Source organism: Cyprinodon tularosa, unplaced genomic scaffold (assembly GCF_016077235.1).
Source record: "Cyprinodon tularosa strain WSP-4 unplaced genomic scaffold, ASM1607723v1 ctg212, whole genome shotgun sequence".
NCBI classification, from domain to species: Eukaryota; Metazoa; Chordata; class Actinopteri; order Cyprinodontiformes; family Cyprinodontidae; genus Cyprinodon; species Cyprinodon tularosa.
Genome location: NW_024038786.1, coordinates 1,044,925 through 1,166,820, shown reverse-complemented (window position 1 = coordinate 1,166,820; position 121,896 = coordinate 1,044,925). Strand labels below are relative to the sequence as shown.

Sequence of the window (121,896 nt, the reverse complement as noted above, 5' to 3'; positions counted from 1 at the left end):
GTTGTTAAGGGTTTTTCCACGCTCTCGGTCGCGCTCTTTCTGTTCAGATTCCGTGGGAGAAGGTATGAAGTTTTGTTTTCTGTGTTTGATCAATGTTTTTAAGGATAATAATTGATGTGTTTATGCTAATGAAACATTACTAATGAAAATGCTACATCTATGTGCTGAAAATAGTATTGTTCATGGTTAAACAGGAGCTGTGGAGCACTGTGACAAAAAAGCCTGTTCTGAAATACTATTTTCTATTTGAATGCAGGTATGTGATGTTTCATTATTTTTGGTTATTTTATTTTTATCTTTTTATTCATGTACTGTTTCGGATTATTATGCTCATGTTTGGGCTTAGTTATTAATTATTGTTGCAATTATTTTAATTTTGTAAGGTAAAAGTATTATGTTACACAAGTCGCACACGCTCTCGGTCGGGCCTCTTTCTATTCAGATTCCGTGGGAGAAGGAGCTGTGGAGCACTGTGACAAAAAAGCCTGTTCTGAAATACTATTTTCTATTTGAATGCAGGAGCATTAAAAGTATCATCGGATCAGCTGTTGTCCGGCTATTGTTTCTCAAAAAGACACAACGCAGATTCAACTACGCTACAAAACTGGTGCCGTGACCCGTCGTCTGGTCAGCTGAAGCAGACCGCCGGTGCTGCTGAACGACATCGTCTGGTTCCACCTGCGCCTTGGAGACGTTGGCAACAGTGAGGTCTATTCATGGAGGGTCAGAATGTGAATGAACTGTCAATCCCTAGTCATGGGGAATTATCCATGGGTAGGGGCAGAGGGGTTTTGCGGCTAGCTGCTGCTATGCAGTCTACTCCAGAAAATCCAGGGATTCTGGGCTCAAAACCTTTTGGGTCTGGGAGGGAAAAGGGATTTGACGACCTGACAAATCAAACTTTTAGTTTTGCTCCAGGCTCGAGCCCAGTGACTCTTTCGCCCTCGCACGTGTTTTCACCTGATGGGGAAGCTGCCTCTGCTCAATTGACTGATCTACTCAGATCCATTGGGTCAGAAATAGGAGAGTCCATCAAAATGTCCTTGATGCAGAATGCTGCTTCGGAGTCTCCAACCGTCTCGACTCCGGATCACATCAAGAACTCTTCTCAGTCATTTCAAGGTTGCACTACTGTTATTGATGCATCAAAACTTAATCTTGTGTTACGCTCTGATGTTGATGTTCCACCTTATTTCAGGGGTGACAAATCTGATAAATGTTCTGTTTTTGAGTGGGAAGATCTCATGCAGGCCTACCTTAGACAGAAATCTTCCACCAATGCTGAACAGGTTGAAGTGGTTATGAACAGATTGATGGGGGGGCAAGAGATATCACTAAAGTTTGGATGCGTAGTAATGCAAAAGCTACTGACGTTTCCGTTATCTTTAGCATCCTCAGGCAACATTTTGGTGACACCGTCCACTCAGATCTGCCTCTAGCTGACTTCTATGCTACCACACCATACACAAACGAGGGACCTCTTGATTACTGGATACGGCTTAACAAAGCCGCGGAGGTTGCTGAAAGGTGCTTGGGTAGTAAGGGGGAATCAATGACTGACCTGAGTTCCCATCTGGTGCTCATGTTTATTCGCCATTGTCCGGACAGAGAGCTGGCGTTGGTTTTTAAAACCAAGCCTTCTCGCGACTGGACAGCTAGTGAAGTGCAAGACCACTTGGATGAGTATCTGAGAGACCATATGGTTGGTCGGAGCCGTGGGAATCGGAAAGTGGCGATTACCGAGCTTTCACAAGAGAAGGTGGCTGTCAATGAACAAACTGTGTTGCCCACTTCTAAATGTGTTCCAGAGCAAGAGTGTTCCAAAGCAGTCCTTGAAAACACCACAATGGACAGGGTCTTGAGTCTGCTGGAGACTGCTCTGGTCAGTAACACACAGGCTATAAACTACAGGTCCAATAAGCAGATCTCTAGACGCTCACGAGAATGTCAGGTTTGTGGCAACTTGCAACATGACACTAGATCACACTGTAGGATGCACAGATTATGCTTTCGATGCTTCTCTCCAGAGCACATCAGTGTTCACTGCACTCAGACTCAAAAACCTCAAACACACCCGATTGGTCAGCGACAGACTGATTCACCTCAGGAAAACTAGATGGCCCTCATTTAGCGGGGGATGGTGTGGGCCTCTGTAGTGTTTCCCCCAATTTTGATGATGACATTCAGACTGTATACATGATGGCTTGTAACACGGTAACTAATGATAAAACTGTCATTTTCCAAAATGTGGCAAAACTGCCTATCGGTGACGACCTGTTTTTCACTACGGTGCTAGTTGGCAACAAGATTGCGCTGCGGGGGATGTTAGATAGTGGGTCTATGGCTACATCTGTACGTGCAGACATGATCCCTCAGCTACGTAAGGCAGGAGTGGTGATGGGAGATGTAATCCCTCCCAATGACATTGTTCTTGTTGGGTGTGGTGGCAAGCAGACCGTTCCGATTGGCATATGTGAACTGAAACTTAAGCTGTTTGGGTTTGATTATGTTGTCCCAGTCTTGGTGGTCGACGGTCAGGCTGATGAGCTCATTGTTGGCACAAATGTGATGAAACCGCTCATAAAACAGTTTAAGTCTGATGAGGCTTATTGGAGGATACTGAGTAAACCTGACTCCACCTGTTTGGATGAGAATAGTCAGTTTGTCAGATTTTTGGCCAATCTTGACAGGTGGAGGGGAGAGGAAATCCCAGAAAAAGTTGGGACCGTCAAACTGAAGAAGGCCGTGACTCTTGAACCTATGATGGAGCATGTTGTGTGGAGCCGCCTTCCACCTAAGACTGAACTCTCTGTGGGGAGTACTGTTGTTGTTGAACCAAGCACATCACGCTGCGTGCACCGTAGTGTGATGGTCGGCAGAGTAGTGACTCCACTTTGGGGAGGTGGGTGGCTTCCTGTGAAGATCATCAATCCTACTATGTCGCCGATTGTGTTGAGACGGAACGCTAAGGTAGCTGATGTGTATCCATGCATTGCCTTGGAGGATTTTGATGGTGGTATGGAGGGGAGGATACACCAGAATGTGGGTAGAGTGGGCAGTTCCCATGGCAGCCTTACAGTTGAATCAAGTTGCAGTGTTGATACTACAGGTGGATCTGGCAAATTGGCTGATTTGGGGCTGAAGGATCTGTCTGTCGGTGACTGCGAAGTCTCCGATCATTGGAGAGAGAAGCTGACTGATTTAGTCGTACAGTATGAAGATGTGTTTTCGAGACATCACTTGGACTGCGGCAAGGCTGCTGAATTCTGCCATCGCATCAGACTTACCGATGAACGCCCTTTCCGTCTGCCTTATCGTAGGCTTTCTCCTGCTCACTACCAAAAGTTGAGAGAGACTTTAGATGACATGGAAGAGCGTGAAATTATCAGGAAGTCGAGTAGTGAGTATGCTTCTCCGCTCGTTCTTTGCTGGAAGAAAAATGGTGACTTGAGGCTGTGTACGGACTTCAGATGTTTGAACGCCCGTACAGTCAAGGATGCACACCCTTTACCGCATCAAGCTGACATCCTTGCAGCGTTAGGAGGTAAAGCATTCTTTAGCTCAATGGACTTGACTTCGGGATATTACAATGTCCCTCTTCATGAGGATGATAAGAAATACACTGCTTTCTCCTCTCCTCTCGGACTGCATGAGTATAACCGCATGCCACAGGGTCTGTGTAACAGCCCTGCTACTTTCATGCGAATGATGCTCACGATTTTTGGTGACCAGAACTTTTTAAGCCTTCTTTGTTACTTGGACGATCTGCTGGTTTTTGGCAAGACTGAGGAGGAAAGCCTGCAGAGACTGGAGATGGTGTTTCGGCGGTTAAGAGAACATAACCTGAAGCTGTCTCCATCCAAGTGTCAGTTTTTGAGAAAGTCAGTCAAGTTTTTGGGTCACATTGTTACAAGAGACGGAATTGCAACAGATCCGGATAAAGTGCAGGCAATGGTAGGTGTGTCAGAAGCGGATCTTATGGAACCTGATGGCACCACGCCTTCTTCTAGGAAAATTCGTTCTTTTCTTGGAATGGTGGTGTATTATCAGCATTACATTGAGAACTGCTCTGTGATTGCCAAGCCATTATTCCAACTGACTACTGGGGCTTCCAAGCCACGGAGGGGAAAGGGCCGAAAGAAGCAAGCTTCATCGCGTAAGCTTGTCGCGGCTGACTGGACCCCGGAATGCAGCGAAGCATTTAAGACTTTGAAAGCTGCATTGGCCGAGCAGGTTCTTCTTGCCCACCCCGATTTTACAAAGCCTTTCCTGCTCTCTGTTGATGCATCGTCTTCTGGAGTAGGAGCTGTGTTGTCACAGGTTCAAGTTGGCCAAACCATTGCCAGGCCCATTGCATTTGCAAGTAAGTCTTTGAATCATGCGCAGTCCAAATACCCGGCTCATAGGCTCGAGTTCCTCGCCATGAAATGGGCTATCCATGATAAGTTTAGTCATTGGCTGCGTGGACATAAGTTTACTGTTTGGACTGACAACAATCCTCTGAAGTACATTCTTACCAAGCCAAGGCTGGACGCTTGCGAACAGAGATGGGTGGCCAAACTGGCCCCCTTTGATTTTGACATTCAATACATTCCAGGGCCGCGAAATGTTGTGGCAGACGCATTGAGCAGGGAACCATTTGCTCAGCAAAAGATGATGCACCGGTTGACAAGGACTCCATATGACACTTTGTTAGGGGAGGCCAGAGGTTTGCTGGTGGAAGATGTTCAGAACATGTTTCGCCTTTCTCGGGAAGAGTCTGTGGATGAGAAGCAGAAACTCTCTCCTTCGATTCAGGACTCTGCCACAGGCAGTTTGGACCTTGTGGACAACGGTGGGAGAGTTTCTCATGATGAGGTGTCAGCCTTATTCAAGTCTCACTGTTGTTGGAGTGAAGGTGCAAAAATGAGGGCAACCTGCTACACCCAACAGTTGGAGGAACTGTTGCCAGTGGGGCAGAGCCCACTGCCTGTCCTCACTCATGAGGAGTTGTATGATAAGCAGTGTCAGGATCCTGTGGTCAGCCGGGTTTCTTTTTATGTAAACAGGGGACGTCGACCATCCCGCCGTGAGCGTGTTCATGAATCACGGGAGACAAATCGTACATTGCGACAGTGGGGTAAACTCACGACCCGGCTGGGTGTGTTGTACCGCATTTCTAAACATGTGGTGAGCAAGAAGAAAGTGTTCCAATATCTGGTACCAGTTGCGTTGAGAGGTCAGGTGTTGAAAGGGCTGCATGATGATGCAGGCCATCAAGGTCAGCAGCGTACACTGTGGCTGGCCAGACAACGTTTTTACTGGGATTCGATGGAACACGATGTCAAGGAATATGTGAGTCATTGCAAGAGATGTGTTTTGAGCAAAGCACCCGAACCTGAGGCCAGGGCTCCACTTGTTTCTGTTGTCACATCAGCACCACTAGAATTGGTTTGTATTGACTTCTGGTCAGCAGAGGATGTCAATAACAAGTCCGTTGACGTTCTAGTGGTGACAGACCATTTTACCAAGCTCGCATGTGCTTACCCATGTCCAAATCAGTCTGCCAAGTCAGTGGCTCGCGTTTTATGGAATAATTTCTTTTCCATATACGGGTTTCCAGCTTGTATTCACTCTGACAGAGGGGCTAATTTCGAGAGTTCCCTCATTGCCGAGCTACTCCAGATGGCTGGTGTTCGTAAGAGCCGTACAACCCCGTATCATCCTGCGGGAAATGGCCAGGCTGAACGTCTAAACCGGACTTTGGGTAGCATGATCCGTGCTTTGCCTCCTCGGGCAAAGGAAAAATGGCCTCAGATGCTGAACATACTGACTTTTGCCTATAATTGCACGGTACACGAAACAACAGGTTTTCCGCCGTTCTTTTTAATGTTCGGGCGAACTCCTAGGTTACCCGTTGATGTGATGTTTGGAAGTGTTCTCTTAGATGGAGAGACTGCCGACATGGACAAATATGTTCAGTCATTGGGCACGGACCTCAGGAAAGCAATGATCTTGGCTCAGCGGCATGCTGAGAAGCAGCAATCGAGACAAGCTGAGGTGTATAACTGAAAGATTAAAGGACATTCTTTGGAGAAGGGGGACAGAGTTTTGATGGCTAACAAAGGGGAACAGGGGAAAAGAAAATTGGCTGATCGTTGGAAGGATACAGTTTACATTGTGGTCCATAAGAACAGTGAACTGAACACCTATGTCATCCGCCATCCTGTTACGGGACGAGTTAGGACAGTTCATAGGAATCTGATCATGCCTGTAAACTTTTTGCCATTGCCATCATGGGATGACTCTGTGTCTCAGGCTTCCTTTTCAAACACAGTTTCAGAAGGCGGGTCGTCGGATGATGTGGTTCCAGGTGAGCAGGACAGTGATGCTCGAACGGCTCACTGGGTTTCCTCCCTTCCTGAGTCTAGTGTGGTGATGACTACAGGTGGAGCGACAGTAGCTAGTGAATCTGAAGCGATTGGAGGGGATGGTGGTAGTGTTCAAGGTGGAGGGACCCTGTCTGTCTGTGGGGACCAGAGGAGCGGGGTGGATCATGGGTCGGAGAGCTCACACGGTGAGGATAACAGTAGTGACCGGCTGGTAGACTCTGTAAGCATGGGCTTACACCCAAGTGACACTATAGGTTCAGCCAAGGCCATTAGTGGCTCACAAGTGTCTAGATGTGACTCAGTCGTTACAGTTGTACCTTCAGGGATTCCTTCGGTTGTTCAAGGGGAAGGGATACGGACAAGACTGGGTAGACTTATCAAACCTGTTAACAGGTTGATTCAGACAATGTCCACACAACGAGTTAAGATTTTGTCATAGATCATTTAAGGGCCATTTATTTCGGTATATGTGTGATTTATTTTTTTTTCATTGGGACTTCTTTCACTGGGGTTTGGCCATAATTTTATTTAGGTTGTCCATTGTATTGGACACATTTGGGTGATTTTGGGTGTACTCTAAGATAGATGTGTACATGGCATGTCTTCTGTGGTGAGGTGGGGACTTAGCTACCCCTCGTCTCTCCTAATTCTTCATTGAATAGCTCTTTGCTGGTCGACCATTATGGTCTTGTATGGGAGGGTATACTTGGGTTACATGTATTGTTATGGTCAGATTTGTAAGTTTTTTTTTTTTGTTTGTTTGTTTATTTTCTGTTTGGTTTGTTTTTGTTTTTCTTTGTTATTTGGGTAACATGCCCGCAATCTAGTGTAAAACAGTGGGGGTGAATGTAGCAGTGTGATGTTATTACACTAGATTGTAAAAAGAGAAGCTATTCCGGTAGGAAACTTCCAGCTTTTATTTTGAAAAGTCGGCAAATCCATTGCGGAACAGCAGGTAACTTCCTGTTTCAGAATTATTATTTTTATTAAAATTGAATGTTTTGTGAATGAAAATGCAAATTATCATCTTTACTGTTGAACATATGGAGTTCATAGATTATTGTTTCGAGTGTTAGTTTAGCATTTAAAAAAAAAGACAAGTTAACGGGTGATACCATTATAGTTGTTAAGGGTTTTTCCACGCTCTCGGTCGCGCTCTTTCTGTTCAGATTCCGTGGGAGAAGGTATGAAGTTTTGTTTTCTGTGTTTGATCAATGTTTTTAAGGATAATAATTGATGTGTTTATGCTAATGAAACATTACTAATGAAAATGCTACATCTATGTGCTGAAAATAGTATTGTTCATGGTTAAACAGGAGCTGTGGAGCACTGTGACAAAAAAGCCTGTTCTGAAATACTATTTTCTATTTGAATGCAGGTATGTGATGTTTCATTATTTTTGGTTATTTTATTTTATTTTTATATTTTTATTCATGTACTGTTTCGGATTATTATGCTCATGTTTGGGCTTAGTTATTAATTATTGTTGCAATTATTTTAATTTTGTAAGGTAAATGTATTATGTTACACAAGTCGCACACGCTCTCGGTCGGGCCTCTTTCTGTTCAGATTCCGTGGGAGAAGGAGCTGTGGAGCACTGTGACAAAAAAGCCTGTTCTGAAATACTATTTTCTATTTGAATGCAGGAGCATTAAAAGTATCATCGGATCAGCTGTTGTCCGGCTATTGTTTCTCAAAAAGACACAACGCAGATTCAACTACGCTACATTTGCAAAAAGCTTTTGTTTGCTTAGCAACATTCTCTAAAGTTGATGCAGCTAGTGCTCCTCTTTTTTCCAAATTACAGCTGTTGAATATTTTTGAAATTAATATTTATCAAACATGTACCTTTGTTTTTATGATAAAACAAGGTCAGTCTCCTGATATTTTCAAGAAATATTTTGTTAAGAACTGCCAAGTGCATTCTTATAATACTAGACAAGCTTTGTCTTTTCATTTACCGTTAAGTATTAAAACTCAAGTGCAATTTTCTTTTCGGCACCGTGGTGCAAAATTATGGAATGAATATGGAAAATATTTGGAATCTTCAGAAATAAATGGTAGAAAGTCTTTGAAAAAAATACTGTTATCCAAAAAAGACAGTGATGTATGATTTTACAAAAATTTGACCCCCTGAAATCTGAATGCTAAAATGTAAAAATAATGTTACTGTACATATCTATTCTGTTTTCTCTGAAAGGACTTTCATAATGTGAGCTGCCTGATATTTTGTTGGTTTACGGGTGTGGCCTTTGGTATAAGCCCTTAAGGAGATCTATGTTCTCTATAAGAATTTCTAAAAAACATCTTTGCAAAGATGTCTCAGATTCATTTGGTGGTTTTGTCTACTGGCTTTCCTTATTTTGAGAATGATTACATTTGGCTATTATTCTCATTAAAATTGTCCAAGAAAGATTGGATAGAGAGTAAAAAAAGAGCCTTTTTCAAGTCTGACCAGATTCTCTATAGGCTCTAGGTTTGAACTTTGACTGGACCATTGTAGCTTATTACTATCTTTCCTTTGGAAGATACATCTCTGATCTATTTTTACATTGTTTGCAAACTCCAATAGGTTTAATATGTGGATTTTCTTGTGTTTAGCTCCATCCATCTTTAAGAAAGTTCTGCATAGTTTCCTTGTCCTCAATAAAGAAAATCATCCCTAAAGCAGGATGCTGCCAACACCTTGTTTCATATGGTGGAGAAAAGCTAAAAAACAATTTTTTTAAATTTGTGATTTTTTTTTATAGTCTGTTAAAATTTTAACGTGTCTGAAATGTTTTTTTTTTTTTTTAGTTTAATCTTATTTTCTGAAATTAGATTTATACAGTTTAACTTGGAGAAATATTTTTCTTAAAATAGTCCTAGTCTAAATATACCAATTTCATTTTCTCAATAATAAAAAAAATCTGCATTTCTGTAACATCTGTAAAAAACTACTTTATTTTAAATGTAAGGTTGATAAAGTTCATGAAGTGCTCATGATGCTGGAATGGGAATTCAGTCGGTAAACATCCTTTGGAGCGGGAACTTGTAATGATTTTATGAGCTCAGTCAGCTGTGTTACCCATCTTCAGTGAGCTAAGCTCGGATGTGACGCCCACCTCTGTGGAATCAGTCAAACAGCCTGAATGAAACCACTGTGCATCTGGAGAACTTCTGGATTATCTCCAGATCTGTGTGAGCTGATGTCACGTTCTAGAGTAAGAAGCCAGACCCCTCCCTGAAAAACAGCTCAGAGTTCTCCATGATGCATGTCATGGATCTTGAAGACAAATAACAAAAGAAGAGTGTTTGTCTTTGGAGTGCCTCACAAAAGGCTTTATAGAAAGAGGCAATGCCTGGAATATATCTCTGCAGATAAATGGAGAACTTACTAAACGAAACTTAGCTGCAAATACATTTTTTTAAACTTAAAACTTATTTTTGCTCTAATAAGCTTTCATGAAGTTATATTTTATCTTGTAATCACAATCAAATATTACAACAGATAAAATTTCAGCTTTTAAACTAGTGGAGCTAAATAAGTCTTCCAGATTAATGATTTTATTATATAAATTTATTGTTGTAATCCCACCTGGTAAAATGACAAAGTATTTAATTTTTTACATACAGTTCAATGCAATCCAGTTTTAATTAGAAATGTATGTGTTCATTTAAATATAGTTTATAAATACATCTCTAAGGAAGCTTCAAACTGCATCAAATTGTTGCATCAGGACAACCAACCAGGACAACCAAGCAGAGAAACAATTTCTTTAAAAAAAAAAAGGGAAAAAAAAGGATTTAACCTAGAGAAGGTCCATGCCCCCCCCTGCCCCCTATCTAGCTCCGCCCCTGATGACATGAATCTTCTTAGCGTCTTCAACTAGGAAAAAAGAGCTAAACAGACTTTCAAGAACAAAACTTTCTATGGGAAATTTATAAGACATAAGAAAAAAAAAATCAAGACAAATCCACGCAATCTAGAATTTTTTTCAGTCATAAGTTTACAGCTTCTGAAACTAGAAGTTCTAGCATTTTTGGTTTTGTGTTAATATAAATGGAGTTTAAGAGCTGCTTCCTATATGGAATTAAAAGAAAACAAGAAAATGATTTGTTGCATTTTTGATGCATTTTATTGACACTATAAACCATTTCATTGGTGCATAAGCCAGAGGCGTAGCCAGAAAATGTTTATAAGGGTGGCCAGGAAATAACCAATATATAATGAGGGGTGGCCGTAAGTGGACAGGCACCAAAACCTCGGGGTCAAGCTACACTGTTCCAACAGGAACAAGCACAATGTCCATATTCCTAAAAAAAGACAAACTATAGTTTCCTACAGCCTTTGCTAACAAATAGATGCATATATTTAAACATCTTTCTAGATAAAAGCTATATTGGATACAATTCTGTGAAGTCTGCATTCTGGAGCAAACATCTTTTCCATCGTCATTACTTACCTACTTTTATCAATATCATTCTACATTAAATTGATATTTACAAGTACAAATATCTGCATAAATTGATATTTTTTTAGGTTTTTATTAAAATAGTTATTTACAGTATCTATGATTTCACTGAAGACTCTTAGATGACTTGCAGAGACACATTATTTTCTCTTTATGGCATATAACACAAAATCTAGATCTCAAAGAGCATTAATTCTGTACTAATCATCTCTAATGTTGGTATATTGATGTGCATAATAACAACAGTGTTTTTGTTGTCAAGTAACTGTTAATATATATGAAATTAAAATGTTTTGAATATTCTACTTGAGAGAAATAAATGGTAGGCTTGGCCAATGGCTTAACTATCGGTAAGCAGAGACTGCAGTTGCTTAGGGGCCCCCTGACACCTGGTAGGCCCCCTACGTAATTGTGGACTAGGACGTCTCTTTGCAAACGTTGTGGTCTGAAAAATTCATCTTAAACCTACCTGATAGTAGTTCATCTGACCGGACCTTGTTTATATCCCAACACATGACAGATTTCAACATGATGGTGTTGAAAAGCTGACAGTGGTACTTTTAATTACAGTGTTAATAACTGTGTATTGTTCATTAGACGGTTGGTAAAATATAAAAATATATGTTTCAAACCGCAATAAAGATCTTAAAAGGGATGTATTTGAGTATTTTATTTTTTATGCTACTGCTTGAAATTATGGGTAATCCAGGGGGTAGATTAAACCATAACCGTTACGTACAATGTGTTAGCGACAATGGATGCCAAAAAGAGGTACTTAAGCGGATTCCAGAAAAGAAAAGGCAAAGAGCTGCTGGAAAAAGGGAAAAAAACTTCCCAAAATAAACATGTTCTTTCAAAGAACTGTAGATTTTTTTTTTCTTTTTTAAGAAATCTTTATTGCACTTAGTGACTTTACAGACAATTACACATTGTCTTGAATACATGGGATCAACAACCTAAAATATGTAGAAAAATACACTTGTTTTGGTCTGAGTAACAGTGCAATACAAGACAAGCAACAATTAGGAATGAAAAGACAGAAAAGAAATAACAAGCTAGGGGGTTGCAATCTATGACAGTAAGTTGAACATATCACATACAGACAGTGTTTTAATTGCCTTTTGCTTTTCAGAATGTTGGATGGAGTGGATGTATTGTTTGAATTCGTAAAAAAATGCAATAAAGCATAACGTTCTACCTCTAAATCGGCATTTATGGATATAAAATTTGGCCATAATAACAAGCAGATTTATTAGGTACACAGTAGAATTAACATGGGGATCCTTTGCTACAATTCCAAACAACACATCTCTCCAGAACAGAAGAAAACTATTATCAATTTTATCCTGGATCAGACTGCATATTTTTTGCCAGAACACATTGCCATGCCATGAACAAATTGGCAGTTCCAAATTAAATGGAGCACTTTTTCAGGGGAGTTCTTACAGAAGCTGCATAGTATATCAATGTTCAGTTTGAATCTATTTTGTAGATAGACTTTAGCTGGGTAAATTCTATGGATCAGTATAAAGGAGATTTCTTTAATCTTATTTGTTATCTGAAATTTATTAGGAATCAGCCCAACCTTTTTCCATTGCACATCATCCACAAATGACTTCTAATGAGAAAGAGCATGAGGCAAAGACATTGTATTCAATTGAAATAAAGTTCTTACTGACTTATTATTTCTGGAATAACTAGATAAACAGATTTTTCCTACAGGCGTACTTATAGGAGACAGCATAGATATGTTATGAGCATCAATCCTCTGTTGATGTTTAAAGATCTTCAAAGAACCGAAGAGGCAGAGGTGGATGTTGCTGCTACAGTAAGTAAAGATTGCGACCAGGAGATGAATGGAGAGAGTGTGGGTGAGCAGGGGCTGGGCTAAGGGTGGCCATGGCCATGGCCACCCTTAGCCAATCATTGGCCACCCCTGTGGCCACCCCTACCATTTATTTCCCTCTAATGCAGATGGTGGCAGCAGCGATCTCAAATGGAACATTCAAAACATTTAAATTTTTCATATATCAACAATTACTTGACAACAAAAACGGTTACTTATGCACATCATTATACGAACATTAAAGATGATAAAAACAGAATTCAAGCAGAAATTGATTTTGTGTTTTATGAGGAAAAGAGAAAAAAGAGTCTTTAGTGAAATCATAGATAAATAACCATTTTAATATAAACTTATTAAATAATCAATTAATGTAGAAATTTGTACTTATTAATATACATTTTATGCAGAATGATTACTGATAAAAGTATGTAAGTAATGACAATGGAAAAGATGTTTGCCCAAAACTCAAACCTGAAAGAATTGTATCCACTATACCTTTTATCTAGAAAGCGCGGATGTTTGAATATATTCACCTATTTTTCTTTTTTAGCTAAGGCTGTGGGAAAGTATAGTTTGTCTTTATTTATAAAATATGGATATTTTGCTCGCTAATTTTCATGTTGGAACAGTGTAGATTGACCCTGATGTGTTGGTGCCTGATGTGTTGGTGCCTATCTACTTTCGGCCACCCCTCAGTCTACATTGGTTACCCTTATAAATATTTTCTGGCTACGTCTCTGTGGGTGAGGAGGGGAGCTTTGAAACTCAAAGTAGGCCAATAAGATTCATTTTACAGCAGAATATACTAAAGTATATCCATGTCTAGTGAAGGTGAGGAATGATAGCTCCACCGGTGGCATAAGTGCGCCTTTGACCTGTGGCGCCAATGTTGCTTTTTTTGGGCCTCAAACTCCAACTACCACAATGCACCGCGTGTATCATTTCCCTAGTTACGGGCTTAGAAGCTACGCCTCAATAAGAAGTGGGAGGTTTGGCCCCTGAAAGGGCTCCGGGAGCCTCCTCCTTCCTCCTCCTTAACAAACTGGTCAGCAGTGCAGGGATTAGGAAAGCCAGCCTCCGCTCAGTCATTATAGACACATTCTAGAGATCGAAACAAACGTGAGTCATGGTCGGCGTCATTTTTGCAGACTGGGAGCGAAGCCGAAATTGTGAAAGATACGGATAATCCCAGGAGGAGGAGGAGAGGTGGACTGAGTCTCGCTCCCAGGTCTCTTTCCTTGTGGAAAATGCCTCTTCAGGGACCCGCCGCGTTATGCCGCCCACCTCTCATGTGTTTTATTTTAAAGAACAAGCAGTGAGCCGGAGAAGCCTGATAAGAGCCGCATAAAAAGGCAGAACACCAAAGGGCGCGTGGGATATTTCTAATAAAGTGCGCGGATTTTTTTCTCCTCGTGCGTAAAGAAGAAGGAAAGAAAAAAAAGTTGCTGCCTGTTGGTGTTTATATATATAAAAAAGGGAGAAATCATGGGGAACGCAGGGAGCATGGACCAACACAGCGACATGAGGGGACACAACATGCCCCTGAAACTCCCCATGCCAGAGCCGGGGGAGCTGGAGGAGAGGTTCGCACACGTTTTGGTAAGAAAATGGGAGAAAAGAAAAGTTGTGTGCATGTGTCTCCTCTCTTTGTTCTCTCCACGCTTCAGTGTTCTGGGACAGGACAGCTGTGGACCTCTGTTTGTCCTGCACGCATGGACAAAAAAGTGGTATCTATTCCCTCTGCTAAGGGGAAAAAGTGGCTTTTAAGAACACAAATGTTAAAGTTAGTGCATCAGATCTGTGTTTGGAAAACTTTTAAATGTGATAAAAGTGTTTTTTTTTGGACTGTAGATATTTTAGTCAGTTTTATAAAAAAAAAATGCATTTAAATTTTCTCTTAAAAGTTTTCAAAAAATCACATAATGAAAAATGTCAAATGTAATTGATGAAATATTTTGACTTTTTTAACTTTAGATTTTTTTCTTTTATGATTATATTTAGTTAATCCTGTTTGAAGGAAAACCAACAAATAAGTTTGACTTTCAACTTAAATTTTAGATGTTTTTATCAAAATATATAATAAAATTAAGTAAAATGCAAGATTTCTCAGCAACAGCAGAACTCTTCAAGTGCATAACTTGCAGTGGAGACAAACACCTGGATGTGTTATGAACAAAACTGCACAAGTTCAGATTGAAAGATTCTGATTATCTCTTAAAAAAAAGGAAACTTGAGGATTGCAAGCGTTTTAAAGTTGCTAGGAATGTCCTCAAATGGAATAAGATTTACTCAGTATAACTTTGTACATAACGATAAAGCATTTAAAAAAAAAAAATCAGTCGAAACATTACTCAGTTAACACTAGAAGAACCATGTGTTTCCTCAGGGTTAACAAGGGCCAGTAAAGCAGATTGTAATATAGACACTGATCTCCTTTTGATAAAATCTGTTATTAAACATTTATAGAATCTAACGTTCAAATGGAGACTGAAGAGCATGCACATGATGTCACCATAGTGAAAAAATGTAGCATCATTGTTTTCCAACATTTCTGCTTTCCCTAGAGGCAATGCACATCATATGACATTGTTTTTGCTGCATTTGTTTTAACGTTGAATTTATTCTATAACCCCCAAAAATATTACAAATATTGTTGGTTGGGGGATACCTAAGAAATCTTATGCTGTAAATTCCCAGCTATGTCAGACAACCGTACCGTTAACAAGAAAAGTTGCGCTTTATTGCCCCATTTTTCTTTCAACTTTATGAGTCCAGACGCTGGCTCACTTCTAAAGTTTTAAGTGACCAGCATGTCAGGGCTTTGCAAAAACAACTCTTGTCACGTCATAAAGTGCAAGCTGATCTATCAACAATTATCTTGCAAGGTTGAATGGACTTTTAAAACCCCTCCAGTCGCTGCATATGGCCAATGGCGAGTCTGAATTGGCAGCATGTGTGCACAAATTCTCAACACGCTTGGGATCAAAAGTGTTATTTGCAATCTTTTCACAACCCATAATTAGGTAAGCCATTGATGTGGATAAGTAGTCTCCCTTTTTTTTTATTCCTCCAGTTCCTGCTGAATAGAGCTGCGCAAAGGAACATTGAGGTTGAAATTTGAGAGCTGGAAAAATGTGGGTCAGACGTGATTGTTGCCTGGCCTCCTGTTCTCATACATCAGCTGTTTAGAGGAAGGATTTAACTTTAGTAAGCAACTTTTTATTTATTTATTTTTTTTTTACTGTTTTTGTAGCTTTTTAGTTGGGGGGGTGTCTTTTGTTTTGCAAGGCAAGCTGTAGATCTCATGGTAAAATTTGAATATTTAGAACATCACGCAGATTACCCCTTTGGCAAAAAACGTAACAAAACCTCTGAGGTTGAAGTGGGATGGTTGTTTGACACTCAGAGCTGTGATTAGGGTGTTAGTGCTGCTTGTAAGACGTGAATGAGTCTTTCATTGCCAGAGGCAGTGACAAAAAGCTTTGACGACACACTTCTTGAAAAATATTATTTGTTCTTTCCATTTTGTACATCAAGAACTCCTCTTTCTCCTCCAATTTGTAGGTTTAAAATGGTCGGGATCCATAAAGTCTTCTTTGGAGAATGCCTCATTATGGGGATTTCCAGACACAAACCAACCCGCCTAAACTCAGGATTCAGCGTCAGAAGAATTTATAGCCTTATCAGGGTGTTTAGTGTTAGTTACCACCCTTTTAAACTCTAATGTTTCTCAGCTGTTGCTGATGTCAGGCAGCTCTTTTGAGTGGCGTGTGTGACTCTGACCCGGAGAGCAGATGATAAGCATGATCCCTCTCAGGCTTCTTTGTCCTTAGAGCTTCCAGCTCTGGTGAGGGAACATTTATTATTGGCTGTTGTTCACTTCTTGTCTTCCTAATGTCTTCCCCTGCTATTAATAATCTGTCCGACTCATTTGCACTTTTATCAGTCTCATTATTCTCTAATCTTTCTACTTGGAACCTGTTGATCAAAGAGTAGCGACAGGACTGTTTACTCGTCAGTCCTAATAGGTCTGATCAACTGGTAAGCTCTTGCATCACAGCGGGGAACTGCCAGGATTAAAGACTTCAGCTCTATGTGGCCACATTTAAACGGTCTGCTGAATTTCTCATTAAGGCTACACTAAATTTGAATTTCCACACTATGATGTGAAAAGGCTCCCCCAGCTCGAGTCTTGACACTCAAATTCTCTGTATAATTTAATTACCCAAAGATGGTGCTTGGATGTTTAGACTCAGAGAAGCACCAATCAGATTTATCAACAAAATCAGATAAAGCTCTGACCGATAACGATACCAATGGAGCTAGGATTTTGAAATATTTTCACACTGATTTAACACTTTTAAGATAGACTTTTTTGAACTTGTAGTGAACTTTTCTTTATTTTAGAAACAATTATTTTTAATCAGAAGGCATGATTATATGTTTTTCTAATAAATGTACCGGTAATTCTAATTTAGTTTTACACCCCAAAATCCAACATGGCTGCCTAATCTTTAAAGTTAGTGATAGGTGCTTTAAATAACTATATCTTTGCACTCCCGTTAAAAATTTCACTCATGATTTACTGTGATATATGTCGCAGAGTAATGCATTATTAGCCTGCCTGACTAGTGGCCGCTATATTGTCATTGATTATACCTGTTAATAGAGCTGTGCAAGAAATTGCTTTTGTAATATTATCACAATTTAGCAAAATTGACAAATTGCAGAGGCACTCAGTTTTAGTCACATTACGTTTAACAAGAATAAAAGACTAAATTTCTTCCTCCAGCCCATTAAGTGGTGGTAATATACTTAAAGGGAGTTAACCAACACACAGGAGAGGGTAGAGTTGCAGCTAGATGTAGATCCATGTACGATAGAAGAACTGTTTCACACAAAGGTTGAAAACCACTGATCTCTATTTATTCACTGGATTACTGATGGCCCGTTTGTAGTACGGGGTTGAAGTGAAGCCACATTGGTACTCCCTAGTTAGATGTAAACAATATGTCTCCTACAGCATCGAACGACGATGATGTTTTTTCTCATTTTCAGGGGAATTTTAAGATTTTTAAAATAAAGATAATTTCATCAGTTTGGTACACACTTGCTGTTTCATAGCATAAGTAGATTACTTTAACTTATAATTAACAAAAGAAAAGGCACATCACATTGCATCATCATTATGAAGTCAATAAATCATGTTATATAACATATTATACAATAAAATTAATATGTTAATGGAGCGTAATAATACAGATGTCCCAAAAGTGCTAAATCGATGATGTACATGTAATATGCATGTATTGATGACATTGTTATGGTAATTATATCTTGCGTATAATTTTAATGTTTTACATAAAGACTAAATTACAACTACATGTCTGTTAATAGTATAGTATTTTTGTATTTGCAGATTGTGCATGCATGATGCCATATACTTTTATATGTCTGTGCATTAGCCTTTAAATCTGACAGATTTACAAAAGAGCTAAATTAATGAACCAATTTAATAACTCAACAGAGCTTCAGTTTCTACACTAGCAAAATCTGATAAATTGGTAAAATAACAGGCAAGGTTCATATTTTGCTTTTTGCTCTCAGTTGCAACAAGAACCGGATAATTTGATAAATAGAGATCAGTGTTAAAAACCCGAACTGCCGCTTATACAGGTGCTGGTCATAAAATTAGAATATCATGAAAAAGTAGATTGATTTCAGTAATTCCATTTAAAAAGTGAAACTTGTATATTATATTCATACATTACATACAAACTCATATATTTCAGATGTTTATTTTGTTTAATTTTGATGATTACAAATGACAACAAATGAAAATCTCAAATTCATCATATCAGAAAATTAGAATATTACTGAAGACCAATAAAAACAAAGGATTTATAGAAATGTTGGCCAACTGAAAAGTATGAACATGAAAAGTATGAGCATGTACAGCACTCAGTATTTAGTTGGGCCTCCTTTGGCCTGTATTACTGCAGCAATGCGGCGTGGCATGGAGTCGATCAGTCTGTGGCACTGCTCAGGTGTTATGATAGCCCAGGTTGCTCTAATAGTGGCTTTTAGCTCTTCTGAATTGTTGGGTCTGGTGTATTGCATCTTCTTCTTCACAATACCCCATAGATTTTCTATGGGGTTAAGGTCAGGAGAGTTTGCTGGCCAATTAAGAACAGGGATACCATGGTCCTTCAACCAGGTACTGGTAGCTTTGGCACTGTGTGCAAGTGCCAAATCCTGTTGGAAAATGAAATCTGCATCTCCAAAAAGTTGGTCAGCTGCAGGAAGCATGAAGTGCTCTAAAACTTCCTGGTATGTGGCTGCGTTGACCCTGGACCTCAGAAAACACAATGGACCAACACCAGCAGATGACATGGCACCCCAAACCATCACTGACTGTGGAAACTTTACACTGGACTTCAAGCAACGTGGATGAAGTGCCTCTCTTCTTTTCCTCCAGACTCTGGGACCTTGATTTCCAAAGGAAATGCAAAATTTACTTTCATCAGAGAACATGACTTTGGACCACTCACCAGCAGTCCAGTCCTGTTTCTCTTTAGCCCAGGCAAGACGCTTCTGACGCTGTCTGTGGTTCAAGAGTGGCTTGACACAAGGAATGCGACAGCAGAAACCCATGTCTTTCATACGTCTGTGTGTGGTGGTTCTTGAAGCACTCACTCCAGCTGCAGTCCACTCTTTGTGAATCTCCCCCACATTTTTGAATGGGTTTTGTTTCACAATCCTCTCCAGGGTGCGGTTATCTCTCTTGCTTGTACACTTTTTTCGACCACATCTTTTCCTTCCCTTCGCCTCTCTATTAATGTGCTTGGACACTGAGCTCTGTGAACAGCCAGCCTCTTTAGCGATGACCTTTTGTGTCTTGCCCTCCTTGTGCAAGGTGTCGATGGTCGTCTTTTGGACAACTGTCAAGTCAGCAGTCTTCCCCATGATTGTGTAGCCTATAGAACTAGACTGAAAGACCATTTAAAGGCTTTTGCAGGTGGTTTGAGTTAATTAGCTGATTAGAGTGTGGCACCAGGGGCCATCAATTTTGAACCTTTTCACAATATTCTAATTTTCTGATATGATGAATTTGAGATTTTCATTTGTTGTCATTTGTAATCATCAAAATTAAACAAAATAAACATCTGAAATATATGAGTTTGTATGTAATGTATGAATATAATATACAAGTTTCACTTTTTAAATGGAATTACTGAAATCAATCTACTTTTTCATGATATTCTAATTTTATGACCAGCACCTGTACATAAAAATCACAATAAAATTACAACATTGGTTAAAAATAATCACTATTTTGGTTTTTGGCTAAATCATTCAGCCCTAGCTGTTATTATATTCTTTTGTTTTTTTTTTTTTATAGAAGAGAAACATGGACAATCCATGTTGGATATCATGGCTCTTCCCTTCTGAATAGTTTCTGTTTAAAGGGTGTTTTATAATTTAGCTACATCACAGACAGTTAGCTTAAGCAGCAGGTCTATATCTGCACAACTTTGGTTTAAATTAGACCAACTTAGTAATAATAGCTCCAAGTTTTAGACTGAGTCTGTCACACTGAAGTTTTATTTCCTACTCATTTTTTGACACCAGTAGGGAGTAGGAGCCTTTTAAATATGCGATTAAAGTTCAGTTTATACATTTTCACAACTTGTTTTAAAAGCAATTAAAGTATTAACCGTTGGAACGGATACTGTTCTGCCTTGTAACTCCAAAGGACACCTAAAAAGCTTCAGCAGGTTAAAGTTTAACAGACCCAGTCCTGGATACGATTTTCTTCAAGCCTGCATATTCATCAAAATAAAAAAAAAAAAACCTTAAAGTCAGTCTTTTGTATCCCTGGAGTTTCCCCTTTTTCTGTGAAGCGCAAGAGACAAAGTTTTTTAGTCACACGTGACCTTGGCCATGAAGTCAGTGAAAGGTTTAACCCAAATAGTCTGTTATTTACATACACAGTCGGCCTGAACAGTTTACATTTGGAACTGCTCTAATGAAGGTTAGAAGATCTGTTCATTTATGATTTATTTCATGAGAGTTTTAAAGGAATAGTACACCCAAAACATGATTAGTCTTCATTTTCTACTCACCCCCATGCTGAACAACACTCTGGAGTACTTTTTTGATATCTCAAATGCATCTGGAGATCTGGGAGGCTTCTTGCTGTCTGCTGACATTCAAATAATGGAGGTCTATGGTGCCCGAGACAGAAAGGTCCATAAAAGTCCACAAAAAACGTGTCAATATTTCTCCATACTGCTCGTCCAATGTATTCCAAGTGTCCTAAGTGGGTAGCATCCAGAATTTACTCGAAATGAAGTCATTTAGAATGTTTTTAGAGCATAAACAGTAGTGTATAGGATTTCCTTAAAGCGCGCACATGCGCGATCACGAGGCTACGGAAGCCGGCAGACCAAACCAGATGAAAGTGCGCATTCAGCGTCTGCTCTTCCAATAATGCAAGCGTAGAAGAAGAAATGTGCCGTTTACCTGTGCAAAGAAAGAAACAACGAAAGAAAGATGTCTGAGGACTTCAGTGTTGAGGAAGAGCATGAGTTCTTTGCCGAGCTGAGTGCGCTGGTTTGGTCTGCCGGCTTCCGTAGCGTCGGGATCGCGCAGGTGCGCGCTTTCAGGAAATCCTATACACTACTGTTTATGCTCTAAAAACATTCTAAATGACTTCGTTTCGAGTAAATTCTGGATGCTACCTACTCAGGAAACTTGGAATACATTGGACGAGCAGTATGGAGGAATATTGACACGTTTTTGTGGACTTTTATGGACCTTTCTGCCTCGGGCGCTGGGCACCTCCATTATTTGAATGTCAGCAGACAGCAAGAAGCCTCCCAGATCTCCAGATGCATTTGAGATATCAAAAAAGTACTATTCCTTTAAGGTTCAGCTTGCTGGTTCTCATGCCTCACATTTAGGGGGATGTGGAAGAAAAGTCTAGAGTAAAAATACGGCAACATCCTCTGTGGGTTAAAAAAAGACTCAGACTTTTTTTTTTTATGGTTTTCACATATAAAAAATAGCTAAATGATGCACAAAATAAGAATGAAATGAGAAGTAGGGCAGCAGCCTTAAAGCGCAAACTTAAAAGAGGATGTATTATTCCCTTTAATGCCTGGATGGGGCCTCTAAGGTAAACATATGAGACTTTAAATGGTAGTTTGTAACTATTTTTCGTTGCTATAGTATGGATGATGTACGTCTAGAAAGGGTGGAGTGCTTCTTTCAGTGAACAGAATGAAAAAAACCTTTATATTGTGTTATTATTACCTTTAAAAATGCACTATTTCTGTTTTCTTTCTTTCTTTCTGTTTCTTTCGTTCTCTCTCTCTCTATCTTTCTTTCTGTCTCTCTATCTTTCTTTCGGTCTACAGTACTTTCTTTTCTTATTCTTTCCTTCTTGGACCATTTATTTTCTGTGTGGAATCTTGATCAGCCTTGGAAAGTCTTAAAAACCCAAATGCTTGTCCAAATGTATTTTTTTTGTAGTTCTGAGTAAAAATTTACAACAGAGTGGTAAGAAATAGATTAACTCCTAAAGTTTATTCTGTCTCCCATTTATTAATCAGTGTATCTCTTCCTTGAATCCATTACATTTTTCATGATTTCATGTGATCATCCATCCATTCAGGCTAGGGGAGTGCTGCCTTGTAATAGGCAATAAGTTGGCGTCCTCAGGAGACTGAAAGACTTGTGGTTTGACACTCAGACCATCACTCTGCAGCTGAGAAAGACCCTAAACCCCATAATGCATCTCGGGCGCTACTCCTTTTGTCGGCCCACTGCTTTGCATGGGAAAAAAATTAAATATGGGGCTAAAAAATCCATTATTAAAATAATGACCAAAGCGTATTACTAATTTACTAGTAATGCGCTTTAATTTAGTAATCAGTAAATCATTAAGTGGAGTAAACAGACTCTAAATCATGCCATTTGCAGAAAGAACAATAAACTAAGACCAGAAATAATGCAAAACTATACAGAAATATATACGTTCGAATATTAAGAAGGAAAATATTCATTATGTGCAGCTCTTGTTAAATACAGAGAACACATTTATTCACAGGACTTTTCCTTATATATTGCATCCATTCACTCAAACAGTTAGAGATTTGTCTGCATTTACAAAAGTTCCTGTATCACAAATTAACAGTGAACTATAGTGTGTGATATTTTGAAATAAATTCTATGGACTTAATGCTAGAACCCTTTTAAAGGAAGTCTGGACTAAGCACCCAAACTATTCACCATCAATAGGTCACGCACTTGTTTAAAGTTTAGTTTATCTTGCAAAGCTAAGAATATATATTTTGTGTATACACACTAATAATAAAGTTTGTATATAAACTAATAAGTTTATATACAAACGTTATGAGAACACTATCTATTGATCTTTTTGCTCAGGTGAAATAGTTTTCAACCATACACAAACGTTACTGATTCTTTTGTTTCTCACAATATGAATGTTTGCTGTTATCACGCTTGAGGAAAAGTTGCAGGCCATGCTGCTGCATGGACCGCCCCCACATCCATTATGTGTTTACAAATAAAAGCTCCCTTAGTTTGCTGGGTATCATTGGTGCTATCGGCAACATAAAGAGGTTACATGTTTAAATGCCATATGGGGTACTGCAGGCTTAGCTGCTGCTGCTGCTGTTGTTGTTGTTCCTCTCAATAGTCTGTCCAGATTACATCTAAGCTGCTTTGTTTTGAAGGCGGCTGAAGTGCCAGGGGTTATTTGCGTTGTGGGGTGCTGCGTCTGAAACCTACTCTGGATTAATCAAAAGAGTGGCCTTTCATGTTCAACTGAAGCCTCATTTGTCAAGCTGACGGGTCTAAAATGGTTGGGCTGGTTACCTGCGCTCTGCTCCCAGGCTCCACCATCTCCAGCTTGATTCAGCTGTCATAGATCTGACATCAGATCGGTTTTTTCTTTTTTTATTCATGTTAGATGTGCATGCTGCATCAACTGATGATGTGTTACAACTTTCCAAATGAAGGTACCACCCGGCTGTGAGATGTCTAAAAGGAATTTTCTTCCTGGCATTAATAAGAAACTAAACAAATGGCCAAATATCAAACTAAGTCAGGAAGTTTCAGCACACACCGTTACCTGGTACAATGATGTGCACTGACAGCTGTATCTTTTGGCGCTATGTATTTAAAAAGCTATTAGAAGGAATAGATCTTTTATTTCAGAAGCAAAATATCTTCCTGAAATGTGGAAAAAAATCCTTCCTTCAAGTAAAAACATTGATTCTGTTGGAAGAATAATAACACATTTTGAGAAATACATATAATGATAATAACATATTTAAAGAACGGGGGAAAAAAAGGGGAATAGACGTTGGTGCCTAATTGTTATCCCAGTTCTAGCTGGGACTAGACCCCGTGTCTATCTTTCCAGAAAGAAAATCTCCATATTTCACCGCAGAAGGAATCATGAAGATTCAAAGTTAACTTTACTTTTCTGGGACTTTTGACTCAAGCTGTGCACTTTAATTAGATGGGAAAAAGAGTGATATTTTATGCAGTTAGCAATCTGAATGGGTCCAATTAAAAGAAAGGATGCAAGTAAGTGTTTAAAAGAACCCAATTTGAACTGTTAAGCATGTTGGTGGATTAGTGATGCTCTGGGCTCATTTGTCTCCTGAAAGGCATGGAAACCTTTTTAAAGGCATTTACCTGACTTTATTCTAATCTCTAAGAAAAGGGATTTTTGAGACATATTAAGTGGCAGAAGAGGTCACTTTATGAAAATAAATTACTCATTGATTGTGCAGATGCAGCAGTCTAGGCATTTTTAGCACAACTTAACTTTAACGTGACAGCTTTCTCTGCCAAATGGGTTCATTTTGTAGAGCTTCAAATTTCATATCACCACTAACAGCGTTTCCCAATGAGGCAGGTTATCTCCAAGTGCATGCACAGAGCATCTTGTAAACAGAGAAGCATGGTGGCCTACAAAGGGAAAGTTGCAATACCTCTTTTGGCTCTCACTGAATATACAGCAAAATAGCAAAATGGAGGAAGAGAAGAGAAAGTTCAAAAGCAAGAATGAACAATTCCTCTGACATGGGAGCTGGCTCGGAGCTCGTCTGCCTGGCTGTGTGTTTCCTGGACGGGGCCGCCTTTTACAGCTGCTTTTTGTATCTCTGCTTCTGTCTCCTTGAGCCCCAGTCGGCCTCGGCAGATGGCCGCTCACACTGAGCCTGGTTCTGCTGGAGGTTTCTTCCTGTTAAAAGGGAGCTTTTCCTCTCTACTGTCGCTACAAGCATGCTTAGTGTAAGGGACTGCATCCGAGTCAATGAGTCGATGCAATCTACTGGTTTTCCTTACATAGAAAACTTTGAATCAATTTGAATGTATGATCTGGTGAACTGTAAAGTACCTTGAGATGACGTGTGTTGTGAATTGGCGCTACCGGTATATAAATAATTGAACAAAGGTGCAACAAAGCTGATGTAAATCTTATACCAGCCTGCTCATAGTGGAAAGCTTTGCAGAACTGCCTCGGACTGAACTTGGCCTTGAACCCAGCTGTAGTGATTACTTACATTACTTTTATTATGAGATGTGAGTGTTATCATCTGCATGCAGAGTAGGAGCAAAGCTTCTCAATGGGAGAAGGGGCGGGGCTTAGTTCAGATTCAGGTCCAGCACCTTTAAAATGCATTGAATCAGGAAGTTATTTAAAATTTCAGGACAACTTTATTAAGAATGGGATGAAAATTGGCTCTGCATTTGTCTGACACTATGTCGTTCTCTGTAGTCCCTAGACCTGAACACTTGAAGATCTTTGGATAAAGCTATAGAGAGAAAGATATGAGGGGAACCGAACATTCAGGAAAGTTTATTGAAAAAGATCCATCAGTGTGTTTACACTCCAACATTGGGACTTGTTATAACACTAAGCGCTTTTTATTATCAGAAGGGAGTTGGGCAAAGTGTTCTTGTGCAGGAAGGCACTAAATTCACCTTCTTTTTTTCATTTCCATGTCGAGTCTTCATTAAAAAGGAGAACAATGGTTGTTGTCCAGGGCGCAGAGGGTGAGCAGTGGCTGATGCCCGTGCGTCAGCTCCCTGGAACAGAGCTGCTTTTCATTCTAGGGGGGACCCAAGACGCAGCCTGGCACTGTACCCAGACCCGGCAGGCTATGAAAGACCGCCGCTTGCACCCTTCTGTGCATGTGCGTGGGTGTTGGTGGGTTTCTGCTGTGTTGAAGCGTCCGGATGCTCACTCTCCAATTAGCCACAACTAAGTAAAGCATGAAATGCTCTGGGAACAGTGAGATAGGAATAGTTTTCGTAAAGTTAGACTGGTCGTTAGGTTCTACTGTATTCAGGGATAAACTGCTGTTTGAAACACTCTGAGTTCTGATTGGCTTTCATTCTGCCTTTATCGGGCTTTGCTGAACTGAAGACAGTGTTGTTACTCTCAGTTTAGTTTTGACATTTTGGGGTTTTTGTTTAGTTCACCCTTGTGTTGGCCACAGACACACTAGATTACAGTATGAGCATTTGTATTATTGAGTTTATCTAACCTTCATTCAGTTGCTGATAAACATGTTCCCAGAACTTTGATTAGAAAAAAAAATAAAGAAGCAATCAACTGAAATGTCCTTGCATGTTTGACTTCAACTCCCAGTCGCTGTGTTTTGACTTGCCCATATTTATCTCGATCTCAGTGGGTTTTTTCTTTCTGCAGGTGTACGCTTACAAAGCCTTGAAAAGACCAGTCTGGGTCTTTTAGTTGGTGTCAGAGTCCATGGGTAGTGTTTACCAGTCTGGTTCAAGTTGATCAAAAGACCAACAGAGACCCAACTCAGAGAACCCGTACACTGAGCAGGGTTTATACCCATCCTGATAAACTGGGGAATTTGGAGATTTGGAAATGTGTGGGAACCCTTGCATACACTCTTTTGTTTTGAATTATTGACCTTTCAAACTGTTCTTTAATTTTATTTATCCTTAAATGTCTGTGTCATTGTGACAAATCAGTAGGCTGTGGCATCAGGGACAGCGTTATCTGAGCAGTGTTTTTTTGATTGAAAGACCTTGGTTTCTTTTAGTTTGTTGTTTTATTATTAGAGTCATAGGGTGAAGGGTGCAACAATGAAACAAGTTGGTGGATTTATTTTTTATAAAAAGGTTATATATAAAGGTATAAAGTCTCATTTGAGGGTTTCAGGAAGCCAGTGTCTAGAAACGGGGTTCTAGTTATAGTTATACCATTTGGCCTAATTTCCAAACCTGTTGGACAGATAATATGCTTTTTTACCTTTAATATACAAACTAAAGCTGAGTATTTAGTCTCAAAATCTTACTAAAAATATTAAGTTGTGGCAACCTTTTTTTTAATATACAATAAGTAACACATCCTTTCTCTGTGTACATTTTAGGATTGATTTTAAAATCCTTTAATTTACTTACCTACCTGTCTGAGTTCATCCCTACACATCCTCTCGCTCCCATAGATCAGCTGACCAGTTGATTTCTGATGGTGCCAAAGACAAAACACAAGCTCAGAGGAGACCATGCTTTTTCTGTTGCAGCTACAAGGCTGTGGGTTGATCTTCCCTTAGCCAATAATAATAATAATAATAGAATTTTATTCATCTCACATTGGAGAAATTTACCTCTGCGAGTGAAATTCAGCAAAAAAATCCAGTTTTTGTTAGTGAATAATGAGATCTATGATTTTTTTTTGTCTGTAAACGTATTTTGCAAGCAGCAGGTTTGTTAATATAGTCTGTTTCTGGGTTGGATAAAATCAGATAAAGGTTAGGGATGTGTGCTTTGGTTCGGGAAACGGGATAATCTTCTAATCCCATTATTTCCTGTAGGAATCAAAACCCGTACCTCTACCAGGAAGCTTCAACACTTTTTGTTTTATTTTTTTCATAAAGATTCCCTAATTCCAGTTGCAGCCGATTTTTTTTTTTTTAAGCTTTGACCTGCCAAAACTTTTTCAACTATATTTGGCCCACTTCCTGTCCTTATTCTCTTGCACCCTCAAAATTTGTATTGAAAGCAAAAATGATTTAATGCAATGAAAAACTCAGAGTAGTTTGTGAACTTCCTAGTGATATTTTATACTAAAGTATGGATTTACAGGCTGGAGTTTCTGATCTCAGAGTTGCAGCAAACATGGAAAAAGTGCCCTGACTTGCTCAGTGCAAAGCAGCCAATCATAGATCAGTGTCAAAGCTACACTAATCCCACCCACTGAGTTTGATGATTCAAGTTGAAAATGTCTAAATCGTTTCATAATCTGAGTGCTGCACAGAAACCATGAAATAAATAAATACAGAGTAAAATAATGAAATATATATATAAGTGTCATTATTTAAAATGCATATTATAATTTTATAGCTCATTTATTTATTTTATGCGGAATGCAATTATCTAGTTGCCTATTCCATTAGTAATGGTACATTTAATTAATTAATCATTTATTGCATAAATAAATGATCCACTTAACTGTTTAAAAGGATAGTTAATGGTATTTTATTTAGTTATTTAATTTCAGATTAATTTATTTCAATAGTAAATTTAGGCATATTTATTTCAGCTATGTGCATATGTATCGTTTAAGCTGGTTGTATTCTACATGGTTGTGTCGTAACCCCCCCCAAAACTAAAAAATAAAAAATGTCATATTACCTTTATAAGTTAAAACTTGTTTTATTGGAGTGGGGAAAAAAGAACATGTCGACTGTCAAAATTCCTTATGGTTTATTTATTTACATTGGGAATTTATAGTTTACGGAGCCCCTCTGATGACATGGTCAAAAAAAATGTTTTATTGTGGCCACGAAATACTACTTCGTGGCCACGCAATAAGTTTATCGTGCGCACAAAATACTTATTAATAATATTAATATCATTCCTGGACAACTGGGTAAGCAAATCGAGCGCGCCTTCTCTAAGGTCTAAGGCGCGCTCGATTTGCTTACCCAGTCGGTCTCCGCCAGTCACGTGACATTTGTTGCTAAGACGCTATTTTAGGTGGAAACGGCATAGTGTAAACAACCGCAGCATAGCTAAACGAAGGACTAAAGGCCCGTTTACATAGCAGCCTGTCCAAGATAAGTCATTACAGTTAACATAAGCCTGCAAACAGGGGCGGATTTATTGATATTATTAATAAGTATTTCGTGCGCACGTTAAACTTATTGCGTGGCCACGAAATACTACTTCGTGGCCACAATTAAACATTTTTTTTGACCATGTCATAAGAGGGGCTCCATAATAGTTTAATCCCAAGTAGAAATTTATTTCATTAAGTTTATGCAGTTTTTCAATAGAGATGACCCTTATAATAGAAAATAAGACCGTCAAACAAGTATTGAATAAAAAACAGACGAGTAAAGGAAAAATGGTACATCCACAGGTATTCTTCCAAGTATAAATAAAGCACTTTTGATGCAGAGTTTAATACTTTATTGTAGGTTTGGACTTTAGAAACACTAAGGAGTTCCCACAACAGTTGGTTGTACAAACATATGATAATTATCTTCCAATAAAAATATTTACCATTTTTAAAAAAGCCTATAAAACCAGAAAACCAGTCGGTGATGATTCATAGAAGGTAATATTTATGGAAAACAAAAACAACAGAAAAGCCATATCTCTGCTATTAAATAAGATTCTGTTGTGATGTATTCATATTGAATGATTGTCCAACCCTTCTTTAATAAAACAAAACCTTATCCGAAAAGTCAGCTCTGACAAAAGCCAGCTAAGTGTTGTGTTTTAAAATGTTGTTTTAATTTGACACTTTAAACAGCTACAGAGCATTAAACAACACTATAAAAACCTCCCTGAAAACCTGTTAAGGTGAATATTTGATCAAGTTTAGCACTGTCTAAAGTTTTTTTATCCAAATGTTTGCGTTTGGATGAAAACATTTCTGACCCTGCTGTTTATCCTCAAAGAAAAAGGGAAAAAAAAAAAGGTTTTGTTTTGGATAAACAGTTTTCTGTTTCATCAGTTGCGTAGCTAGAATCCAGTTTGGACTCCACCTCAGCTCAGAATCTTTCGCAACCTTCCAACATCTGGTCTGTCCCTCTGTGTCTCCTTCCATCCCCCGTTTTATTTGGACAGCGCCCCGCTGCTCCAAACCATCCCTGTACTGTTCTTCCGGTGTTTGGATGACACAATGCGATGATGCTATTATATCAGAGTAAAGTCGTTGTTTTTTCACAGCATATGTTCATTTGGCCACCACACAAAGTGTGAAATATTTGGGAAAGGGATGTCCGATCAGCTTGGCTTAGTATATAAAACTGTATAAGCTATATAGAAACTAGTATATAAAGTATCATTAAAGGTATTGTGGAGGTTTTCTTTAAATTTTTTTAAAAGACCTGCGCTCAACACTTAAAAAAACAAAATGGTAAATCCCTCAATCACTCTATATAGCGGGGACTATATAGTGAACTCAGTCAACTTACCGTTCGGACAGATAATCACTTCCCTGTTGGTCCACTGAGCGGTGCCTGCGCCATCTTTGTTATCAGTCGGCGCTGTCAGGTAGCGGCAGCCGATGGCGACAGTGGGCTGCTGTGACAGCAAATCCCATAATGCTTTGTGAGGAGAGGATTCCAGGATATATCTGACCCTTTCTGAGCCATTTTCGAAGAACCGCAGTGAGAAAGGTGAGCTTCAATGACTGTCTGAAAGCGTAGCTCACCACAGATATACGCCTGAAGGTGCGCATGCGCAGAAAAAGATAGCTATTGGGATGAGCATGTAGGACGGTCTTACGTACACATATCACCAGAATGATTGACAATGAAGACAACCTTTTTACATGATCCACCTGGAAATAAAAGATTGCTCTGTATATCTTTAAGTACAGAGAGCTGTATTTCATTTTATTTTGTTAAATTAGGTTTTTGTCTTACAGCGAACGAAAGCCGAATATTCTGTTTAGACTAGAATAGAAATATCCTTAATTGTCCACTGCAGGTTTATTCAGCTGTGCAAGCAAAACATCAAATGAGTGCAAACAGCTTCACACTCACTAAAGACCTGTTTCAAAATGTAGAGTAGTTAAAAAGGCATGACAGAGTGGGCTTTCTTAAGCCGGGCATACACTGTGTGTTTCTTTTTTTTTAATCGTTGCGCTCAGCTACAACTCACACTTTACGACGATACCATAGGGTTTCGTCGCACAGTGTGAGTTCACAGCTCACGATGTATGTTCTCCCACTGTGCAGCACGACGCTCTGATGCCATCTCCCTGCTCACACTGTACGTCTAAAAACCACATCGGACTCAGCTCTGCAGTGAGATGGCGCTACTCGGACTCGTCTATCCGGAAGCCAAACCATTAGAACAGGAATATGAAGCTTACTAGAGAGAAACGCGCTGACTTGTTAATTCGTGCAATTTTGTGTGCTGAAAGCTCTAAAAAGAAAAGGCGACAACGTATTTGGACAAAGACATGGCTGAGCAAACTACTACGGTCTGTTAATTTCACACAAAGAAATCCATCTCACCTGTTTTTGTTTACGCACTGAGCAATTTGCCCACGACGGTCGATGGCGGTCGTAAGAGGCTGATCGCCCCTCGTTACCCCACGTACACTACAAGATGCACGATCAGGCTGAAAGTCGGGCTGATCAGAAAAGTCTCGCACGACTGGAAAAATCGCACAGTGAAAGCAATGATGTAGAAAATCTGGTTTTCTGACAAACTGCACCATTTAAGAAGGCTCCTGCCACCACAGTTAAATTCTGAAGACTTTTTAATATAATACTTGGGTGCAGAAGGGAGTTGAATACAGAAATGACAGTTACCCAATTGGCAGACATTAATCCATTCCCTTAATAACAACATTAATCCACCGTTTAAAGTGCCGTTGTAGGTACCAGATCTGCTCGGGCCCTGCGCATTGTCAGAGACATTGCGCTATATGATTGGCTGAATGTTGCCACATAAAAAGACATAACACGTTGTGGTTGTCCAGACAACGATAATAAAAATGCATCTGTAGTGTTAGCGTGTCTTATGACAGATAAAGTTTTACCTGATAAATAACAAAGCTGAACCATGCTATAGCTGGGTAGCGCTGTGGCTAGCCTTGCTCAGTAGCTAACAGGCTAGCCTCTTTTAGCTCGGTCAGTTTGCCATATTAAGCACCACTGCTTTTAACCTTGTCAACAACAACCTTTTGTTTTCTATAAGTAGAACAACTGTTGTTTTCTTGGTCTAAAATCTGTACGAAAGTTATTTTTTTAGGATGTTCCATTTGTCCTCCCTGTCCTCCGATCTTAAACAAAAGAGGAAGCACTGAGACTTTTTGTGTCACCTTATTGATTGGCAGATATGCCTTAGAAGGCAGTGCTTTGCTTCAAGACTGAGAATGATTGTTTTCTACTTTTGGCTACCTTAAATCACCTATGAAAAGTAAAATGAAATTGCAAATATGGGTAATAACATGTTTAGACTCCAGGAGAGATTTGATTCTTAATAAACAGGTTCATTACAGTTTGTCCGAATGGAGTTGCCATATGATGACATCATAAGAAAGGGCAGGACTCCAATCAGATCTGACCACCCGAGCAGATCTGGTACCTACACAGTATCCAAGAAGATTGTTTGAAAATTTTGTGGAAGGACAAATTATGGGTGCATATGTAACTATAGCTTTTAAAATATTTCATAGCAGTCTCATTTCAGCCATAGAAATACCGTACCTTTATGTGATCTTCACATCTAAGAAAATGTTTATTTTACTCTGCAGCTTTCCTTTTAGAGTATTTACTCGTAAATGGTTTTGATAGACTGAATCTACATGAGATTATAACTCATCACACGGAGCTAAACGGATAGAAGGCCGTTAGAATGAGGGGGAAAAGAAGCGTAAGTCCATCTGATCTCCCCATTTGCTCCCAAAACATTCCAACGAACAGCTTCACAAACATGAAAGCCGCAGTTGAGTCGAGGGAGGTCTTGAGGATTACAATGCTAATCTGGGTACAGACAGGGGACACCTGTGCCCCCGAAAAAGAGGCGGAGGATTATGGTGCCACACTGAGCTAATAAGCAGGGGACAGCCTTCTTTAGATGACGCAGGGATCGGAGTCAGGCAGCAGATTTCTCCCTCTAGTAGGCTCCTAATGATCTAAGCGCCTCCCTGTTACTATTACAGGCCTATACTTGTGTGTCTTTTCTGAGCTTGTTAAAATAAAATAAAGAAATCAATCATGAATTTTTTTTTTTTTTATGTGCCCTGCAGCTTAAACCTACTTGAAGCAAGCGGTTGGAAAGAACAGTATGACAGTCATTTGTTTCCGGAGTCTTGAGTAACTTGTGAATATTTGGCATGGCAAGTTTATAGTATTGATGTAATCTGAGGTTTTCTTGTTGTGGCATGCATTCATATAAAACGGTTACCATCAAAAGGAAAAAGAGGAGGTGATAAAATCAGAATCAGGCTAGATTGGAAATTGCTTAGGAGATATATGTCTGTTAGGTCATTTGTTTGACTTTAGCCCTTTTGTCTTATTTGCTTACAGGGCTGAGAAACCAGTTTGGATGACTTCAATCACATGGTTTTACATATTTGATGGGATAATTTTCTCCATTAGCAGGAAAGTTAGAAAGAAGGACTCATGTCCTATTGAGCTTTTCTAATGGTTAACAGATAGCAGGCTCTGATAGACTTAAATAGAACAGTGAAATAAGATTGTACACTGGTTGATGTTCATAACAGAATATATACATATTTTTCTATATAAGCCTGTGGTTGATTTTCTCTTATATGTGTCAGACCCATGGATAAACTACCATTCAATCCAGAATAATGATATCCAGACTTGCAGTGGTAAATATTTCTTTTTATTACAGAGCTCCTCTTCTGCTAGTTTTCAGAGTAAGACAGAGAACAGGCAGGAGGGAAGGAGTGCAGATGGGCGTGTAACGCTAATTTGATAAACATGCGGCCTTCACTGAGTGCCTACTACCAAACGCTCTAAGGGGGCAGTGGGACTAACTTTACTTGGATTGAATTACTGAACACTGAAAAAGGCAAAATCAAAGGTCTGAGAAATCGCACGTCCCAACCTGTTCCATGGAAGAGTTTTGCTTTCTTACCAGAAAAGGTCTGGTTTGAAGAAAGCAAAACTTGAAACTTAAAGATAAACATATGGGGGTGAAATGGCTGGTTGCCAATGGAGATCACATCTTACCTCATTATGGAGAGAAGAAAAGACATGTTAGTTTCTTTATACAGCACCAATTCACAACAAAAGATCACCTTAAATTTCCCACAATGCAGTTCAAAAATAAATTTGAATTTTATTAAAAAATGTGTTTCTAAGGTTTTATTAGTGTTAATTTGAAGGGTTTCCTTCCATTGAACCACCACATTTGTGATTCGACTTAATACTTAATGAAATAATTTTCTAAATACAGGATTGTGGGATCCATACAAATATATTTAATACCTAATAAAATAGTTTTTTAAAAGCTTTTTATATGACTGTAGAAAGGTTTTCTTCTGCTGTGCTTGAACACATGCAAGTGATTTTGGAGAAAGTCTGTGACCTGTTTGAAGAGCTCTTTAGAGCTGCAGCTGGGTTTTAAAGACCTACTGCTTTTGCGAAAATGTTTGGTCTAGATTTATTGTTTACTGATCTTCCATCAGATCACCATCTCAAAGAGGTCTGTTTGAACACCTTACCATGTAAAACAATTCACTGAAGTCCCGAAGGCGTTTTTTTGGTCACTTCGTCTTTGTGGTTTGGATCTTTTTTAAAGTATTAACAGCTCGGGTCGACTCTTCATGTGGGCTGTGTGTTTGTTTTCTAGCCAGCTGTGTGGCCAGGATTTTTAGACCTCCTGGAAAATAGCGAGTGGCTGAAGAACCATCTGTTTGACCACTTTTATGACTCCAGCTGCTTGATGATGAGAAGAAAAAATATGAATAATCGGTTTTAATTGAAGCTAGCCGTATCACCTATACCTGCTGTGAGTTTTCTGTTGATAGAAAAAGAAAAGACTACTGAGGGACAGATAAAGGATAATACTATCATTGAACAAATTGTTTTTTGCAACGATCGGAAAACATTTTCAAAACTCCAAACCCATTTTTCACAATGTAAAACTCGTCTATTCAAATGTATTTAGCAGCTGTCAGGTACAGTTTTTATCTTTCTGGTTAATTACATACTTGTTTTGTTGCTTCATGCTTTAGTAGCTGTCTGAGCTGTCAGATGATCAACATTTTTCCTATATTAAGTCCTTTCCCAGTAGTATGGAGCATAATGTGATTACAGTAGAAAGCTGAGTCATACTAAACCTTTCATCTTAAAGGGAAAGCTCTGACCCTAACTGCACCTTTCCTGTTAAACAGTTAGCTTTTCTTTGGAAGAGATTAACACCTTTACTGTTTCAGATGTATAATAGTTAACCTTAAGTTGCTCTCAAACGTGTTTTTTTAATGTCAGGTATCCACCAGTTTGACAAACATCTTCTCTGATATAAATTCTAAATATAGTGATTAAGTCTAGTTATTCTGGTGGGTTTTTTTTTCCTCCAATTTGGTTCTGAAATTAAGTTTATAATTAATCTAGAAGTTTAATTTAAAAAACAAGTAGTTTTCATCATGGTCCAGTTTTTTTTTTTCTTTTAAGTTAAGATAAATCTAGATCAAATGAATTCAGCTAGGTTGTACAGGCAAGCTTATGTTTTTCTAATTTTAAGATGAAGAAATAACTTTGTCAATGTAAAATTACTCATAAACTTTATTGTATCTTTAGTGCAATTCTTATCACACCTGTCAAAGGACTGTGGATAAAAAATTGTCTTCTGGTGACAGCAGGTGTCTCTTGGTCATAACTTGTTCCTTTTTCTATAGTTTGCTTAACTTTTAGACTCATTGATGCTCATTGTAAAAAGAACCCATCACTTGTGAGACAAAATCTAAACTGCAACCCCTATAGTTGCTGTGAAGTGATGCATGTCTTAAAAGTTTGTTACACATACCTGCTTTACCAGTTTTTAAAGCGCCACATTATGTCTGATCAGTTTGCAAACCTAACTCCAAAAGGTTGCAGTTTAAAAGATGTGTCCAAACCTGTTACTGGAAATTATTGGACCATTCCTGGTAAAGATGGACAAAAGTAAATAAATCTATATTTTATTGCAGTGACATGATCACATTATTACTCCTGCAGCTGAATTGCTGCGTCGTCCAACTAGCATACACCTGGAATCTTTCTCAGTCGAAGCTATGCAAGCCCCCCCTGCAGAAAATCGTATCTGGTGCGATTGACTTCCAATGACCACTAAATGCCCGGACCTCATCCGATTTGATTTGTTCAGGGCTTTATCGGAGATCTGTGTCATGTTATATTGTTACACCAAGTAAACAAGAAGCAGTTGTATTTCGAAGTACCGGTACACCAATTTAGATTTTTTTCCCCCCACTTAAGGTCAATATTATTAAACTATAAATGGCATATTTTGCTTTTGAAAACTAGCGTCTATTTCAACCAACTCTGCTTGGATTTTAAATTGATTTAAAGGGAAACAAAATGGGAACTATAAAAAATGCTGTAAAACAATGTTTCATAACAAACAATGGTTATTTAACAGACTAAAAGTTTGCAGTCTCTATGAGACCTTTTGCTGGGCGGAGCAGTGCTATATCTGTAGTTGAGGCAGTCACAGTGGAAAGCGTAGACTGACTCTAACACCAAACAACATTGATATCAAAATAATTGAATAATATCATCTGATGAACAGCTTTTTTTATCTATACTTTCAATTTTGATAGCAGCGAAAATATCGCAATATATGGTGATATTGCAATGCAGTGATAATATCGTATGGTGACACAAGTATCAAGACTCATATCGTATCGCAGCACCCATGCCAATACTCACCCCTATCCATACCTGATATCCTGATATGAAGTTGATGTTTAAATGGTCTCTCTGTGCTTGTGTGAAGCTGAGAGATGCAATGACACAGGGTCTTGAATAATTGTGCACTTTACACTATTCAGGTAGTAATATTTTGCAAGGGTGTACATTTTTTTCAAAGTTCCAGTATTAGTTTATAGTTAAATTATTGCCATAAGTTAATAAAGACCAAACATTTCAATGACTTGTTATACATCTTTGCTGGGATTTCAATAAACATTGACTCCGCTTTGAAAATCACATTTTATTTTGTTTGTAAACCTCTATTAACTTTTTATGTTTCGTGTATCTATTGGTGTCTTAAATAGCAGTTGTGAGATACTTCTGTATTTTCTATCACCTCATAGTGCAATCGTACTTCAATTACTGTTAAACATCCGTATCAGTCGGAATGTAGTTGATTTTGCTTATGTTCTTCTGGGTGGTCTGCCATCAGGTATAAAAAAAGCTGCCCAACCTCAGCTGCTTCCTCTATTAATAACAGAAACACGGGTGGTGTGGTTGTGGACTTGGAGTAATCTAACCTCCTCAAGCTTAGTTGGTGTCACAGCTCGTTAGCGATGAGCTTAAAACTGCTAGAGACCGTGGTTATTTGCTTTAGCTGGAGGCTCGCCAAGCAGGAAACCTGAAGTGACTCAGTAAATCACCTGAACCAGCCAGGCCCAGCACCACCAATGAATCCAAACGGGAGTAAAGTTCATTTATATTGCATTTTAAAGATTACAGTTAGTGAATAAAACTACAATGTAAAATTAACATAAAAAATAATATTAATATAAAAAAAGAATCTTCAAGCGACACAGATCGAACAAATGAGATGTAATACAGGCAAACTTTTAATATTTATCCCAATGGAGGATTTGCTATATAAAACTGCACTGAGCGACAGAGTTTATTGAATTAATGAATGGAATAGATGTTAATACTTTTTCTTCAAACTTAAGTAATCTATGTAATTAGAAACCTAAATCATGATATTGAGGTAAACGTAAATGAATTTCAAGAAGGCTGAAGCAACATTCAGTTGTCAAATACAGCAACCAATCTTGCTCTTCTGTGTTTTGTGCTGATTTTATGATTGCAATCACGTTATGAGGGATTGTGATCGGAGTCTCATTATTTCTGTTTTAACTAATAAAATAAAAATGTAGAAAATAACTAATAAAATAAAATAAATTTTCCTCGGCAGGTCAATTAAACAAGAGAATTTCTGAAGCATCGGCATATAGATCTCAAGATATAAGGTAGTATTATAGTACTTGGTAATTTGGCCTTTTGGAGATACATAAGTTAAGAAGGGAAGTGGCTCCAGGACAGGGGCTTGAGGAACCCCTTACACCTGGCGTTACTGATGTTTACTGACACCAAAGATCTGTGCATAAAAGCACAAATATTTGAAAACACAACTAAAAAAAAATAACACCCACATGTCCATTATAATTTTTTTGTGTGTGTGTGTGATTGGAAAAAAATTTAACTTTTTGCGACTCCTCATTTTGGTTTGGAGTACTGCTTTAAGAGCTCATTGATCCCACATTGATCAACCTGCAGTTTCTGGGCAGCAATTTGATTTCTTTGTCAATATTTGCAGGACATCACTTGTAGTGTTCTGTCATATGAGACAAGATAGAAGGATCCAGATTAAAAAAGAGGAAAAAAGTTAACTTCCTCTGGAAATGTGTTAAGTGTTCATGAATGCAGAATCATGTTAAAGAAGTCTGTTATCAAAAGATAGAGGGATGCATAATAGAGTTAATGGAATAATCAATTACCACAGAGCTTTCTTAAGCACTTAATATTTCATGTCATTATCATTATGTGGAGTACCTTCTCTTTTTATTTTCAGTTTGGCTTTTACTAAGATGCAATGGGTGTCTTATGCTCATTCCTGCATCTCCAAAGCGGCTCTGTGCATTATCTTTTTTAAATGCACCTTTTCAAAGTGAAAATGGATGCACAAATCAGTTTACCCTGCCACTTCATAAATGCTAGGCAGTAAAATAAAACATTGCTCTTGCAAGCCTGTGAAAAGCAAAAATTGGGTTTTGTCATAGAATAGTCCACTTCTCTCTTTGTTTTCCTCTTGATTAAAAGAGAAATAAATCTCCCAAACTGGAAAAGTAGCAGTTTAACGCCTCACAGACTCTGTAAGATTATACAGCAAGAGGGAAAAAAAGCTAAGCAGCCTTTACTCTTCTCTTTCTCTTTGTCGTGGAAAATGTTCCCCACCAAAAGAAAACAGCACTGTTCTGCTGGAGGTAACTAAATCAGGAGTTTAATTTCTTTACGTTTTTCCCATCCACCAGGGCGGTTTGAAGAAACATGGTTCTGTGAGGCTGCAGAGGTGCTTCTTCTTAAAGCACATCTCAATAACGTTAAAAGACGTTATGTAACAGTTACTTTTAGTTTTTCTGCTTTTCACTTTGTACTTGTTGCATTGTATTTGTTCAAAATCATGATGTTTCGTAAAAACAGAAAAGCATATGACCCTCTAATAAACCTCTTTATCTAGAAAGTCATAATGCTGCTTTTAATTATATGGAAACATTTTGATATTAACGTTTTATTATTCTTAAGTACAAAATTATATTCAGAAATTAAAGCATACAAAAATGGAGGTATGCTGTTACTCATTGGGCAGTTTTGCACTGTGACCTGTATAGTATATAGTAATCAATGGGTCATTATTTAGGTTGGATAGAGTCTTACTTCTGGAAATTTCAAGAACCAATAAACTGTCCAACATTTGTAAAAACCACAGATGTGACCTCCCCTCCAGAGCAGAAAAATAAACAATTACACTGTTGTCTGATTCCCCAGAAAACAAGCACTGTTTTCAGAGGGGAAAACATAGTAACATTAGGATAAAAAAAATTAAATCAAAATTAAACGGGCTGTTTTTATTTAAATGTTTTAATGAACACAAAATGAAAGAAATTAATCAATTTTAATCTGTTAAACATTCTGTTTTTTGCAGTTTGTAGCCATTTTTTTCTCCCATTTTCACATCCAGAGTCTCCCTGTTTAATTTGACCATTTTAAATGCCACACTGACACCAAACCTCAACACAGTTCCTCCTGCAGATGATTTTACAAACCTTTTGTTCTCATTTTACTCGGTAGTCACCCACACTGCAATTTCTAAATGTAAACATACTTATCTGCAAGCTGCGGGTATGATTATAAGTAGAAGTAAAGTTTAATGATGCTGGATAAAGTTTTCACATCAGTTTGTCTCCCAGGGATTCTGACATTGAAACTTTAGATTCTGTAATTATTATAAAAATGTCATGTAGCTAATTAACTCTGATATTTTCTACCCTTTTAGAACTCAATGAATCTCCCTCCAGACAAGGCTCGACTGCTGCGACAGTACGACAATGAGAAGAAATGGGAACTGGTCTGCGATCAGGTGACTATATCCCCTCAGTATAACGCCATGCTAGATCTATACTGAGTGAAGTTAGATATTGCTCCATTTTGAAAAAACAAAGTGTATTGACTGTTTGACCTTTTATATGCAAATCTAATGAAACATAGAGCGCCTTGCATTGCTCATACTCTTTAAAGGTAAGAAAACGGATTGATTTACCTCAGTATTTATTAACCTTCTTGAATCTTATGCTTTTTTGATGTCTTAAAGGCGTATATATCTGTTCTAAAAACACTATAGTTCAAGCTTGGTTCAATAAATTGGACGTAAATGATTTGGTCTTGCCACAGATTTTCACATAGTTATAGGTATGGACTTTAAATTATGCCACTGTAATGTAAATATGGTTTTGTGTAAACACTTCCATTGTATCTTAGGCTGTATGTTGGGGACTGCATCGCACTGGAAGGATAACTGGATTTTCTTCATGCCCATTTTCCATGAAGTTACCCTAGCTGCTTCTATGATTAATGCTTCCCTTGTCTGGTCTGTCAGTTTAGGAATGCAACCATGTCTTGGTTGGCTTGGAGCTGTGTCATCCTTTTTTTCCATTTTCAGTCAATGCATTGAAGATGTGTGATTTTCAAAGCTTGGGCAGCTCGTACTATGGGTCAACTACCTGGAGCAGGCATTTAACCCTATAATGCCAAATGTATCGTATTTGATACATACGGTTTCTGAAATGTTTTGCATCTGACACCTTTCGCATAATTTAATGGTAAAAACTTTGCTTAAAATCCTATTGTACACAATCAGATATACCTGATAACAGCCAGTAGAAGACCACACAAAAAATAATCTTGACTTATCACATAGTAATAAATTATTAATATCAAAAATGTATTTCTGTTTTTTTCTTTTTACATATTTTGTTAAAAGGCCAAATAAGGAATAAAAAAAAAAAAAAAAAAGTTATTTTCTGTTTTGTTTTATTCTTGGATCGGGCTTTAAAGGGTTAAACCCCCCATTTTCAACTCTTTTGAAAGGAACCATATCCTTTGCCAGATAAAAAGTAACTGCTTTCTTTAACCTCTTTCCACCTCTTGCTTGTCTTCTCAGACAGAGTGTCTTTATCAAATGCGTGTGTTAATGTTGTCTGTTTGGATCAAGCGACCTGTTGCCCCTAGACATGCAAACCGTGACAGAGCAAACTTAGCAACTTTACTTTTGTTTGTGCCTTGTCATTTGGGGACAAGCCAAGCCAGTTCCACATAATGGAAGTAAAGTTTTTTCTTAGTGACCAACTGCTCTGTTTGGTTCTCTGCCATGGCTCTACATGCGGCTGCCGCTGCACACATAAATAAGGAACATAATGGAGTTAATGGAAGGTGCATCACTACAGGTTATTGGCTATGATTGGTCGCTCAGGTAGACTACATAAAGGTGACCCTACTAGATTTATGAACTAAGTGACTTATTAGCAGTTGGTTGCACTGGGTTTCATGTAGGAAAGGCATGCCAATAATTTGGTGCTTGAGGGCCTCTGTCCTTCAGGTTTTAGAGGTTTCCCTTTCTTAGCACAACTGATTCTGATGAATTGCAAATCAACAACAGCCTGTGAGTCATCTATCAATGAAAATCAGCTGTGCTGGAGCAGAGAAATGTCTAAAAACCACAGGACAGCAGCCCTTCAGGACTGACTTTGGCACACTGCATGCCTTGATAATCAATTCAGATTTTTAGGTGAAATCCGATTTCTTTTTGCGTTGCTGTTCACATTTCCAAATGTATGCGACTTGTATTTGATCTCCTGTGTTAACTGCATTGATACAACGCAAGTGTCCGACATGCGTAGTAGAGGACGCAATGACATCACAAGCCAGTTTGCTCTGTGTTTACGGAAGTAAACGTGGATGGTAGTGCCGGAGCGAATTTGGCGACCTTTCTCAACCATAAAAACACAATCATTTCAAGATGATTAAACCCAAATACTGCTCTCCATATCATCATCTGCAATGATTGTTGTTTTTCTTGCCACTTCTATATAGCAAGACACAGAATAGAGAACTTTGTCAGGTATTAATGGCGTTCAGGTTGGATGAATGCGACCTGGCCGTTCACACACAGGTCCCATTTGAAAAGATCAGATTTGTATCAGATTCAGGACCACATAGCCAAGTGGCCTGGGTCGCATTGGAAAAAATCGGATCTTTGTTGTTCAGACTGCCATGAAAAGATCAGATACAGGTTGCATATGGGCCAAAAAATCGGATTTGGGTCACTTCAGGCTGCAGTGTGAACGTAGGCTTTGGGGATGCCTTATTTAGGAGCATCAGTAAAAGCGGATGGAGACAAATGCACGCTTACTGATTTTTATTTGTAAAAGAGTCCAAAAACTACTCATCCTTTTTTCAAGGGGACACATTCTCTACCATCCTGCTTTCACCCCACAGGCCCCTCCTTATGCCCACAGATTGCCTTCGCGTTCTTGGTCAAGTGAGTTAAGTGGCACTGTAGGGTGCAGAGATCAGTTAGCCAGTTAAAAAAACTTGTAGCCTGTTATTGGTGTCAGTTCTGCGTGTAGGAAATAACAGAGTGCACAGACTGAGCAGTGAACTGCGGTCTGACAGCAGCTGTTGTGCCAGAGTTTTTCTGCCTCCTCGAGCAACCATGAAAAGGACAGACCAGATCAAAACCTCCCTCCCACTGAAACTGTGTTGCAAGTTGGTGACCCTAAAGAGAACTGGACCACTGACTGGCAGAGATTCACTCAGCATGAGGGCTAAACTTTTCAGAAACCGTTCAGGCTGAAAGTAAAGTTGTTTTTTTTAAGTGCTGGTGAAGGAGTTTATAAGTTAAATCTATAAGGAGGTTTGCACCTTTTGAAGAGAGGGCTTTCTATTGTTGCTAAGCTAATGTTTGAAGTTCTGCTAATTGATGTTACTTTCTCTACCAGCCTATATTTGCACCAGCTTACCCAGCTCTGGGAATAAGTTGTACTGTGTCCATAGTTACGGTAAGAGTAACTATGCAACGGTAACAGAGCGATCCGAAACAAAAGCAGGACCCTTTTATTTCAGCCATCTCCCCTTAGCTTGATGTTTTCAGATATTGCTGCAAGTATTTGGACTTTTTCATTTAGAAAGTCACAGTGAAGTCAACAGCCAGATCCAGTTACTTTGACATTTTCCTGCTAATGAGGCATTTTCCAACCAGTTTCACACCTCTGCAGTCATGCCAAGTTCTTTACATCCAAAGGTTTAACCTCAATGTGTAAACAATTGGTTGGCCTCTTTGATTTGAACCCTCTCTAAAGATACAGGAAGGAAAAAAAGACAATATATGTTAAACCTGCTGTCCATTTATTTGTTATATATTTTTTTAATGTTTATTAAAAGATTGCTCTGGTAACAAATCTGCTAACTTCTTGGAAATGGGTCAATTTTTAGTTTTTTTACAGTTCAGCATGGCTGAGTCGTGGTGCCTGTCCATTATTGTCCTCTAAAAAGGAGCAAGTCCCTTTCCTCGTCTTGTCTTTCCTGTTTTTCTTGCAGAGACTATCTGGCTTCGAGAAATGTAGTGATGCTGATCTCATCTTACTATTTGCGTACGGAGGGTAGAAACGCCTGTTTCTGGACATGTTCTTCAGCAAACTTAGTCATGTTTGCAAGGAGGCATGTGAAGCAACACTTTGTGTTCAACTGGGAATTAGGTCACGGTTGCAGGACCATGTAAACCAGTGGCTCTCCAACCTTTTACAAGAACAAGCTCAGTAAATACTCAGGTTCTAATGTTTCTTCAGAGTTAGACTTCTTACAGTTGGTTGTATTTGTTTGTTGTTGTTTTTTAACAAATACAAATGGATCAATTACAAAACCTGTCCTCAAAATCCTGTATAGCCTGCATGTTTAAAACACAGTGATATTTGCAAGGAAAAACAGCTTAATTGCAAACCTTCACACACGTATCGCTGTACAACCACTGTTTTGAATGTGTTCCTATAGTGTTTGAATACAGAGGATGCAATGGGTTCTTATTGAGAGTTGAAGCCTAGTGGTTAGAAAGCAGGGCTTTTGCATCCTGGAGAGGTCAAAAGGTCGCTGCTTTAAACCTTAGAGTCCTATTCTGGCTCCCTAAATAAGACCCTTAACTTCTCTGTTTAAAAGCTGCTCTCTGCTGGTTAAATTCAGAAGACACATTTTTTTTGTCAAACGTAATTGCAAATCCTGTACTAACCTACTGGTTTATATTTAGAGCACTATGGTAGGATCTTAAAACCTGGTTGAAGTTGGGATATTTTCGAGCAATCGTTTATGTTTTAAGGTTAAGTTAAAATGTTGAAATCAGGTTAACTATTTCCTGCAGTAGGTTTTTTCATGTAGAAATCAACATTAGCAGCATTAATATTAACTGCTAGCTGCTGACAGAAGTAAACGACTATAATCTCATAGGCGTTGAGCTAGTTTGTCGTTTATATTGACTTGGATCTTTTTTCTTGTCAGTAAGTACATTGTGGTGTGCTTTATTTGCCAGTCACATGTCTGGTTTTATACTATGAATTTGTCCTGTGATAGATAATTCAAGGGTCTTTCTGAGGCTGAAACTTTTAATCGGATTTATCATGATTAAATCAATTACTGTGATAGTTGTCAACTAATTTAGTAATTGATTAATAGTTATTTTGAGTAAAGAGACTCTAAAACATGCCTTTAGCTGACAGAGCAACCCACTTAGAGCAGTAATAATAGCATTTAAAAAAAACTTCAACATTTTGCATTTAACCTCTTAATATCCACCTCATTTTGGGAAATGCTCGCCTACTTTGCATACCCAAATGGGAAAGCAAATAACCTAGGAACTGTAAGCCCTAATTACATGTGTGAAACGTTATTTGAAAGCTAACACCTTCTAGTTTCTGAATATGTACATGGAAATTGGTTGAGTAAACACCCAAGCTGCATTAAGCCCAAGCTACATCAGTTCAAACATGACTCAAAGTTGTTTTTTTTATTCTCGAAAATAATACGTCTTTTTTAATTCAGTTATAAAGACATGCTTGCTTGTTGTGGCTGCTTTGTCATGGTACATTTTGACATAATGGTATATCTGTGTTAATTGTGCTGTGGTGCTAGCTATGTCCATAATATGAACTAGGTGGTTGAATTGTGGTGAATCTAAGCTTTCCAATGATGTCTAACATGTCTATTTTGGTAAACATTTTACCAGTGTAATTTTCATGCATTCTGAGTTACAGCGACCTGCTGGGTTTTGATAGAAGATTAAACAAAAAAAAAAAAAAGTTTCACCTGGTTCAATTTCAAAGAGTCGTCTTTAAAGAACCTTTTTGCTATTCGATTATTAATTGAAAAAATAACCGACAGATTAATCGATTTGCAAAATAAGCCTTAATTGCTGCCCTGGTTCTTTTTTTTTTCTATTTAAACCGCTGCTAAACGTTTAAAGAACCACACAAACTTCTTTAACTTTCAGAAAACACAAAAAGAGTTAAATCTTAGATAACTGCTCCATTCTGGGACTGAAAGTATGATGGAAACAGTCATATGAGGGTTTGTCTGCCCTTCTGAATGGAGGAACTGTTTAGGTTGGTTTTTTAAAGTGGAAGATATTCTCAAGTTCCCATCTGAAGGATGGGTACTGTGTGTGAGTTAAAATTTCCTACAAACGAGGGTGTGGATGCATTTTTGGTTTGTTTGCGTGGCCATCTGAATCATCACATTCACAGCAGAAATCTAGAAGTGTTTCTTTAGGTTTCTGTTCTCCCCTCATCATTTCCCCTCTCTTATGTTCTTTTCTTCTTTCAACAGGAGCGATTCCAAGTAAAGAACCCGCCTCACACGTATCTCCAAAAGCTGAGGAGCTATCTAGACCCTGCAGTCACACGAAAGGTGAGAGCTCAATCCAGCATGCTTTCCTGTTCCGGTGGGCTGGCAGCTTCCACCTCTGCTTCCCCACAGCCTGCTAACCTTCTATCTTTTGCTCAGGATATCCTTCCAGCTGAGGAAAGATTGCACTCAGGAGTTCCCTGGGAGAAGGCTCGGGAACTCGAGTTGCAAAACACTGCAGATTAGTGAGACAACTGTTTATCAGGAACGCCCTGGCTGGAGAAACCTCTGTCCAGTCTTCATCTTTGTGTATAAAGAACGAGCAAGAGAATGCAAGTCCGACTTATTCCAGCATTGATTATTCCTCACAGGTTTCCAGGAACTTTAAATAAATAATCAAGGCTGCCTTAACTATACGATTTAAATGTAATGTTGCAGCCAGCTTTGTCTGTTTTCCTTGGCTGCATATAAGGGAGCAGAGGGAAAAGGGAGGTGAGGGAGGAGCTTCATGTGAGCAAGTAACAGCCAAACTTCTCAGGATTTGCCAAAATTAAGTCTTCTTTGGCCTTGGATGTGCAAGCTGTAGAGAGGAGCGCCAGGAGACTTGCCTCTGTGATAAACAAATTAAGAAACACCTACTGCCAAAATGAGAACAAATCACTGAATAATTCAATCTGAAGCTGCTGTGGTTGAAACTTTCAGCCACATTAAGATGACTAGAGCTGCATGAAATAAGTAAAGCAAGCTGAAACCATGATTATGGTTGTAAAAAAAAAGAGGGAAACAGCTGACTTTTAATGGTGCATGTTTGAAAGCGTCTCTGACGTGGGAAAATTTGGAGTTTCGACAAAAAGAATTACTCACAGAAAAAGAAAAATATACCAACAAATGATTAGTAACATATGTCCAAAAATTCTCTTCCACAATCTTAGTTTTAAAATAACCATAATACTTTTTAACCCCGCAGCGTTTTGTGCATAACAGATCGAGTTTAGGCTGCTGTTGCCATAGCTGCTGTGTGAGCAGGCGATTTGATAAAAACCAGAATTGTTAGCAGAGTGTCTCATGTAGAAGTAGACGATATAGACCCTGCAGTGTGGAGGTTAAGTCATAGTTTCTGCCAGACTAAAGATAAAAAAAATTGGAGTGTTTCAGCTTATTCTGATCTCCTGTTTTTGTTAAGTTTTTTTTTTACCTGTGAAAACCAATTTCAGTTCATTTATTCCACATTGATAAAATGGTAAAACCTTACTGGACTGTATCCATTAAACCTTCCTGTTAGTTGCTGAAAATCTTACTCTCTTGTTCTCTTTGCGGCTTGAATAATCCCCAGACATTTTGGATTCCTGTAAAAACGATTTGCAATTTACTAGTTCTAAAGCATCTATTTGATTCCTCTGGTTTGATTTAAAACACCTCACTGAAGGTGGAGCTGGTTTACTCCGAGTCAACTTCAACGTTGGAACATGTTGCAATAATAACCTGTTGAAACTAATGACCTGCAGGATGTTCATCACTGAATTAAATGCCAAAGAGTTTCTTAAGTTTTTTATTTTTTTTATCAAAAACTCATGCAATAGGAGCCCTTAACAAACACTGAGTGTATTTCTTACACCAATAATAGACATACTGTATTTGTCCTTTTATAACCATTTCTGTTTGGATCTTGCTTAACTCTGCCAAGCTGTGCTATTCAGCTCATTAGCTGTAATCTATAATTAGCCAAACTAGTAGATGTAAACGCTTTAAGTCAATCATTCTGTATTTATATTGTATCTACACGAGCTCCTGTTCACCTGTGTTACTGAAATAAATGAACTGTTCAATGTCACTAAATGCAAAAGAACATAGGCACTAATTTAAAAGCTTTTTAACTGATTATATTCGCTCTTAAACTCTGTAGTTCAAAAATGAGCTTGAGATGTTTCTATTGGGGTGAAGTGTCATCTCTCAGCTCCAACTTTTTTATTTCAGTGATAGATTAAAGCAGGTTTATGATCCTTTGATGTGCTGGCTATTTTCCAGCATGTTAAACTGTCCCTTGAATTAATTTACCTGTTTGAAAGTTTTTATTAAAAGTAATCATTTAATGTTGTCATTGGTAATCATTCAGATGAGCAGATCCTCCATTTTAGCCATTATCTCCACTAAATTAATCAAATACATGGTTTTGATTTATGGCACAGTCTATAAAGGATTTGTTTTGAATGTCACTTCAAGTCTTGTCCACCTTGTTTTTTTTAGCTTTGGTAGCCACATTTTTTTCTGTGTAAAATCTGTCTGACATTAGACTGCTGCCTTTTCTTTGCCTTGATTGAAAGCTTGAAGTAGACTGGCACACAGGAATGGGACTGAGGCCAGCGGAGCAACAGGGTGGGAGGGAAGGAGAGGTGCTGAATTAAAAAGTTTATCAAGGAAGGAGGGGTGAGAGATGGACGGACGGCAGCAGGGACAAAAAAAAAAAACGAAGCACAAGAGGGCATGGAGGAAGAGAAAGAGTTATGAGCTTCTTTCTACATTCCTGCTCCATCCCCCTTTTCTTCTAACTCAAACAATTGCCACTTTGTGCCACTGCAGAGAGCTGGAGGTCATTGCCTCTGCTTTCCATAGGCAGGCTCCCTTGCATTCCTCGGAGCAGCTCCCAGCCAATAGGCAGCCAAGGAGGAAGAGCAGCGCTCCGGCTAGTCCCCAAGAATGCATCAGCCGTTGATTTGCTTCCAGAGCGGCCCCTCCTGTGCTAACACCTCCTCAAACCTCACTTTTCTACTCTCTCCTCCTTTACATTCTCACTGCTGCCTCCTCTTCATCACTCCCTCCCTTCCACCCCCTCTTCCCCCCGTGTCTTCCTGCTCTCTGTGATGCAGCTGGTAGCACTTAAAGTTGTGGGGTGTTCGGTGGGGGCTCAGGGAGTCTGCGCAGTACCCCAAAAAGGCACTCTTTGCTTTCCACTAGCTTTGTGATAGAAACGACTCCTCCCCAATAAAAAAAAAAAAAAAAAACTGTTTCTCATCTCCTCATTTTCCAAATGCTCGCCGCCCTGTCTCAGAGTTGTCCACTTGAGAGATCAGCTGTGGGAACAGCTCTCTTCTGAGGACATTAATAACAGGCTGACACTGGCCTGGGCTCACTTCCCTCCCAGATAAATAAAAAAAAAAGCACCATGGAAAATTATTGGAGGATTTGTCTCTTTTTCTCTTGTCTTTTCACACTTCTTATAGCACCATTTTAACCTTCTCCAGCTTCTCCAGAGCTCTACATCCTGTTGATTATCCCCCAATTCACCAGCATTTTCTTTACGTTATCTGCACCCATCGATCCGAACCCCAATATCTTACCTTCTCCTGAACCAATTGCATCATTAAATGTCAGTGATAATTTATGTAAGCATGTCTATAAAGGGAAAAGCTAATTATGAGACGTTTGTGTAAAAAGCGAAGTTCATTGTAGGTTCCTGCTCTCCTATATGAAACGGTTTCAGTCCCTCTCATCAGGGGACTTTCCCCTCCCCATTATGCTACAGCCCATTTGATCGCCACGGGTCATTCGCTCTGCTTGTTTTGTTCTTGTGGTTGTATAACAGCCTAAACAGCCTCTTGTTTACAGTTTTGAAAATAACTCTCTAGCTAGAATGAAAAGAAAACACAGAGGAACCCCCCCTCCTTCACATTTGGCACTCAGTTTTTTTTTTTCCCTGTCTCGATCAGGATCTGCGTTGCACCATTAGATGTCTGCAGGTTTTTATAGCAGCTGTAGCCTCAGTAACACTCCCAGGAATCTCTCTGTGTTTATATAGCTGCTGAGTATCCTAACGCTATTTAAAGTCACAATCCACTGCTCTTAGATAACAAGGTTGGACTTATTTAATGTACTTACAGAGGCTCCTGTATTGTGATGCAAAAAATAGACCTTGAAAAGCGATATGCTAAATTCAATAATGCTTAGCTGGCCTATATTCTAAAAAATAGGACTTAAAGTAGGACTTAAAAACCTGAAACATCCTGTGCATCCTTAAACTAATAGTTTCCTAAAGCATCTTTTTAATTCTGTATCAGCTTCAATATAAATCAATTATAGGAAATGTAATTTATTATAAATTAATTTTAATAATTCAAATTAAACCCTTTTTGGATATAGTAATAGATTATTAAAAAATATGTTTTTATAATAGCATCAGTCAGAAGAAGGGTGCAAAAAAATCCACATCAGAAGTCAAGAGTTTGAGGTTAAAAAAGGGACAGCAGTGACAAGCCAGATCTGTAAGAGTCGTCCAAAAGGATGAAAAGAAAAGACTGAATTTTGTCAAATAGGCCACCAAGAGCCTGGCGCCCTTCTTCAAAGTACTGATGATATTCTACAGGGACGTCTTGTCTTCTCCTCTGACTGCTTTTTCTATAATGTTTCATAATTTTAATGAATCAAACATGAAATTTCGAGCCAAACTTTCAAAAAGGTTCTTTCAGCACAACAGGGTTGTCTGTACTCAAGGGTTTGACTGTATGAGTTGTAAAATATAGGGGGAAAGACGGGGACTGCAGTTTTTTTCCAGTGAGTCAGCTCTTCATCTTTAATAGCCTAGTTAATAGTAATGTTTCTAAGTTTAAACTCCCTCTGCATGCTCACTTCCACACATTTGCTTTTTTGGACTTTTTCTTGAAGAAAAAAGGCATCCCTCATCAATGTTCCTACCACATGTTGATTTATTGGGGTCTGATGAAACTTAACCTCCTCCCAATTTTATTTTCCTTCCCAGAAATTCAGACGGAGGGTACAGGAGTCCACCCAAGTCCTGAGAGAACTGGAAATTTCGTTGCGGACCAATCATATAGGGTAAGTCCCAGGCTGTGCTGAAGCATGTGTAGTGTTACATGTCCTCCCCCTGATTATGTTTGATTTTCAAAAAGGGGGAATGGTTTGATATTCCAGACACTCTGAAATGCAGACGTCGTTATAAAGCCCCCCTCCTCTTACCATTCCTATCTCTGCTGTGACCTAGTATTACACCAAAAGCCATGTGGTGGTGAAGAAAAGATGAATTGGTGGATTGTTTCAGAGCAGCTGACACATGAGCAGCCTCTGGAAGGAAAGCACATTTTTCTTGTGCAGTAGTTTGGCTGTGCAGCTTCAGTGTTTCATTGCACAGTCATAAAGATGGAATATTAATGTGGATATTATAGCACAGATGAGGATTTCACAACGGATGAAACACTGGTGCATTCATCTGCTATGTCAGGTATTCTGACATGACAGGTCTAAACCTGTGGCAGCAGATACAGATTCAGAGCTGTACAGTCAGCCTGGAGCGCAGATCTATATCTCAAATCTCAGTGTTTCTTCATTCTTTTGGTCACACATCAGCATCTCTAAGGGCTGCGTACGTCGCATTACTAACGCTGGGAAATGTTGGATCCAAATTCCAATTGTGATACTGACGTAGAGACGGACGCTCTCTACGTCAGTGTTATAAAGTGATGCTTGGAAGTTCCTACTAAATCTGAAGAAGTCCTCATTTTGATTTTAGGTTTTTAGAGTCTGAACGGGTATGCAAAAAGAAAAAAAGAGAAGAAATGTTGAAATGTGTCTCATTTTTTTTTTTACCTTTTTATTTTAATTCTGTCTTTATTTAATACTCCCCCCTTTTCTCATTTCTTTCCTTCATCCCTCCATTATGTTATTTCTTCTTTTGTTGTTCCCCATGTCTTCCTCCTACCATCTTTCCTCCCCTGCTTCTGTACTTCCACGTTTCCTTTGGTTCCTCTTTCCTTCTTGTTTAGTTTTTCCATTTTACCTTTGTTGTTTAATTTATCTACATGTGTTATCTACCGGTACATGTGTTACATTTCGTGTTATACCTCTCTGTATTAAATCCTTTGCTTTTATGCGATATAGTCATTTTACCCTTGTGGACTGCCCTCTTTTTTTTTTTTTTTTTCTTCTTTAAATCCTTCAGTGTACTTTTTCCTGTCTTAGTCTTTACTTCTTAACTATTTATCTTTTAATTTAAGCATTAGAGAGAAATTATGGAGTCTTCCAATGATGCTGCCTCCTGTGGCCAAAAGACAGAATTGCAGCAGTCTTCTGCCTGTTCTCGTAGCTCACGCTCGTATTTAACATGTTTTTTTTTTTTTTTCTACTTTTCACCTTGCGTCCAGTTGGCATCGTAGTCTGAGTTGAGCTGGATGGCTGTCGCTTCTGCTAGGAGGGACGGATTAAACATAGGTGTGCTTGAAGTCACATCCCCCAATTTGACCCGAACTTAATTCAAGAAAATAGGCTACAGGCTCACACTTTAGGTGCATCTGTGCTGAACTACTCAGGTGTCAGTCTGCTCAAACTGCGTTTTAGTCATGAAGGGTGAAATGAAAAGGCTTTGGTAGAGATATTTTCAGTAAAAAACTTACAAAATGTCTCTTTAAGAGTTGCTTACTCTGAGAAGTTGAAGCTTGAAGACATTTTTGCATGAAACGGTGTAGGAACCCTTTATCCTGGGTGAAAATGAATGATCTTAGCAACTGCAGCTTCACCCAAACAAACACAACCAGAAAAGAAAGTAAAAGTTAAAATGCACCTTTGAAATGTTTCTTAAATGTGTCCAGATAAGGCAGCAAGCTGATCTATAGAATTCTCTCTGTCACAACATGAAAGTCCTTTTACCCACATGTTGATTGCTTTAAAGATTATATTCATTATTTTTCAGGCTTTATATATGTGGGCAGTTTCTAACTTCAATGTTCATTAAGAATGAAGCAAAAAATTATTCTTGACCATTGATATTTCAATTAGCCACTTTTATCAGAAACCTGCAGTTTTCAGAAACTGACGGCTTCAAAATGTTGACGACAGAAGAAAAGTTGTAAAGCAGATTGGCATAAAAGTCCCTCCATAATTTTCTTTTGCTAGTGAATCACCGGGTGTACTGATGGCTTTTCCATTTTGGCTTCATCTTTGCTTTATAAATATTGTGTCTAATCGGATCTTTGTTTTTGGAGACTTGAAATAAGGTTTTAGAAATTGTATAACCCGGCAAAGTCCAGATGTGGATTTAAAGTAGGCGGCAGCAGCAGATCATGAGATTCTGCCAAAGGATGAAGGATGCAGCCAAGAGAGCATATATTGGCCAGAGACTATTGTAACAGCAGAAACACTCTTATGTCTAAACTGTCTCTTAAACTCTGTTTTTCTCCACTTCTTCCTCCCACACACGTGTATATACTTCAATTTGTCAGTTTCACCCACACTCTGAGATTATCTTATATCTCTGACAGCAGCGTCTCTTGCACTCCTACAGACTGTTTACATTCTGATTCTGCTATTTAAACCTAAACAGAAAAAAAAAACAACTCCAGATCATGCTTACATTGCACAGCAACTGAATCGCTGTTGAGGAAAATAACTTCCTCAGTCTATAAACACCAGATTACATGAATTTGGTCTCTGTGAGACAAACGACATGTTCATAAAGGTGGCTACTGATTGAACCGGAGCAACAATGTCACCCACTGAGACATTGAATAATTGCTGCTTCTTTTCAGAGGTGAAATGGAACATCTGATCAATCATGCTGCTTATAAAAGGGAGATTGTCTGTGAGTGTGCACTGCTGATGCAAAAACCCGGGCTCATTGCCTGCCTGTCTGCTCGCGTCTGACATGTTGCACTGTGGTCACCAACATGTGGAGAATAGGAGGATTGTCAGCTTCTTGGGGTAATGACCAACATATGGGCAATGAAGCCTCTCATCTAGTCTGTTTTGAGACAACGGCCCTGCCTGGCACCGATTTACTGGACACTCATACGAGATTATCAGCTCCATATAGTAACACCACAGGGAAGACTATCAAGATGGACCTTTACAGGATTTTAACACGTCTTTATGAATACAGCCCAACTTTAAAGCAGTTGTGTCTATAATGATAAAAAAAGGTTGCTTCTGTGCAACATTGTGTTGTTAAATAGATATTCAGCTTTAACACTGGCAACAAGATTTTGGCAAATCTTAGGTTTTTGTTTTTTTGATAAAACAATGGAGAGCAGTAGAAGTTATCGATTTTAACCAATCTGGCTTTAAATTAAGGCAGACTCAAAAGAAAAGCTCAAAGGACTTTCTGAATTTTTACCTGTTTAAGAAAATGGCAATTTGAAGAAAAATTTCCTTTTTTCTAAGGCTGCAACTAGTGATTATTTTGCAAATCGATCTGTTAATTTTTTTCTATTAATCGATTAATAATCAGCTAACCCTAACCCTAATAGTGAAAGGTTCCTTAATGAAGATTTTTTTTTTACAAAACCAAACCAGGTGAAAGTTAAAGTTTTCTACTTCTGGATAGGTACATATTGACAGATGAAAAATCTTTTTTTTAAATCTCTAATTTATTTTGGTAATTTTACTGCTCTAAGTGGGTTATTCTGTCTGCTAAAGGCATGTTTTATAGTCTCTATACTTTGTTTATGATTTATTGATTACTAAATTAGTTGACGATTATTTCAATTATGGTTTAACCTGATTAATTGTTTCAGTCCTAATTTTTTACTATTTGATCTATTGATGTTAAATATAACGATGTAATGTTATAGATGGACTGCAGTTTGTGGATGCCAAGTGGTACGACTGGTAACAGTTCAAGTGGGAAGAATTAATCTGTAGTTCAGGTAAAAAGGAGAAGAAGCAAAAACTGAAGGTTTTATTTGGCCCGTACTAAAAATAAAAGCCTGTGGAGTACTTCATGAATGGCCCGATTTAGCCTTTTAAAGAAGATTTGAAAAAAAGCAATCTAGCATGCTTTAGATTTCCCATGCCAAAGTAAGAACCTACTTTGAGTTTGTACGAGAAACAGGAACAAAGGAAGGCCGAATCAGTAATAGTGCATTATTTAGGCATGTGTGGATGTTTCTGTTTAAATGATCGCTTTCACGGAAGATTAATTCCCACTCAATGCTTTAAATTCTTTCATGGATCTTTACCTTTACACGTCTTTGACAAACAATAACAACATGAGATTATCGTTTGATTTCAAAATGATTTCATTTCGAATTTTTATAAATGATGGGATTTATTGTTGAATATGACCAAGGCCGCCAAACTCTACAAGTACAAAAAAAAACTTGATAAAGTTATAAATGCAGCAGCAGTCGGCCCTAGCTTTTGATAAACTGAAAAACATAATGTTTTTGGCATTTACTTTATCATATTCAGTTACTTTAACACAATTGTTTTATGTCCTACTGTGCTAAAATGAAACAATTCTGTTAAAGTAACTGAATATGATAAAGTAAACGCCAAAAACGGTTAAATTATTTTTTCAGTGCATACATTGAATGCATCATGACTAAGGCCTCAACAGGTTCATACAAAAATCAAACAATCTTCATCAAAAAAACCATCAGTGTTGTTCTTACACGTATTGGGTATCAGTTAAAATCAGAACTTGCAGCTCAGAACCCATATAAAGCCAGAACTGTTGGCTAGAGGAATTTCTGATGAGGGCCTTTCCTTTTTTTTTTTTTTTTAAAAAAGGTACTTTTAAAGTGTTATACAATAAAATTATTAATTGTTATATCCCTAGAATCATTATCTTATTCTGTTTTCCTGCAGTGTTACAAAACTTTTCTTTCAACATTTAGTTGATTAGTGAAAACATCAATTTTGCAATAACCATGAATGTTTGTTTGTTTTCAGATGGGTGAGGGAGTTTTTGAATGAAGAGAACAAGGGTCTCGATGTGCTGGTGGAGTACCTTTCTTTCGCACAGTATGCCGTCACGTAAGTCCTTACATCACACTCTTAAGGGCCACATTTTTTATTATTTTTTTTAAACAACGCTGCCATTCTGCACATACGCTGATGCCTCTCCACTCAGCGCCAGCTCCACCGTCTCTGCTGTCAGAAACACTGAGTCACGCACTGACTGTCGCTGGTAAATTGTGTGTTAGAGCAGCCGTATGCTGCTATTCATGAACTGACTGGGTGATTATTAGTCACTCTGTGCGGGGCCCAGTAGGCTTTTGTTTAATTTTTTATATTTAACAGCTCACTTAAATGTGCTATTGTGGTCTGTTGGCATTATAGATTGTTGGCTGCAATATCACATTTACCAAGCACCAGGCAGCACATGAAGGTTATGGAACAGGCTGGTATAAAATGCCTCAGCAGCTACAAGCAGCAACATAACTTTTTCTTTAATATAACTCTATATGTTTGAATGGGAAAAGCTACAGTGGCTGAGGTCATTAAATGCTACATTGAAGGCTGGAGTTTGACTTATCATTGGGTGCTTTTACACCAAGGCGAAGGCTGCTATTACAATTAATGGGTTCTGTTCGATGTTAAAGCTCAGTACCATGTATTTAAGATCTGAAGTTTAGGCGCTTTTATTTCTAGTTTCTGTGTAACAAAACATTTTAAGTTTTTAAAAAGAAAAGAAAAAAACATGAAGAATTATTTGTGAGCTAGACCAGGGGTCTGAAGCGGGGACCCCATTATTATATATATTGTATAAAAGTGTGTTTATTATATATTGGTCTTATAATCACTCTATTACAGATGGAGTCCTGTAACAAAAGTAATTTCGCCCTGGCAATATTTAAGTATTTCTGATTCTGATTCCTGGTTGATGGGACAGGTGTTGTGAATGCCTCTGCCTCCATTTATCTGTTTACTACATTGTGTTGAATTCATCTTAATGTGGATTTAAAGACATTTCAATTAGTGGAAAAAATTGCAGGGGGGTCAAATCAACCAAAACTTTCGCGACCCCTATGCAGTACCTCTATGGACCCCCTAGGGGTCACGGACCACCTGTTGAAGGCCATCGAGCCAGAGAGTGTGCTATTTATTGTGAGCTGAGTCATTTCTATAAGAAGAGCCAAATTTCCCCTCTTCACAGTGTAGCAAAAGCAGCAAGATGCAATGCGACACTAGAGCAACATATTTGAGTAGAAGAAGACGAGCTAAAAACATAGTAGAGGAAGAAATCTGAAGTCAAGAGAGTTTGAATATGACTGTCTGGGTTACGTAGGATAATAAAGCAAAGCGAGCTACAACCACATGAAGACCATCATGGCAACACAGACCTTCATGGACAGGCTTTCTTCTTCCTGTCCTTTTTCTTCTCGATCAGTGCGTGAATAGAGCAGTTCTGCCCCTGACGCAATCCGTTGCAACTACATGACATATGGTCCGGTTTAGCAAAAAAACAAAAAAAGTGTGAATACTCCCACTTTTACAGATCCCTGGACCAGCAGTGTGCTCACTGTTTATGCTGGACGATAACTTGATGAAATACTAGTGTTTTGGTCAGTAGAAATGATAAACATAAAACCAAAAGAGAAGTTTCTCTTACCTTCAGTGGAGTTTGACAGCTTGATACATTTGGACATTTGCTTGGACTAACAAAGTTTACTTTTTTCCTGTGATGTCGATGTCAATGAATGGTTTGGAAAAGTGCTTTCAGCATCAGCCTCACAATGCATTTTCAATTTTATTTTTTTTTTTATTATTTTTAAATTTTATGTGTTCTTGTTTCCTTATCATGTAAATATAAATTAACATTTTATTACCAAATCCAGGCACTGGCCTACATTGGGGGAAAACAAGTTTAAACTGATGGAATAGAGTGAAAATGTCAAATATTATGAAATTGTAACATTGCATCATTTTAAACTATTATCACACACAGGATCGTTTTTTGTTTTTTTTAAGGAAGCGAATGAGACGGTATTTGGTGATATATAAAACAATGCAATAAATGAGTTTTGTTGCTCATCTTGGATCTACAAAAGACTCTTACTACTACAGCCTTGCAAGGGTTAAAATCTGACACTCAAAGGGTTTTTAAAATCCTGAAGGTGATTGAGTCTTTGGGAGTTTGTTTGCTATCAGGCCTGAACCTTATATCCATTCTGAAAAAATAGTTGAAAAGAAATAACAATAAAAAGCATCAATTCATAAGCTTCTTAACAGATTTCCAAAACATATTCCTGCAAAAATTAAGGATGCAAGCTTTTGCCTAAACAAACTAATTAAAAGAAAATGTACAAGAATACCTAAGAAAGAAAAAGAAAGAAAGGTAGTGGAGGAACGAATAATTAGTATTTTCATTGACCTCAGTGTCAGGGCAAAGACAAATGAGTTTTAACCTTTTAAGAAAACCAATTTTTCAAATTTGCTGCTAAACCACCAGACAGATTTGCTGTCTGCCTCCTGTTAGCTGTTTAATTGGACACTCTTGCTGAAAGACTCTGACACAGCTCATTTTATGCTAGAGTGACAACCATAAGGAGCATGCAAGCAGCTCTAAAAGGAACAACAAACAAACCACAAAAATCTCACATATTTTCACTGAAGAAGAATATTCCCACTGACAGCTGTTTGTTTGTTTTAAACTGGCCACCAGCAATGCCAAATTTTAACAAAGCTTTTTAATCTGGTGACTCTGAGTGAATAAATCTTGAGTTGAGTTACATCATGTCTTAGTTGTGGGCAAGGAAAGAATAATGATGGGACAGATTTTTTTCTGTTTCTTAGTTAATGTATGTCGTATTTTTCAGTTATGATGGTGACGGTATTGAAAACGGCACAGAGGCTATGATGGAGAAGTCCAAAACATGGAGTCGGTCTATAGAAGACCTGCACGGGGGAGGTACCCTGCCACCCCACCTCAACGGGAACGGCATCTCAAGATCTGGGCGACATTCCACATTACGGTACGACCGACATATCTACAATTTCCTACCTGATGGTGATAAATTATTTCCTTCACCACTCTTTGTTTTCAGTTTCTAACTGAAGCAGAGTATTTATTTTGAGAAGTCACACATTTCTTATGACTCCTCAGCTGCCTCTTTGTGTAGTCATGAGGTCTCTAAGGCTTTAAATGGCTTAAGACACATGCAGGGGGGGATCTTTGTGTCTGGGTTTTTATTTGTTTTTGGCTGGCCAGACTCATGATTATGACACATGATGACTGATAACTTTCCAGGCGACCCACTGGCTATATTTATGTGGGTCATTTTTTATTTTTTTTACTTAAAAACACCAAAATAACTCCTAATTCTCCGCACACAGGATTTCAGTCCGTTTTATTCATAAGGCCAGGTCATTATGTTCGGAAACACAAATCCAAGTCGTTCATGCGTTTTTGTTCTCTAATCCTCCTTGTCATGGCTTTATTCTTTCAGCGTAGAAGTCGTACTGACTTTTGTTGCCTCTAATCCTTAGCTTGAGGAGATTTACCTGAACACTTCGCACACAAAGAGAATTACTGAATCAAGGGCCACATGTGCTCTTAAGACCTTTGCACGGAAACAATTAGGCAATACCTAGTTTCTTCTGTTTAAATAAGAAAAACAATTAATATATGTGTATTAAAAGCAGGATATTTCTCTCTTAAACTCAATTTTTAACTATTTCAGTCTTAATCTGAGATTTTCAGTAATGATTGACAAGCACAGTGCTGCCTTGGAAAAGTTTTAATATAACTCTCTCTCGTCTATGTCATACCAATGAACCATCTGTCTATTTTATGTCTGTTAAAGTAAAAGGCCAACATAAAGATGTGAGCAAAAATGTAAAAAGTCTGCAGTCCATTTTTATTCAGCTCCCATGAGTCGATGTGTTGTGATTTCAGTCTTTTTGAAATGTGTCTACCGGTGTTACGCTTCCAGAGATGGACAGGTTTGAAAATTTTTTTCTCTTCCATATCAGCTCAGGATCAGTCGGATTCATTGGAGACAGGAGCGTTGCCTTGATGACTGGATTTAGGTCTTGACTTTTGTTGTAGGGGATGAATATAAATGCACAACCCATTTTTTATATTTTTGTTGTGTTATTTTCTTTCCTTATTGTCACTTTGTGTTGGTCTCTCACACACACCAAAAAAGCTAGTAAGAATAAACATAATAGCTTCATCTAAACCTCTATAGATTTGGAATCTATAAATAATGATTTCAGCATTTCTTTTCTTGTACATTTTTGTTTTAAATTTAGAAATGTGTTGTTTCTCTTCTCACTGCTCTGGATTCACTGTGTGAAAATGATCGCTGTCTTCAGCCATCTTGACTGTCTCTTCTGTTTTTGTCCCTGTTTTCATCAGTAGTCGTCTGCTCTTTTGTCCGCCACTCTTCAACAGCAGGCAGGTTCCCTGTTCCATCTTTAGACACACCCACACACTTTCCATTGACTTTCAACTATTTCACATTCATTTGTATGGTCTAATCCAGACCCTTACCTTAACATAACCTAAACACGATTCATCCCTTAGTCCAAGACCGAACCCCCAAGTCAAGCAGAGAACTTTTCCTTATGTAGACCAGTTGACTGTTCCCCACAAATACCTATAAAGTAGCATCTTATCAGAAATGTGGCTATGTCCCCACAAGGTAACAATTACATGGCCGCACTTCCACAATTGTGTCTTCCTATATTTAGTGAGCCCTTCTATTCCCTAACCCTGACAATAACCCTAACCAGTACCCTAAACAGTGCGTACCCAACCGTAACCTCAATATAAACTCAATTAGTCGTTAACCTGACCGTTAGCAAAGAAAGAAAGCATAGACTGGCTAAATTAGTATAAATGGTCCTCAATTTGACGTTGAAATTGTAAAAATTGTCCTCACAGTGATGCCAAAAGAGGAGCGCACACAAACACACACCAGAGCTCTATATACATTCCCAAACATCTTATAGCTGCCTGCTTTATTTGTCCTGCTTTCTCTGTCAGAGATGTGAATTATTTGTACTTCCAGCCTGTTCCTTTCTTCTGGTCCTCATTCTCCTGTTTCTGAGCTCTGCTTCCCTTGGAGTAAATGGTTTATTCTGCACTCATTGTTCTGTGCTGCTTGTGTTACATTCCTTTGCAGAACTTAGCCTAGATTCTCCACAGCAATAGAATGCACTTAGAAAACTTTCTGTGTTTTTGATGCATAAGACAGATGTTAACCTTTTGCTGTTGGCAGGCTTACATATATTTAAAGCATCTGTAACCAGTTTATTAAAGGCAAACTAAGTGATTTGTATTTGTTTTCTTCAAACTGCCTCCCGTAGGATGCCGGGTTCACTGAACTGTCCCAAGTGTTCTCAGATGAGACGGTATGTCTGAGGAATAAGGAGAAGGCTAGTAACATGTAGACACCTTAGTCCTGTATCCTCTAGCTTCTAGCTGTAGTTCCAGTGTTTTTCTGTAGATGCAGTTCAAACCAAGTTTTTGACCAATTTCTTATGTTCAAACTATTTCTTTCCTAGTTTGTTATTTAGCAAACAGCACAGACCTTCATGCTCAATTTGATGCATACTTAACAGCTATATGGTGCAGTAAAGTTACATGTTTTCTTTGTCATTGCCTACATTGGTATTGTTATTTGTCCGTCCATTCATCCATTTTTCGTCTCACTTATCCCAAGTGAGGTTGCGAGGGGTGCTGGTGCCTATCTACAGCTGTCTACAAGCGAGAGGCGGGGTACACCCTGAACAACAGGGCAACACAGAGACAAACAGGACAACCAACCATTTAAGCACACACTCACAACTAAGGAGAATTTGGAGTTAGTCATGTTAATGGACTGTGGGAGGAAGCCAGAGAATCCACACATGCTCAGGGAGAACATGCAAACTCCATGAAGAAAGACCCTGGGCCGGGAATCGAACCTGGAACCTTCTTGCTGCAAGGCAGCAGTGCTATCCACGGTCACCCCTGAGCAGCCATTGTTATTTGTCTTTCATAAAAAAAAGGCTGTGTAAAATGGAAGGATTTTAGGAGATTTATTTTCTCAGAAAATACATTATTAACCTTTCATTATTATTATTATTATTATAGTTTAGTATGTTTACTATATTTAGGGAGGGAAAAACTTAATTTAGGTATATTTTACAGAGAAAAATAGGACGACCAGATGTGTATCTGGTCGTCCTCTACGTGTGACACGCATCTTCCACTATGACTGCTTATATCATCATCTAAAGGAGCGGCAGTGCGCAAGCATCTCATTTTCCTCAATTTTTCTAAGGGGATTTTTTATTTTTATTTTTAAGCAATATTAGAAGCTGAAGATCGATATTATATTGAGCACCTGGAAATTGCGATATATTGTTGTTTTTTCCCACACCATTATTCCAGTTATTTTAAAATGTTTTTATCTAGACTGATCAAGCCTGATATTTTTGAGGGGAATTAAGTATTTTATGTTTGTCAAAAAAATTTAAAAAAGACTGATAAAAGTTTTCCTGTATATGGCATACCTTTACTCTGTTCTAAATTTGATTTTAATTCAGGTTTTCAGATTTCAGTCTTCAGTACAGTAAACCCTAGAGATATTCTGAACTATAGCTATTCGCTGCTTTCTTAAACATGACTTCAATCTGTTGCTGACTTCTTGGTTGCTCTGTAATCTACTGAAACTGTTGTTTTCTTTGCTGTGTTTATTTCATTTCTTCTCTACCTATGAGTCGTAGCATTGCTTAATAGAACAGAGATTAGTTGAAGCACAAAAGCTGAAATTAAGCAATTATTTGATCATTTCCTGTGAATGTATTCATCTTCCCTGGATTCCACTTAATCTCAGTTTAGGTTTTTAGTTCTTCGGAAAGTATTTATTTTAATTAGTTTGAGTTTATTTTTGGCAACTTGTTTTTATGTAGCTGTTAAGATTTGTTCTTACCACTTACACTGCATACCAGGAGTTTAATGTTTATCCAAACTTGCAGATGACCTGTTAACCTCCTTCTTTAAGAAATCCCCAATTTTGTACTAAGAGATTCTGCTGTGAGTCAGTGACGAGTCACACCTACAGTCTGACGGGAATCAGCATGTTCAGCAGTAGCCTAAAGGAATGTTTTTTTTTTTCTTTTTCTACAGGACATGGAATTGAAACTTGTGGAAATAGAAGTCATATAAACAGTTTTTCTTCAAGTGAATCAGTGCCTTCATTGCCACTTAAGTGTTCTTTTTTCCTCCTTTTTTTCCTTCTGACGTTGCACAGTCACAGTCCTGCATGCAAATGACCAGCTGCTATTATGTTAGCCGTGATTGATATGTAAGTGAAGGCCATCAGGGTAAAACAAAGCGGCCATCTTGTGGCCTCCGTGTGTGGCAGTAGATCATATAGCCTCTGTTTGTGCTGTTGTAAAATGGCTTGGCACTTTAACGGTCTCCCCGTTCGAATCGAGGTGCTGCGTTACCATACTCATTTAAAAAATAGCATCTGTTCTCCTGCTTAGCCAGGCTTTTCACACCCGTTTGTTCAGGAACACGAACTGACTTGACGGTCCATTTAGAAAGGCATGCAGTATTTCACTTTTCACTAACTTGTTTTGTCTTCACCTTTTTTCCTCTTTTTTTTTTTTTTATAGCTGCAGCACGCTGCCAAGCAGGAGAACGCTGAAAAACTCCAGACTCGTCTGCAAAAAGGACGACGTCCATGTCTGCATCATGTGCCTACGTGCCATCATGAACTATCAGGTAAGCTCTTCTTTTGACTACAGAGACTCTGACCTTTCAGACTAAATCACAACCATCCATCTAAAGCTAAATTCAATTTGCTCCCCTCCTATGCCTCCATGGCTTGTTTATCATGTTCAAGAATACTTAACGACTGCTCTGTTTTTAATGGCTTATCTGTCTCCATCTTATTTATGTTGCAGTATGGCTTCAATATGGTCATGTCGCACCCACATGCTGTGAATGAAATTGCACTAAGTCTGAATAATAAAAATCCACGGTAAGTTCAAGAAAGACGGCACACAAAACACAAGTAATTTACCTCTAAGAGGGGAACATTAATCTCTGTCCGGATCATTGCACAACATTAGAGTTTTATTAATTCTTAAATTCAGTAATTAATCAGATATATTGGTTTGGTGGCTTAAAGTATTTGCTCCTATACAGATGTTTCCCTGGTTTGTGATTTTTCTGTCATGCTTCAGGAAAGATGGATAATAAGAAGAGCGAATTAATTCTCTTGTGCCTTTCAAATATTATTATAGGTCAAATTTGTCCTTTTTTGCACTATCCTAAAGGTTGTTTAAAAGTCATTTGTTTTATTATTTGGGAAACTAGTGTTAATGTACCAGCTATGTAATTCTATACAAGAACATTTGTTCATCTGAGACTTGCCTGTCAGGAAAGGAGAAGGAAGTTAAAAAGCTCTGCTGGCAGCCTCTGGTGTATGTGCAGATGCATGAGCTCTCACATCACGCTAAAGGTCAACAGAGTGCCCCGAAAGGTTGATATGAAACCTTTTTTTTTTCTTTGCATCACATGTCTCAGTTCTCCTCGCCCAGACAAAAGAGCCAGACACCAGTGAAGTGAAAGTGCCTTGCAAAACTATCAACACCCTTTGAACCTTTCCACATGTTGGCATGTCACACCAACAAACTCTAGTGTATTTTATTGGATATTATGTGTTGGATCAATACTAAATAGTGCAAGTGGAAGGCAAAGGAAGGGATGCATTTTTAGTATTTTTATTTTTGCAATATTTAAAAAAATAAAGTCTTAAAAGTGCGTCGCTTATTTGTATTCAACCCCTGGGGGTCAGTTCTTTTAAACCACATAAATTGGAAATCTTTGCCGTTTGTTCTTTGCAAAATGGCTCCATTTGGTAGGTGAATGAAAATACAATTGAATGCCCTGGCATAAATTCTGCTTTAGATTTTTGGTATGAACTTTTAATGGGCCACTTTAACACATCAATATCCTTTATCTAATCCAGGGTTCTTTAAATTAAAGTATTTGGGGTATCTGCAGCCATTAGAATGGTCTTGTTTGGCCCCTTTTCTCTTTAAAAAACAGCAAATGATGATTCAATTAGTTAAACTTGACAAAGCTTTTTTTATTTTTTTTATTTAGTGACCTGAATCCTTTTTCAGTGGTTGAATATTGTCAAGAATGTATTCCAAATCAACAAAATAGAAAATAAATAAAATCAAGAAAAAAAGCTCTGTCATAATATTTTACTAAAAAAATATATCAAGTTACAATGCAGGTAAATATAAATAAATATACATATTTTTTTGCATTTTATATATGTATACAAAGTTTGGACACCTCTGATATAAGCCATTACATTGATGATATGGAAGCTTTATGTGGTTGATCTACATCTAGAAGGTGAACCTTCACCTCAGGTTCCATCTTTATTCTTTATCATTGTCCAAATTTGCCTCCATCTTTCTTCTCATTAACTCTGACCAGCTTTGCTCTTCTTGTTGAAGTAACTATCACCACATAATGATGCTGCCACCACAATCCAGATAACCTTGCAGTCATTTATAAAGGTTTTTATGATGTGTTCAGGGGGATATCAGAGTGTCGGTTTTCTGACACACACACATACTCTTTCCATTTCAGATGATGGATCTTGTGACCTAACTTCTAATGCAATAGGCTGCCCTCAATTTTATTTATGGTATCAGAAAAACGGTGCTGAATGCAAAATACTTTATTTTGCAGAAATAAATGGAAAGGAAAAAAACTGTTCAAGGCTATCATGATGCTTCAATAACATATATTTTTTTTTGACTTTCAAGTTCTCTCTGCTGACATTTGTAATTTTTTTTAATCTTCTTTTAACATGACTTTCTCTGTGGTTTCCAGAACCAAAGCTCTGGTTTTGGAGCTCCTGGCAGCAGTTTGTCTTGTGAGAGGAGGCCATGAAATTATTCTCTCTGCCTTCGACAACTTTAAGGAGGTATGACCTGCTTGGGACGGGCGTTTTTAAGGAGACCCCTCTGTCTTTACATTCTATGTCATTTCAAGCAGCCGCTGTGCCCCAGAGGAACACTTATCCGGCACCATTCTCTATAAGCGTTGCTTCAAAGAGATCACAGATACTGGTTTATGTGTGTAACACGGGATAACCCTCACAGCAATCAAAGAAAACTGTTTACATGTTAACAAAATTCATCAGGCGCATCAAAGCTCAGAAAAGCACAGCGGCAGATGTTCGAGATAGCCTCTCCTGACCTTTGGCTGTAAGGAGAAGTTCCTGACTGCGGGAGAGAGAATTCAGAGCTAAATGCAGCTTCAGTTTGCAGCGAACATCTTAAAAACATAGAGCGTGTGCAGTTTATATAATATTTACACATGTGAATGAAATATTGAGTGTTGCTCTCAGTGACTGTGGCATTAGTGGCAGAGCAGAGCTCAACTAATGAGCTGGAGGCTGAGAGATGTTCCCGATGGTATGAAACCGAAGCAGAATGGTCACAGATATTGCCATTTTATTTTGGGATTTTTAATAAAAGTCAGAGAAGTTAGCTTTATTTTGCTGGAGTTAATTTGCTGCTGCAGATGGAAGCTCGAGGTTTTTAAATAAACACGCCTCAATCTGCCTTTCCAGTGACCCCTCTGAACAGCCAAACTTCACTCTACTCAGTATTTCCATCTTTTTATACGGTAATTCAAGTTCCGTGATTAAAATGGGAATTTTGGCCCAGAAATACTATATTTATGGTATAACATTAGCCAAAAGAATGCAGTGTCAGCTTTTAGATAAGATAAAAGCAGGTATGTGTGTAAATAATTTATAAGAACAGTAATCACTTTCAAGACTGATTGGGGTATTTTTCCTGTTCAGTGAAAACAGAAGAATATTTAGCAGATGTATAATTGTTTTTTTTGTTTTTTTTAAAGCGTCATTTCCGGTGGTTTATATGATGCAGCTAAATCTGCTGAAATCTTTTTTTTTTTTTTCAGTTTAATGGGTTGATAACATTACCAATTTTTTCACCCTTTCACTTAACTGTATTGCTTGGCAGGTTTGCATGGAGACGCAGCGGTTTGAGAAGCTGATGGAATACTTCAAGAATGAGGACAATAACATTGACTTCATGGTGAGCTTATGCAGATGCAACAGTTTGGTTCCCTCGTACTGTTTGATCTACTCTTGGGAATCTGATCAGCCTCATTGGCTCTTGGACGGGGAAATCGATCAGAAAAATCCAAATGATTCGTCACTTCTTCTGCAAACAGCGTATAGGTTTTTTCTACCTTGTTAAATGCTACAGAACACAAACTAATGCACTTTGGCAAGACAAGATTTTGAAAACCATTGACAGCAAAAGTAACAGAATATTTTCCTTCACGAGAGATTTTCAGAATAACTAATGAAAAGTAATCATTAGTAATAACATATAATTATTGTTCTATAAATCTTTACCACCCTATTTGTTAAAGTATGAAAACATATAATTTTTTTATGTACTTAAATCAATTAAATTGTTCTTGTGACGTATGTATAATGTAAAGCATAAATCAAACCCTGACTCTAGGATCAGTGTATATATTATGCTGTTTAACTGACCTTCTGTTTGTTTTTATTTATTCTTCAGGTTGCATGTATGCAGTTTATCAACATTGTTGTGCACTCGGTGGAGGACATGAACTTTAGAGTTCACCTGCAGTATGACTTCACCAAGCTGGGCTTGGACGACTACTTGGATGTGAGTTCAGACTTCTGCTGAGCTCTCCTTGACTAAAGTTTACAGTTTAAGCTGCAGTCATGCACCCGTCAGACAAACTGTCAATCATATATATATATATATATATATATATATATATATATATATATGTATATATATATATATATATATGTATGTTTATAAAAGAAAATGTAAACTCAAAAAATCTAAAAACTTTAATGGATTTTAATCCCTGTTTTCCAGAAACTAAAGCACACAGAAAGCGATAAGCTCCAGGTTCAGATCCAGGCTTATTTGGATAACGTATTTGATGTAGGAGCGCTGTTGGAGGATGCAGAGACCAAAAATGCTGCCCTGGAGCGAGTGGAGGAGCTGGAGGAGAACATTTCACATGTGAGAACCCTCAATTGTCGATATTAGCACTCTGATCTTTTAAACAGACTTGCTCCATGATCCTATGTTAGAAAAAGGCTTAATGTTGTATTGTTTCCTGCTGCAGAAAACTGATGAGGACGTAGCTTGAAAAGAAAGCCCAAACTTTTCTAATAATGAAGACATAAACATGATAAATTCTTAAGGAATTAATTCGGGCAAGATGTTGTTTCTGCAACATGTTAATGTGGGACTTTTCCTGTTTATCACACTCACAGATGACGGAGAAGCTGCAGGACATGGAAAATGAAGCCATGGCCAAGATTGTGGAGCTGGAGAAGCAGCTGATGACCAGAAACAAGGAGCTTGAAGCCATCAAAGTCCGTTCTTGCATCAACTTCTTTTAACTTTTTAAGTCTTAATAATTTGTCGAAGAACATCAAATCTGTGCATCCGTTACTAGAGTTCCTTACACTTTGTTTGTTTCTCCCCCTGCAGGAAGTCTACAAAGATACCACCTCACAGATTCATACGCTGAGGCAGACGCTGAAGGAGAAGGACGAGGCCATCCAGCGACAGAGTAAACTGGAGAAGAAGATCCATGAGCTGGAGAAGCAGGGGACCATCCGGATCCAAAAGAAAGGAGACGGGGACATCTCCATCCTGCCTTCTTCTCCGCCTGGGATGGAGGGTTTGCCGGGTGCAGTGTTGGGAGCAAACAGTACGGCTGCCGTTCAGAACCATGCAGGAAGTCCAGCCGCTGCACCCCCACCACCTCCACCGCCTCCTCCACCACCTGTCCACGGGCAACGTAGGTTCTTAATGAAATCAGCCCGTGTGAAACACTGGGACATAGATGAGTAATAGTGAGGCAGAAAATTCAAGCTCTAGATTTTTGGCATTGCACGCATTTAGATTTAAGGCTACATAATTTTTTGTGTGTTTAAAAAAAAAAACATTTGTTCTCCTCAATTACTCCTAGTGCCAAATGGGCCATCGACAAAAACTCCAGCTGCCGCTGCCCCACCTCCCCCGCCGCCACCCCCACCTCCTCCACCTCCCCCCTTTGGGCTCCTTTCAGAGATATCTGCCCCATTGCCTCCTCCACCTCCTCCTATGGCCCCCCCTCTACCTGGATGTGGGACTCCCACTGTGATCATGAACTCAGGGCTGGCAGGTGAGATTGACCCTAAATTATTTTATGGTCTTCATCTTAATAAAGCAAAAAAAATAAATAAATAAATAAAATCACCTTCAAAGCTAAAATGGAACCAAAGCGTTGAATACCTTGTGTGCAAATACTGATGTAGATTTAAAGCTTGTTTCTTCATATTCAGGTATGTTTAAGACTTGAAAGTTGTTCCTAACTGATACATCCCACATTTGAACTGTGGGTGTGCTCCTCTAAAATGACGATAAGGGTTTGAATAAGCTCAGTGTCAAGACAAACCTGTAAGATCTGTACGTACATGTGGGTGTATTGTTGCTGCTATGTGTACTTGTGTACTATCTGGATGAGTTAGCTCTATTTTCTCAAGTCCTGTGTAAACACACACCTCCAACTGCAAAGGTTTCAAAATGTCTCATTGGTATGTGCTTCTTCAAACACTCTTACTAACTATGACAAATTTCCTATTTCTCTCTAAATCTTTTCCCGCAAACCAGAGGGACCCATCAAGCTTTTCTGTAGGTTCCTGCTGTTGAGTTCAGTGTCATTCCTTCCCTCTGACTTCTATACATCTATTCCCCTTTGGTTGGTTTTCCTTGGTTTTAAATGTGGTATCATTCATACTTTAAACCAGATCGTCTTGTTTTCTTGTTAGGTCACAGAGGAATTTGGATTATAAATATTGAGCATTATCAATAAAAAATCCTAGGTGCCTGGATATAGATAGCCCTTTAACCTTTTTACATGTTGTCAAATTACAACCACAAACATAAGTGTGTTTTTTTGGGGGGGGTTTAATTAATAGACCAATGTAGAGCACTGTATGATTTTGAAATTGAATAAAATGTTCACCCAATTGTTAACTGAGAAGTACAAACTGAGCTATTAGGGTAAAATATAGTAAACAAACAGTTTGGTGATACAGAACAAACATGAATTTTAGGGTGCTGTTGAAGCATGGTTGGGCAGCATTATGCTGTGGGGAAACTTTTATTTAGCTGGGAGTTCTGTTTGATGGAGGAAGCTACACATAAGGCAACAATGGAAGAAAGGTGCAACCATCCAGCTGGACAGCGACCCATAAAGTAAAGCCAGAGCCACAGTAGAGTGGTTTCAGTCAGAGTATGTTACTGTGAAGATATCCCAGTTAAAGCCCTGACTCAAAGCAAATTGACAGTATTTCTTCAAAACTGGGTTTCATAGATGCTCTTGGTACGATCAGAATGAATCTGAGCTGTTTTCCAAAAAATTTATGAGAAAACATTTCAGTCACCAGATGGCAGTGACACCTCTCATCAGCAGCTATAATTGGAGAAAAAGGTGTTTCCATAAAGTACAGATTTGGAGTGCTTCACATAAATAGACGGCCCACTTTCTGATTTTGTTTAACTATAAAAAAATGTTTTTAAAATGTTATATTCCTTCCAGAAACCTGATAAAACACTTAACATTTTGTGGTTGTAACATGATGATGTGTATATGGTCCCATCAGGACGTTATCTTATTACACATTACACAAAGAAGTAAATCTTTCAGAATAGGATCATACCACATTCAGAGCCTCTGCGTGGTTCACCCCTTACTCTTGCCTGTAGTGCTGTGTCATTGTTTGAGTGAAGTGTTAGTTTCTTAAAAACATGTTTGTTGCATGCAGAGGCACATTGATCTGGTTAAAGTGATAAGTCTGTACAACCGGAATGCTGTTTACCTTTCCCATGACAGCCTTATCTCTCGCTGTGTCTCTGCTGACACCTTGTCTGTACGCTGGTGCAGGGCGCCACCTCAACATTCAGGTTCAGTGGAGCAGCTCTGCTGGCTACAAATAGCTTTAATCTGCCCAATAAATAGTTTGGCCTCAGGGCAAGGAAGTAATCCTGGACCATTTGCACGAGTTAATAAACGGAAATAGCCAGGAAGGACAACTCAAATAATATTATTGATACAAAGCAGAGGTTTTAATTGAGGATATAGATGTCAATCAAATAAAATACCTTTAATCTCTGGTGTGATCAAACCTGAATCCGGTTGTATGTTTTTAGAGATCGGATGTTTTCAGTTCCAGAATCTATTTTTCCTGCATGTCAGTTGGTATGTTTGTTTGAACCTTTATAGTCCATGATGTAAATTTCTCTTTGTGTCATTCAGCTGTTAAGATCAAGAAACCTATCAAGACAAAGTTCCGCATGCCCGTCTTTAACTGGGTAGCCCTGAAACCAAACCAGATCAATGGGACCGTCTTCAACGAGATTGATGATGAGAGGATACTTGAGGTACCGGACCCACCCTCAGAACACGAGCTCTGATCCCACAAACTGTCCATCCTAATAAAAAAATCTAATCTTTTCTGCCTTTTAGGACCTAAATGTTGATGAGTTTGAGGAGATGTTTAAGACTAAAGCTCAGGGCCCACCCATCGACCTCACCATGAATAAACAGAAGGTCACTCATAAGGGGCCAAACAAGGTGACCCTGCTGGACTCCAACAGGGCGAAGAACCTGGCCATCACTCTGAGGAAAGTGAGCAAGACAAACGAGGAGATCTGCAAGGCCATTCAGTTGTAAGCCTCTCACTTTGTTGTTTTTTTTGATTGGTTGCTATCATTAAGCTAAGGTGATACCGCATCTGGCATCATAATCATATTAACGATCACAGCATTTTCATTTGTTTGAAATCAGACAGGCAGATCTAAAAAATCGGTAAAAAAATCAAATATTCTCAAAATATTAAATTCAACTCAAGCAAATGTACATCGTTGCTACAACACTCACGACTACTAAAGGACAAGCCACTGTTTTCTGGTCAAAATCTGTAAAAAATATTCCATTTTACAGAATTTAGGGCACTAGCATGCTTTATTTTTGGTCACCTACAATATTCTCTGTCTCCTTGTCTTCCAGATTCGACCTGCGGACTCTGCCGGTTGACTTTGTGGAGTGCCTGATGCGCTTCCAACCAACCGAGAACGAGATCAAAGTCCTGCGGCAGTTCGAGAAGGAGCGGAAGCCTCTGGAGAGCTTGACTGACGAGGACCGCTTCATGATGCAGTTCAGCAAGATCGAGCGGCTCATGCAGAAGATGACCATTATGGCCTTCATCGGAAACTTCAGCGAAAGCGTGCAGATGCTCACGCCGGTGATTAAGACGGCCTCGTACTTGATCTCTGTATTTTATGATGCTGTGGAGTCCAAAAATTGACGTGTCAAAATGTTTGCTTGTCTTTAGCAACTGCATGCTGTCATCGCAGCGTCTGTGTCCATCAAGTCATCACAGAAGTTAAAGAAGATTTTAGAGGTAGCTGGATTTTTTTTTTTTCTATTAAAAAACCTTAATGTCCTTTTCTTCTGTATAGTTTCTGATCCCTATTTACTCATTCTGCAGATTATTTTGGCACTTGGAAACTACATGAACAGCAGCAAACGAGGAGCAGTGTACGGGTTCAAGCTGCAGAGTTTAGATTTGGTGAGTTGGTTTTGAAGGCAGTTAAAACCAATCTTCCATTTTTCCTCCTCTGAAACATTTTTTTTATTGTATTTTCTTTTAGCTGCTTGATACCAAGTCTACAGACCGCAAAATAACGTTGCTGCACTACATTGCCAACGTGGTCAAAGAGAAATACCCACAAGTGTCTCTCTTTCACAATGAATTGCACTATGTTGAAAAAGCAGCTGCAGGTAAGCAAACACTTTATCTGTAAGGCAAATATTATCATTCTCCATATTGTGACATATTATAACACTCCCTGTGTTCTTGTAGTGTCTCTAGAGAACGTCCTGCTGGACGTCAAGGAGCTGCAGAGAGGCATGGAGCTGACCAGGAGAGAGTACAGCATGCATGGTCACAACACCATGCTGAAGGACTTTATCACACACAATGAGGGGAAGCTGAAAAAGCTGCAGGATGATGCTAAGATTGCACAGGTAGCGTGGAATAACAGAAACCCACTTTGCTCTCAGTGATACTCTAAATATTGAATCACTAACTTGTTGTTTTCCCCCTCTCTTTAAAAAAAAAAAAAAAAAAAGGATGCCTTTGATGAGGCTGTGAAATTCTTCGGGGAGAACTCTAAAACAACTCCGCCGTCTGTTTTCTTCCCGGTGTTTGTGCGGTTTGTGAAGGCGTACAGGGTGAGTTGATTGCACGCCTTCTCTTGCAAAGCATTCACACTTTGGGCCTTCAGTTACTAACCTCATTGTGATATTTAGGGCTTATATCTTGTAGATTAACTTGTTTTTAAAGTGGATGGATTAGGATGCTTTTTTGTTTTTGTTTTTGACTATTAAAATCTGAAAATGTATGCATTTCTATTCAGGTCCCTTAACTCTGATAACTCCAAATAAAATCCAGCCAAACCAATTAGCTTCAGAAACATGAGCCCGGAGGCGTTCAATGTCATATCAGTGTGGATGCATATATTTTTTTGTGATCAAATCCACATTAGTGAACAAATGACATCACAAAGAAAAAAAAAAAGACAGAAAACAGCAACAAGGATAGATGGAGATGTTTATGAGAATTATATTAGAAAGCATTTTATGATTTGAAGTATTGAAACTGAGTGTTCTTGAGAAAAGATGTCAATGGTTGAGGAATTGCAGTCCTCCACAGCTCAGGTGGGAGAATTAGCTAATAGGACAAGATGACGATAAGGAGAGAGCCAAGAAAAGCCCCGATAGCAGTTTTCCACAAATGCTGAAATGCGTGTTAAAGTAGGATAGCAGTGGCAACTTTGTGTTGTTGGTCTAATTTTCTCCAATAATGTGAGGAAACCGATTAAAATTTCTGGTAAGATGGGTTGAGACAATTTTTTGGCAAAGATGCACCTTCTAGCATACAATCTGAGCTACACGAAATGGTTAAGATCAAAACAGACTTATCCGAGGCAATCTGAGCCATTTGATCTTATTTTTGAATATACCACTATGTAGATGTGAGAAGCTGGTAGAGACATTCTCTAAATGGCCAGGCAGGTAGAGCTGCAGGTAAAGATGCTTCTACAGAGACTGATTAGGCTCAGAATAAATGCAGAATAAATGCAGGCCTCTCTCTTGATGTCCATTTGTGAGAAAATGGAAATGGAAACAAAACACGTTTAACTTATTCTTTAATTTCACAAGTTATATACTAATTTGTTTTAATGGGTCACAGGAAACCCTAATAATATGCAGAATATGTTAAGGTTAGGGCTGCTCAGTGGCGCAGTGGTTAGCACTGCTGCCTTGCAGCAAGAAGGTTCTGGGTTCAATTCCTGGCCCAGGGTCTTTCTGCATGGAGTTTGCATGTTCTCCCTGGGCATGCGTGGGTTCTCTCCGGGTACTCCGGCTTCCTCCCACGGTCCAAAAAACATGACTGTTAGGTTAATTGGCTTCTCTAAATTGTCCTTAGGTGTGAGTGTGTGTGTGAATGGTTGTTTGTCCTGTGTGTCTCTGTGTTGCCCTGCGATGGACTGGCAACCTGTCCAGGGTGTACCCCGCCTCTCGCCCATTGACTGCTGGAGATAGGCACCAGCACCCCTCGCGACCCCAATTGGGACAAGCGTGTAAGATAATGGATGGATGGATGGATGTTAAGGTTAAACTTTTTCACATGGCAGAATGTGAAAAAGTTTAAGGTCTATTATTCTTTAACAAAGATGAAAACCTTATAAAAAGAAATATGAAATAACACACACAAGGTCATGTATTTTTTTCTAATAAAGCTTGGGAAAAGTGCAATTGGGAGAGCTCAGTTATACAAGTAGGATCAAGATGCCTTTAATAAAGAAATTACTGGAAAAGGCATTAAAAATGTCTTTGTACAGGTGTGTTAGTGGATTTACTCTGCAGATCTTTGCTTCAGGTTTAATTTTGTTTTCCTTAATCAGTCACTCTGAAGTGAAATTTTATCTGTTTTAGGACAAGGTGTGACCTTTTAATCACCATTTCTAATAATAAATAATCTTTTGCTTCCCAGCAAGCAGAGGAGGACAACGAGCAGAAGAAGAGGCAGGAGCAGCTCATGATGGAGAAACTTCTAGAACAAGAGGCCATGATGGAGGAAGACCAGAAGGTTGGTTACTTTTTGTATTCACTCTCCCCTGAGGAATTAGCAGTTACCAGAAGGAAATCCAGATCCACTTCTCTCCATTCCGCTCCATCCTCTCCTCCCCGAGACTCTTGTTTGGAGGATTAGTTGAGCGCGGGCTGCTTGCTGTGCTAGCTTGTATTTAGGACATACAGAAAGATTCCCTGCTGAGGAACATCACTCAGAATCAGTGATTATTTAATTAACTTGCACGGATCCTAAGGATGAAGGGATGTGATGCAGGAGAAAAAGACTGTTGGTGATTACCTCATAAATTGATGTAAAAATGTGGGAAAAAAGCAAATATGTCTCAATGTAAATTATTTGCCCTAAATTTGAGCAGGTAAATAAATATAATGATCTGCCAATATGAGTTTTTTTCCCCCTTAAAACAGGATATATTATGTGCTTAAAAATATTCCGTGGCAATTCTTACTTGCATTCTCAAATCATGGAAATATTCATGCATTTTAAGAAAAATTTACTTAAATTTACATTTTTGCAGAGTGAAATTTGTCTATTTAATAGATTTTTATGGGCGCCTTTCAAGAGGTCACATTACAAAACACTACAATAAAATCAGTAAATCAAATTTACATTACAGAGATTTTAAAAATATATACCAGAAGCATAGGAAAACAAAAAAAAGAACCATCTGGCTTTGTAGGCTAAGAAAGTGTTTTAAAACTGGACTTAGATGTAGAGAAGAATCAATCAGATCATACAGACTGATTGTTTAAAGGTTTCTATCTAAGGAAACTCAGCTGATTAGCAGGACTCACTCCTGGATGAGCATCTGGAGAGTTGTGCATCGAGTTGTTGACCTTCAGCAACCTCTTACACAAAGCAAATATGCAGTGGGGATAAACCTTTATCAGGGACCAGGCTCAGTGGCTTTTCCTTTCTTTTCTGTGTGCTCCTCAGTCTCCCTCCCATAAAAGCAAGCGGCAACAACAAGAGCTCATCCAGGAGCTTAGGAGGAAGCAGGTGAAGGACAGCCGTCACGTCTACGAGGGAAAAGACGGCGCCATCGAGGACATCATCACGGGTAGCGTCACCAGATCCAGTCTACAAACTGCAGCCATACACTCAATCACATCCTTTATACTCTGCATGAAGGTTCACCTCAGCTTTAAAAAGGGTTTCTAAGCTAACTAACACAATGATTCCAGCAAAATAAAGCAGCTGTTTCAGTGCTTCCAGAGTGAAAGGTACCTGTTGCTCATGGCTTATCTTCTTCGCCTTTGCTTTGTAACACCATCTTTATTGTACGTGCAGGGCCAGCATCTGACTGTCTCTGGATGTCAGTCAGTCGAAACAAGAAAATAAATGTCCTTTTCTTCCATAACAAGGGGAGAGAAACTTCCTGTAAAATGTGATGAGCAATCAGCAGTTCGCTTCTTCATTATATTTATAAGGCAACATAATGTAGTTTTTCCCCCATTTTGATATTTCGTTATTTTTTTTAATAAAAAGATGCACAAATCAATCAGCTGCAGTTAAATACAATTGCTATAAATACACTGCTCAAAAAAATAAAGGGATCACATAAACAGCGCAATACAACTTCAATTAAATCCACATTTTAGCAAACTGTCCACTCAGGAAGCAGCATTGACCGGCAATCATTTTCACATGCTTTTGTGCAAATGGAAAAGACAATCGACAGTCAATTATTGGCAATTAGCAAGACACACTCAATAAGGAAGTGGTTCTGCATGTGGGGACCACAAACCACTTCTCAGTACCTATGCTTTCTGGCTCATGTTTTGGTTACTTTTGAATGTTGCTCATGCTTTCACACTTGTGGTAGTATGAGACGGACTTTACAACTCACACAAGTGGCTCAGGTAGACCAGCTCATTCAGGCCACATCAATGCGTGTTGTGGCAACAAAGTTTGCTGTGTCTGTCAGCGTAGCGTTCAGAGGATGGAGCCGCTACTCGGAGACGGGCCATTACACCAGGAGAAATAGAGGAGTCCGTAGGAGTGCTACAACCTAGCAGTAGGACCACTACCTTCGCCTTCATGCAAGGATGAACAGGAGGAGCACTGCCAAAGCACCTCCAGCAGGCCACAATGTGCACTTCTGTGCAAACGGTTAGAAACCAACTCCATGATCATGCTATGAAGGGCCAGGTTCACACTGAGCACATGTGACAGACATGACAGAGTCTGGAGATACTGTGGAGAGCGATCTGCTGCCTGCAACATCCTTCAGAATGACCAGTTGGTCAGTAATGGTGTGGGGTGGCATTTCTTTGGAGGGCTGCACAGTTCCCTATGCGGTCCCCAGAGGTAGCATGACTGCTATTAGATACAGAGATGAGATCCTCAGACCCCTTGTGAGACCATATGCTGGTGCGGCTGGCCCTGAGTTCCTCCTAATGCAGAAGAATGCTGGATCTCATGTGGCTGGATTGTGTCGGCAAAGATGAAGGCATTGAAGCTATGGCCTGTTCCCCAGACCTGAATCTGATTGAGCACATCTGGGACATTGTGTCTCAATCAAACCAGAGACGTCACATTGCACCAGAGACTATCCAGGAGTTGGGAGATGCTTTAGGCCAGGTCTGGGAGGACATGCCTCAGGAGACCTTCCACCACCTCATCAGGATAGGAACATATAGGCATGTGGAGGCCACACACAATACTGAGCCTCATTTTGAGCTGTTTTAAAGGACATTACATCAAAGTTCGATCAGCCTGTATTGTTTTTTTCTACCTATATTTTATGTGCAACTCCAAATCCAGGCCTACATTGTTTTATTAATTTGATTTCCATTTATTATTTTCATATTTCATTCATTTAGATCTAGGATGTGTTATTTGAGTGTTCCCTTTATTTTTCTGAGCAGTGTATAATATGTCATTACACAAGATCTCTCAAGTATTTGCTAAGATGTCTGTTTATATATGTTAACACAACTCTATACTCATTTCTTTTGTTTATGGGTCTGGTATTAGACTTTAGTCTTTCACATCTAAGAGTTAAGTAATTCCTAATTGTTTCTTCTAGAAATGATTTGCTACTAGACTAGAAATAAATCAAAGAACATTTCATATGTTTTTTTATGATGTTTGAGGTTTAAGATGATAATGGGGTAAAAACGGGGTTTTAGGATTAGCATCCAAACATTTCTCCAGGGGTCCTGTTGCTGCAGTGGGGTACCTGCTTACTGCTAACCGTTGCTAAATCCTGTAGAGAAGACCTGCTTTTCTCATATTGTGTTTGTCCTGTTTTGTGTCTTGGCTGTTCTCCCTGTCGTTCTCGATGCAGTGCTGAAGACCGTGCCCTTTACCGCCCGCACAGCCAAGCGCGGCTCTCGGTTCTTCTGTGAGCCCGCTCTCAATGAGGAGTACCATTACTAAAGCTTGTAGATCTCTGTCTCTTCTTAAAGGTTGCTGGAACAAAACGTTCTCTTCTTTATATATTTTTTTCCTGCATGCATGCCTCTTCACAACCCCCCTTTAACCCTTTATACTGTGGACACTGGTTTTCTCAGGGACACACACGTCAAATCCTCACTGTGTGTTGTGTGCTTTTTTTTTTTTTAGTCCTTAAGCATGATGGTGTGTTTTTAGAAATGTTTTCTCAGCCCGCCTGCATGAAGCGTGACGTCCACAACTTTTCACCATCATTTTGACCCACCTCAGCAGAGCATAATGTCACAGAAAGATCCGCCTTCCAAGGAGGAAACTTTTCCCCCAATGTAGCATCAACAATGCCAGGCTGAGTACTGCCACCTGGTGGCCATCCATCTAACATGGTCAGCAAGCTGCAGCTCAGCTAGCCACATTCAATACCACACACAGTCTGTTTAAATATACACCTCAGGTATGACTAATATTGTATCTAGTGCCTGTGGCATTATCACTTGCTTGTTTGATTTACAATGTTTTGAAAGATAAAATCATAATGTTTGTGTTCATTTATCACATGTCATCACCACTAGTGATACTGATTGTTGCACGCTGCTTGCTTTAACTTTTCTGCTTTCCCACAATGCACTTTTGCTCTTCTAGCTGATATTTGCACTGCTCTTGCTCCTGACTGTTATTTTTTTCTGTCTGAAGGCTGCTTTGCTCTTACTGTGCCTTGCAAAAGAATTCACAAAGCCTGATTTAAAGTCTGACTAAACAATTTTGCTCTTATAAACACAAACTTAACTGTTTTGGATGGGTGTGTAATAGACTAAAGTGAGGAAGAATATAATTTTGAAGTGGAATGAAAATTATTTATTTTCTTGCAAGCCGTTAGGATGGTGATTTTGGGATATTTGCAGTCTGTTTTCTGCCAGTCAACTTTGAAATATTAGGAACAAAGAGTGAAAGAAGATCCTTTGGTTAATAAAGACAAAAAAAAGCATTTTTCTTATAAGCAAACAGCAAATGGGACTCATATGTCTTACTTTTAATGATTTTTTTCTCAACTCGTCAATAATAAAATCCACTTCACAATTATGCATATTATTTTGGTCTATTGCACCAGAAAATCCCACAAAAATAAGTTTGCAGGTAGTAATATGAACATTTCATTTACTAAGACTTTTGCAAGCCACTGTATTTGCTGCATGACGTTCCATTACTGCTGTCTGATTGAGCTAACGGTCATGCAGCCGGGTTCTGTGCACGTTCATTTCTATTAGTGAGTGTATCCTGGGTGGTTGCATGCTTTGGTCGGTTTATGGTGATGGTTCTGCTGAATATAACAATTCTGCTGTGTGTTTGGGTCCATGCTTTTTTTAATTTTTTTATTTATTTACAGTCACTCCTAACTGGAGGTTTGAAATGGGCTTGTCTCCTGATACGCTGGTAGCCACTTTGCTAAAGCAGTTTGGGTCTAGTAACAGAAACAAAACAGGCCTCTATTATTCTATGCAGTTGAGCCAGTTAACATCCTCCAGCTCTGTCCTTTCTGAGCCTCTCCTGTCCGCTCCGCTGTCGCAGTTCTCCAAAGCGATCATGTCGAGCTGACATGCACCAGTCAGCCCGCATCTTCCTCTTATTTTTAACCTTCATTTTGTCTTTTCTTCATCCAGAACTAAAGAAGAATAATATTACTAAATTTCCAAATGTCCCCTTGAGGGTAAGGAAGTCCTCCAGTAGCACTCCTGTAGTGGTGGATGTGTCCCAAACCTGGCAAGCATTTCTTTATTATCTCCCTTCTTGTATCGATTTTATTTGTTCAGGTTCCTCTTTATCTTTTTACCCTGATTATTTGAAAATCTTGCTTCCTTTAGTTGTTTCTTCTATCTTTAAATAAAGTTATATGCATCTTGGGTTCACAAGATGCATGAGACGTTTCTGGATTCATGCAGAGGTTTACTGTAAAAAGCCATCTCAGTCAGACTTGTTTTTATTCTGTGTGCTTAGATCTCATGCTGCTTTGAAAAGTTAGGCTACCAGCACTCCTGAATGTGTGGGCTCATTACAGAAAAACAAAGCACTGACATACGGTACGCTGACTTTAAGCTCTCCTGTCCCATCCCCTCTTCCTCCTACTTCTCCCAGATTTGAGGAATCAACCTTACAGACGAGCCGACGCCGTGCGGAGGAGCGTCAGGAGGCGCTTCGACGATCAGAACCTGCGGCCGGTGAATAACGGAGAAGTGGTCGTGTAACAAGCGAGGACAGAGGATGTGCAGGAGAGGATGGGAGGAGAGGAGCGTGGAAAGATGGGTTGAAAGAAAGTCTGACGCAGAACGAAGGATATCGAGTGTTTGTAGCAAATAAGAGGACTATATATACCGTAATGTCAAACAATGAAGGACTGAGATGTGTTTGGGACTGAATCTAACATAGAAATCAAGTCAAGTGCCTGAACCTTTTTGTTTTGTGATTTTTTTTTTCTTCTGTTTGAATATTTTAATTAACCCCACTTAAAGCAATAAGACTTGAGCTGACTTTAATGTAAACGAGATGTTAAACTGGACATGCAGAGGCCTTAGGAGCCATGTGAAATAATGTTACTCTGGAAAAGCTAGTCTGGAATGTACGGGAAGTTTTCCCCCTTTTCGCTGTTTTTTTTTTTAATTTTATTTCATTTTATTTAAATAACTTCTGACACATTCCTGTGCTCTCATTCATTCCTCAAACCTTTTTTTTTTATCATCTCATTCTTATTTTTAAAAACCAGGGGTGAACTGGCATGAAGAAAGTACCAAAACTAAAACTCTATATTTGTACTAAAATATGTGTAAAAAGAAAAAATAGACCACTCTAATGTGAACTGTATTTATTGCAGACATTTCCATACTTTTTTACAGTGTCCTGCTAAAGCATTTAAACTGCTTCCATTTTTTAACCCAGAACCCATCTTTTACGTATTTCAATGGTATGTTATGCAATAGTGGTGCATCATTGTGAACTGAAATGACAGTGAAGCTGGGTTTAAAAGACCAAGAAAAAAAAAAAAAATCATAAATCCTAATGTGTGGCAGTCATGTTACAGTTGCAAGACTTTTTAATAATCTTTTCGCAGGGTTTGAAAAAAAAGAATAAAAAAATCCCCCCACAGCATGATGCTGCCACCACTATGTTTAGCAGGAGAGATGGTCTGTTTAGTTTTCTCGCACAATTCTCCAAAATGTATTATTAAAAATATATAAAAAAAAAAATATGAATCAGTTTCCTTCAGATTCATAACTTCAAAATGGGATAGAAACACTTTTGCAAAGCTTCTGTCACATCTAACATTAAAAGATGGGTTGAATCTGATTTGGCTTACCTGGATTTAGATATAGTATGTGCTTTATTTTTAAATTCACAGCCTTTTATGTAGTTCCGGGAACAATTTACGACAACTAAACAAGCCTGTGAAGCTCATTAAACATTTTCTCAGGAGTTAAGACTCCACCCCAATGGCTCTTGTAATACTTGACATAACTGAGCATTAGTTGCTACTGTCTTTTCTTTACTGTATTTTGTTATGTATAGTATTTAACCACTGAAACAAAACTTTGAAGCGTTTCATCTCGTGTGTCCGTCATCGTTAAAGGTGTGACAACACAAAAGGGTTCCTGTACAGATATTTTTCTACAGTTTCTTTTTTTAATTTCCATTGTCAGATGGGTTATATTGTACATATTGTTAAAACAAGTATTCTTTGCCTTGTGATATACAACTTGAATGTTCTTTTAACTTATAGTTTTTTTGTTTTTGTTTTTTTCTTTTTCAGTTTTTGTTTATTTAAATAAGCCAAATGCAGGCAGAAATTCTCAGTAGTGTGTTTAATCAGAATACTTCAAGCTAACAGGATGCAGAGTTGGTACTTTGGCTGCAGGTGGATCACATATAGCTAAATACTCTGGTAGAGAAGTATTAACACGTGTCAGCTTAGCAGCCACTAACCAATCAAAGTCTTATTTGGCCTGTAATTACTTCTCCGTAAGTGATGATGCCTCCTGCTAAAGATGGCGTCATTCTGCTTGTTTCATATCAGCTTCATTGTAATTAGATGATGCTTCCAACTGGGTAAATCTGGCATTTTAATTCTCCACTCACAATGGATCTATTTTAGATAGTTTATCAGCTCTAAATACCCTTTTTTTTTAAATAGGTGATATGAGATTTTAGAAATATATAATAAACTATTTACACTGAATAAAGCACTTTGTGTTTGTCTTTTTCAACTTCTCAATCCAAAATTGTAAAAGAAAAAAAAGTGCATTTTCAGAAGGGGGGATGGCGTAGGTTTGATTTCAACTTTGGTAGGGACACTATTGGTGCTAAGTTTCATCGGTCTGATGTCATCGGTCCTTTGCCAAAATTATGCGTGCTCTTTTTTTTTTTTAAGCTTGACATGAGCATCAGGGTGCATATCGTTTAAAGAGAAAAGCAGCATTTCTCGCTACGTGTATACAAATTGCACTACAAACAAACAAAAAGCACTACACACACTAGATGCTGTTTATCAACGTTTGAAGCATCACCAGCTCTGATGAATGTAGAATTATGACTTTTCTCCACTTTGAAAAGAGTTGCTTTTGAACTTATCAGCGACTAAGAGGGCAAATAAGTGCCTATTTAACCAATTATAGTCTAAATATGTCTGTTATATGTGTTTTTCTCCTGTATTTTCTTTTAAAGATATAGAATTGTGCAGAGGTCAAACCCACTCTTTGAAACAAAGTTAAATACATTCAAGGGACGGCAAATAAATGTATTGTATTTACATGTGCATGGGAATTAAAAAGAGGAACTGACACCGAGCATTTAGAATACTAACTTTACTATAGAAGTTATACAGGTGCTGGTCATAAAATTAGAATATCATGAAAAAGTAGATTGATTTCAGTAATTCCATTTAAAAAGTGAAACTTGTATATTATATTCATACATTACATACAAACTCATATATTTTAGATGTTTATTTTGTTTAATTTTGATGATTACAAATGACAACAAATGAAAATCTCAAATTCATCATATCAGAAAATTAGAATATTGTGAAAAGGTTCAAAATTGATGGCCCCTGGTGCCACACTCTAATCAGCTAATTAACTCAAACCACCTGCAAAAGCCTTTAAATGGTCTTTCAGTCTAGTTCTATAGGCTACACAATCATGGGGAAGACTGCTGACTTGTCAGTTGTCCAAAAGACGACCATCGACACCTTGCACAAGGAGGGCAAGACACAAAAGGTCATCGCTAAAGAGGCTGGCTGTTCACAGAGCTCAGTGTCCAAGCACATTAATAGAGAGGCGAGGGGAAGGAAAAGATGTGGTCGAAAAAAGTGTACAAGCAAGAGAGATAACCGCACCCTGGAGAGGATTGTGAAACAAAACCCCTTCAAAAATGTGGGGGAGATTCACAAAGAGTGGACTGCAGCTGGAGTGAGTGCTTCAAGAACCACCACACACAGACGTATGAAAGACATGGGTTTCTGCTGTCGCATTCCTTGTGTCAAGCCACTCTTGAACCACAGACAGCGTCAGAAGCGTCTTGCCTGGGCTAAAGAGAAACAGGACTGGACTGCTGGTGAGTGGTCCAAAGTCATGTTCTCTGATGAAAGTAAATTTTGCATTTCCTTTGGAAATCAAGGTCCCAGAGTCTGGAGGAAAAGAAGAGAGGCACTTCATCCACGTTACTTGAAGTCCAGTGTAAAGTTTCCACAGTCAGTGATGGTTTGGGGTGCCATGTCATCTGCTGGTGTTGGTCCATTGTGTTTTCTGAGGTCCAGGGTCAACGCAGCCACATACCAGGAAGTTTTAGAGCACTTCATGCTTCCTGCAGCTGACCAACTTTTTGGAGATGCAGATTTCATTTTCCAACAGGACTTGGCACCTGCACACAGTTCCAAAGCTACCAGTACCTGGTTGAAGGACCATGGTATCCCTGTTCTTAATTGGCCAGCAAACTCTCCTGACCTTAACCCCATAGAAAATCTATGGGGTATTGTGAAGAAGAAGATGCAATACACCAGACCCAACAATTCAGAAGAGCTAAAAGCCACTATTAGAGCAACCTGGGCTATCATAACACCTGAGCAGTGCCACAGACTGATCGACTCCATGCCACGCCGCATTGCTGCAGTAATACAGGCCAAAGGAGGCCCAACTAAATACTGAGTGCTGTACATGCTCATACTTTTCATGTTCATACTTTTCAGTTGGCCAACATTTCTATAAATCCTTTGTTTTTATTGGTCTTCAGTAATATTCTAATTTTCTGATATGATGAATTTGAGATTTTCATTTGTTGTCATTTGTAATCATCAAAATTAAACAAAATAAACATCTGAAATATATGAGTTTGTATGTAATGTATGAATATAATATACAAGTTTCACTTTTTAAATGGAATTACTGAAATCAATCTACTTTTTCATGATATTCTAATTTTATGACCAGCACCTGTATATACTCAAGCCAATTAACCTCATGTTTTTGGACTGTGGGAGGAAGCCGGAGTACCTGGAGAAATCCCACATATGCTCAGGGAGAACATACAAACCCCATACAGACAGACCCCGGGCCGGGAAACGAACCCGCAACCGTCTTGCTGCTCCCAACTTTGTGGAAACAGTTTGAAGCTGACCCTTTCCTCTTCCAACACAACGTCTCTGGAAGAATGGTCAAAAATTCCCATAAACACCCTCCTAAACACAGCGGACCGCCTTCCAAGAAGAGTTGAAGCTGTTCTAGGTGCAAAGGATGGATCAGCATCATACTGAACCTCTATGGATTAAGAATGGGATGTCACAAGCTAATATATGAGCCAAGGCAGTGATTACTTTTGGCAAAATATATACAGGTGCTGGTCATAAAATTAGAATATCATGAAAAAGTAGATTGATTTCAGTAATTCCATTTAAAAAGTGAAACTTGTATATTATATTCATACATTACATACAAACTCATATATTTCAGATGTTTATTTTGTTTAATTTTGATGATTACAAATGACAACAAATGAAAATCTCAAATTCATCATATCAGAAAATTAGAATATTACTGAAGACCAATAAAAACAAAGGATTTATAGAAATGTTGGCCAACTGAAAAGTATGAACATGAAAAGTATGAGCATGTACAGCACTCAGTATTTAGTTGGGCCTCCTTTGGCCTGTATTACTGCAGCAATGCGGCGTGGCATGGAGTCGATCAGTCTGTGGCACTGCTCAGGTGTTATGATAGCCCAGGTTGCTCTAATAGTGGCTTTTAGCTCTCCTGAATTGTTGGGTCTGGTGTATTGCATCTTCTTCTTCACAATACCCCATAGATTTTCTATGGGGTTAAGGTCAGGAGAGTTTGCTGGCCAATTAAGAACAGGGATACCATGGTCCTTCAACCAGGTACTGGTAGCTTTGGCACTGTGTGCAGGTGCCAAGTCCTGTTGGAAAATGAAATCTGCATCTCCAAAAAGTTGGTCAGCTGCAGGAAGCATGAAGTGCTCTAAAACTTCCTGGTATGTGGCTGCGTTGACCCTGGACCTCAGAAAACACAATGGACCAACACCAGCAGATGACATGGCACCCCAAACCATCACTGACTGTGGAAACTTTACACTGGACTTCAAGCAACGTGGATGAAGTGCCTCTCTTCTTTTCCTCCAGACTCTGGGACCTTGATTTCCAAAGGAAATGCAAAATTTACTTTCATCAGAGAACATGACTTTGGACCACTCACCAGCAGTCCAGTCCTGTTTCTCTTTAGCCCAGGCAAGACGCTTCTGACGCTGTCTGTGGTTCAAGAGTGGCTTGACACAAGGAATGCGACAGCAGAAACCCATGTCTTTCATACGTCTGTGTGTGGTGGTTCTTGAAGCACTCACTCCAGCTGCAGTCCACTCTTTGTGAATCTCCCCCACATTTTTGAATGGGTTTTGTTTCACAATCCTCTCCAGGGTGCGGTTATCTCTCTTGCTTGTACACTTTTTTCGACCACATCTTTACCTTCCCTTCGCCTCTCTATTAATGTGCTTGGACACTGAGCTCTGTGAACAGCCAGCCTCTTTAGCGATGACCTTTTGTGTCTTGCCCTCCTTGTGCAAGGTGTCGATGGTCGTCTTTTGGACAACTGTCAAGTCAGCAGTCTTCCCCATGATTGTGTAGCCTATAGAACTAGACTGAAAGACCATTTAAAGGCTTTTGCAGGTGGTTTGAGTTAATTAGCTGATTAGAGTGTGGCACCAGGGGCCATCAATTTTGAACCTTTTCACAATATTCTAATTTTCTGATATGATGAATTTGAGATTTTCATTTGTTGTCATTTGTAATCATCAAAATTAAACAAAATAAACATCTGAAATATATGAGTTTGTATGTAATGTATGAATATAATATACAAGTTTCACTTTTTAAATGGAATTACTGAAATCAATCTACTTTTTCATGATATTCTAATTTTATGACCAGCACCTGTATATGTGTGTGTTTTTCGGGTTGCCTGCAGTATTTTTTAAACCATTGTTAAAAATGTAAAAAGCATGCATTGAAGAGCGTTACATCCATCCCATTTACTTCCTGCCCCATCGATGATTGATAGGCTATGTACACAAGATAATATATTTAATGTTTCTCAACTTTAATCAGGTCTATAGCGCCAACTGAAATTGACATAAGTGAGAACTCAAAATATGCCTTTTGTGCATTGGTGGATGAAGTACTCAACAGTAGTACTTGAGTAAACGTATTGATACTCATAGTCAAATCTTACTCAACTACAAGTAAAAGTTACTCAGTTAAACATCTACTCAAGTTAAAGTATTTAAGTACTCACTTTAAAAAAAAACTTATGTATTCAAGAGGATAGGCATTTAAAAGTACTTAAAATGTTCAAAAAAGTACAAATATTCATCAATTTAAACATCAGTATGTTTCTGTGTAATTTTAAAGAACCTGTAACTTTCAGAAACCACTCTGGTAGATTCGACACCACATGGAAGGAACCTCAGCATAAAAATGCCAAAAAAAAACAAACAAAAAATAACAATCAGATGGCCATTTTATTTCTTATTTACAAACCAAAGAGAGAACACGAGTGTCTAAATTATCTTCATAATTTCCATATATGATAGAGGTTTAATGCTAAATCTTTTACCAAAAGGAATCTACAACTGCTTTGAGAATTCATCCTACTGAACAACTTGGGAAAAACTAATGCCTTATTAAAAAAGGTATAAACTACTAATATCTGCTCCCCTACATATTTAACATTTGTGGAACATCTAAAAACATACGTGTCCAAAATCAGTCCTTAGGGCTCCTATCTTGCATGTTTGCATTTCGAGAGAAAAAGGCAGCAGCGGATTACAAAACTAAGCTGAGCCAAAACTAATAACTAGCAACTTCCTGGAAATGTAGTGAAAGTAGGAAAGTACCCCCCCCCAAAAAGTACTTGAGTAAAGATACCTAAAAAAGTTCTTAAGTAGAGAAATAAAGTAAATATACTTTGCTACTTTCTACCACTGCTTTTGTGTTTATATATGTATTGTCCTGAAGTGTTTGTCGTTCATCCATCTTCTCCCACCTTCAGTCACTGTGAGGCTGGTGCTTATGTCCAGTAGTCTATGGGAAAAGTCGGGGTATAAACTGGACAGGTTACCAGTCCATCACAGAGCAACATACAGACTTACAGCCATGCACACACTCATACATGTGTCATTGAGAATTTAAATCTTTTTAAATACTCTTTAGACTGTGAAGTTATACAATCATATTTTCGGAAGAAGTTTTTGCAATATATATGTTATCAAAAAAAAACCCAACATTGTCTTGATAACAATTGAAATATTTTATTACAAAAAACCCAAATTTAAACTTCCCTCTCGATTACAATCACTTAAGTCACATTTTTTGAAACAAAAAACATTAACCGTGACTTTAAGATACGCCTTTAATTGAAATGAATTCATAAAAATGCCTAACAATGGGAAAAAACTACAGCCACCTAATGAAGATATTCAGAAATAAGTCACAGTTGGACATTTACAGACTGATCAGGAAATGAGCTTCCCGATATCAAATTAGTCATAAAATAAAAGTGTAGGAAATTCCCATTAATAGCATCTTTCCTCATTCAGAGAGGGCAGCCAGCATGGGAAGGTGAGCCTGTGGGGGGAGGAGGGAATGCACATTTGTGTAAGTGTTCAAATAGCAAAAAAAAAAAAAGAAAAGACCATAAACAGATTCAAGGTGCATCCAGTTGTTCCAGTAAAGTTCTTCTTCTCTTCTCCAGCTCTCCCTCGCTCAGCTCGCTGCCCGATGTGTCCCAGCCACCCTGATCAGAGCACACAAGGACTCAGTAAACACTAACCCATGCTTTCAAAGCTTCTGTCCAGAATCTCTGAATTCAGATAACCATGAAAACCAGCAGACAAACGATGCCTCTGAAAACCAAATGCATTTTACTAGGATTTCCAGGTACAGACCAAAACAAAATCATGCAAAATTGTGAAGAATCAGACGTGGCTTTTTAAAATGTCCTTAAAAAGAAAAATCTATAGTGCAGTGTGCATTAGTGTTCAGCCCCCATTACTCCGATACCCCTTCATAAACCTTTCTGAACATGCAAGGTGTAATTAATCACTGGGTCATGTTTAAAAGAATTTCCTGTTAAAGATCTAGTCAGAGTCATATGTGAGGAAATTTACATGATCAAATAAATTGTGATATAATTGATTCGTATAGAGCCTAAGCTTAAAGGTATAGAGGATCTTTTATTTGCGGGTGGATCATCTAAATAAGTGTTTAATAGGCGTTCCCTTTCGGGAGCGAGTACAGGGTTGTGCATGTGCATTTTTTTTTAAGTGGAGAGGGCGGGTCTTCCCAAAAATCCTCCACTATACCTTTAAGTTAAAAAGACTACAATAAGCCAACTTTTCTTTTCTTTCTTTCGGCTGCAATAGAATATGATTCAAGAAAGTTTTATTTCAAGGGGGCTGAATTTAATCCCAAGCCACACTTTTCAGATTTTTCCTTCCAAATCTCAAGCTACTTGCTATTTTCTGTCCATCACATAAAATCACAACGGAAATTGGTTTCAGTGTGAAAAGAATGCTAAAAAGCTGAAGTGTTTGGGGCACTTTATGAGTCGCACTGGAATTAGTGAAGATAATTCACCTCCTCTTTGGCTGCTTTTCTTTTAGGAGATTTCTGTTTAGACTCAGAGCGAGATTTCCCCCGACTCTTGTCGTTCTCTTTATCCTTCTCTGAATCCCGTTCTCTCTTCCCGTCACGCTCTTTTCCTTTCTTCTCGCCTTCAGAGTCCGGTGAGGCCTGTTTGTCAGGGTTATAGTCAATTTGTGATAAACCACACACTGTGAAAAGCTACACAGAGGTCAGTTTCACTTACAGATTTGTGGCGCCTCTTCTTGCCCTTCTTCTTGTGTTTCTTGGATTTTTTATAGCTTCTCTCTGATTTGAAGAAGAAGAAAAAATGAACTACTTTTCTTCCACACGCTGATCAAATGAGTCACTGAGATGGGGAAAAATGCTCACCAGATTCTCCACTAGAAGAACGCTCAGAGGGAGATTTGGACTGCGACCTCTTCTTTTTCTTGTGGTACTCCTCATCCTCTGACTCTGAAGCCTGTGAAAATAATAAGCAAGTTTCACATGCTGTAAAACAAGCATTAACCAGAATTGGTGGTTTAACCTTAAAAAGCTACTGACTGATCGAGAGCGGGATCGCTTGCGATGGTGTTTCTTTGACTTCTTTGAATGCTTCTTTGTCTTGGAGTGGTGATGCTGGCATTCATGCTGACAGAACAACAACAACAAAAAAAAAAAAACATGATTGTTATTTGCACGGATAAACTCACCGCTCCCATCAGAGTCGTCATGACAACCTCACCTCCAGGACATGCATGAAATCTTTAAATATCCTTTTCCGCTCCGACTCCAGCGTCACATCTTCGAATGCGGCTTCTTTCAGGAATCTTTCTCTGGCCTGAAACGATCAAATCAACCAACATGAGCTCAAGGAAACAGTTTACGAAGCAGAGAGGCGTGTCAATAAAATTTATGATGGATTTGTGCAAAGGACGTACTTCCTCCCATGTGGTCTCTGGCTCCAGCGGGGGTGTCGCCTGCTTCAGCATAGCTTTGAACGCTGCTTCTTTCCTCTTCATCTTCCGGGCTTCCTCTTTCTCTCGCTCCCTCTCTCTGGCCTCCGCCTTCTCCAGTAACTGCTCAGAAAGAGGTTTTAACATTTCCAATCATCAAACATGGTGAAACTTTGACAAGAAACATGAAACAATATGGGAGATTTTTTTGTATTTTTATCTATAAGTCAGATTCCTTTTTAAATATCCATTTCTGAAGAATTTACTTTCTTCATTGGCCTGATGCTCCACTGTGCAACAGCTGGTTCTGAGCTGAAAAGCAGCTGGAAGTTAGTTTGTTTGGTGTTTGCCAAACCTGCTGTTTAACCATTTAGCTTTAGCATGATCCCATCATGGACCAGGGCTTGCTAAGGTTTTTAAAAGTTTCAATTATAACTTTATTACAACTAAAATTGCAAAGTGAAATAGTGTTGGATTATATAGAAATCTAGCAGGACACATTTCTACACCTTCCTCCATGTGTTGCTCCAAACTGGCTTTCATTTCATTTCATTTAGTCAAAACACAATGACAGCTGTAGTGTGGCCACTAAAGGAGACTCATATGACTTAGCGAAGCATATCTAGCAGCCAGCTATCTGAGCAGAAAGCCTGACTAATTGTTTTAAAGCTTGTTAAACAGGTGCTACACTGGAAAAAGAAAATAATCTAAAAATCAGTATTTGAACTCTAACACTGATTTTAATAGTCGTTCTATTTAAAAGACATCATTATGCATCAGTTTTAGTAGAAAACGGAATGATTTGTTATGTTTAAATAAAGCAAACTCCTTCTTGAACAGGAGATGTTTAATTGAATCACAAATAGAAGTGATGTTTGTCCATGCCTTCAAAAACAAACAGCAGTGTCCTGGAGCAGAGCACCATCCCATTTTTAAAGGTCAATTTGTAAAGTTGAAGGCTTACACTGTTGAAGGCCAGCTTTATGTTTCCAGCATCCAGAGTAGTGGCTCTCTTGTCGGAGCTGATGACGGATCCAAAGTCATCAAAGCTGGTGTTCACTTCCACCAGGAAGCCTTTATCCTGACGACAAACAAGCACCGGCTGATCACTAATCTGTACCTTATTCACTTTAACAGATTGTTCCAGAATCTGATTTCCTCTATTTTACCTTCAGGATGTCTTTGATAATTCTCTTTTCATCGTGATAACGGGCCTTCAAGTCTTCCACATAGAATTTGAAAAGGTCCAAAGGAGTAGAACCTGCAAAAGTCTCAGTCATTAGAAAATGTATATCTACACCTTTTTATATTTTTCTCTTCAACTATAATTGAGACAATAAAATTTATAAGTAAAAAGTCAAATAAATTAAACAGACAAAGTGGATGACATCTACAAATAATTCAAACATTACATTTAAACTCAGTATCTGCGTATCAGTTAGTAAATAAAGTGAGGTGAATGTTTTGTTTCTGTGTTAATGTCCCGTCCACGTGCTGCGCAGCCACCAGCCTGTCGCAGACATGTGGAGTCACGTGCAACGCCCCCTGCTGTCATACCAGGCTGGCCCAGCATGCTGCTGAAGCGCATGTCAGAGCTCAGGGTCGGGTACATCTCCATCCAGGAGGACATGGAGTGGAGCTGACCATGATCGTGGAGCTCATCCAGAAATTTCTGTGCAAAAAAAATAAATAAATAAAATAAATATATAGATATAGATTAGCATTTTTTAAATAATTTTTAAACCATTACATGTGACAAACAGGATATTAAAGGGAACACACCTGGAAGGACTCTCTGTTTTTACGCTGCCGTCTTCTTTCCCTGAGAAGAGTCTTCTGCTTGTCTTCCTCCTCCTCCTTCTCCAGAGCACGGATGTGCTCTTCAAAACAGATGAGGGCGTCTTCTTTATCCATATCTGTCAGCAGATAACAGGGAAAACATATTCTACTGTCACAGGTGAACCTGCTGCTGCTTCAGAAACAGATTTAACATCAACCCCGTTCTGGCGGTTTTGTTCTCTTACTCTGCAGCTCCTCGTCCTCAGCAAATGTAGGGTTATCAAGCAGATACTGCTGGGCCTCAGACCAGGTGGTGCGATAGGTCACATTAGCCATGTTGTCCAAAATGTTCTTCAGAGCTTCCCAGTTCCTCTTCCTCAGCTGTTTGGCTTGTTCCTAGAGGAAGAACAAAACCAGGATGGTAACTGTACTCCTAAACTTAGTTTTTACGTCACGCTTTGAGGGATGGAGGGCAAAGATAGAAATAGATTGACAAAGATGATGGATGAAAAAGAAATGGAACAAACCAATACATGGTTAGATAATTTAATTTAAATTTATGGATGGGTGTATGACAAATAGGTGGATGTATGCAATGTTTAGGCAATGAGATATGGAATAAAGTCTAAACATAAAACTATAATCCTTTTCATTTTAACATCAGGAGACAGCCGTGTACCTTCTCCTTTTTAGCCAGGTAGAACAACACATCCTCATAGATCTCCAGCCGGTCTCTCTCAGGAACGCAGCTCCAAACTTCCAGCTCACTGAACATTTGCTCTGCTTTCCTGGATCACAGGATCACTGGTTAGAATCATTTCCATACAAAAAAAAAACAAAAGCCCCACACGAGGGCAGCATTTCTCAGGCAAAATACATCTGTACTTCTCTGTGCAATCGACAAGAAGCAGAATAAAATCTGTTTACATACGTTTTAACAATCACAAGATAGCACATATTAGTTTACATACTCAATGTCTATTTTTAAATATATACAGCAGTGATTTTATCATTCAACTTCGAAGAAATCTAGTGCCTCTAACTGGCAGAAGTGCAATTAATAAAAGATGAGAAACACATCATCAGAACGTCCTGCTATCACACTGCCTGTTGTGACTCATCCCAGATTACAGGCTGTGGTGCCAGTAGAACTCTGAAACTGGCTCGCTCTCAAGGTCACCAGTAAATAGTCTATCATGGTGACTTTCACCCGTATGCCCCGCTAAAAAAACAAAAACAGATGCTATATCCACCACCAAAGTGTCATTTAACTGATGTGGATTTTAGATGTTATTTAAAATATTTCTAAACTATTTGGACATTTTAAGCAGGAGAAAATGAAGATTAGAAAAGTTATTAAGTTCGATTTTAATGACGAAGGAAAATAAAAGCTCGAAAGCAGCCCCAAAGTAAACTCATCAACAGAGAGGATTAAGTGGAAGTGGGAAGGCCTGTGGCAGCATCAGGGTGCGCCTAAGCCATAGATGACCTTTCATCGACCTGCTCTGTATAATGAAATTGACGGTTCAGAGCGCCACAAATCAATCCATGGGGGAAACACGCACACGCTCTGAAATCACAGCCAGCCCTTACTTGTATCTGGTGGTGGACGTCATCTTCTCGTGGTTCTCCAAGAATCTCTGGAACTTCTCTTTGGACTCCTTGTACTTTATTCTTGCCTCTTCCTTTTCCTCCTTCTCGGTTTGGACTTTGTAGGCATTGAACGCCTGTTTCTTCTCGCTCAGTTTGGGAAGTGCACTGTTAAAAGGAGCATAAAATACTTCATGCCAGAGCTGAGACTTATTTAATGAGCAAAGCACAGAGGAATAATTTTCATGTGAAAAGCCTGTACCTGTAGCGAGGATCATTGATAATCAGTTTCATGGCCTGTTCCCAGGAGGAGTTTGATGAAACACCCTAAAATAAGGAGAATACAACGTCATTAACACGGCACATAAAGCATGAAGGTGGTCACAATTACCGGTAGTTAAAATTTTCAACATTTTCAGAATATTTCCATATTAATAAAAACACTTGAATATATTAAAGCACATTTTTAGTAATCTTGATTACCAAAAGAACGTCACCCTTAAGCCACATTCACCCAGTCCACATCGTTCAACAGCCACAGATAGAAACTGGCTTTAATGCAGCTTATTTATGGAAAGTTAATTAGAAGGAAAAACTTCCCTTTATCTGCCACAGTTGTTTCATTCTCCTCTAATATATTTGATAATTTCAGCTTTAAAGCAGTAACTTCTCGTTGCTCAGCATCTCTGTGTAGACGCTCTGCTGGAAAACCTTTAAAAGTGATATTCCCCACTTGATATAACTTCTGTATATAAAACTGTGGCCTTTTTTACTACTTTATATTGCTAATAACTTAAATTTTGTGTTTTTTTTTATTAACTATAGGCTAAGATTTTCCAAATTATTGTTTGGAAAAGCTAACTTTTAAACTGAAGAACTAAAAAAAATTAAAATAGATTTGTTTGAAATAATGTAAACTGTAAATATGTCAAAGATGTAACTGAAAGTAAATCTTGTTGGAAGTTATTAAAAAGATATAAAGCTATATTCTTAATTGCCTAAAGCTGAGTGTGGAACGGCAATAATTCAAGTAGAGCCACAGAGGGCTTATTCAAGAGCCCTGCTCTCACAGAAAACTTCATCCATTATGGGCTGATTCCACTGAGCGCCTCTGTCTCATCACTTGTCACAGTTATTTTAACTCACTGAGGCATGCCCCTTTCTCTCACTGTCTTAATCCCAGACAGCCCTGTCTGCCTGTGATCCAATAAAGCTAATCATAAAGACAGACCCATTAAGATCTTGAAGGGAAATGGCAAGCAATCTCAGAGGAGAGCTTTGTGCACAAAATTAAAAAGCACCTAAATATAGCAACAATCGAGGTGGGGAGCGTGCCGCCCGCCTTGCAACTTGTAAACAACACAGTCATGGCAACAGGAGGTGAGCTTAACAGACCTCCCAAGAGCTGAAGGGAGACAGTATGGAAAAGGATTAGATTAAGATCAGGATGCAAAAAGATGCAACCAGAAAGTCATAAAAGCCTGGCAGACACAGAGGTAGCCAAAACATCCCACATTTAGATGAGACTGCATGTTTTATTTAACAGGGTTCACTCAAATAGAGGAAAATGTAACATCAAGCAGCTGCCAGTGGCAGTCAATAGATGGAGATATGGAGGCTTATCAGATCCCCATAAACCAAAATAAAACACTGTCAGTCCGCTAGAAAAATATCCATATTATAGATTATACTACCGTATTTTCACGACTATAAGGCGCACTTAAACGTCTTTTTTTTCCCTCAAAATGTGCGGTGCGCCCTATGGTGCGGTGCGCCTTATGTGTGTCGTAACTGCGACTTTTGAGACCACCTCATTGAGGAGATGATGAAAGAGTGGCTGAATGTAAGGAGACCAGGTGTTTTTTTTCCACTCATCACCATCGCTGTTAATATGTAACTCCATGCGTGCCCATCTCACAGCTGATGTGAAAAACATGGGGAAACAAATTAACCCTGTGCTCGCTGTTCAACCGCTCGACATCGGTGTGAACCGGACCCAGCAGGTGCAGCAGAAGCAGCGAGTTTACATGCAAAGTCAATGGTTGACGCGCGTATAGGTGCAGCAAAAGGTCCCGCAGCGCGTTTTGAGCTGCAGGTGCAGCGCGTCGGGAGCGTTTAAGCATCTGACGCACCGCCAACGCGCTGCTGCAGCTCGAGATGGAAAAATTGAAGTTTTGCTGCTGGACGCGCCGCATCAACCAATCAGAGAAGCTGATCTGGGAGCTGACAGCGAGACAGACACAGCGCTCTGATGACATATGATATTAACGCAAATGAAACGGGCTGGGGAGATGATGAAAGGCAGGTGTATGTGAGGAGACCAGGTGCTTTTTTCCACGCATCACCATCGCTGCGTGCCCATCTCACAGCCGATGTGAAAAAAAGGTGAATCAAATGAACGCTGTGCTCGCCGTTATCCCGGGGGTCTGACAAAGGAACTTCAACCGCTCGACATCGGTGTGAAGCAGCCGTTCGAAGTAAGGCTGCGAGCGGCGTGGGAGCGATGGATGACAGACGGAGATCACAGTTTCAGGATAAGTGGAAGGCAGCGCCGGGCAAGTTACGCCACCGTTTGCGGATGGATTGTAGATGCTTGGACTAACGTGTCTGCTGGCTCTATTGTTCAAGCTTTCGCAAAAGCCGGCATTATTTCTGAGGAGCCGCGCTGCACGGAAAGTGACTCTGACAGGGAAGAAGGGGAAATTGGCATGTCTGATTTAGCGCAGCTGTTTAATTCAGAAACAGAGGATGATGACTTTGATGGGTTTGATTAATACTTTGTAATAAATATATGAATAAAGCACAATCATACTCAGTTTTGCTCCCGCTCTATTTTTCTACCTGAAAACTTAATTCAACAGCAGCCTCTGGGCGCGTCTCCTCCTCTTCAGCGCGGTGGCTGGCAGGTGTTTTTTCATCTAAATAATCTAAATCTTGCAGCTATATTTGCTGTGATCAGGGGGAATAAAGTAGTTTTAATATGTTTTTAAGTGAGAAAGGCCACCTGAAAACTTAATTGCAGTCAGTTCATCCAGATTATCTATTTCTGTCGGAGGCGCTCAGACCCCCACATACCAGCGGTGCACCGACAGTAAATCCCTTCAACAGCAGCCTCACACGGCGGCTGGCAGGTGTTTTTCATCTAAATAATTTAAACTGCAGGCACCAGGATACCGGCAATAAAAGCGAACATATTCCGTCGGCAGGTTTCAGGATTTTAAGTTAATTTAGGAGTAATCACAGCGCTGTGTCATCTGCGATGTGTCTGTCTCATGGCCAGCACGCAGGTTTGATTAATTTGTAATAAATACATGAATAAAGCACAGTCATACTCAGTTTTGGGCCCGCTGTATTTTTAAATACGCAGTAGAGCTATTTAAAGGTAGTAGAGGACATGTACCTGTATATAAAAAATGCGCCCTATAGTCCGGTGCGCCTTATGTGTGTGTTAAATACAGAAATGGGACACATAACTGAGACTGCGCCTTTTAGTACGGTGCGCCTTTTAGTACGGTGCGCCTTCTGGTCGTGAAAATACGGTACATCAAAGTATATCCTGAGGTGTACATGATATTATGGCAAAAAAAAATCTTTATTCTTTATTATTATAACTATCTAAGAAATAATTAAACAAATTGGGCTGCATGGTGGAGCAGAGGATAGCACTGTTGCATTGTAGCAAGAAGGTTCTGGGTTCGAGTTTGCATGTTCTCCCCATGCATGTTTGGGTTCTCTCCGGGTACTCCAGCTTCCTCCAACAGCCCAAAAACTTAACTGTTAGGTTAATTGGCTTCTCTAAATGGTCCTTAGGTGTGAGTATGTATGTACATGGTGTCTCTGTGTTGCCCTGCGACAGACTGCCGGGGTGTACCCCGCCTCTCGCCCATAGACTGCCTTAGATAGTCACCCGCCCCACCGTGACCCTGACAAGGACTATGTGGGAGAAAATGGATGGAAATGGATAAAATTAAATCGTAAATATGCAGCATTAAAGCGAATCAATGTTCTTCCAGGCTGGACATATGTTACTTTACTGGAACTGCTTATTGTGAAACATAGATAAACAATAAAAGAGCTTAGCATAGAGTAAATAAACTAAAGAAAAGCAAGTTAAAATGAGTTTTAGGAAGGTATTTTAAATGACTGAACATCAGATCCACTAACTGAAAAAAGCGTGCTCCTATAGATTTGTTCCTCTAGAGCAACACAATATCAACAACACGTTTATGTACAATACTATTTGTGAAAAGTAACAATAGTAATTACGATCAGCCCAGATTCTCTGAACACTTCACTTCTTTATGTGCATTGAAAAGTACAGAAGTACCACACCTATAACAAAAACCAGTAAAAGTTACACCATGGTATTTACAGGAATTGTTATGTGCAATGTAACCATTTTTACTTGCAGATGCAACTTTTTTTTAAACCAACACAACTGTGAGTTGCATTCAATATGAAGAAAAACTCTCTCTTCCTTTAGTGCCATCTCCATTAATCAGAATGAAAAACAAATAGTAAAAGTTAAACTGTTAAAGCAATTCATTATTCAACGTCAGTCCAATTCAAATAGGGAAGTTCCAAAGAACTGAACTGGCATAATACAGACACTCTCAAAAAAAACATGACCCTTCTTTTTAAAAACATAAAGCATTTGTTATATTAAGTCAGTTTTGGCTTCCTTAAGCTCCTATTAGTGGAACTCACCTTTGTTGTGCTAAACATGCAATACTAGCATTTTAACCACTAGTATTTATGTCTCGCATGTTCAACATCATTTTACAGCACTTTGCAGCCAGTTTTCTTATTTTTTTAATCTTCTTTTAATTCCCCTCTCTATTCCTCCTTAACCCTTAATTTGTGCATCTCTGGTTTAAGTATCCTTTGGTTTCTAGAAATGGTTAATAAAAATATTCCAAGACAATCTAGTGGTTGCTCGATCATCCATAAGGAAGTACTGACCCCAAGTAGCTCATTCTACCTGATGCAACTTTCGATACCCTTAAAAGTCAAGAAAAGCATTTTATCTAATCCAAGTGGTGAAGAAAATCGCTGCCTTGGACTAAAACAGATTAACTTTTTTTTAACCAGGGTATAATGACTGAGTATGTTGGTAGACTGTAGAAAGAACCCATAATAAGAGGGATAAAAAAAGACTAAATGATTAGTTTTAGGATGAGAGCCAACACTCATGCTTCTTTTCAGGAATTTCAGATCATCTGGCTGTCTAACTTTTTGCATTTGAAAGCGTTAATTTTAATTTTTGTAAATGAAAACCATCCCATCTCTGAAATTTTTAAAGGATTACGTTTAACATAATATATGCTAATAAATGCTTTCATTTCCTATGCAGTCCATCTCCTTTAGCTTAAAGTAGCCTTGAAGTGGCTGGGCTCACCTTCTCCTTCAGCAGCTCTTTAAAGGCCTGCTTAGCTTCTTCTTTTGTGTTCCACTTATACGTTTTCTTCTGAAGTTCAGGTCGTTCTTCTTCTTTGACTTCAACACTTGAAATGAATGAAATATCAGTTACATCACAGTCACTGTTAAAAACACTTGTCCTTTATAACATCCAGTCACCTTCACTGACATTAAAAGTCTGAACAGTCTGCAGATATCATTACACAGTATGTGTGTGACAGAGGGCGCTTTATTTTAGCTCTAGCGCCACTAGACTGGATCACGCCTGAACAACAAGTCAGAGCAATTAAAAGAAAAAAAAGCAAAGAACAGATAAATGTGTAGTTGTAATTAAAGATTTTCTGAAGTAGATATTGGCTGATAAACAACCTAAATTTTAATTGTTCTTTTTAATTGTAAGGAAAACAAAAGCTTTAAAATAAAAAGAACAACTTAAGTCAGCTATATTTTGGAAATATAACTACAGGACCTGTAAATAAGGATTAGGGTACCGTAGCTAGATTTTTCTTAGCAATGTTAGCAGAGGTGAAAAATTTGATCAGATTATTGTGATTAATTGATTATTGAAATAATTCACAACTGAATCAGTAATGGATAAATTCTTAGCTGGAGTAGAGACTCTAAAACATGCCTTTAGGCGACAGTGCAACCCACAAGAATTGCAAAAAATAAACATTTTGCGTTTAAGTATTAAAAAAAAAAATGCTGTCAATATGCTCTATCCAGAAGTCCTCAAGTGGGAAAGTTTTAGTTTCGTCTGGTTTCATTTGTTAATAATTTATTAATCAGAAAAACGTGCCATATTAATCGATTAGCAAAATAATGGTTAGTTGCAGCTCTAAATGTTAGCGATGTTTGGAAAACTTCTGTTCAAATTCAGGTAAGCCTAATTTTAAAGATCCTCCCAAAATGGAAAAAAATAAGTTTTTGATTTTTTTAACCTTTTTTAACATTTTAAACAATAACCAAGTTTTAGTGTGGGAATCTAGATGTATGTCATGAACATTAATCATAAACAACGAAAAACTCAGGCAATTGTTTAAGCATCATAAAAAAAAAAAAAAAAAAAAAAAAAAAAAAAAAAAGGAAGCTGAAAAATGATAAAAAAAAATGATCCCAGACTTTTCCACACTTGGAAAAGTCTGGCATCCAGGAAAAATTATCACTTTCTATTCAATCTAGTAAATCCTTATGCAATGATTATAGCACATAAACGATTTTAGGCAGAGGTGTCTTATATACGCTGATGTGAAGGTGAAATTTCATTTGAAAATGAGGTCAACTGTTGTTTACCTGGGTTTACTCTCTGTGACGACTGGACTCTCTGTGGAAGTCACAGGTGCCTCTACAGCCTTGACCTCAGCTGCTTGATGCACGGTCACCTGGGACGGCTGCTCCTCTGGGACTGCTGCAGAAACTTCCACCTCCTTTACCGTCGCCGTAGTGACTGTAATTTTATCAGCTTGCACTGCAGGAGCTGCAGTGGTTCCAGGGGCTGTTGTCTCTGTTGTCCTGATGTCAAACAAAGACGATGAAGACTCACTTTCTAAACGTCAATATGATTGTCTTGCATAATATTTGTACTGTTACTCTGATTTTGTTGCCTGGTCAAGATCAAAAACTTAAACTTTCCGCTTTCACAGAGAAAGCACCTTTTAGTAACGTGTAAAAGGTTTATTTCAGACTGTTGCGCTAATGTGAAGCAACAGGTGAGGAAAGGGAAGAGCGGAGCAATTTTTGAGGTAGAAAATACATTGGCATTTCCTCTGTCCTCTTATTTAGAGGGTTGTACATAATATCAATAATGTGATAGAAAATATTTGAATATCTGAAGTCCCTCTCATTAACACCAAATGAAAAGCATGTGCCTCCCAAAAAGATACAGGGACAAACACGAATGAAAAGATGGAAAAAAACAAGAACTTACCCACTCTCCTCTGCCTTGATCATAGCTAGAACAGACACAAAAAGTAACCATTAAATGGGTTTCTGCTTCCTTTTTAAAGGACAGTACCAAGAACACATTGAAGCAAATAAAAACAGGCATTTCCTAAAAAAGAAATAGTTTCTGATCTTTACAGACTAGTAGCTATATATCAGACGGCACATTTTACCTTCCAGATCCTCCAACTCTTTGGGTTTGGTCCATCTGGACTCCTTTGTCTGAGAGTTGTAATAATAAGGCTTTCCTGTGTCAGATTTGTACTCTTTCCAGGGGCATTTAGACAGCATTTGCTAAAAAAAAAACAGAATTAAAAGAAAATGTTTTTGTACCTGAATATTACCATTTTATTTAACAAAAACAACTGCTTGGTTATAATATATGCCTCTGCATGCTATCTTTATAATACAGGAGTCATCACTAAGAAGATAACCTTTCCATGATATTCTGATTTATTGTGATGCATCAATATTTAAGTTATATTTAGGACACATTTCAGAAAATTGACCATATGGAAACATTTATCATTTTTGAGAATGCAAAAAAAAAAAATAAAAAATTCAGTGTAGATAATTTAAACTCATTTATAGCTAACCTTTCTTAAATTGAAACTTTTTACTCAGTGCATTAACCTCAAAAAGGTAACGATACATATTTATTCCTGTGGCAAATACATTGATAAGTTTATAATAAAACCTCTTGCTGACTGCAGGCTACCACACATGAAAAATGTTACATAAAAATCTGCACCTCTGCAGGAGATTTCAGTTCATCTGGCTTCTCCCATGTGGATTGTTTGGTCTCTGTGTTGTAATAATAAGTTTTCCCATCCAAAGATTTGTGCTCTGTCCACACAGATTTCTGAGGAAGTAAAAAAAGAAATACTATCAAGCCAGTTTAGCCACATTCATTCAATAAATGAAAAGTTTTGACAGTTCCACTTTATGGGTGCTTCGGTTGTGAAGGGTCCAACCTTCTTTGGTTGTTCTTCCGGTTGAGAGACATTTGTTGCACTCTGCAGAAACACAGCAAACAAGTTAAAGTCTGCTATTTGGAGAAAGAAAATGCTGGAGCAAACAAATAAGAGTCAATTAGAGGTTTAAAAGTGTTAACACTTAAGAAAAGTGAATAAAACAATACTGTGATAGACGTACCGTTGTTCCAGGAGCAGCTGCTGTAGGGACTACCACAGAAAATAGTCAGATATTGAGCTTTAAGCCGATAAATAAAAAACAAAAAAAATAAACGAATTTATTTACAAAATGGATCTTACCTGTCGAGTCGACACCAGGCTAAAAAAACAAAGGAAAAAGAAAGAAATGTTTTCATACTTAAAGCTCACAAGAAACAAACTAAACACCAAATAGCCACAAATGAACCAATAAAGCCTGTTTTTTTTTAAGCACACAGCTAACAGCTGCGTGATGCAAATAAGGTCTACATCATGATTTTCGGTCCCATCTGGATATTGGTGCACTAAATGTTTATTCAAAAACTTTAAATTTGTCAAAAACATGCAGTTCAGAAGGGAGAAAAGCTTTAAGAATGTGAGACTAAGTCTTTCAGAAACCCTCAAGATAAACGGCTCACTGTGGTCAAGTACGAGTAATCACAGATGCTCACTTTCTTTTAGAACAAATAGCACTGATCATTTATAACGGTAGTTTCCTTATGTTCTCAAACAGATTCTGTGGAAGTGATGTCTATTGTTCTGGTCTTGCAATAACAACCAAACACTTTCTTTAACCAGAGCATGGCTTATGAACCCTCACCAATCAAGGCTTTATAATCTGTAAATGTAGTGCCAGGTTGGTTAAGAAAAGGACTCCCCTAAATAAATAAAATCTTAATATATATATAAATGGTGTTAAGACGTACAGGTCCTGTCGGTTGCACAGTTGCAGCTGGAATACGAGGGGGTAGCATCATTCCCGGTATCATGGGTGGTATCATGCTTGGCATCTAATAAAGGAAGCATCATGAAACAATTAGACATTTCCATTAAAACAAGTATTTAGACACAACCAGATAAGGTGAAAGTGTTTCTGAGAGGCTGCCTGATACTTCAGGGAAAAGGTGAGAACAGTGTTAAACTTGCTGCGCTAATTTAATCGTGTGATAACACAGCCTATGAACTGTGTGAACACCAAGACTAAAATTTCCCCTCATCTACTTTCCAAACTCATGACTTTTTATATCGACCCTCTTTCTGAGATCACACCTTCTTATTGTCGATGAGATGACGCATGGCAGCCAAAATGGGACACAATTCAGCTTAGTCAGTAAATCACAAACTCATCGTGAACAAAGACTACCTTTTAAACAACTCTTGATAAAATAGCTTCATTTTATAAAAACAGTGCTATCTTTACTAAATAAAGCCATTTTTTTTTAAATATCCTAATATAGAATAAAAATATTTTTATATGGAACAACACATGGGTGAAGGTGTATGTTCACAAACCAATCTAACAAGAAAGGAAGGAAATTAATGAATTAAAGTTCAAAAAGATGCACCATTCAATTTTTACAACCGTGTTCAAAGAGCTTCTAAATCTAAAAAGAATACCAATTCATAGCTCAGCTTTTCAATGCGTTGCTACAGAAAATATGCAGATAGTTTGGACAAAACGTTCTGTATAGGAAACAAACAAACAAACAAAAAAGTACCTGTGCCATTGGTGGAGCAGCCATTGGAGGCATTATGCCTGGTGGCATGATTCCAGGTGGCATTGGAGTCATGCTGGGAGGCCGCTGTGCCATAGGGGGTATTCCCATGGGTGGGAAGTGAGGTGGTATTCCTGGTGGTCCCATCTAGGCAATGAAAAAGTGATATTTTTTATTTCTAATCCTTTACAGAGAGACTGAAATAGACTCAATACACTTTGACAAGAGAAAAAGAAAAGTATATCACTTACATATGGAGGCGGTATCGCTGCAGGGGGAACTGCTGCGTAAGGTGCCGCTTGGTTCGGGCCATTATTTGTCTCCGTCGAAGACTGACAAATTATAAAAAAACAACATTAAGCAAATTAAGTCATAACTTTTGTAATTTTCTGATTTGTTACAAAAAATTAAATAAAAACACATTTTTTTTTTTTTTACTGGTGGGGGGAATCTACGATTAAGAACAAACTGTGTGAACCCCATGCTCTTATTCTTCAGTCAATCTACAGATTTTTAATAGAACCTGGGTTCAGGGACAAGAAGATCAATGAACAACACTGACTATTCATCTATTAACTTGTATTCACTTCACTGATACCAAAGCTCTGTTCTTTAATGGGGGATCAAATGTTTGACTAAGTTTGTTATATTGGATGTCACAAAGACGCTCCAACCTGTCCCTACACCGGCTTTCTAAAATCTGCATCTTGCAGTCTTTCTAAAAAAAAACATGCATGTTGTGATCAAAGGGTGATTAGCCACAGGCTCAGTGATCACGTGCAAGCTTGCAGCAAAGGTTTTAAAAAGCTGAAGTTTGTTGAATCTTAAGTTGCAACACATCTTCCACCTCTTGGTGCAGGCACTGTGCAAATATTGCACATTTTGGTCATGGTTTCTGGTGCTCTTAGTGCAAAAAAGTGGTAAACATGTATTTTTTAATTAATGTAAATAATATATTTTATACATAATTATTATAAAATCTAAGTTGAAATAATATATGTTCAAGTGGAAAAATTGTGCTGAATTAAAATAATTTAGAAGCTAAGTACATAAGAGAGGACTATCCTACCAATGTGCTAATTTATTATAAAAAAAAATGAGCACATTGTTTATGAGGCCTTGAAAGAGCACTATGAAAACATGCCCACCCCACTCCTTTCAGGAGATAATTCACTTATTCTAATGCATCCTCTGACATGGTTTGTGTGCTTTTTTTAATCGATTTTTTTTTTTTTTTACAACAAATTGCTGGTAGCCTGAAAGCACTGTCTTTTGTCTCATCAAACAAACCGACACTTCTGCGTTTAAAGCTGCTGTAGATATTTTCCAAAGCGCACATATTTGTTTTCTGCTAGAACAAAAGAAGCTTTTTTGGCATGCCTCCAAAACCACAGGTTGGCATTTAGGTCTCATGTAACTGGTTGTTGCAGAAACTTGATGAATGAACCCCAACTGCCTCTACCCAGAAACAGATAAACTCCTGAGTTACCAACTAATAGTTACAAGAACCTGAACAACTTCAATAAAAAAAGGTTTGGCATATTTTTTGAATGGACTGCTCAGTTAAACAGGGGGTAGCTCTACTTTCTTGCAGCAAGAAGGTTCCGGGTTCGATTCCCGACCCGGGGTCTTTCTGCATGGAGTTTGCATGTTTTCCTGAGGTTACATGGGTTCTCTCCGGGTACTCTGGCTTCCTCCCACAGTCCAAAAACATGACTGTTAGGTTAACTGGCTTCTCAAATTCGTCTTAGATGTGAATGTGTGTGAATGGTTGTTTGTCCTGTTTGTCTCTGTGTTGCCCTGCGATGGACTGGCGACCTGTCCGGAGTGTACCCCGCCTCTCGCCCATTGAAAGCTGGAGATAGGGTGCTCCAGCACCCCTCGCGACCCCCAGAAAGGATAAAGTGTGACGGAAAATGGACGGATGGATATTTTTTTAACATGTTGGATCTGTATTTCCTTCACTGAATGTACTTAAACATATTCAAAGTTGGCTAATTTAATACTTAGCATTTTATTCCAAGGCTTTTTGGACATATTCACTTGTTGATCACTGACTCGATGATTATCATTTTAAATATAATTCCAATATTACACATACTTGTGAAGCTATATACTTTAGAGTTATTATAAAAAATTTTTAAAAAGGCATTAAATAATTATTAGAATATGCTTTAAATTAGGTTAATCAGATTCTTGAAATAACATTTAAAAAGATATTCAAACTATATTTATATTTTAAAAAGTAAATGTGTGTGTTTATTAGCTGTAAAGATGAATCACAATGTACTGAAATAAAGACAGGCTTGAAAACATCAGCTTGGTTGTAATAATCCAGAGGACAAGATTAACTGTGCGTTAGTAACATAAATTAACTTTTTAATAATACAAAAGAAAGGGCATTATCTAATGTGATTCCAGCAAATAATTAACATTTTTATCCTGAATTTCAACTATAAACATATATAAATACTAAATCATCCATCGCAATTTATAAAATATTAAACAAATTATCAGAATACCAACTGTGTCGAAATAGTAAAATATACCGATATGTATACAGTGACATTATAAAAATATATTAAAAAACGCACGAGGAAAGAAAGTAAGAGCTTTATTTGGAATAAATCGGATAAAACGTAAACTATTGGCCTCGTTATAACACTGAATATAACAACATCAAACAAATTATTACATTTTTCAGTCCTGGGTGGAATCACATGCAAATATGAATAAGACATTTTATATGTAATACAGAATGTAGCTAAACGAAGTACTACTCCTCATAATGAATGAGCACAGGCTGCGTCTAATCTCTGGGGAAGAACAGGCAAAAGTAACACAAATGTGTCTAATTGATTGGGTTTATATCCTCACCAGCCTGAGTAAAAAGTTAAATTTGAAAACAAATGCCCTGCATGGACAGAGGAAAGTACCGGCTGCTTTTTCCAATCGTTTTCAAACAATCTTCAATGAGCCTGCCTCCAGATGATAGCCCGTACCATGATAGTAAGAATATGCCGCTATTTTAGCCCAAAGCTAACACGACAGGCTAACTAGCGCCCGGGCAGCACTGTGCGAATCATCGTGGAAGCTAAAAGGAAGCTTCTAACCACGCGAGAGAAAGACAACATTTGTGTTTGGGTTATTTTTAGTTGTTTTCCTGGAACATTTCACATATATATATCTCTTTTTCAAAAATATCTTAGGAGCAGTTCCACTCACCATGTTGACGGCAACCTCTGAATAACTCCAACACCTTCCAATAACCACCACGGGGATTGGTCTAACTGACTACTGACGTAGAAAGCAGAGGTGCAAAGGTTCTGTCTCATCATGCTGCGCCGAAAAAACGCATAGCACAACAAAATTGATTCGTAGTTAGCCAATAACCGAATAATAGTAACAATAACAGTGATAATGATGAAAGTAACAAAGAGAAGCAAAATCATAAAAATAATACCAACGCCATAAACAAACAAACCCATCAATTGACTGACAATCAAGCAAATTACAAAAAAGCTTAAGGAATAGCCATAAAAAATACTTTTTGTCAACTTATGTTAAGCAAAAATGCCATTTAAGCTTTTTACATTTTTTAGATATCTACTGCAGTTTATGGCTGTAGTGTTTGTTAGGATTTGAACACTTTCTACTGTATATTTATAAAGAAAAAAAATAAACTTAATATCTTTGGACCTGTTTGCTATGTACATTGTCTCAGAGAAAATATAAAATGAACTGATCTCAAATATATTTTACACTCAGCATGAGACTATCTTAAACCAAAAATAAGTTTTAATTTAAAAGTTAACAAAAATAAAAAGAAAAGAAAAACCAGAATAACACTACTGTAGATTTTGCAGTTTATGCAACTACAAGAAAAGTTTTGCCATATCTCCAACATATTTGATTTCTTCATGACCTTTAAATTTGCCATTCAAAACCAAAACAGCTTTTTTTCCCCAAGATTTTTTTTATAATGAACTTAACTGCAGCAGTTCACAAAATCTGATTTACTTCAATAATAACAGGCAAACTACTAAAAGCCAGAGTAAATACAAATCCAGAATAGTTACAAAAAAAAATCAATAGCAAATATTTTATGCTCCATTTCAGTTGGTGTCAACACTTTTTAGAGATGTCTTCTTTTTATTCTACATGCTGAAGCAGGAGTAAATTTGGGAGATGATGATTTCAAAGATGCAGCAGAAAAAGGCATCCGTTTGGGGCTAACTGTGAGAAGTGGCTTTGATTTTCAAATAAATTGTCTTCTGTGACAACTTTCATGGCCATTCTGCAGGTTGCAATAAAGGAAACTTTAGAAGTAGTAACAATATTGCCTCATTCTTTTTTTTTCTGAACTGATGCTCTGGTCCCCATGATATGGTGAGTCAGTAACTTAAATTTGTTTTTTGTTTTTTGTAGTAAAGAGAAATAATGAGATCGGATCATCATATTGTTTGAAAGTAGAAATAAACATTCAGAAAAATCAAATACATTCAGAAATGAAAAAAAGAGAAAAATGCACAAATTGTACAGGGGTACAACATGCTTCATAGTGCTAACAAAGAAGACAAATGAGTCCTCATTTCTGGACACATTGCAATAAACTCTGATGCATTTCCTGACAAGAATGGGAGAAATCCCAATCAGTTCTCCTAACAAGCAAAATAAATTGAAGGGGAGCAGCAGTGATGGATAGACCTCCTGCATGATGATGGAAGTCAATCAACCACAGCAAAAAACACTAAACAGACAGACAGACGGGTGGGCAGGCAGGCAGACAGAGTACATCGCAATACCACTCACACCTCATGAGTTACCTCATATTCTATTTGTTTTTTTGTATCAAATGAATTAACAGTCCAGTTCAAACAAATAAGTTAAGGCCCCCTTTCTCCAATACTGCTAAATTCTAACTAAATTGTAACAAATTACCTTCAAAAGTGACCTTATAAGTAAAATGAGTCATGCTGTGTGCAACTGCAGTATAAATATGAGGTTTGTTAGATATGAAAACCAAGGTTATGAATACATTCATAGTACATACTCACCTGCAAACTCTGTTATAATAACAATTATCTGTATATTATGCTATTGTACAAATCTGTAAAAACCCTATTTATAGTAATATCCACCTGTATATTATATTCGGTACATATCCAGCTGTAAATTTAGTTCATAACACTAGTTATCTATATAACATATTCATAGGACTGATCTATAAGTAAAATTCTGTTTATAATGGTATTCATCTCTATATTTATTCAGTAGAAACCCATGTCCTGTACTTATGGAACCATTATTTATCCTGCACTTGCTGCTATTGTACTTCTGGTTAGACCTAAACTGCATTTCGTTGCCTTGTACCTGTACCTGTGTAATGACAATAAAGTTGAATCTAATCTAATCTAATCTAAACATTTAATGTATGGTTGGGCTATAAGACAATTTCTTAAATACATCATCAGACAAAGATATTAATTTCCACCTGAACTGACTGAGCGGACTAAAGAGCATTAATCAGAGAAAGAAAAATAAAAAGCCTTTGGTTAGTCTGACATTTTTCATCAGTAGGGACAGAGAAGCTGATCAGTGGAGGAGAAGATAGATGGCGCTAAGCACAAGGTGATTTAGAAAAAAAAAATAACTGGTTAGTGGCTAAGAGACATATTTTCAACTGGGGAGGAGGTTCACTTTCCAGCAAGGCAACAACCCTAAACAATCAACAAAGGCTGCAGGTTGGGATCAAATGTTTTTATTTTGTTACGGTACTTAAAATCTGAACCTAAATCCTTTTATGAATCTGTAGTTCAGTCAGACTGAATGCTCTCCAAAGGCTTTTAAATGGAAGCACGCCTGATTGTCCTTCAGTTTCTAAACCATGCGTCTCTTTTAAATAAACCCATACAATTTTCTGCTTTAATACGAAAAAATTGTGGGCACAAATAAAGGGGATAATAATGAATACTTTTAGATGGTGGGCAAATAGTGGAGCTTTCCTATTTCTACCACACCTCACTGCAGCATACCTGTGACAGAAATATCTTAAAGAAAGGAATCAATGGAGGAAGTCTCACATAGTCTGGGTGAGATTGTGAACACTTGTGAGATTGTGAAGAATCATGTTTCCTCAGTGTAATAAAGAGAAAGCGTCAAGTCTTTCTCTAAGATGAATGTAATAGTAAAAGTGATCCAATGCAATCATCATTATTTTCTTTCTAAAGATTATGTTCTAAATCCAGTTTTCATCACAATCACCACAGTATGAAAAAGCTTTATGTTTATGTGCATCAATGTTCTATGTCTAGCACTGTTTTCCAGTTGCTCATTCTTGTTTGGGCTATTGATTCACAATGTATGAGGTGGTCAATGATTGCCTCTGGCCATTATACCCAGTGAGTCCAGCATACTGCTGACCTGCCTTACAGGCGCTCTGGTCTCATCCTGACAATTGGCTTCCTGTCAAACGTGGTCACATTAACTATCAACAAAGCACCGTGTTATTTAAAGGTTGCTTTTCAATTTCCTGTCTAAGAATAAAGAAGCCATCGGTTTAGACTTCGGTTTTGTTAGAAAGTGATCATTTAGGCAGCTTTCAATTTCTTCTGATCCTTTATTAAATTTGGTAAAGATTTAATATATGGTCAACAGAATCATTAAGATATTTGGAAATCCATGACTGGTTTAAAACAGTGCACAGTGTTGTATAATATCCAACAATCAAAACTGCATTGCATAACGGAAAATCTTTTCACTGTTAGCGGCTTGAAGAAACATGTTTACTCTAAAAGCGTTTTGAGTTGAGAGTGGTTATTGATGCAATGACGGTCAAATGATCAATAAAAAAATATATAAAAACAAAAAACAATATTGCTTCACAGGCAACACAGTGAGGCACTGTTATTTGATGGTAAGACAAGGGCCCTTCTGGGTGGAATTTCCCTTGGGTGTAAGTAAACATTTTATGTAGCTCCTTTCATATGATAAAATGAGGCTTATTGTGCTGTACACTCAAACTGTAAGTATATTTTCTTTAATATAGTAATATTAAATTCTCCTAAGACCAGAGCAGAGAAGATGGTGGAAGATCAGAAAAGTAACAAAATAATTTAGTACATTTATAGATTTTAATCAAGCAAGTTATTTGTGAAATAACGTACAGATGGCCTTCTGGGCAATACTGTTAACAAAAAAGATGATAACTACATTTATGGTTTCAGCAGCATTATACGGAAGTATATGCCATCATTATTTTCATCAGCTTTTTAGAGGCATCAGATGATATAAGAAAAGTGGGTTAATACCATCTGGATCATTATAAATCAGTGCTTAGTAAATAGCAAAACATATTTGATTATCTCTCACACCAATGTTTTATCCCTGAGTTAGATTTCGAGCCGCCCTGCAGTAAAAAAAATCTAAAATGTTATGAACTCTAAGTGAACTGGTACCAACTGTTCTCCCTCTTTCTCCTCCTTCGTTTTCTCTTACCTTCTGCTCTACAATGCAAAATATTTCACTCCAACAGCCTGATCTGTTATTTTTCTATTAAGACTGCAGCCCTAAAAAAAAAACCCAACACACTTTCCTTTAGTATCTCAGTTAAAAGGATGGTAAATCCTGGTAGCTCTACATGTTGTGTCGCTGTCTAAATCAAAGCTTTGGGGAAATTTAACAAATGTGGTATGCTTATAGGATTTTAATTAAAATCCTTCAGGTTAGTCGACCCGTCTCTGGGCTCTAAAGGTAGAAATGTTAAATGACCCTTCTCTGGTAATTCTAGTGTTAAACCAGCTATCTACTACCAGAAAATACAAATGCACAACTACAAAATACTTCCTCTCTCTCTCACTGTTTAGGTCAGTGTTTCCCAACCGAGTGCATTTCAAGGGCATGAAAATATTTTATTTTTTAGGTAGTAAAAGAAAATAGGGTTCTGATTTGTTTTGCTTTCTGAGGACCCAACCTAAAATTTAACAAGCTTTTTTTTTGTCAACCAAAAAGTTTTTCTTACATGTTTGAGTTCACTTTCAGTTTTGACACACATCCAAACCAAGCAGAGGAACAGACTGGATGTAGAGAACAGCCTGGTGCCCATTGATTTTTACACCGAGCTACCAGAGCTTTACAAAGCTGCTCAGGAGCCTTGATAAAAGCAAAGTAAAACTAATTAAGTCAGTCTGACTATAATTTTAGTTCTGTATTTTGTTACCGATTCATCATGTTTAAATGTGATTATAAGGGAGTTACTCAGAGGACTTCCAGTTTTATAAATACATGTTTATAATATTATTTTATTTTGATTCAATACTAACTTCCAAGCAACATATTTATGTTTTTTTTTATTTGAGATGAAAAGCACAAAATTACAAAAATTAAATGCTCAAATTAAAAGATTTAGTAAAATAGTCTTATTTCAGTTATTGTTTGTTCCACTTTTGGACAATTAATACTTTGACCCAGAGAGGGACTCTCTCAGTCCCCCTGAGAAGACAAAATCCCTAAAGGGCTACAAGAGCCACAAGGTTACAAGGTTGGGAAACAGGTGTAAATCACAGAGTATTTCAAGGAAGCTATATATATTAAAAATGAAAAATGTGTCCTTACTTTTAGTTAGGGCTGGCAGAAAATTATATTGCTGCATTACATGCCAGATGTCAGCATTATGTCTTTTACAAACAACTCTTGAAAGGAATTGTGAAGAGTTGCTCTGTTTCGAAAACAAAGTGGACATTACAGCACCTGGTGTGCACAAGATACTATCTGGAATAGTTGAGAAAGTTAAATGTATTTATTTTTAGTGCAATGTACCTTCATGGGCCCCATAGCTTTCATTGTTTTGTCCATGAGATGAGGTCATAAGTAAATTTATTTTAAATCTGAATTTGCTTTTGGTAAAATTGAGAGTTTTAGAAGTAGTCTGTGAACCTGTGATCAATTCGCTAAACAATATCGTAAACTTTGCATGGGACTGCTTCCATTGCACTGTGAAATCACATGCTGAGTCCAATTTTCTTAGAGCACCTGCTCCAAAGATTGAAATGATCACAGGAGTTGAAAATCCGCCCCACTATTTTTAGCCAGATATTTGCCTGGATTGCAATTATCACTTACAGCCCACAAAGCTGTTGATTGTGTGGGACTGACTATTTAACTATTCAAAGCCTTTTCTCTAAAAGAGTTGCTTGTTTCACGTGATTTAGCACAAACAGAGCTCTTCATGTTTTTAGTAACCCCAACACACAAATACACTGTTTACTAATGGGTTAGTAAACCCATTAGTCAGACATTCCCGCTGAATGTCACAGTAAATGTCAAACATTGTATTTCATGTTATTTTTAACACTGTATACAAACTGGATATATAAAACACTTATTCAAGCTGCCCTTTGAGAAGGGGAGGAGCTGAAGGTGTTACACATCTAAGGTTTTTTAGGTTTTTGGTTACATTTTTTAAAAATATATTCCTTTCTATTAAGCAGTACAGTTCTGCTTAATAGTTTGGTTTCTTACATTTTCCTCTATTCTATTCCTCCATGTTTTTTATTTTAATTGTCTCATATCTTTGTCTTCCTCTAAGTTTTTTTTTCTGCCAGAGTTTAGCTCATTAGTGTTAATTAGCCTTCTTCCTTATCCTTTTTTGTTCACCTTCTGCCTCTGCTGCTCCTTGTTGCTTCTGATCATCACAGTTGCTGTCATTGTCAACCTCCTCACTTCCCTTAATATTAAAATTCACTGCAATAGGTCCCAGCTGAATCTTCAGTTTTATACTCATGTCCAATTACTCTCTTGACTTTCTGTGAGTTGTATTTTTCTATTTTTATTAAATCCTCCTAAACCTAAGGTTTACTTGTTGAACGTACTCTGTTGCAAAAACTTTACATCCCCTTATAGTTCAGGAGTTACGAAATATGCAATGAAGCTCTCCTCTCGGGGAAGATGTGTTCCCTAACATATCATAAGCCTATACTCTATTTTGCCCACTGCACCAGTTTCCTCAAACATCCAATTCTAAATGCAAACGCATTAATGCAGAATTTCCCGACCCTTTTTAACATTTGTAAGAAGGTTTTGCACAACGCTTAGTTGTGTATGTCTTGAAATTTCTCCCAATTCTTACACCAAAACAACTATGAGCTCAGGAAATTATTCTAAATGGGAAAGCATGGCTCACAATTTTTGCAACAATTCACTCCAAGGATGTTCAGTTCTCTGCCAAAATACTTTTTAAGGTTCTCTTTGTGGAATTTAGCCCTCCAGGCTCTCAGGTAGTTCTTAAAATAAGACCTCAAGCATAAAGAGTTTTATTATTTTAACGGTGGCCCAGCATTCCTGACAACAAGAGGTCAGCTAAAACTTTTGTTGTTTTTAAAAGCAAACTGATAATGCAGCTATTCAATTAGTTAATTGGAATTTATAGCTTTTACTATTTTACCTAAACTGTAGCAATGAGGACTTTTTTTACTCATAGTGTATTTTTTTATTACTGTTTATGTTATTGATAACTATGGCAAGTACAGATGCATGGGTATTACCTGTTCCATATTTGATCAAGGTTTATTTCTAATACGGTCTTTACTGTTTTTATTGTTTTAATCTTTTATTTTTGCCATATACAATACATATGTATCTCCGGCTGTCTTTGTTAATTTTATCTGCACAAATAGGATTCCAAAAGTTTTAATTTTCTGTATCTGATTAATTTCCACCTGGAGAGAGTCACACAGAGAAAAGCTGCAATTAGAAAAGTATTCAATTTATTTATACAGGTAAAAAAATCATATTCTCCAAAATATTTTTATCTAAGGAAAACCAGCTGATTGTGAGGACTCATTGACTCTCTGTTATGACTCACACTGAACATGCACGTAGTGACAGTGGAGAGGAAAACTTCCTTTTGAGAGGAAGAAACCTCCAGCAGAACCAGGCTCAGTGCCGAGGCTGATTGGGGTTCAAGGAGACAAAGGCAGATGAAGACATAAACTAAAAAAGTTCTTTGGTGCTCGTGCCCTGGCAGAAGACTTCAATGTTGAGAATCAACGTTTGTTTGGATGAGTAACCTAGAAAACAATTAGCCTTCCCCCCAGGGCCCAGACACTGGTGGTGGAATAAGCCAGAGGGTGAGTGGGACTGAGAGTAGTTTGAGAATGAGGGAGGAGTTGGGATGGAGGTGGGTGAAAGTTCACTTCTGTGCAGAAGAGAGAAGCTGGGCCAGGAGCTAAATGAAGGAATCATCTTAAAAGATGATTGGCTTTTGAAACGGTGCAGCCCCAAGTTGATTAGCTGGAGTTGAACGAGGGACAACGCAGGTGGTTCAGGTAAAAGCTGATAAGAGTCTTCCGGATAAAAATTTTCTCTCAAGCTTCATTTCTCTTACATGTAATTCCTTATTATTATTCAATGCAAGCAATAACATGTTTTAACTGTTAAGTTAAATTAATTGTTTGATTGTGTCTGGTGCTAAAATGCCTGTTTTTAACCTTAGTAAAGCACCTTGTGTTATTTTATGTAATACATTCTAAATAAAGGCTGACTGATACATTTTATTAAGGACCTTGCTTTGTGCATAGGTCTTGTTGTAACCCATGAAAAGGATATAAATAGAAATAGAACTTTATTGATCTTACAATGGAGAAATTAACTCTCTGCATTTAACCCATCCCCTTGGGGAGCTGTGGGCTGCCACTGTGCAGCACCTGGGGAGCAGTTTGGGGTTAAGGGTCTTGCTTAGGGACCCGGAGTGCAGGCTGTGGGGATCAAACCGGATAATAGCAGCACTCTCTCTATTCTTTCTACTTGCAACATTCTCAGAGCACAAGCAGACTCCTCTAACCACTAGGCCAACACTCCCTAAAGGGGCCAAAGTAAATTTGTTTCCCAGGAGTTGGGAGTATTAAATGTGTTCAACATGTTTTAAACTTCAACCTTAAGAGCTGATTTACTAACACTATCGGAAGCAAACAAAAGGCTAAAACCATAATCCTACCCTTAACTAACTTTATATAAATGCAGTTCAGAAGTCAGGCAGGAGTTCTTCCTCCAACCGGTGGAGGAACTCCAGCTCTGTTTGCCTCAGCCTAAGGGAAGACACTTCACCTGCATTACCTATTGATGGTGGTCCAAGGACACGGTGGAGCCTGCGTACAATAGCCTTTCTTTTGTCAGTGTGCCCCTGGGCAGCTCTGGCTACTATGTGGTTTGCCACCATCAATGTATGAATGTGCGCCATTTGCCAAGCAACAATTGAATGCAGATTCTTTCATTGTATATCAGATGGGGGTGTGATTTTTCTGATTAGAGAACGCATAAATGGGATGATTCTAATATTAAACTTAAAAAAAAAAAGTTTTGAAAGGATTAATGGTGGCCTTTCTTAAAATTCTCTTTTACCAGAGATATTAATCCCTTTAGTGAGAACACTTTCCTTCTCAATCTATTGTACATAGCTGATTATTCCATTTATAAATTAGCCATCATAATGAGAAAATGCTGATAGTCTCATTAGACATTACATTTTCTATCAGGAGCTGAACAGAAGCAAAAAGAAACAGAAATCCAGGTTCTTAGAATATATTTTCCTCCCCAAAGGGAGCAATGTGAGAGTATACGAAGTGTCAGATTACTGCTAGACGGCCTAGACAGCAATTACATTTTTTTATTGCTTAGAAAGTAGGGTTTGTAAGAGAGTAGATAGAGTATGGATAATTTACATAGATTCTTCCCTGGCAGCCTTATAACCAATCCATTAGCAAAAACATACATTTAATCAAAAGACTGACGTTTACTCTGAAATGCATTCACTTGCCTCCTTCATTCAGTATGCAGAGTATTTCCAGTCAGCTCCACTAGGCAGTGCAGTTTGGAATTCATGTTTCATTTGATGCATCTTCTGTGGAAATGGAAGTGGTGAGCTGTTTCCTTTAAAAAGCAATGTTCAGCTGTGGACACTTGCTGGCTGTGTTGTCTGGGGACTGTAATGAGAGGGAACGGTGGAGGGAAAATGGGAGGTAGCATTGAGACCACTAGGAAGATGCCAGGGGATTTATGCCTAATAGCAGACATTAAAATGGGGGTTTATGCTCCAAGCTCCAAGAATATGCACAGCATGTTCTGTTTCTGCAATGTGTTTCTTTTTTTTCTTTAAATAGTGTATAAATGTTAACAATAATATTCTACACGACCCTCTAAATCTTTTAAGAACCTGCATCTTTTAACAACCACAAACAGCCAGGGAGTTTAAGGGATTTAATTTGAAAGATCATCCCAAAGCAGTGCACTATTTTGTTGTCTATTGATAATAGCAGCTAATCTTAAAAGTGGTTTACAAAAAACAAAAAAAAACTGCAAATTGTACCATGAGTTTATATTTTGCCTTGTTTTCAAGGCCAAACTTAGAAAAAAATCCAGTGCCAATAGAGATGTGTTAATATAATCTCCATTATAATCCAGACTTGGATGGCCTCAAAGTGACATAGTAGACAGGTCAGCGACAAAGTAAAGGAGAGCCATAAAGGCAAGGCAAGGCAAGGCAAGGCTGTCATGTTGGGTCTCTAGTGTATAAACCCACATGCAGAACACCACAGAAATGGGGTAAAAGTTTAACAGTTTATTAAAGGATGAGCACACAGAATAACAAGAGCTGGTTCTGGTACAGGTCCGGGACAGCAATCACTGAGAATCTGCAGAGATGGATTGTTTGGTTAGCCAGGCAGCGGAGAAGACTTGATTGATGTTTGATTCAGATTTGTACCTTGATGAGGTTCAGACAGATCACTGGAGAGGGGGAACCAATTGGGTCCAGAGACAGTGGGTTCAGCAGAGAGCTCAGCAGCAGCAGCGTCTAGCTTCAGGCTAGAGAGTTTCAGACCTTGAATTGTCGTCCTAATTCTCCCTTGAGAGCTGGCTGGGGAATCCAGACTGATTGTCTTCAGGTTTGGCTTCCTAGGGCAGGTTTCCAAGCTAGTTCCTCCAGAGCTACAGACTTCAGTCAGACTTTCCTGTGAGCAGAGAAGACAGAGGCTGGTTAGAATCTAGTTACTCTCAAGAGCAGACTGAGATTCTCAACGTGAAACAGAGGCTCAGGTTCCGCTAACCAAAACTGGTCAACACTCCAGCGAAGAAGACAGGTCTGGCTGCTGCTTATGTAGGAGGTCTCCTGATGGGCTGATGATCCTCAGGTGTGCTGGAGGCTCCAGCCCAGGAGACCCAAAGCGCTCTCTGCTGGAGACAGGTGGCAGATCTCCAGATCCCAACAAAGGCAATTTTATTTGTATAGCACAATTCAGTACAAAGACAATGCAAAGTGCTTTACATGATTAAAATATAGGAAAATAAAACAGAATCAAAGCAAGTAGGAAAACATAAATAAATAAGAAATGCATAAACAAAAAAAGAACATTAAAAACAGTTGGACTAAAGAAAATAAAAAAGTTGAACTAATGATGTTTCAGAAAATAAAAACGTTGAACTAATGATTTTTCAGAAAATAAAAAATATGAAATAATGATGTTTCAAATAAAGGAGTCTAGGTTACAGAGAAACCTGAACATCTCCCAGACCACTGTTCACTCCATCATCAAAAATGATGGAAATCCTACCAAGAAATGGACATCCACCCAATCTGAAAGCGTTAGGTGGATGAAGGTAACTCTGGAGGAGCAGGAGAGATTCACAGCTCAGGGAGGTGAATCTATTCAGTTCAATTCAATTTGAGTTCATTTATATCGTGTCAATTCAAAACACGTCATCTTAAAGGGGAACATCGTTTCTTTTTTTTACATTAGCCCCTTGATTTTATGTTATTACATCATGTTCTACTCACCCATATTAGTTTTGTGTCATTTGGAGCTGTTCTGAAGATATTCGGTTTTGTTATATCCAGGTAAAGTCTTCCTATGGGAAGACTTTAGCACAAACTGAACTGTTCATAATTTATTCTTTATGGTACGCCAGCATACATAACATGTAGGCGAATCACTGTCCCCCAGACATCCGTGATTATTTTGTTTTATATTTATATATTTTTTAAACAAAGCGGAGTAGAAAACGTAGACTAACATGATTTTCTCGTTGAGGATTTTTTTTCACTGCCTTGATGGAGTAATAGTTGGGAAACAGGAGAAAAACCACAAAGACCTATGATTGACCACAAGTTACATCTTCCAAGAATAACTGGCTAATAATGGGACTCAGCGGGAAAGGAACACACTTCCTTCTCACTCATGGGGCCATATAGGATGCAAAAACCTGCAGACAAGCATCATGGGAATAAGTGCACTCCCATTAAGTGCTACAGACAATATAATTTGCCCAGTCACCTATTGTTTTTAGAGGAAAAAAGGAAAGCAATAATGTCTCATTTTCATTTCTTACAAAGCAGGTAGTTGTATACTAGATTATTTTGATAGGTCAAGCCAAAACAATTAGCACACACACCCATTCAATACGTAGTGACAGGATTATGTTGAAATCATTTTGTTTTTGTTTCAACATCTTGAAATTGAAATACAATTTAATATGCATCTGTTCAGCACGAAAACATACATCTAGCTATTAATGTGACCAAAAAACAGTAACACAAAGGAAGGAGAATTAATATTTAATGTCTTAGAGTGTACATGGAAGACGCTGGTCTTGCAAGATGAGACTAGGCTGAATATTTTAAATTTAATGCTATAGAAAATACTCTGAAAGACATTCTCCCCCTGTAATGCATAATAGTGGCAGCATCCTGGAAATATACCTGTGTGTCACAAAATGAATGAGTTTGCTTCTGTTCTTCCTTGAGGATTTTGACTTCTGAGGTACTTTTTGTATTATTATGTTTATTGATGTTGTTTTGATCTATTTTTGTCTTTCCTTGTTGTTTACAATACGGTTTCATTTGCATGGAGTTTGCATTCCAAAATTTCTGTGTTCCCTGATTTACATATTACTTTAATCCAGATCAACCCAGTAGCTGATGAACCTTTGGACTCAATCCCTCCTTCATCAGACTGTCTTTTTGCCCTATCTCTGCCTGTATTTGTTTGGTTCTATTTGTACTTCCAATTTTTTGTTGATATTATTTTTCTCTGTTTTTTTTAGTTAAATTCAGCACTACCCGACACAGTAACTGGTGGAAAAAGACTTTAGACGAGCGAGGAAGGCTTTATCCATCAGAAAAACATCCCCTAACCAACAGTTACAGCTAAATTGCCATGTCACATAGTGTAACCAGTTTCCAGATCAAAATATAATTAATAATCTTTGGCAAGTTTTACAAAACTGACATTCCCAGACCTTCAACATCTAATCTAACTGAGCTTGAACACGATAGGAAAGAAAAAAAAAATACTGTCCAGGTCTACGTATATCATAGAAAGAGACGTGTGGCTCTACAAAGTCCTGAATAATAATAATTTTCCGATCCATCTGTGAGTCATCCTTACTGAAACTAAATGATATCTCTGGGTCCGATGGGACATCTGCCGCATCCGATGCAGGTCCAGCAGATTCTGAAACAGCTTCTTCCCCACCGTCATCAGACTGCTGAACTGTTGAAAAAACTGTGAAATATGTCGCAGACTTTGCATCACACTGATAACACAAAACCAAAAATACTGCATATTTGCACCATATATATCTAATGCTCTGAATGTCCATATCAATGTGTTTGTTTTATGACACTATGTTTTTTCTCCCCCACTGTTCACATTTGATCACTGCTGCACTTTATGGAATGGAAATGTTAATTTACTGTCTGGTAAGCTGTACTAAACAAAATTGCGTTTTGAATACACTGTGCATACAAGATGACAAGTCTAAGTCTGTCCAAAAACAAGCCACAATTTTGCAATCACAAATTTTAGTCACTTTAATCAATATTTTAGTTAACAATGTGGCAATGGTGGGGTAGTTACCGAGGTCTAAATACTTTTACAAAAGCTAATTTAAGTGCTTATTCAGAAATTATGGATCTCTCAAGGTATTGGCTCTGATCAGCTTATTTTAATCAGTTTGATCACATGTAAACAACATATCATCTTACGGTGTATATGGGATGTATTTATTTATTACTCAAAGAGCTTTACATCATTCACTGTTACACAGATCAGTACCATCCTTTTGATGGGAGCTGAAACCAAACCGACAACTTTTAGATTGACTAGTCTTCCCACTGAGCCACAGTCATCTCTGATTTAAAATGCAATATGTTGCTTGTTTTACTCCTCATATATCTGAAAGCATGATGATGCTCAAAGCTCATAAGTGGAATTTCATTTCTGCCATAGAGCTTTTTAAATCACTTCAGATCTTTCGTTAGAAATGAAAAACACTTAAGTTAAGCACATGCTTGGTTGCAGATATCTACTGTGTCTGTGTAAAGACCGGAGGGTTTAATGAAAACAGGAGTTATCTAATAAGTGTATGCAGTGTTATATAGAGTAGGCAGCATACGTTATGCTCCAATACAAGACATATTTTTGTGTGGGGATTTTTTTATTTTACAGCTTATCTTCATGATGAGTAATCTGTGGATCAGATACAGCTTTTTAACCACACTCCTCAGACGGCTCTCACTATATTACTTTAAAAAAAACAACAACAACACACACATACAAAAACAGGCTACTTTCAACAAAGTGTACCACATTAATCCATCTAATATTGGTTAATTTGTATAAAAACAGCCCAGGGCTTTTTTGACCTAAAGATGAAATAAGCACCCAGAACGATAAAGGAATGAATATCACTGCTGGATGTAACTGCTGTTCTGTTATACAGTCACCCCCTCCTGTTTTTCCTCATCTTTGCAGAACATTGTGTTCAAAGCGTGAGGGGCTGATCAATTACTTATTTCACTGCTCATTTGTCTATTATAAATACCATGTTTGTCACTGAGAACTATGATACCCAGAAAACTTTTCTGATCCATCTATGAGTCATCCTGACTGAAACTTAATGATATCTTTGGGTCCGATGGGACATCTGTTTGTAAATCTGTGATAGACTGCTGGGATCACATGGGTTACCAACATCAGGTGAGGTGAGACTGACTCACTGATCCCAAAGGAGGCCACTGTGGGAAGTGTACTGTGAAATGGGGGAGCTAT

At 38.3% G+C, this 121,896-nt stretch overlaps 2 protein-coding genes and 1 long non-coding RNA gene across 12 annotated transcripts; 1 reads left to right on the top strand and 2 right to left on the bottom strand.

The window, feature by feature from the left end:
- The first annotated feature begins 13,685 nt into the window (after positions 1 to 13,685).
- fmnl2a (formin-like 2a) lies at positions 13,686 to 81,462 on the top strand. Of its 10 annotated transcripts, none has more exons than XM_038285590.1 (29): positions 13,686 to 14,270; positions 39,990 to 40,073; positions 45,860 to 45,940; positions 50,628 to 50,704; positions 55,550 to 55,633; positions 58,420 to 58,575; positions 60,917 to 60,961; positions 63,218 to 63,326; positions 63,509 to 63,585; positions 65,463 to 65,556; positions 66,626 to 66,700; positions 67,199 to 67,309; positions 67,532 to 67,681; positions 67,939 to 68,040; positions 68,159 to 68,471; positions 68,643 to 68,837; positions 69,326 to 69,346; positions 70,974 to 71,098; positions 71,184 to 71,386; positions 71,727 to 71,961; positions 72,052 to 72,120; positions 72,208 to 72,288; positions 72,371 to 72,500; positions 72,583 to 72,746; positions 72,852 to 72,953; positions 74,779 to 74,874; positions 75,814 to 75,937; positions 79,932 to 80,031; positions 80,404 to 81,462. In XM_038285590.1, coding segments are annotated over exons 1-29 (3,318 nt in total). In that variant the 5' UTR covers positions 13,686 to 14,156; the 3' UTR covers positions 80,405 to 81,462. The 10 variants fall into 10 exon arrangements, with proteins under 10 accessions (XP_038141518.1, XP_038141519.1, XP_038141517.1 ...); XM_038285591.1 differs by lacking the exon at positions 79,932 to 80,031 and adding an exon at positions 78,170 to 78,290; XM_038285589.1 differs by lacking the exon at positions 79,932 to 80,031.
- Positions 81,463 to 88,106: 6,644 nt separating this feature from the next.
- Positions 88,107 to 107,116, bottom strand: prpf40a (PRP40 pre-mRNA processing factor 40 homolog A). The gene is made up of 27 exons (XM_038285618.1): positions 107,021 to 107,116; positions 104,047 to 104,127; positions 103,799 to 103,942; positions 103,007 to 103,090; positions 102,402 to 102,420; positions 102,283 to 102,311; positions 102,102 to 102,143; positions 101,879 to 101,989; positions 101,301 to 101,421; positions 101,114 to 101,138; positions 100,480 to 100,698; positions 99,167 to 99,272; positions 94,031 to 94,095; positions 93,772 to 93,936; positions 92,858 to 92,966; positions 92,424 to 92,574; positions 92,182 to 92,315; positions 91,957 to 92,071; positions 91,569 to 91,660; positions 91,364 to 91,480; positions 90,385 to 90,522; positions 90,189 to 90,284; positions 90,008 to 90,094; positions 89,834 to 89,924; positions 89,688 to 89,749; positions 89,456 to 89,611; positions 88,107 to 88,613 (listed from the first exon to the last, which is right to left on the bottom strand). Exons 1-27 carry the CDS (start codon positions 107,021 to 107,023, stop codon positions 88,524 to 88,526), a joined length of 2,652 nt encoding a protein of 883 aa, XP_038141546.1. The 5' UTR covers positions 107,024 to 107,116; the 3' UTR covers positions 88,107 to 88,523.
- A 10,276-nt stretch (positions 107,117 to 117,392) lies between these two features.
- LOC119783881 lies at positions 117,393 to 117,666 on the bottom strand. The gene is made up of 2 exons (XR_005280871.1): positions 117,552 to 117,666; positions 117,393 to 117,480 (listed from the first exon to the last, which is right to left on the bottom strand). It is a non-coding gene; the product is annotated as an uncharacterized LOC119783881 (long non-coding RNA).
- Positions 117,667 to 121,896: the final 4,230 nt, after the last annotated feature.

Coding starts and splice junctions, on each gene's coding strand:
- prpf40a (XM_038285618.1), bottom strand. Junction 100,699..101,113: donor ATCAAGGCAGAGGAGAGTGG/GTAAGTTCTTGT, acceptor GTTTGACATCAG/GACAACAGAGACAACAGCCC. Junction 93,937..94,030: donor ATCAATGATCCTCGCTACAG/GTACAGGCTTTT, acceptor TCCTTTTAACAG/TGCACTTCCCAAACTGAGCG.
- fmnl2a (XM_038285589.1), top strand. CDS start 14,157: ATGGGGAACGCAGGGAGCATGGACCAACACAGCGACATGAGGGGACAC. Junction 67,310..67,531: donor GCTTGGACGACTACTTGGAT/GTGAGTTCAGAC, acceptor CCTGTTTTCCAG/AAACTAAAGCACACAGAAAG. Junction 75,938..80,403: donor CATCGAGGACATCATCACGG/GTAGCGTCACCA, acceptor TACTTCTCCCAG/ATTTGAGGAATCAACCTTAC.